The sequence below is a fragment of the Syngnathus leptorhynchus genome, chromosome 15 (genome assembly GCF_054491065.1).
Source record: "Syngnathus leptorhynchus isolate UIUO chromosome 15, UIUO_Slep, whole genome shotgun sequence".
Lineage (NCBI taxonomy): Eukaryota > Metazoa > Chordata > Actinopteri > Syngnathiformes > Syngnathidae > Syngnathus > Syngnathus leptorhynchus.
Window position 1 is genome coordinate 3,835,968 of NC_141209.1, and position 114,033 is coordinate 3,950,000.

General features: G+C 44.0%; 4 protein-coding genes and 1 long non-coding RNA gene across 9 annotated transcripts; 2 read left to right on the forward strand and 3 right to left on the reverse strand.

Annotated features, from left to right (window-relative positions):
* Positions 1 to 1,790: 1,790 nt before the first annotated feature.
* Positions 1,791 to 33,082, reverse strand: msrab (methionine sulfoxide reductase Ab). 3 transcript variants are annotated; one of them, XM_085931927.1, is made up of 8 exons: positions 32,736 to 33,082; positions 29,851 to 30,097; positions 29,139 to 29,319; positions 18,112 to 18,180; positions 17,906 to 18,025; positions 16,128 to 16,232; positions 7,678 to 7,784; positions 1,791 to 2,292 (listed from the first exon to the last, which is right to left on the reverse strand). In XM_085931927.1, exons 3-8 carry the CDS (start codon positions 29,182 to 29,184, stop codon positions 2,119 to 2,121), a joined length of 621 nt encoding a protein of 206 aa, XP_085788053.1. In that variant the 5' UTR covers positions 29,185 to 29,319; positions 29,851 to 30,097; positions 32,736 to 33,082; the 3' UTR covers positions 1,791 to 2,118. The 3 variants fall into 3 exon arrangements, with proteins under 3 accessions (XP_085788053.1, XP_085788055.1, XP_085788054.1); XM_085931929.1 differs by lacking the exon at positions 29,851 to 30,097 and having other exon boundaries at positions 32,893 to 33,082; XM_085931928.1 differs by lacking the exon at positions 29,851 to 30,097.
* Positions 33,083 to 34,038: 956 nt separating this feature from the next.
* Positions 34,039 to 40,461, reverse strand: ythdf2 (YTH N6-methyladenosine RNA binding protein F2). Of its 2 annotated transcripts, none has more exons than XM_085932347.1 (5): positions 39,953 to 40,461; positions 38,843 to 38,922; positions 36,900 to 38,594; positions 35,304 to 35,366; positions 34,039 to 35,104 (listed from the first exon to the last, which is right to left on the reverse strand). In XM_085932347.1, exons 1-5 carry the CDS (start codon positions 39,999 to 40,001, stop codon positions 35,081 to 35,083), a joined length of 1,911 nt encoding a protein of 636 aa, XP_085788473.1. In that variant the 5' UTR covers positions 40,002 to 40,461; the 3' UTR covers positions 34,039 to 35,080. The 2 variants fall into 2 exon arrangements, with proteins under 2 accessions (XP_085788473.1, XP_085788474.1); XM_085932348.1 differs by lacking the exon at positions 39,953 to 40,461 and adding an exon at positions 39,808 to 39,918.
* Positions 40,462 to 41,340: 879 nt separating this feature from the next.
* On the reverse strand, positions 41,341 to 57,232 carry LOC147045183 (uncharacterized). 2 transcript variants are annotated; one of them, XR_015068340.1, is made up of 5 exons: positions 56,987 to 57,232; positions 47,573 to 47,934; positions 46,788 to 46,869; positions 46,509 to 46,672; positions 41,341 to 42,056 (listed from the first exon to the last, which is right to left on the reverse strand). It is a non-coding gene; the product is annotated as an uncharacterized LOC147045183 (long non-coding RNA). The 2 variants fall into 2 exon arrangements; XR_015068339.1 differs by lacking the exon at positions 41,341 to 42,056 and having other exon boundaries at positions 46,035 to 46,672.
* vgll2b (vestigial-like family member 2b) lies at positions 46,789 to 50,397 on the forward strand. The gene is made up of 4 exons (XM_085932103.1): positions 46,789 to 46,875; positions 47,545 to 47,923; positions 49,520 to 49,945; positions 50,354 to 50,397. The coding sequence occupies exons 1-4, from the start codon at positions 46,789 to 46,791 to the stop codon at positions 50,395 to 50,397; spliced, it is 936 nt and encodes a 311-aa protein (XP_085788229.1).
* On the forward strand, positions 52,701 to 54,849 carry ctsl.1 (cathepsin L.1). Its single transcript, XM_085931296.1, has 9 exons — positions 52,701 to 52,748; positions 52,872 to 52,976; positions 53,100 to 53,242; positions 53,325 to 53,522; positions 53,591 to 53,782; positions 53,955 to 54,120; positions 54,197 to 54,302; positions 54,386 to 54,497; positions 54,573 to 54,849. Exons 2-8 carry the CDS (start codon positions 52,877 to 52,879, stop codon positions 54,483 to 54,485), a joined length of 1,005 nt encoding a protein of 334 aa, XP_085787422.1. The 5' UTR covers positions 52,701 to 52,748; positions 52,872 to 52,876; the 3' UTR covers positions 54,486 to 54,497; positions 54,573 to 54,849.
* Positions 57,233 to 114,033: the final 56,801 nt, after the last annotated feature.

Sequence of the window (114,033 nt, forward strand, 5' to 3'; positions counted from 1 at the left end):
GCGGAAAGGAGGCCGCGGTGCACAATGTGTGGGTGCACATCTCTGCAAGGTGTCTCGCTTGTTTGTTTGCGTGGGCGCCGACTTGCATTAGGCGGCACACAGGGTGCGGCGTTCGATGTGGCGGTGGGCGACAATGCCTGTTCATATAAGTGCTTGTGGGTTAGGAGCTCTGTGACGTACGCCTAACGCTCGCACTACCAACGCGACTTCTCACAATTGTGTTGTGTTTCGTAGTATTGAATGAAGTGGCTGGGTACAAAAAGGGAAAGTAGAGTTTAAGAGCACTCGCTGTTAGCGTGTCGATTGCACAGAGTAGGTCAGTGAGAGAGGTGCAAGCAGCCGGCTGGAGCGCCGCGCTGTTTGCGGCCAGCTGTTGGCCCATTAAAGGCCCATCTGCACACAATAGGCTCAGTCTCAGCACACACACACCCATGTACATGCATACAAAGCCTGGTTCCTCCTTGTGGATCTTTTTACATGTCTTTTTTGCAAACAATAGACAGAAGGAGAATGCAAAATAACAATTTAAGTCATAGTATCCGCCTCCTATTGACTAACATGAAAAATCTTTTAATCTTGTTTTTTTTCTTTCTAGTTCAGATTAGATCTCAAATTCATGGAATCCCTCCTTTGTTGATACCTGCACCTATTGTGAATACACAAAGTCTACACCCCCCCATAAAGCAATTTAACATTGAATAATTCTTACTACTGTCACCTTTTGGCCAACAGTGGAATTACGTCCGTTCTAGCCTGTAATAAAATTTATAATAAAAAACAACAACAGTCAAATAGCAAGACCTGGAGCCGGCAATGGAATTCATTGCATATCTTTGTGACTTTCTTCCTGTAAATCTTCTGACAGCTTGTCCAAAATTTGCTTAAACTTGCCCTTTGTGCATTATCGCCACCCATGGGCAGAACTGGAGCGGAACACTATCGACCACCATTTGCGAGAACTTCGTCTCTACTTCCGCTTACAAAAATGATAACACCTGAGGCTACCTACGCTAGGGAAAGAAAAACCAACCTCTCTTTGGCACTTTTCTTCAACCTTGGCAGAGATATACCATCACTCAAGTTAAGGATGTCATTAATTTGCACACACGCACAAAAATAAAAACACGACAATGTGCCAAATCAAATTAAAGCCAGGTGGTGGAGAGCAGCTAGATGTCCCGACCACATACCTCTCGATGCGGTTCCATCAAGCAAGCCACAATATACACACAGACTGCCGCATGCAGACACATGCAAAAATATCTGTCCCAATACGAAAATAAGCCCCGAGAGGCTGCACCTGCACCTGTGCCCCGGTCCACACCTACACACAGGTGTCAGGATGTGACACGCACACACACACACACACACACACACCCACACACACATAATAAGAAAAGGGAGGGGGAAATACGAGAGCGGCACCCAAACAAAACTGCGGCTGACCAAAAGGCTTATTTGGCGATACGATCTTTGTGTGATTTTCATTTTTAACCATGCTCTGGGGCGGATTTGTTTAAATATATGTATGTGACAATAATGCGTGTGTTCATTTGAATGAGAAGATATTTCAGACTTGATGCAGTACGCAGTGTGAATGTTTGCGCTGGTGACTCATTGCACGAAATGAAATGAGGCAGCGCAGGTGACGAGAATTGCGCAGCCGGATAGAAATCACCTCGACAACACTGACAAAATTGTGTCATTTCCAAATTTTGATTTATGTAAATGAAAACAGTTAACCATGATGGTATTTTAGTTATTGTGATGTCTTATAACTACTACCCGATACAAAGCAATCAATCATAACTACATTATTGCTCTATTGAAAACAGACTAATACCATTTCTATTAAAATACAATTAGGATATCCATTATCGACTCCATCTGGTTCTTAAGAGTGAATGTCAAACATATGTCGTCATCGTGTGGAGTAAGGCTGTTACTGCATGTCAACTGCTCTCAGGAAAAAAAGCTTTTTTGTCAAGGAAATGAAATTTAAACTGCATCTTACGGCCTCAAGAGTGTGAAATAAAAATCCACCTAAGTTCAGAATTGGCACTTCCATTCAAGGCCTCAATCACGAGAGAATTAACCTTAAATCATCTGTAGTGTTCCTTACACCTTATCTTTGCCCACTCGGACGGGGCAGGAAACACCAGTGCCTTTGAGGCCGCAAAAACCTTGAGGCTTTTTCTCCAGGTACTGCTGATGGTAGTCCTCGGCGTAGTAGAACTGCTGCAACTCCTTAATTTCGGTCGTGATGGTGCCCATGCCCTTTGCCTCCAGCTCCTATGGATAAAACAAAGGTAGGAGTACAAAATGGATCAAATCTATTGACTGGCGCCATTTTGAATCGTGATAGAGACGCGAAATGTATTGATAAGATTACAAATTACATCCATATTCCCACGAACCTATACAAATGTTAAATTCTGTTTGATATCTACATCACTTTCATTCCATGTCATCAAGGGCAGCAAAGAGTTTGTGCTGAGTGACAGAAGAAAGGAGAATGGTTCTCTTTCTAGTGCAGTGGTTTCCTCGCTGCGGGATGAGGCATCATCGGCTCTCTTTGTTGTGACGCACATTGGTGCTTACACTTTCCTAAACACCTTGAGAGGAGGCTTCAAACTCTTTCATGGTCTCACTAAAAAGGGCCGTGTGATTTTCTCCGTCGTATAATCGTCACATCTGCAGATCAAGGCGGGAAGACAACAACAGGTAGTCCGAGTCGAGGTGTTCACACATCAGAAAATCTTTGGATGTGAGGAACTTGGTCTTCTGGGCTATCCGATTAATCAGTTGGGCCCTACAAGAATGCTCAACAGATCCTTAAAGGAGAAACAATTACACAGGCATGAAGGTAGTTGCCATCTAATGTTGTCCACAAGGGGGCAGCGTGGTACTTGATATGCGAACCACTTCCACAGAGGATTCTCCAAATCAAAAGCGGTGCACCCTGCAGAGAGGCTGAAGCAGCAGCTGACCTCCAAGTCCTCGGCAGCTGCCTGCTACAATGTGAAGGCTCTAATCCCCCCGCGGGGGCGACCGTTAGCCAAATCCCAGCGCACGGAATATCAGAAGAGACGCGCGTTTAGCGTTTTTAGCGGCGTGACACAGCAGCATGTGCTACATTAAACAGCATGCTAGCATAAATGCTGCTACGCTCGCCATGGCCTAATTAACCACTCATCACCACGGAACTACTGTGGTAGCAAACCCTTCAGGGCAGGAGGGTGGGGGGGCTTGCAACATCCAAGCTACATCAACCCCCCCCCCCCCCCACCACCGTTACCTAGCTTCCTTCATGCTCCATCCTACGGCAGTCACAACACGGCAGCCATTTTAGATCTATAAATCAGAATGCAGGACGTCACGCCGCCATGGCTAACCTGACGTGGGTTCTCTCGCTTGATTGGAGCGGCAGCAAAACGTTGCATGCGAACGAGACGTTGAGATCTTAGCCTGACAAAAGCATAATAGTGTGTACGTTAATGTCACATCTGTGATAAGTTGGGACCTCGAGAGTGTGAAATGAACATGCGCAGACATGGAAAGGAAATGTTATACTTCAGAATGGCGAAGATCAATTTCGGGGTCCCCAACCGACAGACAATCAGAGGCATAAAGATTCTCATGCCCTCATCGAACATCCACATATGAATGTTAATAATGAATACATGCAATGAATTGCACAAAACGTAGCTTGTAAATCTGCTTAAGTGCTTCCGACTTGTCATCACTGTATCTGTATCAAACAATGCACGTTAAACTGCTCGTCACGGAAAAATAAAGCGCACACGCCGGCAAAAAAAAAAGAGTAACAAATGTCTTTTTGAGAGCTTCTGGGGAGTGAAGGAAAAGGCCAAATAATGAGACCAAAGAAAGTGTTCATCTTAAAAAGTCAATAGAAGTGAGTGAATCTGTTTATATGTGCCCTGTGGCCTAATACAGGATATAAAAAGTCTACACATGCCACGTTCTACCAAAAATAAGAACAAGATAAATGATTTCAAAATGGTTGCAAGCATTAAAAAAAATCTTTGAGAGGTGAAATCAAAATTAACTGATGTGGTTGCAAAAGTGTACACACCTTCAAACCGATACACACCATTTGAAGTCACTGTGATTAACCCCCCAAAAACTTCAGGTCTATTGAAGCAGGGTTTTTTTTTTTGTTCAAATGGCATTTAAATTTGATTAATAGTTGGATCGTGTGTATGTGCGACCGTGCCTGTGTTTTTGATCTTGCTCCGGCCCAGTCAGACTCCTTCGTGCCTGTCGGAAAGGCTCCACCATCAAGGACACGACCGAACGGGTGTATTTCTACCCGCGTTCCGCCTCGTTCCGAGCGCCGCTTTGTGCTATGGAGTTCTCGGTGCTCTCCAGCCAAGCAAAAGAGAATGCGAACGGCAGTGAGAGCTCGAGCCCCCCCTTCTACCACTACCACAGACCCCTGCAACACAAATAGGACGTGACACCCCGAGAGAGGGCGTAGGATGCAGAGAGAGAGTGCAAATGTACTCGGGTCCTACACCCCACTGTGCCGCTGACTTCGCCCCCTCCCCCCCCTCAACCCGACCTCCCTTTCCGCCCGCCTTCATAAGGCCGGCGGCCACACTTTGACATCGACTATGTGACACTCGATGACTCATGGCGAAGACATTTGAAGACGGATATGACCTCAATTTGCCGATTTATGTAATCACGCCTCAGTCTAATCCCGACGCAGACGCTTATTGCGACGTCGCTTTTTTTTTTTTTGGTTTACCGCAATAGGGACCGCTTGGCTGCTGTTGTTTTTTCAAATTACATTTGCGTAACGTAAGGGCTGATTATTTTAGCAACTATATTCTATATTCTAAAATGTAGATTTTTTTCAAATGTTGCTTTTTGCAGCTCATAAAATAAATAAAATCATCCTAAAAGGAAAAAAATAATTGGAGAAAAGAAAGAAACAAATATTTGACTTCAGCAGTCCCCTCAATTCTTTTAAATTTTCAATTGGTGACCACAATTAAACGAGGTCGAAAAGGGGAAAGATTTTAGATGATTGTGAAGCAAAGCATGAGCGGGAGAGGAAAAAGAAGTCTGTCGCATTGCTTGCTTGTAAGAAAAGTAGAACACGAAATTCTACTCTTGTGTGTGTGCGTGTGTGTGTGTGTGTATGTTTGTGTGTATATTTACCCCCTTGCTTTTAGTGAGGGTCAAGCATCTATTTTCTCTCATCTTTAGCCAGCGTGCCTACATTTTGTGAAGCTGCCGCCGCAATCACGTACGAAGAAAAAAAAAACAACCCTTAAGATCCCGTCGCCCCTTTTAACTCTCGTGTTTAACAAACGTGAGAACTTTCGAAACAAGTCTTCATGTGACCTTGTGTGGCTGGCTGAAACACTCACGCAGACATTATGCGGCATTTCAACCCCCCCCCGCCCCCAATAACCCCAATCCAAACCCCCACCACCTCCTTTCTATCTTTCAAGCTTATTAAGTTGCCTTATCGGAGGATACACTCACCCCTCCGAGGCCTCACGCACACGCGCAATGTGCAGGTTGGCTGGATAAAACCTATTGTTTGTACACCCCCCCACACACACACACACGACGGTGGCGGCGGCTTCATGCCACCACCCTGTCCTCCTCCGAATCAACCCATCGCATCGCTCCTCTCCTCGGGCCTGGAGGGTGAAGACGGGGTGAGGGGGGTGCGACGCAAGTGTGGGTGGGGAGGGGAAGGGGGGGGCGCTCCGCCTTTGCGCTTGGCTCCAGAAGCCTTTGATGTTCTGCAAATTTCAAATTTCATTATAGAAGAACCCGCTTCTCCCCTCCCCCACTCTGGTACTTAAACAAGCTTTTCACCCCCCCCAACCCCAATGCTGAAGTTAAGAAACTGAAAGCCCTGCAGAAGAGACTTTTCATATGGGTTAATTATTCATTGGGCTGGAAGGGTATGAGCCAAACGTATGTCTGCGCATGTGTGTGTGTGTGTCTGGATTTTTGTTTTTTGCCACGCCTGTCTTATCTCTGGCCTCACCCACTCACGCTTGTCGCCCCATCGAATGCACGCTTGCTTTTTTTTTTTTCCGACAAGAAAGCGGACGGCCTTTTCGTTTTTAGTCGCTTGGTGCCATTTTGGAAACGAGGGCGGGCGGGAGGCGCTAATGCGGCAAGTCGGCCATTTTACTTGCGCGCACGTCGGATTTGCGTTCCCGGCGGAGCGCCGGTCGAAAACTGAAGTCGCTGACAGATCGGCGGCGTCAGCAGCATCGTCGACGTCGCTGGCGGATGGAAAAGGCTGTCAGATGTTTGTAAATGTGTGTTTTGCGAACTAGGTTAGAGAATCTCAGACGTCAACTGGGGAGCTGACAAGACAAGACGCTCCATACGAAGAGCCTTTATGTCGCATATACACTACGAGCAGTACTTTGGATTTCAGTGTCGGGGATACAGGTACAAATCCAAAATTTGGAGTGATGACCTAATTATTATATTTTTGACTCCTCCTACTAGAACTGGGTGGTACAGCTGAAAATGCATTATATTATAAGTAGGTGATATCAGGTGATAAGTTTTTGTTTACGTAATAAAAAAAGAGTAAATATTTGATGGATGGAAAAATAAATTCCAATAAAATCCAAACACTATCCAAATAACTAATAGTCAAACTAGTTTTCGAGGAATGGTTCACGATCAGCTGATTGCCAAGGGGGGGTCATCCTCATCAGGTCGTCACTCTGATCTCATTACCTTCCTCTATTAATTCGCCTTCAATCACCTCCCACTACCCCGGTCTCAGCTGCAACCCCTCTCTCACCTCTGACCCCAGCCCAAGGCCAAGGTTGGGAGGTTGTCGTCATGACGACCCCCCCCCCCCCCTTCCCACCAAGCCCTTGGCCTGTGACGGCTGACCCCGGAGTTAAAAGGACGGTCATAATTCGCTCCCCACTGATTACGGCTGAATGACTTATACGTCAAGCCGATGGGCGGATCAACGGAAAGATGGACCCGATGGACAGATGGATGGAGAGAACAAAAGGGGGAGGGGGGCCAGCCCGAAGTGTGCCGCTCCGATGACCTATGCCCTCCCTCTTGTGTTCTTTCTGAATGAGGGCGAGGATGTAGATGCGATCTACAAAACACAGGTGGCTTTGCTTAACTGAACGGCGTCCGAGTCGGAGAGATCGCCACTCCAAAGGCAAGCCACTCCATTGTTATTCAAACAAACGGGCCAACGGCGCGCATTCGCTTTTGCCGCTGCACAAGCACACTTGAAACCGGGCAAAACTTGCTCAATGGGAGCACAACAGCTCCATATTCAAAGTAAAGTGCAACTTCATTTGAGCAGTGATGATGCGCACGGCATCATTTCGTTGACGCTTTAACATCTTTTTGAAGAGACAAAAACCTTTTAAAATTGATATCAGGAATCTATGATTGCTTGGAGATGGTGCCTTGAAAACAGTGGGTGGGAGAACACTGAAATGACCTTTGACCCGGCAATTTTCAGCTTAACTAAAAAAAAAGATTTAAAATCAATACAAACTGAAAGTGAAGCAAATCGAATCGAACATGACTCAAAGCTAATTTACCACCTATGTTAGGACTAAATTCTAAAAACTTCTAATAATTTTTTTATATTCCCGTTAGCAACATTACTTTGTATTGTCTACATACCTTTTGGTAGGCCACTTTGCTGTTGAGAGCAAGCTCCTGCTGAACGGCGCTGGAAGTGTAAATGACAGAACGGTACTGAGTCCCGATGTCGGCGTGCTGCTTCATACCTGCGTAAACGGAAACACAATAGCTAGCATAAGTGCCACAATCATCTCGTACACATTTGCATCTAAAAGCAATTTTTACAATTATGTCATCATCCCGCATCTGGAATCGGCCGAGCCAAACGTTTTTCGGTGTTCACTTTCGGCATTTGCGGCATGCCGGTGTGGGTGGCCGCGCTTTCATTTTCTTTGTCGGCTCTGCAAGTCAACATTTTCATCAGCTTTACATCAGAGTGTTTCTGAAGGACCGAAGCAAAGTACGCGCGGATAAGGAGGCCAAAGAGCTGCCACGACTTGAGCGCTCTTCACAAGCGACGCAACCGAGCGGCTTTGACGTCCGTGAAAGCCTTGGCGTTTTATTTCGCACTCTTCATTCTCCTCCATATCATTCTTTTTTTCACGCATCTTTACTGTCTACCTTCATTGTTCAACTGTGACAGCAGCTACAATATTTTTAAACATAACCAAACTTTTGATAGAAGAATCACAAGAAAATCAATAATCACAATAACGTACCTGTTTTATAATGATAACGCAACACTAACAAAAAAAAATCTGCATACACTGCCAACTAAATTGATAACTTTTTATATTAGCTAGCCCCACTATTGCAATAGCAGCACAATGCTGGAGGCAGTATAATAAATAAAGAATAAAGACTATATGCCTTTGGTGTTTAGCATCGTGTGTTAGCATTAAGCTAGCTCAATGACTTTTGTCAGGTAAAGTTCGGGTTGGATACACAAATGTAATTCAGTTTTATTCGATCAACTGAATGGGATAGCAATAATTCCACTCCTACATTTCCTATTAAAACCCGAATTTAAAAAGCCTGATTCTGTTTTATTCAATCATCAGCGCGGTTAGAGCCCAATCAAAGCGGCTCGCGGTTAGCTCCGCCCACTCACAGCGCCAGCCTTGCTTTTGATTATTCCAACTCCAAAACCAATCCCAAAAGAATTGAGTCCTCAAAGAAACACAACGGCAACAAACACAAGCCCCCTTTCCCAAAAAACAACCCAACCATCTCTCATGCGCTTTCTCCATTTTTAACAGCCCCCTTCGTTATTTTCACCATCCGTCAAAGGCAGCAGTAATTATTAATGAGAGCCTCCCTGTATCTCTGCATTATGCATGAGAGCCTTGCTTCTTGAAAGCATGGGGTAATGGGGGGGTTCAACCGAAAAGGGGGAGGGGCTCCCGGGGTCACACGCGCTCACTTGCACAAACGGCGCTGCCGCCTCACGGGGGTCGCTGACCTCCACCCCGTAAAAATATTAATTAACGGTGCTGAAAACAAGAGCGTTCCAAAGTGGCCTCCTTTTAAACAGTTGACAGACAAACGGAATAAGGAATCAGACAGACGTCGTTTGAACCTGCCGGGATTGGTTGCAACGACTCGGCAAGATGGTTCTCATTGTTTATCCTCGTCCTTCGCTCTTTTCTTCAGAGGCTTTTTAATCTTTCGAACCCCTCCGCGCCCCCCGCTCATTTCCAGCCGACACTTTAAAGCATGTGCACGTTTGAACCAAAAAGAGCAGAGGGGGGATCAAGTGCGAGGCCGCCTCGTTGATGCACTCGCAGGGTGCGCCTTTCTTCCAGAGACTCCTCCGTTGCTGCTGCTGCTGCTGCTGCTTTGACCCTCTTTCATCCCCCCACCCCTCCCCTACCCACCACCGTTGTATTTTTACGTAACGAGCCTTCATCCGCTAACAAGTGCCGGAGCGGGGATTAGCCTCATCTCGCCACGTAGCGTCCCTCCGGCCTCCTCTTGCCTCTGGATTTCCGAGCGGGCCGTCCAGCGCTCGCACGGAAGTAAAACACGAGAAGACTGTAAATGAGGCAAATTAAAAATGCGCCTTACGTAACAGCCGTCAAGAGAAGTTAAAGCCAGCCGGCGCGTTTTGGTTCTTTTCCGACGTGGGAGAGGCCCATCGCTGGGTCACCTTCATTTTTTAAACCAATTCATCTGTCCAATTTCAATAGTGCTTAGCTTGCAATTCTTTTTTGTAGGTATACACAATTGCCTAAACAACAAATGTTAGCTTAACATTGCACAGTACTCGATAAACATCTCATTGGTGGAAATGGGATTATGAATCAATGTGATCAATCACCCGGGGAGTTTAACTGAGGTGACTAGCAGCACTAGAAAAATATGACGTAGTAAAACACAAGAGCAAAAAGAGGGCTGATGGAAAAATCTAAGCTTGATGTCACATTTAGTGTCGTAACAAAGAGTCACAACCGGGTCGTGTAAAGTGATCAATGGTTGTTGGAGCGGGACCAAATCCCAACAAGTTTAATACTTGCCGCTTGTTTTCACATGCTATTATGTTTATGTTTTTATATTTTGCTGATTCTTTTATTTTGAATTGCTTTTTGCAAGGCTACAAAAGAAGATATAGCAGTTGTAAGCGCTTCATCTAGTTCAGGTTTTTTTTTACTTCTGTATTGATTTCTTTTTCCATTTCTTTGGAGATATGTGCCAAGTATATTTTATGCTCTAAACTTTGTTTCATAAAAAATCTGGTGGTGTTGTTTTTGTGGCCTCTCTGTTAAAGTGCAAAAACTAGATTGCAGGAATGTGTATAAACAAATACAATGTGATAAACAAAGAAATAATAATAATTGGTTATTTGTTTGTTTCTCTAAAACTTTTTTGTTTAGTTTTTTTTATATATCAAAAACGGTGTGTAGGCAATTTTGAAATTAATGTACGTCGTTGTAAAAGTACACATAGTCATTCATTTTTGATTCTTTAATATGATCCTTATGTGCTGCTCCCGGCCACTTTGCTGCTGTAAAAGCACAGTTTTCTCCATTGAGGGACTAATAAAAGCAGATTCTATTCCGCCATAATTTGCACTCTGGTGCAATCCAAATAAATGATAGGGGCAAATGCTCGATGACTCTCTTGTGTTTTGTTGTTGTTAGTTCTTTTATGGTGGTGCGTTCGTGCTAGTAGGTTGTGGTGTGCCCTGCAGTCCCGCTACGACTACGTGTGCGTGCCAACACAGCCCTCTCTCTCCCGCTCTTACTCTCTCGCCCTTCTCTCTCAGCAGCTATTTTTGCCCTCTTCTTATGTAAGCCGCCGCTGATGCGCTGGAGACAGAGGCAGAGTTTGGGATAGTGAGAGCATCCCCGGTGGATGCACACACACACACACACACACACACACACACACACACACACACACACACACTCACACTCACACAAACACACACAAACATGCGCATTTGCACGTGCAGCCTCTCTTTAAGAGGAGGCAAATGGGTGACAATATTCGGAGCCAAATAGTCACGTGAGGCTAAGCTGGAGAAATGGCATCTAGTGTGTGTGTGTGTGTGTGTGTGTGTGTGTGTGTGTGTGTGTGTGTGTGTGTGTGTGTGTGTGTGTGTGTGTGTGTGTGTGTGTGTTTGAGATGGGAGAACCAAGTGTACGTCCACATCATGATCACTGTTGTTCCTTGCGTGTATTTTCCAAGACGGAGGCTCTCAAACGTGACTTCGCGGCTCACAATTGCTTTCTTACCGTCGTTAGCTTGCGCACCCAAACTAGCATAATGCGTATTGTTGGGAACCATAAAACAGAATAAATCAAAAAACATCCCAGTCTCAATACTGTAAGAGATAACGATGAAATGGTGCAATAGTTTGCCGCACTTAACCACGACTGATTTGGATTCGACGTTTTGAGCAAAATTACGGTCCAACCGCCCCTCCCAAATATATATCTGCGGTGGACCCAATCCAAAGAATTAATGTATTCCGATGGGATACAATTATCACTAGTTCTCCAGCTACCAAGGCTACTGATGTTTCTGTTTTCTTCAAGGGCATAGAAAGCGTGGAGCTTACTGCTAATTTAACCATTTTTTCAATTTTCTCACGAAAACACATATCTTCTATCCTTATCTGTTCTTTTTGCTCCAAGGTGTCATAAACGGTGCTCTAATGAGATCTTTTCTGTTGTTGTTTGTCTACTTCCAAACAGATGTCTTTATAAGTTTAACATAAGCAAAAGGACATATAGAAGTGAACACACACACACCCACACACCCACACACACACACACACACACACACACACACACACACACACACACACACACACACACACACACACACAGACACGTGCCGGGCAATCTCCATAAATTACAGCCGTCAAGCGTGTAATAAGTGACACCTGGTAATGAGCACGCCATGTGGGGGTAGTGTGGGGATGGCAAGGGTCGGGGTCAAAGTTCAAGGTGATCTCCTTTGGGGTTTTCTTTTTTTTTAAGGTGGGGGAAGAGTCCCCCAAATTGAGGCAATGTGGTGATTCAGGGCGACAAGGGGGGGACCCCCAAAAGGGAATTGGCATGTGTCGCAGCCAGCTGGGGTGAAGATATGATTATTGGGGAATATTCATGCTCATTTGTCCGGGACCAACGGCCACCAAATATGACTTAGCAGATGGGAGGATTGGTTTCTATTTTCGGGATTGGACCCTTTTCTTGCCACAATAATAGCCAATATGGGTTTGTTGCATTTGTTTAAAAAGAAAAAGAAAAAAAGTGCATCATCTGAAGCCCAGACTTGGCAGTTGGGATGCTTGAAATAAGTTCAAATGGATAACTTGGAATTGCAGCCCTCTAAACCTGAAACATAATTTGGATTAGCACCAAATCACATTACACTTTTTTTTTTAAATAATGTTTTTGTGGATAATAAAAAAACCATTTGAAACATCTTTACTAGGATCACAGCTAACGTTATATATTATTATTCAGTATACAATTTTTATTTTATTATTTCAACACTATTGGACAACGTTTTGTATGGCGGGTTTACAGATTAAAAGTCAATTCTAAGGATAATTAAGGACTTTATTTTGGAAATTTAAATTTTTAAAGATATGCTGACACCCTGAAGATTAACCCTCGGGCATGAGTATAACATTTTCACTAGTATTTATGCATTATTCACAAAGAACCTAAGGAAAACATAGGCAACAATATTCTTGCAATAAAAAAAATTTGGATCTGCAATTTTTATCGAGCTCCACAAGTAAATGATGCTCATGAAACATGAAAGAAGATGAAATACACATTTGCTCCAGATTGCTTCATGTTCACATTGGCAGGCTGCTTGCAAACAAATCGGACAGTCAAAACTACAATACGTTGCCAAACTGGTGGATTAGTTTCCATGTGTATTTGCGAAGAAACAAAAAAACCTCCTCGTCGAAAAAAAATATTGTTTTATTTATCGATCAAGCATCAAGAATGGTGAATGCACCTTCACTGACGCAGCATCAGTAAGTCATATCATAAATAGTACATGGCCTCAAAAAAAGAGAGGGGATGGAGGGAAGACGAAGAAAAGGAGACAAAGAGGAGGAGGGGGGGTAAAGGCCTTGCTTGTTAAGATGAACAGCGGCGGGTGTGGAGGAGGGGAGCCGAGGAAGCGGAGGGATGATGTTGAGGGGGGGGCTGGGAGGAGAGAGTGACTAAGAGATAAAAGAAGAGCGAAGGGATGCGAGAGTGTTTATGTGGCGAGCGGATGGCCTCGGGGAGCCGTCGACTCAACCGCGCCGCTCTGCTGACGGGCCGGGCCGCACGTTTGTTCGTTCGCTCACTCGTTTGCCTTGTGGGCCCGCCGCAATGAAGGAAAGGGAAGGGGCAGGTAAGACAAGGTTGCGATGGGAATGGAGGATTGGAGGCATGCATTTAAAAAAAAAAATTAAAAAAAAAGTAGAATTGGAGCATGTTTGGTTGGGTTAGGGGAATAATAAGCTGATTGTGGAGCTTAGCGCAAAGGGGGATGAGAAATGTTGGAGCAGCTCGAAAAGACGTTTCACGGGGGAAAACATTGAGGGGATTTATTTTTTTTAAATCAAGGCCTTCTTATGAACTATGAGCAATTAAAGTGGGAATAAGTTGGGTGACTTGCCATCGCAAATATCAAACGGTATTTCCTGCCTCCACCTCTGATGCACTTTGACACACCGATGTCACTTTTATGAGTTTGTCACCGTGCGCTCATGTGTGAGGTTGCATTATTGAAGCGTCGTCATAACACGAGACATAAGGGAGCTTTGATTCTTTTTGTAGGTTGGTGGAAGTAAGGGGGGGGGTCGTCTTTATGCAACATCCCAGAGAAGCCAGCGGATTGAGACTAGCGTTGCTGAATATGGAAAGAGGGCACACGGCAATGGCTGCTGGAAGTTTCTGATTGGCTGCTAATGTTGCTATCCGAGCCGGGATTGGCGGAGACGACGCGAGCCCCGACATCACGTTGTCGGGACTAAACCCCTTTGAACTGAGGCAAAGCGGAGCGGCGCACAATATCGAAACAGGCGGAACATGCTTCCATACGTGCCAGCCAACGACAAAGTGAACGAGGGTGAGCTCGCCCCCAGCCCCAAAATCACAAACTCCTGTCTTTGTATATACAAGTGATGAACTTCCTCCACTCTGCTATTCTCTTCCGAGTGCATCACTATAAGGTGGACGGAATAAATTGGAGCTTAAGCACGCGTGAAGGCACAGCCAGCGGGCCACATCACGCCACATTTGTCAAATCAGAGGAGGTTTTTTTTTTTTTTTTTTTTTAACCTCAAATCGGTGGTGGTGGGGTGGATGAATGCGAGGCCGCAATGGCGTACTCGGGAAGTCAAAGAATATATACGAAAAATGTGACTTTCTAAACCATGGATTGGAGCGCATAGACAATAAATGGCGCCCGCCCTAAATAAAACATGAGAGGAAGGCAAGGCTGTGAGTCAGGGGAAACGCATGACTACATCAGCACAGCCCCTTTGGTGCGTCTTTGCCCACGGAGTCGACACACAAAACAAGCTACAGCTCCAATGTAGCGCCGCTGTTTTGGGATGACCTTGACGACCCCTTCAGCCCCCCCCCCTCCCTTCTCATCCTTGATTGCGTGACGCAAAAAATATGAAAGTCATTTTATGATATTCACCATGTCGCCGAGTAAGGTCCAATTTTGAAATTTCTCATTGAGATCAATTGTAATTTTGTATATACAAATAGTGTAGTTGAGCCTCTGGAGTGGCTGAAGTGTGAAATTAAACTACCAAGTCAAGTTTTAATTATCTCAAGTAGGTTCTAATGTAAGTGTGTGTTTCTCCACCAATGACTTGAACAAACCGAACCACTTCTATGTAATGGCCGAACATAGGCTACTGGTTTTGCAATGATTAATAATTTTAATCACTCTGGAGCAAATTTAACCAGCCAATAAAAAAACGCACATCCTGACAATAAAAGATCTTTATCCGCTTTAGTTTGTTCCAGAGTTGATGCGTGGCTGTATTTGGGTCATGCTGAATATGTAAGTGCAATCATGACAGACGCAAAACATGACGGCATGAACTAAAGTAATGTCACCGAGTACATGTGGTGTGCGTGTGCATGCTCGTGTGTGTGTGTGTCTGTGTGTGTGCGCGTGGTGACAAGCATGCCTATAAATCTTTGATTCAGCCCCCTCCCAGCTTGCGTCCTACCCCCAGCCTCTTTTTCGCTTTGCCTTTCCATTCCATGTGAGTGAGCAGAGTAGCTCTTAGCCTTCTCTTCCTCATCCAACGCTCTCCCAGTCCATTTTCTTTCTTACATCACCTCCAGTGAGCAGAACAAAGTTTTTAAGCAAACTTATTGCCCAGAAATTATTATAATTATTTTTGTAATGGCACGATATAAGAGTAACAATGCAAAAACTAAAAATAAAACAGAGAACCACATGTAGAAAAGCAATATGAAATTATTTAAACTCATTAACATTTTTGTCAGAATAAGAAATCTTTGCCATTTATTTTAATGGGGAAAAACAGTCAAAACACAAATAGAAAATGAAAAACACTTGCAAGGAAACACCCGCTAATCTAGTTTAATTTCACTCTTTAAAACCAGTTTATGTTCATCTTTACCAGTTTTATTAGTCTATTTTACAATATTTTAATATTTTAAATACTGTGGTGTGATTTTGATGACTGTAAGAAATAAATGGCAATTTGACTTCATTTCAAAGGTCAGTTAAGGTACGACTGTATTTATATTTTATTTTAAATATCGACTCATATGTCATGTATATATGATATTTGGAGGGGGGGGGGCATCACACACCACACTGGCATGTCTCTCCATGGATGGCTGGATGTCAGACACATTAACACTGTCTGCCATTGACATCCACCCACAGGACCCCCACCAGAACGTACACGTCTGGGCATCATCCTTCTGCTCCAATACGCTGCCCGTGTCCCCTTTGGGATGCCTCCAGTGTGCTTTGCGGGGTTTTTTTTTTTTGGGGGGGGGGGAGTGTGTGCGTGCGAGCCCTCCTACCTTGTGTCGGATCGTGGTTCTCCCAGAAGAGTTTCAGCAGCTCCTCCAGACTTATTTCTTCAGGAGAAAAGACCACCCTCACCACTTCAGTGTGTCCAGTCAGACCTGCAAGACAAAGCAGAAATCGAATTTAGACTTGTAACTAATCATTATTTGAATAATTGATTCATCTGGTGATTGTTTTGCCAATTAATCGCTACAAAAAATCAATTTAACAATTAAGACTCAAACTTTGTAAAAAGCAAACCAGTACACTGTAAAAAATTTTTTTTTTTTGTCACCATCAGTGTCACTCTTCAACATTTTCTCCATGCAGTTGTTTTGATCGGTTGTGTTTGATTGCGGCATTCACACCTGTCCAAACAAACTTCACCGAGGGGCTAAATGAAGCGTTCAATCTGAGCCAACTGTACGAGGCAGGTGCGAAAAAACGCCTCGAGGGAAGCACGCGTCGGGACGGATGCCGCAGTGACTTTGACAAAGTATCCTGTCCTCTCAACCCCCTGTAGTCAAAACTTTGTTTTCAACTCCCTTCAAACTGTCAAAGTCTTGAACTCCTCTGTTCTTTTATTTTTGTTGCAACTCTGTGAGCACAACTGTGTTCTCAATCTTGATTGAAATTTCAATGCTTGTAATTGTTATAAATAACAAATATATATTACATGTTGTGATTTATTCATCTGTCTTCCAATTGGGGCTCATTTGGACAATTTCTCCTGCAGACCCAAAATGGCTGATTTCTTGTTCATTTTCTGCCATTAAATGAAACTGGTGACAGAGGCAAATTTTTCAAAGAGGGCCTTTGCATCTAATATTGTTCCCTGACAACGACTTAACCTCTTTTGTCACATTACCATTTTTCAGTCTGCCCTTTAATCCTTATGTAGCTTTTACTCGCAACGACCATCAGTCCCGTCCTTCTCTCTGACCGTTCTGACCGTGTTGTGTTGACAGCTCTTCACCGCGGCCGTCGTTCCGCTCCGTCACGGCCACTGGAGCGACGCCTGCACCTTCTCTTCCAGACGTTCTTTACTTCAGATGTTCTTTCCCGTCAGAAGTTTTTATTCCCGCCCTCCCCCTCAAGTTCGAGCTGTCATCCAGCTCCATCCTATAGCTGACGCACAATCCCTTGAAAGGCTTTTGCTCAGAAAGTCTGCCAGCCAAAAGCTCAAAGCGCCTTCTTCGTCCTTTCCGTGTCCGATCCCGATTCGCCCGCCGTCGGGACGCCGCAGTCGCGCCTTTCGGAAAGCGCGAGGAGTTCATAATTAAAGCGTACCAAACAGAGCCAGACATCTTTATTTGAATTATATATCAATGCCCTACATGGATCTATTAGAATGTTGATGAGGAAGCGCACGCACACACAGGTAACGGGCATGTTTGAGGGCTTTGAGATTTAAGCCCGTGCCAAATGGCAGTCTCGGGGAACGGTGATGGCGCTTCGTACGCGCTAACCTCTGCCGAGAAACGCCGCAGTACAGCGCAGAACGCAGCCGATCCGTACAAGTAGGTCATGGGTGGGTGGGGATGGTAGAAGGGAGGGGGGGGAGGGGGTATACGCAGCCCATCTGGAGCGGTGCATTCCGAGTTTGCCTGCAAGATGAAGGGAAGGCAGAGAGCAGACGCGAGAGCTATAACGAGTCCGACTGTGGGACTTTTTCTGGCGCATCATGCCGAACGACAGATCAAAAAATGATGAAGCGTCTCGCCGTTGCATTTCTCGCAAGAAATTGTGCTTGAAAGTCATCAGTAGCAAAACATCAAGGGTTAGCTTTTACCTGAGCAGACTTCTTCGTAGGTGGGGTTGGGTGTGAAGCCGCCGGCAAAGCCCACTTGGGTGGAGAAGACCCCAGAAACTCTCCATAAAAGCCTCTCGGCACCCCAGAAACAACCCATACCTGCACGTAAACATCAGTCTTGCTGTGACGCCGTTCAATCTTGTGGACGATTACTGACCGTGGAAAAATGTGATTGAAGCATTTACCAAACATGATCGTGCCCATGCCTTGGGGAAAAGGCTCCACGGTTGTGTTCTGGTTGACTGCATGCTTGTCTGCGTTGGGAAACAAGTGTGGAAAGATAGAGTGAACAATTAACAAAAGCTTTCCACTTTATAAATAACACTTTGCATGCAAAAAGCCATCGCAACTGCCGAGAAGGGCTGAACAGGTCTGGCGCTTGGCTAATGGCGCTACATGGAATTAGCACGCTAAAAAAAGTCAATGCGCGCAAAGTAGGAGCGCATGTGATGTCGGCGCAGCCCACAGATGTGCGAGTGGGATTAGACTCGGCTAAGAAGACTGAGGTGACTTAGCGTGTAAATCTCCGCTAAGCGAGGCCGGTTGGTACGGCAACCACTAATAGTCGGCAGATAAACAGGCCAATGGGTGCACTAAGAGCTTAGGCACACACCAATAATGGACACTTGCTCCAAGGTCAACCCCAGATAACTCTCGAGCTGCTTACAGAGACGTGATGGCAATGACCTGAATTAAAAGTTGAATGGAAAAAGATAAAATAGTTCCTTTTGTGGATGTTTTTATCCTGTAACAGTGGCCCAGAGACCTGTGCTTACTGCACACTACATTTCAGATGAGATTACTCAAAGCTTAACAATAGATTTTTTGTCCAGTCTAGTAGTTGGGATATTTAGTTAATTGGATACCCAAACAAAAAAATTGTATGCTCGAGTCTTTTGGGTCATGGGATTCCCCTCCAATTCTGTAAGTGGCAGTACCACGCACACAAAAACGTATGTTAGCCGATCCAAAACATTTTGCAGCAATAAACTGTGATCAATACACAAGCTGGAGCCTTCTGCTTTATGTTCTCTGTGAACGTAACAAGCCCACTAATGCAAATCTAACGAGGCAAAGTGATGACACGGGAGAAAAAAAAGATGCTACTAAACAGAGCTGTTTGCAAGCCGCCCTGTTCTCACTTCAGCCAGCTGTTCAGCAACTTCAATTTGCACGCCTTTGCCGTCTTGCCCTCCGCTATTCTACCTAACGCAAGCACGCAATCTGATTGTACTCACAGCAGCTTTTGCAAGTGGTTGTAATGCCCCCTTCCCTTGAAAAGAGAGGCTGGATGAGGTCCAGGCTGTGCCAGGTCCCCCCCTTCCAAATCATTCACAACCATGTGTGTTAAGCATTCCACAATACAAAAAGTAATTAAAAAAAATTGCTAGATTTCTTTTTTTGCTTGGAATTAGATATTTTTTCTGCGCTTTTGTTTTCAAGGATATCCAAGAATCGTGAAACTTGCAGGTCATCAGTTGTTGCCGTTAAACAGCAATTTGTGCCGGATCAAAATATCAGATGGTGACCGGCGGTCCAGGGCAAAACAATGACCAGTATTTTTTATTTTATTTTGTGATAGCATGATAATGCTAAAACCGGTGGTGGCAAGGTTGATTTCCAGGCTGCTCGTTTTGTCCACCCCCCCATACCTCCCCCAAGAACGAAAAATCCATTCCCTCTTAGCCCTTCCCAGCTTCTCACAGGTTGGCAGCGAACTAGGCACGAGTCGTCGGAGGAGGCTGAAGCTTTATACTGGTGCCAACTACCGTCTGCTGCATGGGAGGATGGGAAGGGGGGTGGAGGAGGAATAGGGGTAACAAGGGGAAGGGGGGGAGGCAAGACTGGGAATAGCCAAATGAACAAAACAATGTAGTTGGGGCTTGCTTTTGTGGCTCATTTGTCAAACTCCGTGTCTAGTGAAGTTTTTTTGACTTTGAGAACTGCTAGCTGTCTGCTTTCCAGAAGTTCCGTGAGCAGGGTTGCATCAGAAGCGGTCACAATAAATATGGGCTATTAGTTGGATGGCACAGGACTGAATTGGCTCATCTAGGGAGAGTTTGGTTGAGAGTCGGAGCCCAACCTGGTGTGCCCCTACCATGTAGCAATCTGCTGGAGTGTTTGCGCCAAGGTTAGCGAGTACATAGGAAAGACGCTAGCGAGTCAAGGAATGGAGGAGGAGAGCAAATGAACATCTTCAATAGAAGGGGTCTTTATTTTAAAGACGGGGGGGGGGGGCATATGTACAGAAAGCGATAATTGAGCGTGCTTGCAAACAACTCCCACCAGGGCCGCACTCAAATAAACTAAGCTACCCCTGCCGCGAAAAGAGGGTGGAACAGATTTGCGCCATGCGGCGTCTCCGAGCTGCTCGGACAGACGGCGCGGGAACGTATGATGGGGCGGAGCCTTCATGCGCGTAATGCCCAGATGGGCCCTCTGGAACCATCGTCCCGTGATGCACTTTGGCGAGAAGAAAGGCAGGTGATGACGAGGAATGCCAGCGTCTCACACGGCAACACGTTTGATTCTAAGAATAAATCATAATTTTGTGGGAAGTGAAGAAGCCTTTTTTTTTTTTTTTTGCATCGTAGCGCCCACTCCCATGTTTGCCATGATCGTTTATAGTGAACACATACCAGCAGCACATTTAAGTGTCTGGTCATTCTTTCTGCCAAAGTTGAGGCACAACAAAATCCACCACCACCACAACCTCACCTTGACATGACATTAATTACCTGCGACAGCCATTTTCTCCTACATTTCTCCCTACTCGGCATCTGCGTCTTATCTGGCATGTTCTCAAGCCTCGGTGGACACAAATGTAGTGGAGCTGGTAGCGAGACGGCAGGGAGAGACAAATGGCTGAGCGTGGCACACTTGCGAGCAGCCATAGCATGAGGGTGGGGAGGAGGGTGTTGGGGGTGAGGGCGGCCGCTGGAAAGCGCCACGGATATGAATATTCATGGCGCGTGGGCTACGGCGTGCACCGCATAATAACGAGTCAAGGGGTTAATATGACTCTGGCACAAAAGCCTACGCCACACCGCGTGCGGGAATGAAATTAAATTTAAATAAATATCGGCGGTGGCGTGCATGCAAATGAGCTCGAGCCATTCGGTGGTGCTCAGAGGCCTCTTCGCAGGTTGGAGCGCGGCCTGCTGCTGTGGATTTTTTTTTTTTTTTTTTGCTGTTTCGAAAGCGTTAATCCGGAAAGGGGGAATAATAGCTTGTTAAAGCGCATGCAAAATAAATGTAGGCGGGATCCCAAATAATGCAAATACAGTAAATGGTCTGTAAACAAACCATTTAGCCAGTTATGTTTGATTCAATGTAGCGTTGCAACATCACGCAGCGACAGCCAACTTCTAACCAACACATCGCAGATAATGATGATGTTGACACTTTGTAACATTTTCAAAACGCGCGTTGCTTTAATTCAACAATTACCGTCATTCATTTGCTTTGAGACGTGATAGTTAATACCCGATGCTTGCAAAGGACACAACCATAATTGGTCAGGAATTGTTGGAGCCCATTGATTATATTGTAACTCTCAGATAATTGTACTTCAAAATTAAGATAATCCAATGACAAACATACTCAAGTCAGTCAATCTCAAGCAAGTCGATGACTCAGCAAATGTGAGCCACAGGTGTGAACACAGAATGTTCCATCGGTTGCCTTCGGGCTTCATGTCGTCATTACGGCTACGAAATATTTCGCGCAAAAAGAAGCTCAGTGATTATCACACGGATTGACTGCGTCATGATCTTGAAAAATGCATAAAACGAAAGTCCACGCCTGAGGGCCTGTATGATTTCAGTCGAGCGATATGATGGTAATAAGGATGATTATTTAAGTGTGGGCGGCTAATGTCTCATCCTGTACGCTCTACAAGTGACGAAAAGTCAGGCTGTTGTTTCCGCACATGTACCGCGAGCTAGAATAACATCACAGCCTGCTGCAACTCCCTATCTCTCCTATTATAAACTCCCTCTCTTCCTCTTCCTGGCTCTCTTATCTGGCGGGGAAATGAAGCTCAATCACCTGCGGAGGAGCTGAGGGCGGCATGGGCGACTTTGCAATGCAAATGCCAGGTAATTACCCCGACACGAGGGGAGTGCGAGCGTACGTATGGAAATGGAGCAAAGAGTGAGGACTAGGGGGGGAGGCAAAAAGAAAGAGCGCAGGAAATAGAGAAAGAGATGAACCAAGAGACAGGTTCACCTGCCTGTTGATGCAGGATGATTGCGGTGTTGGGAGAAGGAGGAAAAAAGGTAGCGGGGGGTGTAAGAAACGCAAACACTACCAACCAATGTCTGGTTGTCTGCGGCATCATCGTGTGCAACCAACTACAGTAAAACAATGCATAGCATTATCGTTGTGACCTGCTTGATTGCAAATAACATCAATATTCAATACATTCAGGTGAAGCCCAGTTGCTAAACAAAACAGAAGCACCAAAACATTCCCTCAATATGGCGATTTAGCACATGTTGTAAATGACTACAGTTATCAAAGAATTCACCTGCCTGTGTGTGTTTGTGTGTGTGTGTGTGTCTGCTCATTCACTCTAATGGGCACTTGTGTGTGTACATGCCTGTGTAGGCTTGTGTGTGTGTGTTGTGCCGCAGGATTTAATGCGTACGCCAGCTTGCAGCTGTTTCATTGTGAGCCAACGAGAGCAGAGCGATGTGCAGATGTGCTTTAAGTATCAAAGAGATTATCAAGTGACCTGGAAATGAATAAACACACGCAGCGCGCTGCATTGTGAACTCGGCACGCTGGCCGCCATGTTGTCGTTCGTGAAGAGCGAACGTGGTGGTTTGTTTGTTTGGAAGCAACTGTGTGACTCGCGAGTCTGATGAGCGTTTTTGGGCGTGTAATCGCACCGTTGCTTGAGTCTCACTTTGCACTAATTAGAATATAAATCACACCGCCTAGCGTAGCTTCAAAAGGGCCCTCCGACGTGGCGGCGAGCAGGTGGGACGGTGTGAAAAACAAAAGGCTTTGATTGCTCTGACACGGTCGGTTAAAAGTAGCGTCACGCTCCACGAGGGGGGGGTTCGGATTCAAAAAGCAACGACGTGACAAATTTGGAGTCATACCTAGGCCATGTGACAAAAGTTGGATTATTGTCCTAATCCTACATTCAAGACTTCATTTTTTTATGCCCCTATGATAAAATAGGATTTTTAAGCAAGTGTAATACATTCCGATGAATCGACAATATTTTCTGCCAAAAATCGGCATCAGACTCGAAACGTCCATATTGACCTGAACCCAAAAACCTCAGCCACATGGGCCAAGGCAGCAATGAATGCATGCTGACTCTTTACATTTTTATGATGGTCTGCAGTCTTTCTCATTCAAGCATTTTACCAACGCTTGAGGGTTTTCGTTCCCTACAACCCCCTCCTCCATTTACCAACTATTTCTGGTCTACATCTTTTGCTAAATCTCCATCCCACCATCTTTCTTTTTATCATTATTATTCCTGAAGAGACTTTGCTCGGGGGAGAAGATGCCATTTATGTACTGAGACAAAGCCAAACGGATGAAAAGGACGCAGGGGAACAATATGTTTGCTGACGCCACCATTGCCGAACCTTCATTTTGACCCCGAGGGCTGAGATTGAGCGAGGACCCGGCTGTCTTGATGGGCGATTTTTGGGGGGGGGGATGACTCCTCCAGACTTCCATTTAAATCACTTAAAAGCCCCTCCATTGTACGTGGAGCCACCATCCACCGCTGCATGCAACCCACTATTCACAGCGGCAGCAGCAGCGGCGGCCAATTGAGAACGCATTGAAAGCAGCGGAAACAATGAATCAGTTCGCTCGCGTGTCTTTCGCAGCGTAGCTCGGGGACACAAATCTCGCCTCGCCGATTGGCTGCGGCGGGAGGGAAAAGTTGGCGCAAAAGACACCGCAAGGGGAGGATGGAGGCATAAAGGATTTGAAAAGCAAAGCCTCTTTGGTAAAGAGGGAGCCGTGTGGGGGTTGCTGCGGGATGGGTGGATGCATGGATGGATGCGGGATGACACAAGGTCCAGATTAACCCTAATCTCAGGACTGGTGCTTTAGGTGAGGGAGTGCAAAGGGGAAGCCAGGTGGTTCAAACTGGTAGGAGGAGGGGCAGGGAGGGTGTTAATCTCAGTGTGCTGTTATTTTGATAGAGATATGCCCACACATAAAAAAGAGATGTTATGGATTGGAGGAGGTGGGGCTAGAGTGACTGTCGCGGCAAGCCGATTGGCCGCTGCCTGCATGGCGACAGTGGCACATGCCCTGGTGCATGGGATTAGAAGGACAGTTCCCTAATCTGCTGTTTTAGGCTCGTATGTAGGCCAAGAGTGGCTTAGCCCGGTCGCTCTTAGCGCTGTGACAGGAAGTGGACTGCCGTGATGTGGCGGCGCGTTAAACAATTGCTCATGCACTGGAAACCTTCATAATTCTCACAAACGTTGTCAACAACGGCTGAACATAAAATCAGTAAAAATATATATTTTGAAACTATCCATGACAGTAAGAAATGACTAGCCAGTTAGTAGCCCGTTAGCAGTTAGTTTGCTCCAGCTAGTAGTTCTCTCATTACCTGAGGCTTGCCTTACAGGACTTTATTTATGCAGCGCATTTGACAACATACAGTAAACTTATCGTTTTTATGCAGTAAAGCTCATACGCGCAACTACAAAGGGCTGTGTGCGCCATTGTGGGAGGGAAGACAGTCAACTTCTTTGTCATCCAATTAATGTGGCTCCTCTCATAATTACTATCATGTCATTAGTATGTTCTGAATGAATGTCACATGATCTAATTGCGTAAACCTCATACTGCAAGATATTGTACAATCAACCACATATTCTCATACCATAAACCTCCAGTGAACCTAACAACACTACCACAGAAACTAGGACATATACAAAAATGAACAAATATTAATACAACCACTCTTGACTTTAAGTGTACAGCGATGCTCAACTTAACAGAGTTCCAAAACTGCATTGCGAGTCTACAAATTAGTCACGCATATTAGTCAAATAAAAAAAAAAAAAGACCGCAGTGCTTTCTGCTTAACTAGGCTGCAAAATTGATTTGCCTGCATGACATTCTGTGAACGTTATTGTTCATCACAGAATATGTCAGCCATGTAGTTTCATCTCGAGTACAATTAAAAACTCAAAAGCAGAGTATTTATCATTTTAAAAAGCGGCAAACATACGGTCTACTATTGTATTTTTGCGAAAAAGGTCAAATGGGGTTACACAGCGCAGTATAATTTCTTCGCTTTTCCATCTTTTTTTTTTTTTAACACTTGTATCATTATTTTCATTTTTTATTTTATTTTTTCTTTCTCCCTAATGTACGCCGCCCCAAAGCGAATCAGTCGTGTGTCAAACAATAACATGTGAACATGAGAAGAACGGTGCAAAAACGGGAAGTAGGTCACACAGCAATTTATTTGACAAAAAAAAAAAAAAAAAAAGGGAGGAAGGCTTTTGGGGGGAGGATGGTGAAAAGGGAAGTGGGGCACGGTGTGCGCAGAGGCGGCGGGATTTTTGTCAATTTGGGGGGAGAACGCGGCTGATTTTGTTTTTTGAAGTCTGCGTGCTTAAAGGAAAGTTGCAGAAAGGTTGTCGAAAGGTGACAATTTTATTTGGAGTGTGGGAGTTATATTGCTCTCCCTTGGAGGACATCGACAATTGCGACACACACACACACACACACACACACACACTCAAACATGCATCGATCAGCTGTCAATGAACAGAACAGCCCACCAATTCTTGCAGTAATATTTACACAGCAAATAGAAGAAATCCATGTAACAGACTGTGGTAATTCCCCACGCACGCACACACACATACACACACATACGCACACACACGCATGCACTCCCTGATCCCGATTAAACCCGCTCGTCATCATCATGTAGGCCGCATTGCCCCCAATCATGCTACATAGCGATTTCATCTGCGCAGGTTGAAATGACTCAATATTATTTGAATGATTACATTTCTTTGATTGTATTAAAAGTGCTGCAGATTTGATTGCATAGAGCAAATGTGTTTCATATGAAATATGTCACATATTAATCCAGTGCAGTGATTTTTAATGGAGTGGAAAATATTTGAGGTGGACAGATGGGAATAAAGCTACGACAAAATATGGGTTGCATTCACACACACATACAGGGACATTTTTGAGTCATATTTAAATATATTACAGAAATTCAGTGAGGATGAAAGATAGGATGATTTCTTTCTTTTTGACTTTGTTCATTTGTGTACACGTCAAACTAATCTTTTTGTATTTCACTGTAATACTGCAACTGAACTGCCATAAAAAAAAACTTGTGTGTTGCAACATTGACCAATAAAACCGATTCTGCTTAAAATGATCGATTGTGGTACACAAACATAGAGGTGAGGCCCGTTTTAATATTGTGAGAGTATTCATCAGCCGACGGAAGACAATCTGTGCAGACGTGCAAAGCCATATTAACACATGAGCGAGGCTCTGGAGCACCAGTCCTCTCTAATGACTCCATAATCCCGCCCAAATGCTGCCTTCTTGCTAATCTCTCCATCGGATTACCCGAGTGGGGACGAAGCCTGCGCTCTATTCGTCCCGACCCGGCTCTACTCCGAGCCGCAGCCTTCTTCCTGCGTGGGAATCCTCGTATACTCATGAACCTCATGAGTTCTCAAATAAAACCTCATTTCATCATCTAAATCGTTCTCACGAATTCTCAAACAATCCTTATGATGTCAAACTTGTGTTCTCAAAAGTAAACTAAGAATAATCTCGTACGGTGGACCTCAGACGATGATGTTCTCATTTACTGAACCTCACGTGTTCCCATATGGTAAACTGAGTACATTCAAACATATAATTATAAATGTCATTCACAAAATTTTATTATCGGACAAATAGTATTTTGAAAAAAAAAATCTGAGTTCCTTGACAGGTAAAAGAAGAAAGAATAAGATGGGAAAATAAAAAAAACTGAAGGAATCAAAGGGATTTAATTTATTGTCCTTACCGAATCAAAGAAAAAAATATCCACCCATCCATTATCTCCCTAAATCAAAGCACAAGTCAGGACTTCTTTTCAGTTTTGCGTCCGGCATTGGGAATCTAAGCTCATTTTATCGCTCCCACATCCACCTTGTCCTATTCTTTCTATCCGCTATAGAAAAACGCCATTTTGTGCACGTCTTTGAGGGCCTAAAAATGTCGCTTTGATTTTACAGCCGCGCTTGTATGCCTGGCCCTGCGTGTGTGTGTGTGTCTGTCCTATGCACTGTAGCTCAAACTGGAGTCGACAGCACCGCAACAACGCTTAGCAACATAGTAACACTCGCCGTAACTCGAGCGGCAAAATTGCACCTTGAAAATAGTTTGATCAATTCTGCCAGTTTTGATGCAAAACACCAAAACAGATATTTTACGTCTTGATTAAAATGAAAGGATGGGGGTGTCTAAGGAGCAGCACTAAAATGCAAATGAACGACACATCGGGAGCTTGTGTGTACAGAAATAAAAAGCGAAATTAAACGCGTTGAATCGAATCGTATTTTTTTTTTTCCTGAAATTTACAACGGCCCTTGGAAAAGTGAAATGACATAGAAATGCAGCTTTAACAGATGGATTGTAAAGGTTTGGGAAGTGAAGCATGAGATGGAGGTAAGGTACGTTCCAATCGACGTTGTTAGCGGAGGAGAGGGGTGGTGGGGTCTTTCTTTTTTTTTTTGTTCCTGCGGCTGTCCTGTTTCCCGCGATCAGCTGACGGATGATGGAGCGCCAAGGGGGTCAGGGGGCAAAACCTTGCATTGTCAGCCGAGCCGCCCACCGCCCAACGTCCCCCTTCCGCCCTCCCAACCCACCTCCCGTGGGGGTTCCCCTCCCCTTTGCTAGCCCCCCTCTTTGCATGCTGCCTCCTGCTGCATCTACATACATATATCAAACGTGTTGTGTTACATTTACATGTAGGACACTTGGGGATACGTAAAACTAAAATTGAAGAAAAAAAATGGAAATAAAAAAATGAAAACTAAACAAAATTACATTGTAAATTTATAAAACAAACTAAAACTTACTATAATTGGAGCAAAAATGTACTTCACTTTTATTATCATTTTGGTATTTATTACTCAATATTATATGTGACCTTTCCAGGGTTCATTTTAAATGAATTTATCTTGGTATTTCTATATTATCTAACCGATTATCAAATGAATCAAGAATTCTTATATATATAAATATAATAATGTACTCTTTTTTTTCCATAAAAGGATGAAAATGAAAATCCAATTCATTGCCGACTCAACAAAAGAATCTAAGATTCATCAATTATTAAAATCATTTAGTTGCGGGTTTACTTTGAACCGAACCCAATCCACAAGTAAGCTCAATACATTGAACCTCATGTATTTGTTCTCATGAACCTCACATAAGTATTCTTCGAGTCTTTAGAATGCACCTCACGTCCTCATACAGTGACTCTAACGTTCTCTTCTTCCTACCGGACCTCGTCTCTTTTTGTGCCGATACATTTGAACCGAATACTTTCTCGCACTGTGGACTGGCTTTGCTCTTTCCGCAGTGAAGCCAAAAATGTCCTCATTCATTTCCACGTATGACGTATCATACACCAACTTCCTCCGAACGATTGCACGCGACGAATGGCGCTACTTCGCTACATATATGTAAAGGGACAAGACACCGCACCCCCCCTCATCTTTTAGCCAAAACCATAGCATAGTCACATCCAGCCCACCCCACCCCCAGCCCAGTTTTTCCTGTGTAATCCCTGCCAGCTGGCCTGGTTGGTTAATCCCTCTGCACTGATCAGATAGGCCACGCATCCAGTACGGGACAGGGGCAGATAGGGGCGGGACGCTCCTGTCTATGCGTGAGCGTGTGTGTGTTGGTGAGGTGGGGGGTGGTGTCGACCAGAAAGCATAAATTGCCGCTCGTGCCTTCGCCTCAGCGCAGTGTGTCTGTGCGCAAGCCAGTCGCCTCTTCCTCCACCACCTCCTCCTCCTCCTCCTCCTCCTCCTCCATCCCTTTATCTCCTCTTCCCTTGGATGTTCATACATATATACCTTCTTGGCTTATATATGTATCCTTTTGGGCTTTTTTTCCCCCTGAATGGATTTTTTTCCTCCACAATGGTATAGATATGTAAAATCATCCCTACCTGTTTTGTTGGTTTTATTTTTTTCTCCTGACTGCATGCCTCCCATCCCTTGTCGTCCGCCATCCCAGCATCCCTCTTTTATCCCGCAAGCCGGCAAGAGGACCGACCTCGGGATGCGGAATCAGGACCACGGATGCGCCAAAACGAGAGGAAATACTGCAGCCTCCTCTCCTGTTCACATCTGGGATATGACAACAAGTGCATATGTTATTTTTCTAGGTAAAGCGATTAATTGTTGAAAAAAAAAAAGTTGTAAACTTCCTTGGACTGACATTTGTGGTTAAAGCGCCATTGTTGGCGTTTGTTTATTTCCAGCGGCAGAGAGGTGATGGGAGAGTGGGAGGATGTTAAGAGAGGGAGGGGGTGGATGAGAGAGAGGGGGGAGTAACAACGCGGCTTTACCGACTGTAACGATGCGACGCTTAAAGCCGTTAAGCGGCGGTGGCGTGGTGGGGGGAATTCGTGTGCAGGAATGGGAGCAGGCAGCCCCGGCCGAAAGGTAGTTCGCTATATCTCGCATGGATGCATGGGTCTATTGTTGCCCCCTCCGCTTCCCTCCACCCTCGCCGCAATCGCTCATGTTCTGCATCCACGTCAAGCCGGTTCCGGTGTTCGGTTTGAGCTCTTTGTGTTCACAGTGGACCTTGATTTAATTTCAATACAATTAAGGCACGCGGTGAATGCCAAGAGAGAAGCCACAGTCTTCGCTCACCTGACGGCGACAAGTCACGTAGCCACGGGCCGCCCACAGGACGTGGCGCACAAAAGGCGCAGTGAAGGTTAAGCTGCTTTGACGCGGGAATACGGTCCGGTACCGCAAAAGACATGGTTGTGGCTCCGTCGGAACCGGATTAGCGGTGCGGACCAAGTGGGCAGAGGGGTCGTATGTCGAGGTGGTAAGGGGGGGTGCCATGTGGTGACAGCGGGACACTTTGAAGGTCTGCCAGTTTCCACTTGACCTGTGATGACAACGCAAGGTTAGAAAGTGGCAAACACCGTAAAAAAAAATGAGAAAGAGGGGAAAAAAAAGCCTATTTGTATAACAAATGTGAAAATGGTAATTTTCACGATGGAAAACATCCACCTGCAAATTTTGTGGGATTTAATTTTTAATAGAAAAGAAAATCTGAAAACACAAAGAAAATATGTAAAACTTATTATGTTACAAATAATGAGGAAAATGAACACAAATAACTCAATAATTTAAAAAAAAATATTTTAAAAAATGCGGATGCGTATCCACATTTTTAGCCATAAAAATTGAACAATTTAGAGATCAATTTACATACAAATGCTTTATATCTTACTTTTTTTTTCACGTATGTATTTTTGTCATATTACTTTTTCCTGGTTTGTTGTAACAAAAATTCCAATAAAGAAACCATTCTATGTACCAAATATCCATTTGTCTGCTTTTTTTAAAACCCGAAAATGTTGATAATTCAATAATGTTTGATAAGTTCGAACAATCATGGCGCTCATTATAACGCTATTTAAACCTACGGTCGGCCCACGGACCATATTGAGCCCTCAGAAACATTTGATGACTTATATCCTAAAAACGAACTTCAGAGTGACTCTTCTAAAAATGCCCAAAAAAATCGTTTTGATTCAACCTACGACAATTTCACAAATTCAACGAATCTGAATGATTCTTGTGATCGTTGTAGTGATGCACTGATATCGCTGTCAATCTTCCAGCACTGAAGCATTAAAAGCAGAACATTCACTGCAGCATGTTGGCCTTTATGTTGCGATTTCCTGACGGCCCTTTTAAGACGCACACAATGAGCGCGTGCGGAAGGGCAAGTGTGGCGAGGTCATCAACAGCTTTTTTTTTTTTTTCTTCCAGGCCGCCATCTTGCTTGCTGTCTGCGCATTATGCATGTCGGCTCTATAGAATTGGGACACCCCCCACCTTTCCCCTCTGTCAAAATGAAGCGGGGGTGTGGGGGATTGTTAGACAGCAGGTATTAATATATAGCCCCCTCCCACCCCCAACCATCACCACTACCATACATCATCGTGACATATTATTATTGCTATTGTTAAAGAGCACCGCTGTTTTGCATTTTGATGTATAACATAAAGCAAAATATTGTCTATATGGGGAAATAACATGACCTTTTGGGGTCTTTACTCGACGCGGGGTGGGAATTGTTGTGCCAGACAATATATATTTTTGATACGCCACTGTACGAGTGGAGTGGGGGAAAAAAAATTCCCGATGCAATTTTCTCCTGTTTTATTAAACAGTACGGTCAAACAGACAAATAAAAAAAATTCTTGGCCATGGAAAAATCACTCGCTAGGCCACACCCCCTTGAAAGGTGCACAGTGGAATTTCAATTCATTTCAATGGGGGATAGTGATTTGTAAATACAACATATTTTGTTTGTTGTGCAACAAGGAAGCACTCAAAATATAAAATGTAATGCCCCACCACTACTCAACAGTGTAAGCGCTTTTCAATTTGTTCCAGAATAAATAAATCAAAGCATATTTTCTTAATATTGCATCAATTATCAAAATCATTTCTTTTTTTGTCCATTCATTGGAAGACCCCTGCTTCCACACACAGACACACACTTGGCAGCGTCAAATCAATCTAATTTTGTCATGTAAATAGAGGTCGGCGCAGGCGACATGGCGGAGCGTCACTAATGGAAGAAAGAGATGGATGCCTTATGATAATGAAGGCACAATGAAGCACAAGCATGACCTTGCGGCGGCAAGTGTTGAACTGCGCACACACACAGACACACACGCCCCCCTGCACAAAACAACTAATAACAGGGTGATGGGAGCTCATCCCAGTATTGTTCTTGTCTTTTTGTGTGTGCAGTTAAAATGGCTCAGCATAAACAAACATCCCCAATAAGCTGTGACACTAACTAGGGGTAGTAACACATGCAAACATTTAAAAAGACAAGAGCACATTCTTGTTACACGCACATTAGCTGAAACAATGCCAAGCAAAAGATGAAGACCTGCTCTTCAGAAATGGGGTGACCAAAATATGAAGGACAAGATACAAGGACAATAACACAAAAGCACAAAAAAAAAGTGAGCTTTATCTCATACTGAAAATAGTAGAAATGCTTTAAGAGCCCATCTCAGTCCCCCAGACCTCAATCCCATTGAAAACCAGCAGAGTGAGCTAGAGGAGAGGACCCATACAACCATAATATTGAATTGTTAACAAACTTTTGATTGGAATAGAATAAATGAGAATACATTCAGTTTTACATAAATAATAAAAAATAAATAATAAAAAATAAATTTAAAAAAAGCTCTGAGTTTGCTTTGTATTCTTACGGCCGCCTAACTAATTCTATTCATTTGAATTTTCCATCCGCTCAGCGCCAATGAGGAGCCAAAATGGAGTCCCTGGAGACCCTAGATAAGAGTCACGGGAGACCCCATCGAGGGAGCGTGCTTTCTTTCCACGCACACGCGACACGTGCCGTCAGCCCCGGGCCCCAACTGCCTCCCACCTCCACCCCAGCCCCCGTCGACATACTATTGTCAGCGTCCTCAACTAACCCCGGCGTGGTGGACGCCTCCTCCCCTAAACAATTGAGTTCCTAAACTTACCAGAGGGGTAGGAAACGCCATGACCATACAAGCGAAACTCCAAACTATCAAGCACGATAAGAGATAGATTAACAAAATAAATAGGAATCATAGGAACGATTAATATCAAGCTTTTATGTGACAATTAATGTCAGTAAGCAGTGTTTTATAAACGTACATTTCAAACAGACGTCAAATCACGGCGTACTTGTCATTCGGCTGACTTAGGCGCGGTCTATATGCCGGAAGTGTGGTGGCCGAGAAGAGTCAATTTTTTAGTAAAGCAGCAAAAAAATACATTTAAAAAAAACTAATTCGTGCTAATATTACTAATCATTATTATTCTAATATGTCGTTATGTTACAAAAATAGCTATATAATAACTTAAGCTTAAACTTGTACCTCTTTTGATTATTTTGAAACAGCAGGATATTTGAATATGGGATATTTACATTCATTTAGGTGATCTTTTCAAATGTGTAAATTCATGTTAAAATGAATGGGCTCATTTATTTGACCAAGAATACAGTATATAAATTAGACAGTGGGGCTCTGGACGTTTTTGCATAAAAAAAATAAAAAATCTTAAAATGCTTTTAAATTGCATTAGCCTTATTTAGAATTCCACTTTGGAGATAAAATGCAGCATAAAATATACACTGTATATAGTTATGCAGTGTAAAATATATAACTTATAGTCATAAATCTACTTTATCCTTAGACCGATGAATGGGATAGCTTGACCTCAGGGCCAAAAACAATACAATTATTATAATCACATTGGCTTGAGGTTGATTGCTCAAGAGGCTTACGTCTGGTTGAGATCTGCAATACTCTGATACCACATCGCCCTCTTGCGGTCACTTCGTAAACTACAAGCTAATTGGCAGAAGAAAATGGCGGATTGCAAAGAGCTACATCAGTGAGATAAATTATCAGGTATGGCTTACTCCATAACTGTCCCGTCATAAGTAAATTATATGCCAAATAAAATACCCCCCAAACAATCAGACATCATTTTGTGGAGCATCTTTATTCTGCCACAAATAAAAGCCAGTAGTTCTGAAAGAGGATCTTGTGTTTGTGTTGAAACTTCCCAAAAATGCCATTCTGAAGAAATAAACAAAACGATAGACGCTAACTTGATTAGAAGTTGTTTAGGGGAAACTGTCAGAAATGGACAGCAGGGAATGTTGTGGCATAAATAGGCCAAGTTAGTTAGTGGGGAAAGGTGGTCCAAATCATGTTTGGGATGGACGAACGGGTTTCATAGATCAAAAACATTCATTAATTGAATTGAGTGAAACAAGGGGAATACACACCATTTCTGCTTAATATACCACATTTATTACTTTGGAACTGATTAATAGGAAGAGTGGGGGCAAGGCCACTCGCATCGCTGTCGTTAGAAAAGGGAGAAACGAACAAAAATATAAAGAACCCCGAAAAGAACGCAGCCCGTCGCAACAATGAATCAAGCTGTCCAGGGGGTGAAAGAAAAGGCGGGCAAATTAAGTCCAACAAAGACTGTTAGTTAGCGGGACCTCTTTTAAATGATACTCAACTTAACCTTTTCTGCTGCTTTTATAGTCGACCCGCATTTTGTCATCTCCCTTTACGACATCCTCAAAGCAATTCATCCCGACGCATGCAAAAACAAACGACAGCTATTCTGTACGTCACCTCCAGGAGAAAGAACGAGAGGGTATGACAGAGCTCAAAGGGGACAAAAACAAAAACAAGATGGCAACATTTTTAAGAACAGGGTTGTCTGTGATGAAGACCTGCTGAGAAAGAAAACGTTTTTCCGTGTGTCCTCAGAAAACATGAAGATGCAGAAAAGACACAGGAGAAGTTTCACTCGTGAACTTGGGAGAACATTTCAAGCAAACGTGGATGTGAACATTACAGACTCGCCCTTGGACCGTTAAAAAAAAAAAAAAGAGGAAAAAAAAAAAAAAGTCAAGTTGATCATTTCATTAAAAAAAAAAAAGTTGGGGGAAGAAGCATATGCAGTGGAATGGCAAAACAAGAGTTCACCTAAGGATGCTATGCATTAAGTTGTAGTCCTAGGAATAATAGTTTGTCTCTTTTTTTGTTTTGTTTTTTTTAAACTACGAGTTCCAAAGTCTTTAAAGTCAAAAGAAATCAAGAAAGTCTTCATTGTGTTTTTATTCTCATCCTCGGTTAATTCTTCAGCCTTCTTCAGTTTTAGGGTTTCTTAATAAAGAGACGTGTGGATGTGATGATGCAATGGCTGGCTGGGGAAAGGAGGGGGGGGGGGGCAGGTAGGTGGGGGGACTTGGCGGTGGGAGGGGGGTGTGGTGGGGGGTTGCTTTGCAGTCTTTTGACAAAAGCACCAACTGTTACTTGATCCGTCCCTGGCGATCCTGGAAAGGACAAACAAAACATCTCAACTTCAAATGTTAACAAAAATTCAGGAAAACGACATTAGTGTATATTGAGGAAGTATCCAAAATGGCTCGCTCTCTTCGATGATGCAATTTTAATTTCTGCAGTGTGTGTGACGTAAGCTTTTAGTTGATTTGACTTTTTTTTTATGAAGACACGGGGTCCGAATGAATTTACCTGCAGCCTGTAATGACTCCTGCTTGGGTTGCTGGGATATGGCTCGCTGCCTTGGACCTCCACCTGCCACAAAAACACACCAGGTGAAAAAAAAAAAAAAAAAAAAACTAACACTTGGATCATTTGTTCACATTTAAAAATTAAAATGTATATATCGATATTAAAAAAAAAAAAAAAAAAAAGTGAAACTCATAAAGTCATATCAAGTCTTAACTTTTGGAAGAATGAAATTGGGGAAATCGTCAAGCATGCCATCAATAAATACATTCATCTATTAAAACCAATTCACTATATATATAATATATACGCTCTAATAATCTCTTTACCGATTTCCCAGCATTTGAAAACTGAAAGTCATCCTCATATTGTGGTTCCTGGCCTTCAAGCACAAAAGAGGACTCTTAATGGATATATGGCGCCACTGAGCAATTTTGATACCGACACGTTGTCCTGAATCCACTTGTTATAGAAACATTCCATGACACAAATAATACAACGCGAGCACAACCATGGCGCCTCGCTTCATGTTCCACTGACGCCAAATGCTTCAAAACATAAGCAAACAGTTCTCACAAGTCTTTCTTTTTCATTTTGAGCCTTAAATAAAGAACACAGTCATTTCTACTCAAGGCCATGTAATCTACCCATGAGTGCTATGGAAATACTCTGCACTCAATCCACAAATTGGAGAGGCTTTGACAATTAAAAAAAAAAAAAAAAAAAAACCTGTTTCTACCAGACTTGGATAAAAAAACCCACAGGTTGCTCAAGAAAACATCCACCCGACAGACGATTATACATGGACATCACTGTTTTGACATGCTTTTATGTTGAAGTTGATGGCATGATGACTACGGTTGCAAATTTGCCACCATTAAAAACGTCGTTGTGAAATCATGTTCAATCCCTAATTCATGGGGCTAGAAAATCAAAATGCTGCCATTGACACACGTTGCCTGTTGCTAAGAGTCACACTTTATTTTCAAAGTCAGTTTAAGAAAGAAAAATGACTCCACACTGGCCATTCCTACTGATCTATCTATCGTTTAACAAAGTAGGCTTTCGCAAAAGAACCAGAAGAACCACGACTAAGGTTTCCACACTTCTTTGTCTCATGGTCCAAAAATCGCACTTATGTTGCTAGAGTAGGAAATGCTGCGGTTATGCAGTTTAATATTAACTATAAACCAAAACCAGCTGGTCATTCATTAATAGAGAATGTGTTATTTTCTCTTCTGTGTGTCTGTATATTTACACAAATATTTTTTTGTATTTTCTTTGACACCGAAAGCTCATATCTTAGTCGATACAAGTCTTCAACATATTTTTGAATTTGTACAGTGGCCAATTTCTTCTTTGCAGGCTTGGTAACTTGGCAAATTCCCAAAGTGCACAAGGGTGTGTTGACTGCAGTTCATTTAACAGACAATTTCAACTTTGTTTAATTCACACACTGATTGGACTCAATCATAAAGAACGGACGAAGGAATACTAAGTTTTGTTTCGCTGTTGCTAGGTAACATGTTACGCCTGCACTCTAACATCCAAGCGTCAACATAAGTTCAAGTTTCACTGCCTTCCAGGGGTCAACGTTACCTTTTTCACACACTCCTCTTCTTCCTGACGCTTCTCGTAGTGCGAAAAGTCGTCAAAGATGGAGGTGGTGTGTTTGTAGCCGGCGATGATCTTGAGCACCTGCCGCGCCTTGTCAAGCGGCACCTCCTGCGTGTCCCGAGAGTTGGTCACCGGCTTGTTCTCGTTGTTCTCCAGCCGGATGTGTCTTAGCTGGCTGTTGGGAACGTCTTTGACAAAGATCCAGCGCACATCAAAGCGCCCCTTCCACTTGTCCTGCGACCACACGCCGGCGGACGTGTTGTAGTCCACTGCCGAGCGCATCTCGGCCACGCCGCAGAAGTGCCCGCTGCCGTTGACGCTGAACAGAAGGTAGAGCGGCCCTTTGGCGCCCAGCGAGCGGTAGGCGGCGTCCAGCCTCTTGTTGCCGTGCTCCGTACTGCACCAGATGTTGTACTTGATGGAGCGGTGGATGTCATCCTCCGAGTAGCTCTTGATGATGAACACGCGGCCCTGCTTGGGGTTCCAGTCAAAGTCCTTGGGGTTGTAGTTGTTGACCATACGCAACTTCTCTAAGACTGGGTGGGGCTCAGAGGACACCCCGGGCACCATACCCACGCCGGAGGAGGTGGGAGGCGACTGGCCCGCACCGGTCCCGCTGCCGTCCCCGAATCCGTTGGCCCGGTTCCGCGGGGGCACCCAGCGGGTGGGCTGGGCGGCTTGCTGTTGTTGACTTGGTGGCGGGGGGCCCTGGGAGAGAGGCGGCTGGGGCATTGGAGCCATAACGGGTTGCCCGCTCGGCGGGAGCTGATGCTGCCCCATCTGGGAAATCGGGGGTACCAGCTGTCCGTTGCTGAGGGGCATCTGCGGGTTGCCCGCCGCCGTGCTTCCGGGTTGGGGGGACGACTGGTTGGGTTGCTGCCCGTTGCTGGAAATCGGGGGCACCTGCTGAGGCGTGACCGCTTTGGGCACGGGGCCCTTGTTGTCCCACGTGCCGATGTCCATGTTGTGTTTAATGGGCGGTGGCGGCAAATTGGTCCCAGCCATGCCACCCTTGGTTTTCAGCTTGGGCTGTGGCTTGGCTGGTTTGCTAGCAATGTCCGCCCAGGAGGCGGGCTTGGCGGGGGCGATCGAGACGGGGGGCATGCTGGGTGGTCCAACATTAGACACGGGACCCAGAGGACCCCCTCCCGGTAAGCCGGAGCCAATCACCTTGGGAGCCAGGTCCCCGCCGCCCCCGGGAGATGCGCCGCCGATCTTTAAGCCAGCCATGCCTTGGTCCAGGCTGTTCATACCGGGAGCCTTGTTGAGGGGTTCATTGGCAGCGGGCGCAAAGGGGGACTGTCCGTCAATCATGGCCCCTCCCAGGGAACTGGGAGCGTAGGCATAGCTGCTGCTGTAGCCGGAGCTCTGCGGCGTGCCCGACTGTCCCTGAGAGCTGCTGTTCCCCCATGCTGAGAAATCGATGCCGCTGGGGAAGAAGTTGAAGCCGTGCTGGCCCATGAAGGGGTTGCTTCCTAAAGGGCCCGGCTGCCCGAACATGGCGTCTGGGAGGTAGTGGGGCTCCCCGTTGCTTAGCTGTCCATAGGAGGCCAGGTAAGGCATAGGAGGGTCCCCGCCAGTAGACCATGCTGCCTCGTTGAGGGAGTAGGAAAATCCTATGGAGGGGCTGTAATAGCTGGGCATGTAGGAGTCCGACATGGCCGTATAGGCATTGCTCTGAGGGGACAGACAAGGTGTTTTTAGTTACATTTAGTCATCGCAGAGCTGCTGCACCATTTGTGTTTGAATATCTTGCTTAAAGGATCTGACAAGTGGTACATCACTTGTGGAAATTCAGCAGCTTAAAATATTTTCACAGTTTACATTTGAAATGGGAACCGCTGTTATGCAGCCTGAGCTTCCCACATGCGTGTTGTGAATGAAGTGAATGATTATCAGTAGAAAAAAGGTGCGATAACGCTTACCTGTCTGGCCTGAGTGTTTAGATAAGGCTCAAACTCATCATCATTCAAGGAATCCTTTTGGGTCACAGCTCCGTTTTGCACTGAAACAAACAAACAAAAAAGTTCATGTTACCAAGTTTATATTAGCACAGGAATCTCCCAAATGTGGATGAGCAAATGCTGTTATAAATAAGTGTTTTCAACCGTCCTAAATTATTGTTTCCATTTATTTTGTTGAATGTATGTTGACTCCTTACCACAAACTGTAAGATGTGTAAAACACTTCAAATTGATTATGAAGAATTAAATTGTGTAGATAAAACTGGGAATATTAAATACAAGTAACGCAAAAACATGTCGATTTGCATCATATTCATTTATGGAATTTGTACTAGCCCGATCAGGTGCTTAGGGTGGTCTCACACGTCCACGTTGTTTCCACTTGCCACTGTTTAAGTGGAATTAATTAAGTTGAAATATTTTTTAATTCCTCCCAAGGTTTCCCTTGTTTATACTTTGATAGTTGTTTCCATTATACAAATACGAGTGTATGCGTATGAATTACACTGATTAAGTATTTTGATTGCATTCTATTATCAACATAAATATAATGATATTCATTCCCTCTATATGTCTAATGTCCAACTTGAAGTCCATGTCTAGAAGACGTGTCATTCGGGGTTAACCTAGCAACCAGCTAGCGGCTAGCAGGCTAAGCAAACAAGTGTCCCGAACGAGCGCCAAGGCTGCTTCCCACATAAACTTCACCAAGCCGGCGACCCACGATTTAAGTCGCCGGGAAATTTTAAAACAACCTCAATGTCTCCAATGTGAGCTACGGTTCGGGAACGTGTGAGAGACGGTTCCCTCGCACACGTGTCATCGCAATACAAAGCGAGTTAGCGAGGAAAAAGGGGGCTCCAGATGGGCATCATGTAGCCAACTTTCGGAGCGAAACGTGGGAACCCGCGTTACAGTCGACTCACCGTAGGCCTAGTTTAGCACTCCCGACGTACATGGCAGGCGTGTTGGGCGAGAATGAGGGGCGACGGCGCTTCAAAGCGACCAACACACGTTTACCCCGAGCTTTCAAGTCCTAAATAAGTGATCGGAAGGGAGGGAGACTCTTACCTTTATTTCCTTGGCCTTTCGGTCTCTGGATTGGGTCCAGGTGATTCATGAAGGTTTGATTTATGAGAAAAAAGGAAGGGGAAAAATAGATGAAGAGATACTAGGTTGAGCACAGTTCCGTTTAGCAGGTGGTCAAGGCCTACTGCTGCACTACTTAGCCACAGCCGCTTTTTGCCTCTCGAAGCTAAGCTATCACTCGCTAGCCGTAGCCGCCGCGCGATGCTGACAATTCGCTTCAGAAAATACCTCTCTTTACCTGTTCGAGGAGGCTGCTGGCTGACATGTCTTATTTAAAAAAAAAATCCCCCCCCGGCAGACTGCCCAAATATATTTCGAGCGGCAAGCTGGAGAATTTCGCGTAGCTACGGGTGAAGCGTTGAGCCGAGCGCCCCTATTTCCCTACAGAGCCTGCTTGGTGTCTACACAATGGCGGGCTGCACTTTGCTTGTCAGACTTCTCAACATGGCTGGGCGGCCTCGTCAGCCCCGAGATGACGTTTAGTGACAACAGGCGAGCGCCCCCTTGAGTCGCGGAAGAACTAGTACAGTAAGGGGCCTTCGCGCCAAGATGGCCTCCAGTGGAAGATTCGGGAAATACATGTATTTGCTTTTTCTCTGGCATATCGTCTGAAACTATTAAAATACATAAAAAAAATTGCATTTATTTTATTTTAATTTTAACTTGATGTATGAATATTCACAAAACCATATTATTAGAAAATATATCACATAACACTAATAATAAACCGTAAAAACAGAGTGTATATAAAATATATATATTGCGTATTTCCTAATAAAATATGTTGAGAAAGTTTTATTTGTCTTTATTTTTTCATATATACTCTATTACAATATTATTGTTAAGCAACATGATAGCAAGTAATGTAAAATACTTCATATATATTAGTTACATGAAGTTTGTGGGGCAGTTATCTTTAGGCTCTATTAATTTAAAAACTAACCTGGCGGTACCTTAACCAGACACTTTATTTCACTAAAAACGAATATTTCTTGTAACGACACTCTCTGTCCACAAGGTGGAACACTACTGTAATTAGACATAGTAGTACATTTTTCTAGCCTATGCCACTTGGCCATTGTGTCCGATTTTTGCGTATTGGCCACTAGGGGGCAGTTTATTACATATAGACATACAAAATATGTAATTGATGTAATGCAAAAAAATAAAAAACAAGACAGTTGCAACTAAATTGTAGTCATCTTAATCATAGTAGAGGATTAATAAAATCTGTGTAAGTAATTTAGGTTCTTTCAATAAGTGTTGGTTCTTTTTTGGTTCAATACATTTATCTTTAACACTTAAATACTTTGCATTGTGTTAGCACTAAGCGAGCAGTCTTTTTCCCCCTTATTTTATTTTATTGGAACAGCATATCAGAACATACAAATATGTCTTAAACATCATTCAACATAACTGCCAAGAGAGCAGTAGTTACATAATAAAATAACATACATGCATAAAGAACATAAATGTACACTTAAGTTAACAATACATAAAATAAAAAGACATACATAAATAAATAAAAGCATTAAGATGTTAGCTTTAGATTAAAGTCGAGGTACCACACTATATTGGGCGATGTTACGGGGTCACAAAATAATCATGCCTCATCAAATTTTGGAACTGTGGTCCAAAATGTTGTTGCTGTAATGTTACTTCACCCCCTTTGTAGCTTCTGTATTAAGAACTGCTTGAGGCCAAAGGTTGGTCAGATGGCATGCGACTAAATTGCACCTAAGAACACATGACACGGGCCAGGAATAACCCCACCCTCAGCGTCGCACAAACACACACTCCAAACCCTCCGGCAGGGGTGAACAATCGTGCATGTTTGAAAATTACATTGTGCAACAGGTGGTGCTATTGAACAAAAAGGTAGACAAAGTATATGCAGAGAGCGAGTGCTGCAGCACGGTAGCAGCAGCAAAACGTTTGGACCTGTGAACATGCTCAGAAGCGCAGGCAGGCACGGCATCCATGGATCATGTTCATCCTTTCAACTCTCAATCACTTTTGAGTGCTCGACTTGTCCTCTCTCTCTAGAGGGCAGCTGCCCGCCACGGAGTGGGACAGGTGGCGTGGCCTGCAGAACAGTCCCAGCCAATAAAAATAACTGTAGGGCTCCATGATGTCACCCGTGAGCAAATCATAGCTACGGAGAACCAAATAAATCATATATATATATTTTACGTTCATACTTGCATAGCATCGTCAGCTCTAATAGACAGCGTGGCCCAATTAGTCACGGGATTCATCATTGGCATGTTGAGCGACGCAGCTGAACTGTCACATAGTGTGTGAGGCTCTCGCACTAGTTTTCAGTCTCCATGTATTTAAAAACTTTAATAGTGTCACAACAGGGTAGGTATAAGGGCAAATAATAACGCCACATAAAAATGCTGTTGGGTTGTATAATTATTCAATAGAAACATTAAATTCCCCTTGTGGGTATGATATTTAGTCAGCCTCCACCAAGCCATACAGAAAAAGCCAAGAGTAAAGAGTCTCTGTTGCTAAATGACATCTTTCTAAAATGAGATAATCTGCATTGTTTTTACAGAAAATAAGATAATCTGCATTGTTTTTACCGAGAATTGCCGTCATTTTTTGTACAATTGTGCCGTTTTCGCTACATCTGCCCACCGGCGATTGCATTGAGCGGAGTGGTCAGACCACTATGGCCACTCGCATCCTCAGCCAGTTGCCAGAGAGCGCGTGCAAACTAAAGCCGGAGTCTGATCTCACTTCCATACCGAGCATTCTGAGGCCACAACACCATGCTGCCCATGCGGAACCCGATCTGTCGTAAATCTTGCCTCTTTGACCATGTGACATGCCGAATTTGTGATTTCACCCTCCGTCAACCCCCACCTTCGATCCCGCGCCACACGGCGCGCAAATGTCAGGCAGAAGGGCGACAATTCCGCATGTCTCAGTTGCTCTTTCGGTGCATGTCGTCCATGCGCCTGAATAATTTTCCCCCTGGGCCCGTGTAGCCATGATATCCTGGTGTGCGTTTGTGTGAATTTGTGATTGTGTGCGTGCATAACTGGAGCGACCCATCTCCGCTTTGGCGGTGGGACACTTGCAGTAAGAGGATGTCAGGAATGTGGCACTTGTCAGCCTCCCCGACGATGCTGTTAATTCACATTCTGTCCGTTTCAAAGTGTTAGCCTTTAATAAACTGCAAGCGTTCAGGCTATTTAACTCTGACTGGGAGTCTCATCGGTGTGTTTAGCATCACTTGAATCCTTTTCCTCACAAAGCTCGCAATAAAATCCTTACTGGATTATTGTCTAATTAGCTTCTTAATATGACGGAATTTCACTTAAGCTGTCGAATTGGATGTTGGTAGAAGACGTCTAAGTGCAGACATAAAACTCCCTGTGATAACAAGTGACAAGCATATAGCAGCAGCTAGCTAACGTTGGGCGAGAGTTAGCATAAATACTGAACTGGTTGATCACTTCTTCTCTTTGTGTTGGAAGTAACCACGATACTTTTCATAAATGATGTGTCAGGCAGACATAAAACAAATGACAAATACATAGCAGCTAGCTAACTTTGGGCGAGAGTTAGCATGGTGTGGAAGTAACCAGGACAGTTGTAAAAAATTATGTGTTAGGCCGCAGACAGTTGTGTCAATATCCTGTTTCAATGTGAAAGACACAGCGAATGTTCTGTTAGTTTTTTTTTTTTTTTTTTTGCAGTAATTTTGCAAGATATTTTATAGACACTCCCTCGGTCTTCTTTTATAATTATTGCTGCTTTAGCCATATTGCCCTGAACACGACATATTGTACTTCTTTACTGAAACTTCCCAATGTCCTTCCTGTCAGTCTATGTGCACAATGGGGAAGTTGTCTTGGGAAGAAAATACCCGGACACTTGCACATCACCGAGGATTTATCACCAACATTTGTGTACGGCCATGAGAGAGGCCAGACCTGTCCATATGTGGTGGCCCTGCATGTGTGTGTGTGTGCGCGTGTTTCCGATGACACTGCGGAGATGATTTTGAGCAGCTGAAAAGAGTTTGTGTGGAAGCGCGCAGCTGTACATCTCTGTCTTGGACATATATATACACACACACACACACACACACACACACACACACGCACGCACGCACGCACGCACACACACACACACTCTCACACACAAGCAGCAGTGGAATCCCAAGGTCTGACCCCCTTGAGACTAAGCCAGACTGAGACCTTAATAAAGGCCTTGTTGTTTCAGGGGCTCGGCTGGTCGGTTTCGAGTTTGGGTCCCTGCAAACTCATCTGTACTTTGCACTCGCCATTAATCTTATTTTTACTTTGGATTTGCAGTATTCTTATAATGCTTATAAAGTCTCTGCATTTTACACAGTCGGGTATTTCTAGTATAAACTATTGACAGCGATGTCGTAATGAAAATGAAGTTCTAAATAAAAACGGGTTGCAGTTAGTGTGTCAGCTAGCCAGCCAATGGGAGCGTTTGCTCGTTCAAACTACTTTTACGAGGGGCGGGGTATGGATGGGTCACAGGGAGTGATGTAACCTCTGTTTATTTTCGGCATATACGTGTAAATGTAGACACACGCAAAAGCAAGCAAGCAAGCACACTCTCAGGCAAATTATTGAACGTAGTGTTCTGATATAACAAATGATAAAATGACCTCATCAGTTAAGCAGAAAATGGCATGCAATGATCAATTAAGAGTAAAAAATGTTTTAATTGGTTTGATAATTTCTATTTGACATTTGATTAGGCCTTTTTGGCACACATATTTGGACCAATATATCGCTGTGACCTTTCTACCTGCCTTCTATATTTGTGGCATTCTTGGCACAGTATCTAGTTGAATCCAGTTAATTTAATCCATAACCCCATGACCTAAGCAAAATTGTGGGCGTGGCTTAGACAGTATGAGAACAAGCAACCATTTTGGATAGTCTCGATCTTTTTGGCATCCATTGAACTGTTCAACTGAAAGCCTTCTGGTCCAGACATGATTCTGCTGGTAAGAACGAGGTCAGAAAGTGGCAGTGAGAAGTCCGCCCCTTGCCATGAAGACTATTAGTGGCATCTCTTGCCTTCCGTCAGCTGCAGCTGTTGATCACACTGGTGCAAGACTGAACGCTTTAGTATTGCATCACTCCCCCTGAATTTGGCGATATTTTCCTCACATCACGCTAAAGCGGGGCAAACCTAAGCTGCACAGCAAAACGGTATTCAACTGCAGAGCTTGTCCTGCTGCCTTAGTGCGGTGAAAACCCGCCGCCAGCTATTCATACAATGCACGTCGCCAGCATAGCGAGAAGTTGGTCATGTTCTGCGGCGCGGAGGACGCAAGTAGGAGGGGGACGACGTAACTTCCCAAGGAAGCTTGTCCACTGGCATACATCAGAGACATTCCACCTCATTTGACACTCGTCCATGGAATTCTGCACATTTTGCACACTGTCCTCCAGGGCATTCCGAAGTGCCCGTCAAATAGACTGGCGTCGCCAAATAGCAGTTAAAACAAGAGAGTTGGGCCACCAATAAAGCTGCCTTTTCTAATTTAAAAAAAAAATTAATAATAATAAACTGCGGCTTGCTTTCTTCATATGAGGATTTTTATAATTGAGCAATACATTTTTAATTCATGTACAAAATATGCCATACGTCTACTAATTGGTAATAATTGAAGTATAGATTTGCGCTAGCTGACTTTCTCCTCCATGTTGGTACAGTACGAGCAGTGTATGCAACCTATAGTTGACACCTATGTGTGGTTCTGTGAGCACACTAAATACTTGAGATGGCTCAAAGGTTTACTTGGCAACCAATGGCTGTTTTAAGAGCATGGATACACTTTTGGCTGGCCACAGAACACAAAGGGAAATAAAGCGCTTGATCCACACAATCAGCAGCTCATTGAGTGATGAGTAATTGACCAGCGAGCAGCTAAGATGAATTGTTTGATTAAATAATGTAAAATACCAGCTGTCCTTTCTGATTAGGTGTTTTTTGGGGTTATTTAAATGTACATGAAGATTTTAGACTGATTAAAAAAAAAAACATCTTTATTATTTTTTTCTAGCATATCATGTTTTTGAGTTATCAATTTTCTTTTTCAGTTTGACTGGTAAAAGCTTGCGCAATACGTATTTTACCACGTGTCATTTATAGCTACGACATTTCCGAAAAGAATGGCACCTGTTGTGAATTTAATATAATTCCCAAATACTCAATATATTACTAGATTACATATATTATTGTCATTTTATGAAAACCTGATGCGCTAAGGAAAAAAATGAGGGCACCTTCGGAATCGGTGCGTATAAAAAAAAAAAAAAAATCCAAAAACTTGTGTCTCTCTCATCCAAAAAATATGGAGTGAAACAATAGTGTAATTTGCACATGGGATTTCACACTTGGCATTCCAGTCCATTTTCAAAATGAACAGAAGGTATTCGGAATGCAATGGGATCAGTGTTGGTGGTTGGTTGGTGGTCCGCAAAGTGGGAGGAGTTGGCGCAGAGATGTACAGGACAGTCCTACTTACCCTCATCGTCCAACACATTTTGCCGCTGCAGCTGTTGTGGCGCCCGCGCACACCCGCACGCATTTGCGCACACTTAAGTGTGCTCCTTGAGCGGCGGCGACCGCATGTCCATTCAGGCTGCCGCTCTCTTCTCCGCCGCCGTCTTCTCGGGTTGCCTCTCCAGCCTGCACATACACAAACACACAGACACACACAACGCACACAAAGTGGAATGTTGTCGCCGTCTTGCTGGGAAAAGTGGCATTCAGCAGAAGAGTGAAGAAGACTGCGCTGGTTTACCATGAGCTGTTTGGATGTTATGTACCCAGCCTATGGACATTACGCCTCGTACGCAACCAGCGCTCCTGCTTTCATCAACACGCTACAGGTAGAAAAAAAAAATCATTTTATTATCATAATTATTATTAGTAGTAGTAGTAGCAGCAGTAGTAGTCGTATACAAAAGGGATGAGCTGTCCAGAAAATTCATGAATGAATGTGTTATCTCAATTGTATTCTCAGCTTGGAGTGTAGTCTGGATAAAAAAAATTTAATCCCCCACACTTTTCAAGTTTCAAGTCATGCTTTGCAGGTTGAGTTGCAAAAATGTTAGTTGCATAAATGTACTTTGGAGGTAATACTAATCATGAAAAGAAATATCTATGTGTAACACTATAGTACTTTGTGCATACCTGTAAACTCATATAAATTACTATATATATATATATATATATATATATATATATATGCCTGGTGTTTAGCCTCACTAGTAGCCAGCGGAAGCTCGTTAATTACTAGCTGGTGCGGCGGCGCAAGTCAGTAGCCCCTAGCTTGCCATAAATGCTATGTAGAATTGACTTCAGCGCAAGCAAAAATTTCTGGTTTACTTTTCACTGTTTGATGTGACACAAAATGCACATTTTGTCTAGCAAACTGCAATGTGAAATTGATAGCTAACATTCAACATCCAGTGTCCGACTTTACAACACACAGTTGGTCTATAACTCTCGAAATGGATATCTATGACACCTGTCCCATCTCTTCTCATTGTTGTCAGACTCCCAGTGGTGTGAGTAGCACCTCACCTCCGTGCCGGGATTTTATGGACACTCCCAGACGTCCCGAGGGAATGTCCGCCGTTCAGGGCAGCGTCGGCGGACCGCCGACCTCGTCGTCTTCGGCCGCTTCATCTTCTTCTTCCGCTTCCTCCTCATCTTCCTCCTACACGTCGGCAGCCCCGCGGCCCGACGAGGGCCCCAAGAACAAGCAAGATGGCCCTGACGCTGAGTACCTGAATTCGCGTTGCGTGCTTTTCACTTACTACCAGGGGGACATCAGCAGCGTGGTGGACGAGCACTTCTCTCGAGCTCTCAGTTCCTATATGGACGGCGAGGGAAAGCGGCGCGTTGCGGAGCAACAGGTCGCTGGTACTCCAGGTACGGTGGACCTTTGGATTATACATGAATTTAAAATGATAATTTACAAGTCAATTTCAGTTCCTATAAATAAATTCCTAGATAGTAGATTCTTATGTCGATTCACATTTTTGAGGAACATTAAAAACTTCTAAAGGCTATTTTATGCTGGTCATGATGGCTTTCTGACCTTATTTTGTCTTCACGCATAATGTCAATATGACCTAGCAGCCTCACAGATGCTACATTTGAAAGGTGGCAGATTCGCCTGCATGGCATCTTTTTGGACCACACAGGATGAGTATCAGACAGGTGTTATTTGGAACTATTCTCAGTATGAGAGGTCAGAGGTAATGAGGTTCACGCGAGCTGTGTAAATTCAAGGGTGGCCTCAGGGTAACGTGGTGGAAAGTCAAGACTGATCACAGCTGGAGAATTAAATTATTTTTCCCCTCGAAGAAAGTTCCAGAGTCAAGTAGTTGCCATCCTCGAACCTATATATTTTATATTACATATATTTTAGATTATATTTACGTATATTTTATCATATTTTTTTTATATATTGTATCTTTTTTTTTTTCCTGGCTAAAAATTAAAGCTCATTTCACTTGCGTCTCAAAGTGCCGCACCTTTAAAACATCCAAATGATATTTAAAGTCGCACTCGCCATTGCATCGCTGGTCAGCCCACCTGCATGCAGCCTTTCGGACCACGCTTTTGTGATGCGTCATGTCAGTACAACGCACGTCCTGCCTCACAACAGATGCTATGTTTGTCCACGGCGCTCAGCACACAGCCCCGTGGCGGGCGTATCCTCCTTCAAAGACATCACCCCCCCCTCTCCCCCCACAATGGCCGCTGTCAGATTTATACGCCATGTGATAGGACACTACCCTTCGCAGCGCCACGCCGTATCTCTTTTCCAGAGGAATATCTAAATATAAAAGTCTACTGCTGAAAACGTATAATGGCCCGCTAACATTCTGTCAAGGGCGAGGTGGAGCAGGACGAGGAGGGGTGAGAGGGCGCAAAAAAAAACAAAACCAACAACAACAGGTGGGGGTGCAGGGCACTGAAGAGTGGGGCAGCCGGCGCTCGCATAGGGTCACTGTTGTGCGTCCATGAGTGTCTTTTAAGACCTTCATGAGGGCCGAGTTGACATGATAGTGCGAGATGTCACCGTGGACGGTGATTTAAGACTCTCTGGGCTGACTCTAGGTCACGCCGTCTGCCTTATATAGATGGCGCTCTGGGATATAGGCGCCCTCGCAAGCTACATGTGCTTGTGTTTATTTCTGTGTCTTGTTGGAGCTAGCGCAGTGTGACAGTATGATCCAATGGGGAAGATATCTGGGCAAGAGAGCTAAGCCGTCATGTGACTGCCATCTACAATTCGCCACGCACCCGCTTCTCTTTCTAAACCTCGTTTCCACCAGGCGCTACAGTTCAGTTTGGTACATGGCTATTTTTTGCGTTTCTGACGGAGTTCAAACAGAAGCACTTTTTCCATGGGCCGCACTCAATTTATGAAAAAAATAGGATGCAATGACAATTGACAAATGAAGTGACATTTGTGCAAGTGCTGGATGTCCATCTAATTGGCATTCTCTCCATCAGACACGCCTTCACCGAGCACCCGACGGAGTTTCCCTCCATCCTTCTGGGATAGTAACTACTCGTCACCTCAAAGCCGAGCACACTGCGAGACGGCGGCTCCTTCCTATTCCATGGACCCCTATGCATCAGGGCTACACCCGGGCCTCCCCCACCCGCACTCTCACCCGCACGCTCACCCCCACCCTCACCCGGCAGAGAGCTGGGGCTACACCCAGGCTCAGGCCTACGGGCCCCCGAGGCCTCTCCACGAACTGTACTCACCTTCCACTTTGGAGCCCCACTATGGGCCCCTGCTCATGCCCACTGTTCGGCCGGCCCACCTGCCCACCCATTACGAAGTAAGCAAGCTGGAGCCCACGGCCACCTGGCCCGGCCTGCTACCTCCGGGGGACGTCGGCCAGACACTGGCCCTCAACATGGATGCAGGTAAATGAAAACATGCTGGAGGGAACTACAATTTTTCATCTCCAACTCACTCTCACATGTTTTATTATTATCGAGGAACAACATTTATTCGATCTGCATATCATTTCAAATCCATAAAATAGATGTCAGGCCTACTCGCATCGTATAGGGCAATATATAAAATATTTCTGTCATCTAGTGGTGATGGGTTGTATTACAACTCAAACAACCACGACACAATTGTAATACACAACCCGTGAATTCACTTTTTAAATTTTATTTTACATTTTTCCTTTTGAAAAATTCAAAAACGATCGCAACCCTACTGAATGCGCCAGTCAACACTTGTTAAAAAGCACGTTTAGCTGAAATAGGTTCCATGACAACGGGCGCTCTGTTGTTTCCTTAATCACTATTATGCTTTCTCAGGCCTGCAGCAACACAAGAAAGGCAAGGAGCTCTACTGGTTCTAACGAAGCCCACATTCACATTGACCACAGCCAATTAGTCCCTGGACCTTCTCGGCTATTGAACAAGCGTGTCCCCTTTATCCCATGCACACACAAACACACACAACTGGCCTCCACTGACAGCCTGGCTCCTGGTGGATGCGAGTGCACCATGGAGATAACGCATAATCTGGACCGCTTTCGCCATGTCCCTCTCCGGAGGCAGACCCTGGCATAGGGAGACGCCATGTTGGACCCAGAAAAACAGACTTTCGTTGATCAAGGGATGGACTTGGGGTGTGGGTGGGTGAGGGGGGTTGTTCCAATGTGCCTGGTTATCTCCATTTCAAGCTTTTGGTTTGCCATTCGCCAAAATTTCATTTGAGAAGATGGGGATTTTTACTTTGTTACTGACGAGATGGTGTTTCTATTTATTGGTGTTTTATTTGAATTGTTTGCTATATAGGCCAGTGCTTCTGCTAGGATTGTGATTGGGTTTCTTGCTTTGTTCCAAAGAGATGTCACACAAGTGACGACACAGGATTTTTTTTGTGGCCATTGTGATCATTTAAGGGAGAGGTCACAACAATTTTTTTTAAAGGTGTTCTTTGGATTTGTCGCATTTAATTCTCCCTTGTTTCAATCAGGAGCCTCTCTTTTCTTTTGTGCGTGTTATTTCTTTCTCCATTTATTTTGTGCCCAAAAAGATTGTGATGTCAATAAATATTTTTATGGTAAAGCAGAACATTAAGTAATTGATCAATTAAGAAATTTCAATGAGCTGTTGCCATCATCCTTCAATTAAAAAAAAAATAACTAAAAGACTAACAAAAATGTGCACCCCCCAACTTCAAGTTAATGTTTGAGCATAAAAATGGTCACTTCAAACAATAGTTGTTGCCTAAATTGTCCTTGAAAATCTTTTGTCGCACTCCCAACAGAAAAGCGGCATGGGTAGATGCTCGCCTCCTGACTCCATTTTGAATTCCTGTTCGCATTCACACTTTGTCACCTATAAAGTGGCAACGAGCGCCGAATGCCAACTATGCAGAACCGGAGACGACGCCGAGCATGCCAACTATGTGCCCAATGTTGTTGTGTTATTGATCCGATAATCAGATTATGCCCGTCTGGGCCACTGTCACAATTTAGCGGCTGCTATGTGTGAATCCTCCCCTGCTCGCAAGCATGCATTAGGACGCAGCCAACTATGTGATTGGCTCTAAGCTGGGCAAATACATACGGTAATGAAATTAAACGAGTTAGTCATCACAGGCCAAGCATTTTTAGTGCCTTTTTACACTTGACACTAAGTTTGAGGTTTGTACATTTCACACTGGATCCGCTGGGATGTATTTTGCTGTTGCTATGCGGACATAATTATTCTCAGGTTGTAATCATAAACACAACATGGCATTCATAACAATTATGCTTATTACGCAATCCACAGAAAGTTAAAGAAGGGTAAAAAAGATTTTGATTGAGATTGCTTTACAAATTCAACCGCTTATCCAATGTTGAACGGGTTTCAGTGCAACTACACTGCTCTCTGTTGATCAATTTGTAACATTGCAATGATGACGCACCGAGCAAAAATACAATCAAAATCATAAAAAATAAAATATTCGAGAAACAACACGACTTCTATAATTTAGAAGGTAAGAAAATACAACAAAGCCGGTTTAATTTGTGGTTTTCAATTCAAGGCAGAAGGATTGCATAATTATCACAACCTTGCAACTTGAATCCCACAAAGTTAATGTTTCATTTTCACAGTAACAAACCAGTTCTCATGACTGTCATGTGGAAGTGAGAAGTAGAAAAATGATGAGGGTCAAGAAAAATGTACACTACTGAGAATATGTTGGGGAAGTTTTAGAATCCTGCGACATTCTACATTGATCATAACAGTTTACAGTAAATGTTTTTTTAAACAAAACAAGAGCTACAGTGTTGTACTTCACCCAAATCAACATCCCATCTTCCTTTCCCACACAGATACAAATATAAACAAAAATATAAAATTAAATATTAACAGCATTTTTTTACTTGGGATGCCTTAAATTGAAATGTTAACCGCATTTACCAAAACTGAAAGTGAAAAAAAAAACAGTTAGGAGTCATAGTTCACTGTAATGACCAAAAAATCTGCTGACTTTCTAATAATCTACCCTAGATTCCCAAAAGAATTGCATCACAACGACCAGTCATGTTTCATTTCCCCATTTCAATGATTGATTTTTATAGGCTGCTGACAGCCACCTGACTGGACACACCGCAGGTCATATAAAGAGTGAGCTATATAAGAAAATGTCCTGATGGCTAAGTTCCTGGTTACGCTGCAGTTATCGACACAAAAACACACACAGAGGCAGGTAAGCAGCTCCAAAAGCCCACACCCATACAGTGCTTTGACCTAACATCGACGTTTAGTACAGCAACTTAAAAAAAATATATATATTTTTTATTTTTCTGTATTTTTTTTTATTTCACGTCAGACAAGATGAAACTGCTTCTGCTTTCTGCTGCCTTTTTGGCTGTGGCCAGCTGTGCAAGCATCTCCCTGGAGGATCTGGAGTTCCACGCATGGAAGCTCAAGTTTGGTGAGGCACTATTTGTCTTTACATAGCATCCAGCTACCTAAATACAAACCAAATCCAAAAATAAACTTGCCTGACACACACATCAGAATCGGAAACGTTAACTCTTCTTGTTCTGATCGGTAGGGAAGTCCTACAGTTCTCCATCAAAAGAATCTGAACGCAAGGAGATCTGGCTAAACAATCGCAAACTGGTGCTCATGCACAACATGCTAGCCGAGGAGGGCATCAAGTCCTACCGTCTCGGCATGACCTTCTTCGCGGATCTGGTCAGGGAAACTCGCTAGCTGCTTCAAACGCAAATTCTTACGACTAATTTCGAAGACCGCTAAGAGTGTTTTTCCCAATCAGGAAAACAAAGAGTACAGGCAGTTGGTTTCCAAGGGGTGCCTGCTGCACTTCAACACTTCTAACCCTCGGGACGGTTCTACCTTCCTGCCGTCGTTCCACGAAGCTGAGCTGCCACACACCGTGGACTGGAGAGACAAGGGATACGTCACCGATGTCAAGGATCAGAAGCAGTGTGGCTCTTGTTGGGCTTTCAGCACAGTACGTAAAGTGTCAGTCGCCTCCTAGATTCCCTTCTGACTATTAAAATTATTCCTGCCTTTGTTCAGACAGGATCTTTGGAGGGTCAGACCTTCAGAAAAACGGGCAAGTTGGTGTCTCTGAGCGAGCAGCAGTTGGTGGACTGCTCTGGTGACTTTGGCAACATGGGCTGCATGGGAGGCCTTATGGATGACGCCTTTCAGTACATCCAGAAAAACGGAGGAATCGACACCGAGGAGTCTTATCCTTACGAGGCTGAGGTAAGCTGAAAGCCTTCAGGTCATTCGCGCAAAGAAGCTACATTTAGCCAGTATCAGAGATATTCAATGAGTCCTGACCGGTCTACGGTGGCCATCGGGAATTTGGGCAGATTCACGAACGGCCAGTCAAAATGTTTAAGCATCAACGTCTTTTGTCACCTCACCAAAATAGGATGGAAAGTGCCGCTATGACCCAGCCAACATCGGTGCCACCTGCACGGGTTACGTCGACGTGAAAAAAGGAGACGAACGCGCCCTGAAGGAGGCAGTGGCTACGGTCGGACCTGTGTCGGTTGCCATTGATGCTTCGCATGTTTCCTTCCAGCTTTACAAATCAGGTGACGGACATTAATGTGATCCCAGCGATACGTACAAAATACTTTGATCTGAGACTCTCTTTGCATTTGCTGACAGGCGTCTACGATGAGCCACAGTGCAGCACCTCTGAGTTGGACCATGGAGTGCTGGCTGTAGGTTACGGCACGGACAATGGACAAGACTACTGGCTGGTCAAGAACAGGTAAACTACTTGACAAGGTTATTGTTATTCAAGCCCTCATGTATGTAGTTTATTTATATTGTGAATGGCTAAATGTTTTCTAGCTGGGGTCTAGAGTGGGGAGACAAGGGCTACATCATGATGAGTAGGAACAAACGCAACCAGTGTGGAATCACGACTGCAGCAAGCTACCCCTTAGTGTGAACACGTTTGGAGGTAAAAAAAAATGAAAACAATTCCAAAATACTCACAATTTGCCATTTAATAATGTTTTGTTTTTTGGATTCTCAGGGAAGGAGCCACAGGAGAAGGAAAAATCATGACGGACAATATTTGATTTAATAACAAATTTGTACTTTGTATATTCTGACCTTTTTTTCCCATTTTTATATTCAATTACCAATATCAAAGTGATTTTAAGATACCCCCCCCATCTTCATCACAAAACTTTGCCTATCTTCAAATTTGTATAAAAGAATCTGACTTGTTGAACAGGTTAAGATCTTATTCTGGTATCACTCATCTGTGCTCTATTAAGTTTCCACAAATAAAACCGCAAAGCCTGAAAGGATTCATCTCATTTGTCAAGGCCAATCGAGTTTGAGTGCTTTTCATTTTACGACCTGCTATGAAACTCGACTGCATGACGTTGAGAACAAAGAAACACACATTTTTCAAAGTGCTGAAATGAAAAAGATTATCTACATGACACCGAGGAGGCTAAGTTCCATCTTACACTGTGGGCTTTACAAGCAGCCCCTCCTAACTCTGCCCCTAGTTGTCATGATAACAAGATTTATTCTCCTGTTGGCACACTCCATGAATTTAAGCGTTGCAATTGAAAAAAAGGTTTCACTTCAGTGAGTGTTTAACATGGATGAAAAAAAAACAGCGAGTTGGGGTCATTCATAAAAATTCAAGTGACTTAAGTGCTGACCTCATCACCATTTTACAAGCAGTCTGTTAGGCATTGAAGAAGGATAGTCAGTGACCTCATTATTTTTAAAACTACATTTTAGCTCCATCAATTCATGTAATAAACGATTACTCTCGCTAGATGGCGCCACTTGACTGCTGAAAAGCAGTTTAACATCTTCGACTGGTTTCTTTTAATTAAAGTGCAAAGTCAGATGTTTTGCTTTGATTATATAAATTATTTTATTAAATCAATCAATCACTCAATCAATCAATCAATTACTGACTGAACGACCGTTATCATCAAATTAAATTGTGACAAATAGATGGCGCCCTCTGCTGGACAAGACTTGGCATTTTTACTGCTGCTGTCACCTCGCTGGACAGTGCAATAATAAATCAAGTGAAAAAAAGGCGTTCTACATCTCCAGTGCTATACTTCAAATGATGAAGTTCAGCGGAAAATCACCAATTTTTGAGGAAATATGAGGAAAAGCTTACATTTTGCTTTGACTTTGGAAGCATATTTTTTGTCGGAATGAGGAACTGTACTACTGCAGGTTTATTCAAATTTGAGGTTATATTCTTCCCCCTGCTGTTTTCCATTTCTATTCAGGTGCATGAACAAGTAAAATCCCGCTGTGGCATCGATCGTCTATCAATCCCATCCCTCCTTGCTTGATCTCTCCATCCTGTTCCTTTATCCAAGCTATACATCTCATGAACAGTACACCTGCTTATTAAGTGTAGGAGGCACAATCTGAGAAAATAACAAAAAGAGGAAAAATCAGCCAATTACACCCCGACAAAGCATATTGCATGTCATTGTGTTGGGAATTCACGCTTGATTGACTGAAAGGCTTCTACCGAGCGCTGGCGAACAACATGCGGGGAGATGCCGGGGCCGACTCCGCCTGATGGATTGAATCACGAGCGCTCCAAACAAACAGATGCACACAAACACACGTCCAGTTCAAAGTACAAACACACTCTCTGGTGAGCTTTTAACAGTGCAAAGGTGTGCAATCACATTAGTATGCATAGAAAGGAGAAAACCTTGCATACTGATTTTCACACTAAATATAAACAGTGTGCTCTAGTAGTGGGAGGAAGATGAAGAGGGAGCAGAAACTATCCTGTAAGAGAAACCCACACTCCTACTTGCATCCTTTTATAGTATCGCTTCACTCGATGGAGTTGTATAGAAAAACAGATGGATTGGGAAAGAAAAGGAAAAAAAAAAAAAGTCCACGGGGACAAAGGCGTGTTATGTTAATGGGGTGACTCTACGACAGATGTTAGTTTTAGTTCTGTGATGTGTTGCTTGCTCTGCTTTGATTCCAGCGAGATTCACATCTTCAAAGTTGTTTGTTCATTCTTCATTTTATTACTTTGAGTATGAAAGGCACAGATTATTCATAAAAAGATCCAGTTATTTGCGTGACACCCTTTGCGTGATCAATGTCAGTAAAATGCACGCTGAAAACTAGAGTAGTGCTTGATGTGGGGCCCAAAGCGCCTTATCGCTAAAACAATCCGTGTTTGGAGAAACACCGTTTCGCTGCTCTGTAAGAACAACTCCGACTGCTATTATTTAAAATAAAAATAAAAACAGAACTGTAGTCCTCAAGCATAACAACCCGAACTAGGAAGCAGGCGGAAATTATATGTCACTATTTGCCACAATATAACAGAACTCCACTTCTATATAAATGAACAACCGTTCAAAAACAAAATAGCACATTTTCAATTTTCTTAGCCACCAAGTATGACACTCTCAAGGCACTTACATTTGTTGACGAATCAGTTTCGCAGTCCTCATTGAACCAAATTGGGCTCCATGCGTGGTAATCACCTGTGGCCGTAACTCCATATTTCAAGTCTGTGAAATGCATTTTTCGTTTTCTTCTTGGGTATCTTGTGCTGAATCCGCACCGAGCCTTTCCAAATTCGTCGGTTTATTTCACTCATTTTGATAGCGCGTGCATTTAATATAAATGTCAAGCGACCGAGACAATTAACTTGACACGCGTCAAGAGTCAGTCAGAGGATTAGACAGATGTAACAGAGAATCCGGTCATCTTTCAAAATAATATTTTTTTTTAAGTCGCGCAATGAAAACCCGGAAGTGCTGTAAAAAAATCTTTGTGCGGCCGCTCCTGTAAAAGACACTCACATTTATTGCTTATTAATATTTATTGCCTATATTGACATATACAATTGATAGTGTATTGAAAATGAGTCTTATCATTATCTGCAACACTGTACTTTGTGTTTTGTATCACCAGGCCAACGACATGACCCCTCCTTGTACAGAATTATTTGCCTTGCATGCACCTTGTTACCTCCTGGCTTCCCTCCATTGCTTGACCCATTTTCTCACCTCCCGCTGCCATCGATAGCAGGAGCTAATAAGGCAATTAAAGCCTAATTAAAGGAGTCTTCAGATGATGTTACTTATTTCTTTCTCTCCCTCTACACGGACCAGTGCAACAACATTGAGAGGAAAAAATATATCATGAAAGATTTGAAGGTTTCTTCTTCATTGTCTCTCACCGCAAGGTTGCTGGTCATGTGTGTTTATCTAAGCGGCCCACTCGTCGTCCAGAATCAAAGCGCTCGGTACATGATGTCAGACGGGGTTACCGAGCTGCTCAGCATCCTGAATCAAAGTTCCGGATTAAAAGGGAAGATAAAGGTGGCTGTGCAAGTCAGATCATTTATTTAGGAGATAGATTTCTCTATGGATTTATGTATGTCGTCGTGTACCATCGCAACGTGTTGTTTGTACACTGAAACAAAATCTTTGGCCCTAAATTAAAAGGCCTTTAGAATGCATTAGCCTTGTGGTAATTACGAGAAACTCGATTCGGAGGAAGACGACGGCCAAACTGGATGACTTAAGCTGCAATGCTGGTAAATGGACTGAGAGTTAATTTAGTGAGCCGGAGGGTGAAACGGCCGTTGCTGAATGGGGACGGACGCGCTTCCATTTGCGATCTCGATACCCTCACTTTGCTTTTCAAGCCTTTCAATTAGATTGCTATTGCTCGATTATTACGCTTAGTCACCGTCAAAGCTCTTTCTTTTTTTTTTTTTCACAAGTCAGATGATTAGATGTTTTTAAGGGTAACCATAAGAAACCGCTCTTTTGGGTCCATTTGGTGATGAGGCTCAGTTTTAGGCAAGATTTTTTTTTGTTTAGTACTTGGTGTGTATTTGAAGTTAAGATCCAAATGTGTGAGTGTGTTCGTGACTGTGCGTAGAGTGGGCGTGCATCGTGATGGCGCTGCCGTGACTCCCATCCTCTGGGTGCCAGATGGAGATGGAGCGAGCATCTATGTCCAACTCCTCTTGACATGTCTTCACACAAAGATCTCAAACTACCCTAATTCCATTTTTCATTTTTACAAATCACTCACAAGTGAGACTGGTCGTTTGACTTAATGACCCTGAGTTTGACAAAATGTCAAATGATCAAACTTCTCCAGGATAGACTCCAATTTAGCCAGGACCCTGAACAGAATTAATGTTTTATGATGTAACTCGTTACTATGGTAACACTAGTGGCCCTGTGATTAACACGGTAGATTGTTGGAAAGAATGTTCATATTGCGAAATGTCAGCACTAAGCCGGCTAAGTGCTAACAGGCCGCCAAAGAAATAGCAGATGCCGTACAAATTGTTAACATCAAGCGAAGCTTTAAGAAATGACGCGCTCATAAATCTGGGAATCGACTTTCTGGGACATTCCCATTAACCACAAAAACAGCCACAAAACATTTACTAATCAATCTTTCATGCTTGTATACAAACATGAATTAGACTCTTTTTTGCACCCCCCCTGGTGATAAGTAGTCACTGAGAATTGCCTCGTTATTTTACAATCACTCCTTCATCACCTGGCATTTATGTGTCTGCTCCAATCCTGCTGAGTAGGTATTAGCTTGTTCCTCATTACTTTATAATTGCTGACTTTTTGTGCCCCCTCAACAAGAAATGAAAAATGCTGAGTAAGTCGCTTAAGCGTGGATTAAGTGTCACTCCGTGAAGTCCGATAGCCTGCCTTCTTACGGCTCTGTTTTAGCTCACAATCAAGTCGCATACTATATGTGTCGTGACTTGCTACATGCTTGGCATAGCTAAATCGCTTATTATTCTGTATCAGGGCAAGGAACTTATTCATTTTAATCATATTTGCGCCTACTTGACCGAGCATGCAGAGGGCACTACTGATTGCTAACAAGCAGGACGGCTATTAGCTGGTGGTCAGTGCTAGCTAGTTTTCTGGTAGCTTGAATCCTACTCAACATTTTAATTACCACCGTGACCATGATATGAAGCTAAACCATTTTTTTCTTTTTTTATCTTTAGAATTTAAACTATTCCTATGGGAAATTCTAAAGATTTTGTCGGTTCTCAACCCTGCTCTGTCTTTGCTAATAAAGCCAAGTCAATAATTCATGTATGCATACTACATTCCAATTTATTTATTTGTAAATCAGGATGCGATGACGCAAACTTCCAGGCCAGCCCGGTGTGCGCTGCAAAGGCCAATCAAGCGATCACCCAAAAGGGATAAATTACCATATTCACAGTAACAAAATGGCTGCCTTAATTGCAGCTGTGTTGTTCACACCTCCTCATCACCATTTTCCTCTCCGCCAACAGCCCTTTTTTGTTATTCTTTTGCATTTCACTTCATTCCTACTCCAATCAGTCATCAGATGGCTATTGTGTGGATGCGGGAGGGGGTGTGAGAGCTTGCAGGGCTCAAACGAGGGCTGTCATCGTCGTAGCGCTGCACACAATGAGAATATCAGACCGGCACACTTGGCTTGTCAGTCTTTCTATTTTGTCGCTCAAACGGTCCCCATCGTGACAATTCTGTTTGTTTCTCAACATCTTTTGTGCAAAAGTTCATCTCCATTTTTCAGACGGCTCGCTTGTCACTTTACAGTCCCTAAATTGTTCATCTGTGAGCCAAGGAAACATAATAGTAACTTCAATGGCTGGCTTCACCCTCCAAGACAGCTCTGATAGTCCCATTATGCATTTATCATCGTAACTTTTAAATGATCAATTTCTTAGCTGAATGTCAAAATGACTTTTCGTGGTTAAATGATTGCATTTTTCTAGTAAGAGTCAAGCAATTTGCGAATTTTTAAAAATTGCTATTTTATATTATGGGGATGTAATTAAAGGAAAATTTAGCAAATTGTGTCAGAAAAGTTCCAGGACTGGATTCAACAAAAATTTACGTATTTCAAGCAGTCACACATCCTACTGTGACTCAGCCTCCTACGTTTTCTGCCGTCATTACAAACAATCTCAGAGCGACTGCGCCCTGTCGCCATTTGCCGTCTTCCATTGTTGCTCATAGTTTGTCTTCCCTCGTTTGCATTGCGCCAACGATGTGATGGCATCAGTCACGCTTGTGGGAAGAAGGAAGCTGTGAGCGCAAGAAGGGAAGGAAGGAGCTTGTAAAAGAGTCCCAGGTGGCTTACACAGTTGCGCATCGGAGATAAACTGAGGTCTTGACTGCTGTACGCCGGAATTTCCATACACCCGGAATACTCAACGCCAACCTGCTGCGAGGAGCAGCAGGAGGTTTTCTCTGTCAGCTTAAACCGATCCATCCCATTGCTCAATAATTTAAATTTATATTTACTTTTAAATTGGACATGGCTCATAGAACAGCAAATAGGTGAGTTTTGCAGAAAACAGAAAATAAAGAAAATTTGCAAATGCTGACTCGTGAATACATGTTGTTTTTAATAACAGAACAATTTGTTCACATAAGCATGAGGGAGTTTCAGCACATATTAAAGCTTTTTTTCCTCAAATTGTCATTAGCTAACGCTCAAATACGGATTTCTATGGTGCAAGGACAGCGCTAAACACACTAACCCTGCTTGCCTCATAAACAATAAGCGATTCAACGTGCCTTGTTCCCACTGACAATTTAATAGTGTGATAAATTCAGTTAGGAAGATGTGATTTTTAAAAAGAAAAAAAAAACAGCCCGAGGATATTTACAGCGCGCCGCAGCGACGCGACTTATTATTATGTATTGCAGATAGATCTAGTGGAAAACAACAACAAACATGCCGTAGCCTTTTTAAAATATGAGGCTGAATTAACAGTGGTGCACTTTGTTGTGCTCAGATTGTGAAGCCTGCATTAAAAAAAAAAATCCCTCTTAATTAATAATGCTTGATGGGGCTTCTGGTGGCAAGCTAAAGGCTCATTAGCAGACGCTAACTAGTCCCTGGTAGGATGTTCCTCTCTGATAAAGAATAGACTAATTGGCTTATTACATTCACAGGCAAAGCTCACCAGCGACCCGCACGCTGACCTCGTTTAAGGAGGTCACTGTTTAGAATACGTATTGGCAAACTGAGGTCACGCTGTGGGAGGTTTGTCGCATAATGCCCGGCCTGATTCGAATAGTGTGTCGTGGGCAATGGAAAGGTCTCAAAGCAAAATGACATCTGGAGTAAGTTGTGAGCTAAATAAAGGCAAAAAGAACAAAAAATGACAGCGAGGTGTGGCTGACCCGAAAGAAAGTCTTTGACGGGGGCCCACGTGGCGGGCGGCAGAGGTGCAGGACTGTGACACCAGAACTGAGCGCGGTGTCATCCATCACCGTGGCAACCCGGGCTGTCAGCGCCGCAAGCTAGGGGGATGTGGCGGCGTTGCCGGGGCAGATGGAAAGGGAGGATGAGACCCAGTACCTCCTTCAGCGCCAGTCTGAGGCAGGGAGGTGGGATGGAGGCCAGGATGAGCACACGACACACACACACATACAAGGTAAAATAGAGGCTAAAATGTGTGTTGACCTCTGACCTTCACTGTCTCTGTGTCCACTCCGCAGACAAAACTGTCTGGAGGAAGAAGTGCAGCACATCCATCATCGCAACCCTCACGACTCTGCTGACAACCAAAGTCTGGATCGAATGCATGGGTGGAAAAGAGAGAGAGACAGAAAGTGAGAGAGAGAGTGTGGGTGACTTTCTCAATATTTCAAACATTCAGAAAAAAAAAGGACCACAGAGGTTTGCCAGTGAATTAACTAAACACACTTATCATCAAGTATTGTAAGACCAAATAAGCAAGGGGTAGCATCCCCCTCAATTAAATTATATCTGTGATTCAACAGTTCATAAAAAGCTGTTGCGGTTAAGCCCAAGTCCCTCAGGTGCAACTATTTTTTTTTGTCTCCTTCTCCCGAGTAATTACTTTTTGTTTAACTCCAAATAAACAACACAGCGCAACATTCAATTACTCCCGTGTCAGATGTGCTTGCGTCACACAAACGGGAACGTAACACTTCATTTCATTTAAACGCGCTAAGTCAGTCGCTGTTAGATTGCAAGGGGGAGATTAAAATGTAACTCGGTTTGTAGTCTGCATGGGAAAAGGCAATCATCTCAGCGGAGAGCAATGCTGTGATATCACAAATTTCTTACAATCAAGTATTTTGCATTGAACAATTTACCCCAAAAAGTTACTGCATTTACTTAATTAACTAAAATGTTTGGTGCCTTTTTTTTTGCAACCCTGCAGAACGCTTAAGAGTAAAAAATTTTTTAAAAAGGAGTTTGGAAGTTAATCAGTGTGCAAAAGTAGGTGGCTAGCCCTGTGGAGAGCCTCCCAGCAACATCTAATGATAGACTCATCAGCTCTTCTGCAACACTGCTTGTTCCAGCACATTTTAAACTGCGAGCAGCGACACTTTTTTTTTTGCATACAAATATGCAAATATGTTTTGAAGTCCCTGTGACACACTTTGAAATGCAGGGACTGTTCAATTCCACCATTTAGCATACTTGAGTTATTTGGCCAGAACATATTGGAGCACATGTTGCCAATAGACACAGAGAAATACTTGACAGTCCATTAAAGCTCTTCACAAATTCAACAGGCTCCATTAGTGCAACACCAGGCTCAAGGCGATTCATGTTTTTGTCTTTCTGGAAATTTCTCAAGGAGGCCAGGCGACGGTACTGATTGGTAGCCCACTAAATACAACAGGGGTGAGCAATTTTATTCCCTAAAGGGCCACGAGAAAATCTGGAATGATGGTTCAGGACCATGTTACATAGTGTGTGTGTGTGTGTGTGCGCGTGCGTGTGCGTGTGCGTGCGTGCGTGCGTGCGTACGTACGTACGTGTATATATATATATATATATATATATATATATATATATATATATATATATATATATATATATATATATATATATATATATATGTATTTGTTTTTTGCAATGACTATTTGAATCCACACTTAATAAAAATTGCATGCAAGGCAAACAGAGTATGGGACAAATGACATAATGAGTTTGATTGATTGGTCCTCTTTGCTAATTGCATACAAAATGAAAACCATCTCCGGCTATTCCTGGGAGTGATTATAACACTTTGTGGGGCTAGGTGCTGGCTGAAGCATGAAAAGCTGTGAAGAAAGTCTGCTTTTATTGCGACATTAGTATGTGGCTCGCATCCTGCTGATACGCTGCTAATTAGCCTCAAGCTCACGACGGGCACGGTTCCAATTAGTGGTCGATGTGCCCTTTTCAGTGCACAACAGTCATTCCTGTGTGTGTGTGTGTGTGTGTGTGTGTGTGTGTGTGTGTGTGTGTGTGTGTGTGTGTGTGTGTGTGTGTGTGTGTGTGTGTGTGTGCAATGACAAGCGGCCAGTTCCGGAATGTCAGCAGAGAGGTGATATATTTTTTTTCCAGGGCTGCAAAGAAACAAGAGTGTCTGACGAGCCGATTTAAAATGAAGAATGTGGTACACAGATTCCCCCCCCCCCCCAAATGTTTTAGAAATACACTGTAATCTATCAGTTATCATTTTTTTCTTTGCAAAAAGTTGGATTTGACAGAAATATATGAAACCTTTGACTGTCTCATGCTGTTAGCTTTATAGCATCGCCTTGGACTGTTAATAAATTAAGTATAGAATCCCAATTGCAATTGATATCAAGAGTAAAGTTTGTTTTAAAAGAAAGAAACACCACTGTGAAACAAAACCTCAGAGATTTCCTGAGCTTTGCTTTTGCTCTTCTTCTTTATTCTCGTCAGTGGTAGGTCAGCTCATTTGTCTTGAGGCCTTCTCAGATGTCAGAGCAGAGCGTGGCTCAATCGATCAGGGAGACCAACTGCCCTTTATATGTGCGTCGCGGTGTGTCTTTTTGTGTGAATTTTTTAGCAAATAGCTGAGGCTAGGTACTACAAAAAGTGATATCAAGCAACTTTTTTTGTGTGAAGACTTTTTGGAGGACATTTGAGACCATCTGTTTGTGCAGTTTGGCAAGAGCACTGAGTAAAGACGAGGTTAGCATCTCATGCTAGTCATTATCCACCTTGGGTAACATTTCTACATTACTGATAGATTTTATTTTATACTTCTGTTTGACAACCCAATCCACGGACACAGCCGTAAGTGAAATGAATGTTTCGCACAACGGGTCATGTTCGAACATGGCCGCCGACTGTCATGAGAACAACTCCCTGGCAACTCTTGCGCTGATTGCCTCTCATGGTGTCGATTTGAAGCCCATCCAGCAGCAGAAGCACAGGAGGGGGAAAAGGAGAAAAAAAAAACTTCCTTGAAATAACTGATTTGGGTGATTGTGGCGCCTTGGCAAAAGGTATGCAGCCACTGAGTGCTTTCCAGATTAGAAATATGGCAGGTGATGAGGCGGCAGGCAGCTCTTTCGCCCATCAAATCAGCCTGAGAGCTGCACAAAAATCAGGCTATGTGTGCGAGTCCCGCGGTGCAAATCACCAGTGAAAATGAGAGCGGCTGACGAAGTGCCCGCTGGATAGTCAACAATAATAACACGGGAAACAAAGACAGGCTGTAAAAGAAGAACTGAAACTATAAAACATATTTCAGTGTATTACTAAACACAGTTCAATGTTTTTGCTAAGATACACCTAAAAAGGCAGCCTGGCCAATCACAGGACAGAATGACAATCTGACGTCTTACTGGTTACAGTACATAATGAATAATGATTAAAAAATACTAAGGCCTTAAATTTCCTTATAGCCAGTTGACGTTTCACTCATGGGTATGTAAGTCTTAGCATAGCAACAGTAACCAAGAAGGCAGAGTTTTAATGAAAGGCCCATTAAAGCAAATACCTGCTGCCCTCAAATTGTCTGACATGTGGTTTCTGTTTGCTTTTGACTTCAACTCGAGCGTGATGACAACAAAGGCACACTCCTGCCAATCATGGTCACGCTCACTCAAACTTAAGTGGCAATAAGATGTTAAAGCTTTTCAGGTGAACATTATTTTGCCGTATGTTATTGTTAAGGACAAAAAGGAGCAGTGGGCAAAAAAAAATCTATTCGGAATGTTTAACCTTTCCAAATGCCTGGCTGGCTCTCTGGAGCAAATCGTACCTCCACTCTAGCTTCTGTTTATTCCCGTCTTGTTCTCGTGACTGTTTGGGGGGGAGAGAGAAATGTAGTTTTTTTTCTTTGACAGGAACCCCATAACAGCTGTCAGAGACATTCAGCAGCAAAAAAAAAATTTAAAAAATGCAACGTCGTCTGGAGTTGAGGTTGAATGGAAAAACTAAATACATTTTGTTTTCGCTCGCTGACTCGAGTATAGACGAGGCATAAAACAGGAAGTTGTGACAGAACTGGGCTGATTGAAGGTTTGGGGGAAAAGCATTTCTTGGAAAGCTCCCAAATAGTATTTTCAAAGATGCACATTTAACGAGGGATTTGAAAATACATTTAAACTTTTAACCTGGGCTTAGTCTTGTCTGATTGCTGTGACACCTTCTCACACTCATACCATATGGTAAAATTTACTGACATCCTAAAAGAGTGTTGACAAAATGTCATTGATGGAAGGGTGGCAAAATTTATTCTGGAAGATTTTCAATGAACTTGGAAGTCAACTAAGGTCCTGCAACTGATTGTTCCATTTCTGCTGTGATGTTTCTTCATCAGACTTTATATGACGGTTAAAGCTAAAGTTTATTTCTTTTAGGCAAGTGCAGACTTTTGAGGCCCATTACAGGAAGTTGATGCGAGCAAGTGTATGATCAATGACAATTGAAAAAGCAGAAGTGGAAGATGAAACAACGCGAGGAGACGTGGTGGCACACCAGGGCACAATGAGATGAAGAGGAGGCAAAGAAATCAAAAGTCGGCTTGGTTCTATTATATATGAGAAAATAACATGCGGCACAGAACTGGATTTTGACGGGAGCTTATTCCTTCCAAATGGTACAGAAGACCCCGTTGCCTTGCAGTTCATCACGGTAGTGACAAAAAATACACTAGTGCTTTGAGATACTAACATGTTTTTGAAAAAAAATAATACCAACGGTTTATTCTGTTGATTTTGTAGTTTGTCTGCCATGTCAATCTTCCTAACCCAATGTAATGTTTAAGAAGCCAGGGTACGTCCTGGTGGGATTAGCGTGAGTAACTTCCACTGACCTGGGTTGTAATGATGACAAAAATGTCTTAATTGAGGATTCATTGCTAGAATACCCCAAAAGGTTGCGGTGGTTTTTTCAATCCAAGAGAACCTGTGGAGGGTCAAACAAGTGGACGTTATAAATAGTAATAGAAAGATGACCACACACTGAATGTGTGGTTAGTTAGCATAATTTAGCCATAAAATGGCTGGCCTGCTAGCTAACGACAGTGCCACAATGGTCTTTCTATTTCACTATCAAAAAGAACATGTCAGGGACATTTATCTGAGCATCAGAACTCAATTAGTAACAAATACCACAATGATTATGTTTATTTTGTCTGAATTTCTTTCTTTTTTAGCATCAACATAGATCTTCAATCGTACGTTACAGCCGGCGTTCTAGCTCCCTCTCACGCCATCTTTCTTTCAAACCAAGGCGGCCAAAATCATCCCATTTTCACAACTGCTCCATCTGCCCACAACTGGATTCTGATCGAGTGTCAAAATCCATATTTAATGACATAAATCGGCAAAAAGGCAGCGAGTTGGCAATAGTGTCCTGGGTCAGGTGCAGCGGGTGAACGGCAGATGGAGTCGGACCGTACCAACCTGCCGACCAGCTGCTCCTCCGCTGCGGGGAGGCCTCTCAATCCCACTGCCGGTGCGCTAATCCCTCTTCTGCCATTTTGGGTGACCTCGTCCATCGCTCGTCACTGTGACCAGGAATGTCTGGGAAAAGAAAGCGGTTTGGATAGCAGAAGGTTGGCGCTTCAATCCCAGGCAGGAGTTGGCAATGTGATTTGTGGCAGCGTGATACTCCCTAACACGATTTCCCGTCCGCAAGCCTCCTGCTGCGTCAACACTAAGCTCCTGCTGCCTCTGATACGGCATCTTGATATTTCCTGATTTACCATTGCTCCACGTACACCAACTCGGTCACCACTTTTTCACGCATAACACCTGCCTTCATGCCGCTTTGTTATTTTCCTCATTTTAATACGCTTGTCCAGCCTCCCGCCGAGGCTTTGGATTGCAATTTACTCCACGGAGATGGAGCGTCAAACAGAAAATAAAAGAACAGAAGCAGAAATGAAAGAGAAGAGAAATGAGTGAAAAACAATCTTGCTTCATAGATTTTTTGTAATCTTTGAACAAAATAGGTTGCGAGGTGATGACAAGCTAATATTGCTCATGGTAAATTGATCAAACTTTGCTCCAGCCCAAAAAAAAGATCTTTTACGGCAGACTTGCACATTGTCATCCTAAAAGTGCTGACACAACAGAAACAGCATTACTTTTGTATTTGTTTCAAACGAGTCTCACAATGGAAATGAGCGATTCCGTTTTAGCTAAATATAATGGCGTCATGTCAGTGCTCATTAATAGCAGAGGGTGGCAACTATTTAGCCTCTGGTTAAACGTGTCTCCGAGCAAGCTTGAATGCAATCGGAGGCCACGCGCCGCCTGACTGACTGGTCGGGTTTAACAGGCCGTGAATGACAAGCGTGAGGCCCTCAAGACTGGCACATGCCAATTTAGGACCACACTGATGCACGCACGCAGGCAGCAAAAAAAAAATAATCCAGTTATTCGCAAACGGGAGACGGACTGTGAATTATTAGCACAACTGTCATTTAACATACAAAAAAATCTATTTTGGTCAAATTTGATGGAGAATAGATTAAACGTGGCTAACCTTTGGTGCACATGTACAATAGAACATTATAAAATAGTTGAAGAATGACATTTAATATATTTTTGATGCTGCCAAATCTGCAACTGAGCCCAGGTTGACCTGAACACTTGAAAAGTTTATGCAGGGATGAGCTGCTCATTTTTCCACATTTACGAGTTGTGAATCAGCGATGCTCCTCATTAGAGCTAGCATGTGTCAGAATATTAACATCATAAACACATGTTGATTTTTTTTAAAAATAATATTGCTTGAAAAGCTTGCATGCAACCTTTCGTTTAATCACTCCTAAAAATGGACATGATTTCAGCTCTCTCCTGTTGAATTTATATTGCACTTCCAATTTAGTGCCTATATAGTTATTTTTATTTTTAATAGATTTATTTTACAATTTACCCAACATCATGTTAATATAATAACCCCCGAGGCATTTTACTGCCTTTCGGCTTGTTTGTGGCCATTTCTGGCCAAGGACAGACATGATGTGTATTTTTTTTTTTTTTAGCATTAAACTGATATTTTTGCGCCATGAAGATTTTTAACTCAAATCAGTTCTTATCATTAATATAAAAGTTGCTTGAATATTTTTCACTCGATTTTGATCTGAGAACAGAAACAGTAAAAATATGTAAGTGTTTTTTCAATTTTGCAAGAGCTCCAACTGACTTGGTGTGAGTCCCACTCACCTTAAACAAGAGCAACAACAACTCTTACAAGTCATTAGGAGGAGTTCACATCGCCATTGCACTCTTAACCTTCAAGCTGGAGAGCCTTTGAAATGAGAGGCTACTCAACCATGAACGCTCGGGCACCTCCAACCCATCAACGAGTCCATTTTAATTCTCAACACAGGTGAACAGAAAGGCACTTCTATTAAAATTGGAAATGGCACGGTGGGGGGGAAAAAACAAAATCACGTCGAGCCGCCAGCTCAATGTCAGGGACGTTTGGTGAACCGTTTTGTGGGTTGTCAGATGAAGGGAAAACCTCACAGGTAGAACAAAATAAGCTAAAGCAATGTAATTTTCCAAATTTTACTAAAAATGCTAAAGGTCAGCCGTCGCGCCTCACAATGAATGCGCCACCGTTGGTGATTGCTTTACATTCGTTCATTAAAAACCTAACATGCTTCAAGGCGCAAAGTGAAGATTAAGAACCATTTTCTCCAGCCGCCGTCTGCTCGCCGCTTCTATTTTTTACGCTCCAGGCGCAAGCCATTCTGTTTCATTATTTAGTTTCTAATTAAAGCACCTGTAGTTATGCTTGGACTGGCTTCACTGTCCACTGGATATGGCAGCACTCAGCTTATCTGTCCTTGCTCAAAGAGTCCCGTTGAACATTCTTTGGTAAAATGTTCTACTTTTTTTTATGCTGGTAAAAGTAATATTTAAAAAATAAAATCAGCCAGCCAAGACAAACTGAACGTGAATAACAGGGGCAACCATCTCCCCAATAAAAGATGATTCCATACGTATCTCGATATTTGGGGTGTGATTCGATTCAAAGACGATTTAACTCGATTCAATTTAGTGGGGTTCTGATCCAATTTGATAATAGTACAGCTCATTTTGAGAGGCATACAATAAGATTTAAGGATTTCAAAGTGGATTCGATTGTATCAAAACCGATACACGTCTAATATATACAGTGAGATACATTTTGATTTTATGATAAGGCACAAAAAAGCCAGTTTGGATTTTATCCTGAAGAGAAGAGCCACTCAGGATCCAAACAAATGAAAATCTCAGAGACAATTGGCTTATCGGCATTTGTTTGTTGAAAGCAACTGGCCAGTGGGCACGGTTCCACACAAAGCGCGACAGACGCACGGATCAATGGATCATGTTTGGATCGTGCCGAGTGTTAAATGCTGACAATGTATCCATCGATTTGGCTCCTTCTGTAGCCATCGATGAGGTGAACAATAGGAAAAGCAGCAGTAACCTTTAGATTGGGGATGGCGACCAAATTTTTGTCAATTTTTATAAAGACCAAGTACCATAAAAAATAAATGCAAAAAATGTTTTTGAATGTTGAGTTTTGGGGCTTATTAAAGGTCACTTCGAAATTTCCCACTTGTAAATAAGTCAGAGGCTACATGCCGATAAAGGAGATGGTCATTTTGGTTTGGAGCCGCCATTTTGAGGCTTCCTTGTTATTCTTAGACCAACAAAATCACTTTTAGAAGGTTTGGAAACTCACCAAATTAATCATATTTGTCAAAATGTAAATTTAGGTAAATTTAGGAAAACAACATGTAATTTAGTAGGCATGCCTATCAAACATAGATGTACCAAAAATTCTCATGGAACCATGCTTAAAAGACACATACTGTAAATTCTACAATTTTGGTTTCAAGCCGCCATTTTATGGTCGATTAGGCCATTTTCTGAAGAGCAATTTGCCCTTCAGATTAGTCCATTTGCTACCAAACTTGAACAATATTTACGAGACAGATGAGTAATTCGCGACAGCAAAATTTTTTTTAGTACTCAGCATTGCATGTGAGCCGAGTATGGCGGCAAAATTTGACGACTAGTCATAAAACTCAGTTCCACAAGGTCAGGGTTGGACCAAATGTCTTGTGTGTGATGAAGGTCCTGATAAGATTCACAGGCTGCCGGTACTTGCCGCAACTCCTTAATAAAGGCCGACACTTGGTATGAGGCCTGGGATAACCAATGAATATTTATAGACAATGTAAGATTTGTCTGCAGATTATTATGCGTATGGTTTAATGATATCAGTGGACAAATGATGCCCCAAAGAAATCGTAGCTACAGGCGTATGCAAATATGCCAACCGAAGAGCCATGTGTCCATGGTAACAATAAGAAAAAATGAAAATCAGAGGGTGCCTTCCTGGCATTCAGTTATTTTGGCCTTTTTTTTTTCTATTATTTTCTATTTCTATTATTTTCTATTTCTATTTTCTATTATCTATTTTTTTCAATTATTTTATTTGACGATTTTATTTAATTTCATTGTGTTCGTTTTATTCATATTGTTCATTTTTATCAGTAATTAGTTACGTCGTGCTGCGCAGGTGCGTTTTATGTTGTGGCCGAGTTTGAAGGTTTCAGCGTTTTAGAAAAGGAATATTAATCCTTATTTCACATTATTATGTCGTTGTAGCTTCCTGCCTTAATGCTACAGCTCGTGTTTTAATTACGAAAATATAAAAATATCTGAAAATAAAATATATATATAAGATATAAAATCCTTTCTTTTATTTAATTTCATCGTGTGCGTTTCATTTATGTATTTATTTATTTATTTATTTATTTATTATCAGTAAGTAGCCTTGAGTACTAGGTTGGTTGTGCCGCGCAGGTGCGTGCTATATGCTGGCTGTCTCCGATTTGAATAGGTTGTCACGCATGAGGTAAGAACGCTATAGTATACGTTAAATACTACCAACACTCGAAATAATATGGAGAATGTTGTAATAAAAGCCTTTATTAAATGATATGATAAACTATTGTCGTGCTTATTATATTATTGGTAGTATTGTTCTCGTTCGCGCGTAGCTTAGCGCTAATTTAGCATTCGCGTCAACGAGGTAGCTTTAGCTTATTTCACATTATTACGTTGTTGTAGCTTTCTGCTTTAATGTGCCGCGCAGGTGCGTGTGATCATATGCCGGCTGTCTACGATTTGAAGAGCGTTGTAACGCATGAGGTAAGAACGATATATTACACGTTAAATACTACCAACACTCGTAATAATATGGAGAATGTAGTAATGGAAGCCTTTATTAAATGATACAATAAACTATTGTGCTTATTGGTAGTATTGTTCTTGTTCGCGCGTAGCTTAGGCCTAACTTAGCATTCGCGTCAACACGAGGTAGCTTTAGCTTATTTCACATTATTATGTTGTTGTAGCTTTCTGCTTTAATGTGCCGCGCAGGTGCGTGTGATCATATGCCGGTTGTCTACGATTTGAAGAGCGGCGTTGTAACGCATGAGGTAAGAACGATATATTACACGTTAAATACTACCAACACTCGTAATAATATGGAGAATGTAGTAATGAAAGCCTTTATTAAATGATACAATAAACTATTGTGCTTATTGGTAGTATTCTTGTTCCCGCGTATCTTAGGCCTAACTTAGCATTTGCGTCAACACGAGGTAGCTTTAGCTTATTTCACATTATTATGTTGTTGTAGCTTTCTGCTTTAATGTGCCGCGCAGGTGCATGTAATCATATGCCGGCTGTCTACGATTTGAATAGGGTTGTAACGCATGAGGTAAGAACGATATATTACTCATTAAATACTACCAACACTCGTAATAATATGGAGAATGTAGTAATAAAAGCCTTTATTAAATGATACGATAAACTATTGTCGTGCTTATTGAAAGTATTGGTCGCGTTCACGCGTAACTTAGGCCTAACTTAGCATTCGCGTCAACATGAGGTAGCTTTAGCTTATTTCACATTATTATGTTGTAGTTTTCTGATTTATTGCTACAGCTCGTGTTTTCATGACGAAAATATATTCTCATTAAATCCTTTCTTTTATTTAATTTCATCGTGTTCGTTTCCTTCATATAGTCCATTTTTTTCCATCAGTAAGTAGCAGTGAGTACTAGGTTGGTTGTCGTCGTGCCGCGCAGGTGCGTGTAATCATATGTCGGCTGTCTACGATTTGAATAGCGTTGTAATACATGAGGTAAGAACGATATATTATAAGTTAAATACTACCAACACTCGTAATACTATGGCGAATGTAGTAATAAAAGCCTTCATTAAATGATACGATAAATATTGACGTGCTAATATTGGTAGTATTGTTCTCGTTCGCGCGTAGCTTAGCGCTAATTTAGCATTCGCTTCAACACGAGGTAGCTTTAGCTTATGTCACATTATTATGTTGTAGCTTTCTGCTTCGATGTGCCGCGCAGGTGCGTGTAATCATGCCGGCTGTCTACGATTTGAATAGGGTTGTAACGCCTGAGGTAAGAACGATATATTACACGTTAAATACTACCAACACTTGTAATAATATGGAGAATATAGTAATAAAAGTCTTTAGTAAACGATACGATAAACTATTGTCGTGCTTATTGGTAGTATTGTTCTCGTTCGCGCGTAGTTTAGGCCTAATTTAGCATTCGCGTCAACACGAGGTAGCTGTAGTTTATTTCACATTATGTTGTTGTAGCTTCCTGCTTTAATGCTACAGCTCTTGTTTTAATTACGAAAATATACTCTCATGAAATTCTTTCTTTTATTTAATTTCATTGTGTTCGTATCATTCATGTAGTCCATTTTTATCAGTACGTAGCCGTGAGTACTTGGTTGTCGTCGTGTCGCGCAGGTGCGTGTAATCATATGCCGGCTGTCTACGATTTGAATAGCGTTGTAATACATGAGGTAAGAACGATATATTATAAGTTAAATACTACCAACACTCGTAATACTATGGCGAATGTAGTAATAAAAGCCTTCATTAAATGATACGCTAAATATTGACGTGCTAATATTGGTAGTATTGTTCTCGTTCGCGCGTAGCTTAGCGCTAACTTAGCATTCGCTTCAACACGAGGTAGCTTTAGCTTGTAGTTTAGCCTACCATACCTCACGATTCTTTTCGAAACCGCTTGACAAATATATGGAAATGGTGAGTATTCTTAGAACTGTTCATAGGCTTCCTCCTAAATATGGTAAATTTTAAAGGTTTTTCTTTTTTTTTAATCGCATCTATTTGAAAATATGATGTGCAGTGTTGCCTCATTTTCAAGTGGTTGATTTTTAAACAGTATTTCGGTGTCTTTGACTGCCCAAAAGTGTTGATAACCAGCTGGAATATTTATATTGCCATGTTGTGGCCGAGTTTGGGGGTTTCAGCATTTTAGAGAAGGAATATTAATCATGATTTCATGCTTCAGTATAATACAAAGAGTTGAGCCACGAAGCTTCAATCAGTTTTTAGTATACGTAATATACTGTATGCCCGTGAGTAATGTTATATTTTCTGCCTACAAGTGTTGCTGCAAAGTTTGTGTTCAAATATTGGAGTTATATTGGAGTTATAATGACTTCAACATTAATCTAGGTTTATTAGCATTAGTAAACAGTAAAAATAAAAAGACAAGGTTTTATAAAAGTATATATTAATTATTAATTAATCATTATTATTATTAATTATATTAAGTATAAGTAATTAAAAAATGATACATTGTTCTTACCTCATGCATTACAACGCTATTCAAGATTACACACACCTGCGTGGCACGACAACCAACCAACTACTCACGGCTAATTACTGATAAAAAAATTGACTACATGAATAAAAAACAATTAAATTAAATAAGAGTAAGGATTTTAATAAAGTATATTCTTGTAATTAAAACACGAGCTGTAGCATGAAAGCAGAAAGCTACAACAACATATGTAAATATTAATTAATTTCGAAATATTAATTAATCTCGAAATATTAATTAATTTATTAAAAGCATGAAAGCAGAAAGCTACAACAACATCTTATGTAAATATTAATTAATTTCGAAATATTAATTTCGAAATATTAATTAATTTCACATTATTATGTTGTTGTAGCTTTCTGCTTTCATGCTACAGCTCGTGTTTTAATTACAAGAATATACTTAAATAAAATCCTTACTTTTATTTAATTTAATCGTTTTTTATTCATATAGTCAATTTTTTTGTCAGTAATTAGCCGTGAGTACTTGGTTGGTTGTCGTGCCACGCAGGTGCGTGTAATCTTGAATAGCGTTGTAATGCATGAGGTAAGAACAATATCATTTTTTAATTACTTATACTTAATATAATTAATAATAATAATAATAATTAATTAATAATTAATATATACTTTTATAAAACCCTGTCTTTTAATTTTTACTGTTTACTAATGCTAATAAACTTAGATTAATGTTGAAGTCATAACTCCAATATAATAATAATATATATATTAATATTATTTGAACACAAACTTTGCAGCAACACTTGTAGGCAGAAAATATAACATTACTCACGGGCATACAGTATATTACGTATACTAAAAACTGATTGAAGCTTAGTGGCTCAACTCTTTGTACTATACTGAAGCATGAAATCATGATGTACAGACGGCAAACTGTTTTTCTGGAACTCTTTTCATTCTTTTCAATTATGCTATTACTGTAGTTTTTTATAAAGTAAAAAACAAAATAAACTTTTTCTTTTGTCATTGTTTTTTTTAGGGGGCTGCGTGAATTGTATTTCTATAATTCTTTACATTCTTTTCAACTCTGCTATTACTGTAGGTTTTTATAAAGTAAGAAACAAACAAAATGAATACATTTTCCTTTGTCATTGTTTTTTTCAGGGGGCTGCGCAAATTGCATTTGCCTTCATTTCACTGGTGTACTGTAAATTCCATGTGTGTTCATTTGGAGTCCTGAAAATTATGTCAGCCATGATCTGAATACTTGAGGAGAACAGCAAACAAGTAAGTTATTGTCCCTCATTTACAAAGGTCACACTTTACGACAAGTATTTTAGCATCTCACCGATGTTTTAATTTTGTCTGAGCTTACTGCTAACATACAATGCTAACAAACCTAGATCAATGTTGCAGTCGTTTTAACTCCAATATAACACCAGTATTTGAACATAAACTTTGCAGCAACACTTCTAGGCAGTAAATATGACGATATTCATGGGCATACAGTATATTATGTATACTAAAAGTTTATTAAAGCTTAGTGGCTCCACTTTTTTTATTATACTCAAGCATAAAATCATGATGTACAAACTGTTTTTGTCATTCTTTACATTCGTTTTAGTTATGCCATTATTGTAGGTTTTTATAAAGTAAAAAAACAAACAAAATAAAGTACTTTTCTTTTCTCATTGTTTTTTTAGGGGGCTGCGCGAATTGCATTTGCCTTCATTTCAATATCCATCCATCCATTTTCAATAGTGTACTGTAAATTCCATGTTTGTTCATTTAGAGTACCAAAAATTACGTCAGCCATTATGATCTGATTACTTGAGGAGAACAGCAAACAAGTAAGTCATTAGCACTCATTTACAAAGGTCACACTTTACAACAAGTACTTTAGCATCTCCCGAATGTTTTAGTTTTGTCTGAGCTTAATGCTAACATAAAATGCTAACAAACATGGATATATGTTGCAGTCGTTATAACTCCAATATAACTCCAATATTTGAACTCAAACTTTGCAACAACACTTGTAGGCAGAAATTATAACAATACTCCGGGCATACAGTATATTACGTATACTAAAAACTGATTGAGGCTTAGTGGCTCAACTCTTTGTATTATACTGAAGCATAAAATCATGATGTACAGACTGCAAACTGTTTTTCTGTAACTTTTATTATTTTCAATTATGCTATTACTGTAGGTTTTTATAAAGTAAAAAACAAACAAAATGAACTTTTTCTTTTGTCTTTTTTTTTCAGGGGCCTGCGTGGATTGTATTTGCTTTCATTTAAGTGGCGTACTGTAAATTCCATGTGTTCATTTGGAGTACCAAAAATTACATCAGCCATTATGATCTGAATACTTGAGGAGAACAGCAAACAAGTAAGTCAGTATCTCTCATTTACAAAGGTTACACTTGACGACAAGTATTTTAGCATCTCCCGGATATTTTGGTTTTGTCTGAGCTTAATGCTAACATACAATGCTAATAAACTTAGATGTTGCCGTTGTTATAACTCCAATAGAAAACTGATATTTGAACTTAAACTTTGCAGCAACACTTGTAGACAGAAAATATAACAGTACACATGGGCATATATTATGTATACTTAATATGGATTGAAGCTTCGTGGCTCAAATATTTTTGTGGCTGCAAATCACCCAATACAGATTGGACACAGTATGTGAAAAAAATGTGACGAATGTTAAACTTGGTTAGCTTGATGCTAACGCATTATGCAAATACACCATCGACAGATTAACATAACTAGCATCAGCCTTTTGTTTGCGGCTATCTCATGTGCCCGCATCTGGTTTAAAATGCCCACCCCTGCCCTGCCCTGCCCTGCCCACCCCGCGCCTGCGCTTAGATCAGTGCTGCTCAATCAATTCCCTGATGCCCCACCCTAGGAAAAAGAAAACATTTTGAGCCCCCCAGGCACTGCTGCTGCTCACTGCTCCCCTCTCCCCAGGGAATGATCAATTTGGACTTTGAGAACTTTAATTAGCAACATTACCTCAGGATCACAACACATAAAACATTTTAACCTACAAAACAAAATTATATAAAGTGATTTGTGCTGTCTTTTTTAACCAAAATGAGGCAGCATAATGTAGACCATATCCACGGCTGCAGGTAGGATCAGCTCTTCTGCAATGATGTGTTTTTTTGTTGTTGCACTTAGCAATTTGGTACGCTGCTTTATATGATGGTTACAGTGAATGCTGATTGACTGATGTAGCATTTACAAAGTGGGATGATTGTTGGCAAGATTCAGCCCGTTTTCGCTAAAAAAACCTCAAGCATGGACTACCTTGGATGTGCACGGAAGAAGCCAAGACCGCCTTGGATGAGTCTGGACGACGGCAGGACCACCTTGGATCCACCTGGACTGGCTTGGATGCGCCTGGACGACGCCCGGACCGCATCAAATGAGCCTGGATGACTTTTGGACTGCCTTGGATGTGCCTGGACGAGGCCGAAACCGCCTTGGATGCGCCTAGACGAGGCCGGGACTGCCTTGGACATGCTTTGAATGCGCCTGGACGACGCCAAGACTGCCTTGGATGCACCTGGACGACGCCAGGAAAGCCTTGGATGCGCCTGGATGACGCCAAGGCCGAGTTGGATGCGCTTGGTTGACGCCGAGCCCGGCTTGGATGCGCCTGGACGACGCCAGGATAACCTTGGATGCGCCTGGACGACGCTTGGACCGCCTTGGCTGCTCTTGGAAGACGCCGGGACCGCCTTGGCTGCTCTTGGAAGACGCCGGGACCGCCTTGGATGCCCCTAGATGACACCAGGACTGTCTAGGATGCGCCTGGGCGACGCTCGGACTGGCTTGAATGCGCCTTGGATGTGCCTGGGATAAGCCTAGTCGACACCAGGACCGCCTTAGATGTGCCTTGGATTCGCCTTGGATTCGCCTTGGATTCGCCTTGGATTCGCCTTGGATTCGCCTTGGATTCGCCTGGACACCGGGGCCGCCTGGACAATGCCGGGACCAGATTGGATGAGCCTGGACGACTCCAGGACTGCCTCGGATGTGCCTGGACGACGCCGGGACCGCCTTGGATGCGCCTGGCTGACACTGGAACCATCTTGGATGCGCCTGGATGACGCCGGGACCCCCTTGGATGCGCCGTGTATGCGTCTGGATCAACCCGGGACCGCCTTGGATGCACTTGGACGACGCCGAGACCAGGTTGGATGCGCCTGGACAACGCTGGGACTGCCTTGGATTCGCCTGGACGACGCCGAGACTGCCTTGGATGTGATTTGGATGCGCCTGGACGACGCCGGGAACTTAGTTTGATGTACCTGGACGACGCCAGGACTGCCTTGGATGCGCCTGGGACACTCCATGACGACACCGGAATTGCCTTCCCAGGACCGGCTTAGATGCACCTGGACGACGCCGGGATTGCCTTGGATGCGCCTTGGAAGTAGATAAGTTATGAGATAAAAACAGTCAATAGAAAAAATGAGCAAAGTAAATAGATAAAATTAAGTATATACAAGTCAATGAGAAAATAGATGAAGTGAAAAGTAACAGATAGATAAATTAATAGATAAAAACAAAGAATCAAATAAATAGGAATGGAAAATTAAAGTTAAAAATAAAAAAGTAAATAGATAAAAATCAGATGAAAATAGAAATTAAAGTGCTAAAATTAAATACATTAAAAAGCAAGTATATAGAAGTAGATAAGTAAATAGATAAAAATGGATAAGTAAATAGATAAAATAGATAAAAATAGAAAAAAAGATAAGGGTTAAGTAAATAGATACAAATAGAAAATTAAATAGATGAAAATAGAAGAGTAAATAGATTAAAATAGAATAGTAAATAGATCAAAATAGATCAAATAGATAAAAATAGATCAAATAGACGGATAAAAGTAGATAAAACAAATAAAACAGATTATTAAATAGATTAAATAAATAAGTAAATAGATCAAATAGAATAAATAGATAAAATAGATAAGTAAATTAAATAGATAAAAATAGAAAATTAAATAGATAAAAAGGAATAATAAATAGATCAAAATAGAAAAGTAAATAGATCAAATAGATGGATAAAAATAGATAAAACATACAAAATAGATTATTAAATAGATTAAATAAATAAGTGATTAAATGGAATAAATAGATAAAAATAGAAAATTAAATAGATAAAAAGGAATAATAAATAGATCAAAATAGAGATAAAAATAGATCAAATAGATGGATAAAAATAGATAAAACAAACAAAATAGATTATTAAATAGATTAAATAAATAAGTGATTAATAAATAGAATAAATAGATAAAATAGAAGAGTAAATAGAAAAATTAAATAGATAAAATTAGAAAACTAAATAGATAAAAATAGTAAATTAAATAGATAAAATTAGAAAACTAAATAGATAAAAATAGTAAATTAAATAGATAAAAACAGAAGAGTAAATAGATCAAAATAGAAAAGTAAATAGATCCAAATAGATAAAATAGATCAAATAGATGGATAAAACAGATTATAAAATAGATTAAATAAATAAGTGAATGGATAAAATAGATATGTAAATAGAAAAATAGATATGTAAATAGATCAAATAGTTAAATATATAAAGATAGAAAAGTAAATAGACAAAATAGATAAAAATAGCAAAGTAAATAGATTAACTAATTAAAAGATAAGAGTATTCAGATAAAGTAGATGTAAATAGAAATGTAAATAGATGAAAATATAAAAGTAAACTCATTAGATAGATGTAAATTGATCAAATAGAAAAAACAGTAAAAGAATTAAATAGATAAAATAGTAAACTAAATTGATAAGAGATAAAAATAGAATAACAAATTGTTTAAACAGACTAAAACTAAAGTAAATAGATAAAACAGATAAGTAGCATGGCCGCCAAGGTGCCCACCGGCGTCCAGGCGCACCAAGCTGGACCTGCTTGGACGACGCCGGGACCGCATTGGATGTGCCTGGGTGTCGCCGGGAATGCATTGGATTTACCTGAACGACGCCAGGACCACATTGGATGGACCTGGAAGATGCCCCGGGACTGCATTGGATGCGCCTGGACGACTTCATGACCGCCTTGGATGCGCCTGGACGAAGCAATGACCGCCATGGATGCACCTGGACAACGCTTGGATGGGCCCGGACGACGCCCGGACCGCCTTGGATGGGCCCGGACGACGCCCGGACTGCCTTCTATGGACCTGTACAAAGCTGGGATCACATTTGATGCGCCTGGACAATGCCTGGACCGCTTTGGATGCGCCTGGACAACGCCGGGACCGCCTTGGATGTGCCTGGCCGACGCTGAAATCATCTTGGATGCACCTGGACGACGCCTGGACCCCCTTGGATGCGCCTTGGATGTGATTTGGATGCGCCTGGACGACGCCGGGACTTAGTTTGATGCACCTGGACGACGCCAGGACAGCCTTGGATGCGCCTGGATGACGCCAAGACCGAGTTGGATGCGCCTGGTTGAAGCCGAGCCCGGCTTGGATGCGCCTGGACGACGCCAGGATAACCTTGGATGCGCCTGGACGACGCTTGGACCGCCTTGGCTGCTCTTGGAAGACGCCGGGACCGCCTTGGATGCGCCTTGGATGCCCCTAGATGACACCAGGAGTGTCTAGGATGCGCCTGGGCGACGCTCGGACTGGCTTGAATGTGCCTTGGATGCGCCTTGGATAAGCCTGGTCGACACCAGGACCGCCTTGGATTCGCCTTGGATGCGCCTTGGATGCGCCAGGATGATCCAAGGACCGCCTTAGATATACATGAATGTCACCGGGACCGCATTGGATGCCCCTGGACGACGCCGAGACCACATTGGATGCCCCTGGAGTACGCCGGGACCGCATTGGATGCCCCTGGAGGACGCCAGGACTGCATTGGATGCGATTTGCCGACTTTATGACTGCTTTGGATGCGCCTGCACGAAGCAATGACCGCCTTGAATGCACCTGGACAATGCCATGACCGCCTTGGATGCGCCTGGATGACGTCCGAACGGCTTTGGATGTTCTTTGGATGCATATTGGATGCGCCTGGACGAAGCTGGGACCACCTTGAGTTTGCCTGGATGACGCCAGGATCGCCTTGAATGTGCCTTGTATGCGCCTGGACACCGCCGGGATCGCCTTGGATGTGCCTGAACGACGCCACAACCGCCTTAGATCCGCCTGGACGACGCCGGGACTACTTTGGATGTGCTTCGGATACGCCTAGACGACTTCGCAACCACTTTGGATGCGCCTGGACGACGCTGGGACCCTCTTGGATGCGCCTTGTATGCGGCTGGATGGAGGTGGGATCGCCTTGGTTGCGCTTGGACGACGCTGGGACCGCCTTGGATGCGCCCGGATGACACTGGGACCGCCTTAGTTGTGCCTGGACAACGCCGGCACTGCCTTGACTGCGCCTGGACGATGCCGGGACAGCCTTGGGTGCGCCTGGACGACGCCGGCACCGCTGTGGGTGCGCCTGGTCAATGCCGGGCCCGCCTTGGATGCACCTGGATGGCACCAGGACTGCCTCGACTGCATCATGGATGCGCCTGGACTACGGCGGGACCATCTTGGATGCACCCGGACGACGCAGGGACTGCCTTGATTGCGCCTGGACAACGGCTGGACAACTTTGGATGCACCTGGACGGCTTCGGGACCCTATTGTATGTGCCCGGACAACGCTGGGATTGCCTCGGATGCGTTTCATGACCTCTGGACCGCCTTAGATGTGCCTGGACAACGGCGGGACTGCCTTGGATGCGCCTGGACAATCCCAGGACCGCCTTGGATGCGCCTTGGATGCACCTGGACTGCCTTGGATGTGATTTGGGTGGGCCTGGACGACGCCGGGACTTAGTTTGATGCACCTGGACGACGCCAGGACAGCCTTGGATGCGCCTGGATGACGCCAGGACCGAGTTGGATGCGCCTGGTTGACGCCGAGCCCGGCTTGGATGCGCCTGGACGACGCCAGGATAACCTTGGATGCGCCTGGACGACGCTTGGACCGCCTTGGCTGCTCTTGGAAGACGCCGGGACCGCCTTGGATGCCCCTACATGACACCAGGAGTGTCTAGGATGCGCCTGGGCGACGCTCGGACTGGCTTGAATGTGCCTTGGATGCGCCTTGGATAAGCCTGGTCGACACCAGGACCGCCTTGGATGTGCCTTGGATTCGCCTTGGATGCGCCTGGACACCGGGGCCGCCTGGACAATGCCGGGACCAGATTGGATGAGCCTGGACGACTCCAGGACCGCCTCGGATGCGCCTGGACGACGCCGGGACCGCCTTGGATGCGCCTGGCTGACGCCGGAACCATCTTGGATGTGCCTGGATGACGCCGGGACCCCCTTGGATGCGCCGTGTATGCGTCTGGATCAACCCGGGACCGCCTTGGATGCACTTGGACGACGCCGAGACCAGGTTGGATGCGCCTGGACAACGCTGGGACTGCCTTGGATGCACCTTGGATTCGCCTGGACGACGCCGAGACTGCCTTGGATGTGATTTGGATGCGCCTGGACGACGCCGGGAACTTAGTTTGATGTACCTGGACGACGCCAGGACTGCCTTGGATGCGCCTGGGACACTCCATGACGACACCGGAATTGCCTTCCCAGGACCGGCTTAGATGCACCTGGACGACGCCGGGATTGCCTTGGATGCGCCTTGAAGTAGATAAGTTATGAGATAAAAACAGTCAATAGAAAAAATGAGCAAAGTAAATAGATAAAATTAAGTATATACAAGTCAACGAGAAAATAGATAAAGTGAAAAGTAACAGATAGATAAATTAATAGATAAAAACAAAGAATCAAATAAATAGGAATGGAAAATTAAAGTTAAAAATAAAAAAGTAAATAGATAATAATCAGATGAAAATAGAAATTAAAGTGCTAAAATTAAATACATTAAAAAGCAAGTATATAGAAGTAGATAAGTAAAAAGATAAAAATGGATAAGTAAATAGATGAAAATAGATAAAATAGATAAAAATAGAAAAAAAAGATAAGGGTTAAGTAAATAGATGCAAATAGAAAATTAAATAGATGAAAATAGAAGAGTAAATAGATTAAAATAGAATAGTAAATAGATCAAAATAGATCAAATAGATAAAAATAGATCAAATAGTTGGATAAAAGTAGATGAAACAAAACAGATTATTAAATAGATTAAATAAATAAGTAAATAGATCAAATAGAATAAATAGATAAAATAGATAAGTAAATTAAATAGATAAAAATAGAAAATTAAATAGATAAAAAGGAATAATAAATAGATCAAAATAGAAAAGTAAATTGATCAAATAGATGAAAATAGATCAAATAGATGGATAAAAATAGATAAAACATACAAAATAGATTATTAAATAGATTAAATAAATAGTTAAAAATAGAAAATTAAATAGATAAAAAGGAATAATAAATAGATCAAAATAGAGATAAAAGATCAAATAGATGGATAAAAATAGATAAAACAAACAAAATAGATTATTAAATAGATTAAATAAATAAGTGATTAAATAGAATAAATAGATAAAATAGAAGAGTAAATAGAAAAATTAAATAGATAAAATTAGAAAACTAAATAGATAAAAATAGTAAATTAAATAGATAAAATTAGAAAATAAATAGATAAAAATAGTAAATTAAATAGATCAAAATAGAAAAGTAAATAGATCCAAATAGATAAAATAGATAAAAATAGATCAAATAGATGGATAAAACAGATTATTAAATAGATTAAATAAATAAGTGAATGGATAAAATAGATAAGTAAATAGAAAAATAGATATGTAAATAGATCAAATAGTTAAATATATAAAGATAGAAAAGTAAATAGATAAAAATAGAAAAGTAAATAGATTAACTAGTTAAAAGATAAAAAGTATTCAGATAAAGTAGATGTAAATAGAAATGTAAATAGATGATAATATAAAAGTAAACTCATTAGATAGATGTAAATTGATCAAATAGAAAAAACAGTAAAAGAATTAAATAGATAAAATAGTAAACTAAATTGATAAGAGATAAAAATAGAATAACAAATTGTTTAAACAGACTAAAACTAAAGTAAATAGATAAAACAGATAAGTAGCATGGCCGCCAAGGTGCCCACCGGCGTCCAGGCGCACCAAGCTGGACCTGCTTGGACGACGCCGGGACCGCATTGGATGTGCCTGGGTGTCGCCGGGAATGCATTGGATTTACCTGAACGACGCCAGGACCACATTGGATGGACCTGGAAGATGCCCCGGGACTGCATTGGATGCGCCTGGACGACTTCATGACCGCCTTGGATGCGCCTGGACGAAGCAATGACCGCCATGGATGCACCTGGACAACGCTTGGATGGGCCCGGACGACGCCCGGACCGCCTTGGATGGGCCCGGACGACGCCCGGACTGCCTTCTATGCACCTGTACAAAGCTGGGATCACATTTGATGCGCCTGGACAATGCCTGGACCGCTTTGGATGCGCCTGGACAACGCCGGGACCGCCTTGGATGTGCCTGGCCGACGCTGAAATCATCTTGGATGCACCTGGACGACGCCTGGACCCCCTTGGATGCGCCTTGGATGTGATTTGGATGCGCCTGGACGACGCCGGGACTTAGTTTGATGCACCTGGACGACGCCAGGACAGCCTTGGATGCGCCTGGATGACGTCCGAACGGCTTTGGATGTTCTTTGGATGCATATTGGATGCGCCTGGACGAAGCTGGGACCACCTTGAGTTTGCCTGGATGACGCCAGGATCGCCTTGAATGTGCCTTGTATGCGCCTGGACACCGCCGGGATCGCCTTGGATGTGCCTGAACGACGCCACAACCGCCTTAGATCCGCCTGGACGACGCCGGGACTACCTTGGATGTGCTTCGGATACGCCTAGACGACTTCGCAACCACTTTGGATGCGCCTGGACGACGCTGGGACCCTCTTGGATGCGCCTTGTATGCGGCTGGATGGAGGTGGGATCGCCTTGGTTGCGCTTGGACGACGCTGGGACCGCCTTGGATGCGCCCGGATGACACTGGGACCGCCTTAGTTGTGCCTGGACAACGCCGGCACTGCCTTGACTGCGCCTGGACGATGCCGGGACAGCCTTGGGTGCGCCTGGACGACGCCGGCACCGCTGTGGGTGCGCCTGGTCAATGCCGGGCCCACCTTGGATGCACCTGGATGGCACCAGGACTGCCTCGACTGCATCATGGATGCGCCTGGACTACGGCGGGACCATCTTGGATGCACCCGGACGACGCAGGGACTGCCTTGATTGCGCCTGGACAACGGCTGGACAACTTTGGATGCACCTTGGATGCACCTGGACGGCTTCGGGACCCTATTGTATGTGCCCGGACAACGCTGGGATTGCCTCGGATGCGCTTCATGACCTCTGGACCGCCTTAGATGTGCCTGGACAACGCCGGGACTGCCTTGGATGCGCCTGGACGATCCCAGGACCGCCTTGGATGCGCCTGGACGACGCTGAAGCCGCCTTAGAAGCGTTTGGACGATGCTGGGACCGCCTTGGATGCGCCTGCACGACACCAGGACCGCCTTGAATGTGCCTGAACGACGCCAAGACCGTCTCGGATGTGCCTTTGATGCGCCTGGACAACGCTGAGGAGAACAACAAACAAGGTATCATTTCTCATTTACAAAAGTCACACTGTACGACAAATATTTTAGCATTTCCTAGAGGTTTTAGTTTTGTCTAAACTCAATGCTGACATACAATTAACAATTCTAGATTCATGTTGCAGCCGTTATAATTTCAATATAACACTGATATTTGAACACACACTTTGCAGCAAGACTTGGAGGCAGAAATTATAACTACTAACGGGCATGCATTAGGTGTACGAAATATTGATTGAAGCTTAGTGGCTCAAATATTTTGGTGGCTACGAACCACCTCATACAGATTTGACACAGTATGTGAAAAAAATGTGATGAATGCTAAACTTGGTTAGCTTGATGCTAATGCATTATGCAAATACACCATCGACAGATTAACATAACTAGCATCAGCCTTTTGTTTGCGGCTATCATGTGCCCGAATCTGGTTTAAAATGCCCACCCTTGCCCCGCCCACCCCTGCCCCGCCCCGCCCTGCCCTGCCCACCCCCGCGCCTGCGTTTAGATCAGTGCTGCTCAATCAATTCCCTGATGCCCCCCCCCCCCCCTAGGGAAAAGAAAACATTTTGAGCCCCCCAGGCACTGCTGCTGCTCACTGCTCCCCTCTCCCCAGGGAATGATCAATTTGGACTTTGGGAACTTTACTTAGCAACATTACCTCAGGATCACAACACATAAAACAATTTAACCTACAAAACAAAATTATATAAAGTGATTTGTGCTGTCTTTTTTAATCAAAATGAGGCAGCACGATGTAGACCATATCCACGGCTGCAGGTAGGATCAGCTCTTCTGCAATGATGTTTTTTTGTTGTTGTACTTAGCAATTTGGTACGCTGCTTTATATGATGGTTACAGTGAATGCTGATTGACTGATGTAGCATTTACAAAGTGGGATGATTGTTGGCAAGATTCAGCCCGTTTTCGCTGAAAAAACCTCAAGCATGGACTACCTTGGATGTGCATGGAAGAAGCCGGGACCGCCTTGGATGAGTCTGGACGACGGCAGGACCACCTTGGATCCACCTGGACTGGCTTGGATGCGCCTGGACGACGCCCGGACCGCATCAAATGAGCCTGGATGACTTTTGGACTGCCTTGGGTGTGCCTGGACGACGTCAGAACTGCCTTTGATGCATCCAGATGACGCTTGGACCGCCTCGGATGCGCCTTGAATGCGCCTTGGACGTGCCTGGTCGAGGCAAGGAGCGCCTTGCGTTCGCCTGGACGACGCTGAAACCGCCTTAGAAGCGCCTGGATGACGCCGGGACGCCCTTGGATGTGCCTTGTATACGCCTGGATGGAGCCGGGATAGCCTTGGATAAACTTGGACGGCATGAGACCGGCTTGAATGCGCCTGGACGACGCCGGGATTGCCTTGGATGTGCCTGGACGAGGCCGAAACCGCCTTGGATGCGCCTAGACGAGGCCGGGACTGCCTTGGACATGCTTTGGATGCGCCTGGACGACGCCAAGACTGCCTTGGATGCACCTGGACGACGCCAGGACAGCCTTGGATGCGCCTGGATGACGCCAGGACCGAGTTGGATGCGCCTGGTTGACGCCGAGCCCGGCTTGGATGCGCCTGGACGACGCCAGGATAACCTTGGATGCGCCTGGACGACGCTTGGACCGCCTTGGCTGCTCTTGGAAGACGCCGGGACCGCCTTGGATGCCCCTACATGACACCAGGAGTGTCTAGGATGCGCCTGGGCGACGCTCGGACTGGCTTGAATGTGCCTTGGATGCGCCTTGGATAAGCCTGGTCGACACCAGGACCGCCTTGGATGTGCCTTGGATTCGCCTTGGATGCGCTTGGACACCGGGGCCGCCTGGAGAATGCCGGGACCAGATTGGATGAGCCTGGACGACTCCAGGACTGCCTCGGATGCGCCTGGACGACGCCGGGACCGCCTTGGATGCGCCTGGCTGACGCTGGAACCATCTTGGATGCGCCTGGATGACGCCGGGACCCCCTTGGATGCGCCGTGTATGCGTCTGGATCAACCCGGGACCGCCTTGGATGCACTTGGACGACGCCGAGACCAGGTTGGATGCGCCTGGACAACGCTGGGACTGCCTTGGATGCACCTTGGATTCGCCTGGACGACGCCGAGACTGCCTTGGATGTGATTTGGATGCGCCTGGACGACGCCGGGAACTTAGTTTGATGTACCTGGACGACGCCAGGACTGCCTTGGATGCGCCTGGGACACTCCATGACGACACCGGAATTGCCTTCCCAGGACCGGCTTAGATGCACCTGGACGACGCCGGGATTGCCTTGGATGCGCCTTGAAGTAGATAAGTTATGAGATAAAAACAGTCAATAGAAAAAATGAGCAAAGTAAATAGATAAAATTAAGTATATACAAGTCAACGAGAAAATAGATAAAGTGAAAAGTAACAGATAGATAAATTAATAGATAAGAACAAAGAATCAAATAAATAGGAATGGAAAATTAAAGTTAAAAATAAAAAAGTAAATAGATAAAAATCAGATGAAAATAGAAATTAAAGTGCTAAAATTAAATACATTAAAAAGCAAGTATATAGAAGTAGATAAGTAAATAGATAAAAATGGATAAGTAAATAGATAAAATAGATAAAAATAGAAAAAAAAGATAAGGGTTAAGTAAATAGATACAAATAGAAAATTAAATAGATGAAAATAGAAGAGTAAATAGATTAAAATAGAATAGTAAATAGATCAAAATAGATCAAATAGATAAAAATAGATCAAATAGACGGATAAAAGTAGATAAAACAAATAAAACAGATTATTAAATAGATTAAATAAATAAGTAAATAGATCAAATAGAATAAATAGATAAGTAAATTAAATAGATAAAAATAGAAAATTAAATAGATAAAAAGGAATAATAAATAGATCAAAATAGAAAAGTAAATAGATCAAATAGATGAATAAAAATAGATAAAACATACAAAATAGATTATTAAATAGATTAAATAAATAAGTGATTAAATGGAATAAATAGATAAAAATAGAAAATTAAATAGATAAAAAGGAATAATAAATAGATCAAAATAGAGATAAAAATAGATCAAATAGATGGATAAAAATAAATAAAACAAACAAAATAGATTATTAAATAGATTAAATAAATAAGTGATTAAATAGAATAAATAGATAAAACAGAAGAGTAAATAGAAAAATTAAATAGATAAAATTAGAAAACTAAATAGATAAAAATAGTAAATTAAATAGATAAAATTAGAAAACTAAATAGATAAAAATAGTAAATTAAATAGATAAAAACAGAAGAGTAAATAGATCAAAATAGAAAAGTAAATAGATCCAAATAGATAAAATAGATCAAATAGATGGATAAAACAGATTATAAAATAGATTAAATAAATAAGTGAATGGATAAAATAGATAAGTAAATAGAAAAATAGATATGTAAATAGATCAAATAGTTAAATATATAAAGATAGAAAAGTAAATAGACAAAATAGATAAAAATAGCAAAGTAAATAGATGAACTAATTAAAAGATAAAAAGTATTCAGATAAAGTAGATGTAAATAGATGAAAATATAAAAGTAAACTCATTAGATAGATGTAAATTGATCAAATAGAAAAAACAGTAAAAGAATTAAATAGATAAAATAGTAAACTAAATTGATAAGAGATAAAAATAGAATAACAAATTGTTTAAACAGACTAAAACTAAAGTAAATAGATAAAACAGATAAGTAGCATGGCCGCCAAGGTGCCCACCGGCGTCCAGGCGCACCAAGCTGGACCTGCTTGGACGACGCCGGGACCGCATTGGATGTGCCTGGGTGTCGCCGGGAATGCATTGGATTTACCTGAACGACGCCAGGACCACATTGGATGGACCTGGAAGATGCCCCGGGACTGCATTGGATGCGCCTGGACGACTTCATGACCGCCTTGGATGCGCCTGGACGAAGATATGACCGCCATGGATGCACCTGGACAACGCTTGGATGGGCCCGGACGACGCCCGGACCGCCTTGGATGGGCCCGGACGACGCCCGGACTGCCTTCTATGCACCTGTACAAAGCTGGGATCACATTTGATGCGCCTGGACCGCTTTGGATGCGCCTGGACAACGCCGGGACCGCCTTGGATGTGCCTGGCCGACGCTGAAATCATCTTGGATGCACCTGGACGACGCCTGGACCCCCTTGGATGCGCCTTGGATGTGATTTGGATGCGCCTGGACGACGCCGGGACTTAGTTTGATGCACCTGGACGACGCCAGGACAGCCTTGGATGCGCCTGGATGACGCCAGGACCGAGTTGGATGCGCCTGGTTGAAGCCGAGCCCGGCTTGGATGCGCCTGGACGACGCCAGGATAACCTTGGATGCGCCTGGACGACGCTTGGACCGCCTTGGCTGCTCTTGGAAGACGCCGGGACCGCCTTGGATGCGCCTTGGATGCCCCTAGATGACACCAGGAGTGTCTAGGATGCGCCTGGGCGACGCTCGGACTGGCTTGAATGTGCCTTGGATGCGCCTTGGATAAGCCTGGTCGACACCAGGACCGCCTTGGATGCGCCTTGGATGCGCCAGGATGATCCAAGGACCGCCTTAGATATACATGGATGTCACCGGGACCGCATTGGATGCCCCTGGACGACGCCGAGACCACATTGGATGCCCCTGGAGTACGCCGGGACCGCATTGGATGCCCCTGGAGGACGCCAGGACTGCATTGGATGCGATTTGCCGACTTTATGACTGCTTTGGATGCGCCTGCACGAAGCAATGACCGCCTTGAATGCACCTGGACAATGCCATGACCGCCTTGGATGCGCCTGGATGACGTCCGAACGGCTTTGGATGTTCTTTGGATGCATATTGGATGCGCCTGGACGAAGCTGGGACCACCTTGAGTTTGCCTGGATGACGCCAGGATCGCCTTGAATGTGCCTTGTATGCGCCTGGACACCGCCGGGATCGCCTTGGATGTGCCTGAACGACGCCACAACCGCCTTAGATCCGCCTGGACGACGCTGGTACCCTCTTGGATGCGCCTTGTATGCGGCTGGATGGAGGTGGGATCGCCTTGGTTGCGCTTGGACGACGCTGGGACCGCCTTGGATGCGCCCGGATGACACTGGGACCGCCTTAGTTGTGCCTGGACAACGCCGGCACTGCCTTGACTGCGCCTGGACGATGCCGGGACAGCCTTGGGTGCGCCTGGACGACGCCGGCACCGCTGTGGGTGCGCCTGGTCAATGCCGGGCCCACCTTGGATGCACCTGGATGGCACCAGGACTGCCTCGACTGCATCATGGATGCGCCTGGACTACGGCGGGACCATCTTGGATGCACCCGGACGACGCAGGGACTGCCTTGATTGCGCCTGGACAACGGCTGGACAACTTTGGATGCACCTTGGATGCACCTGGACGGCTTCGGGACCCTATTGTATGTGCCCGGACAACGCTGGGATATCCTCGGATGCGCTTCATGACCTCTGGACCGCCTTAGATGTGCCTGGACAACGGCGGGACTGCCTTGGATGCGCCTGGACGATCCCAGGACCGCCTTGGATGCGCCTTGGATGCACCGGGACTGCCTTGGATGTGATTTGGATGGGCCTGGACGACGCCGGGACTTAGTTTGATGCACCTGGATGACGCCAGGACCGAGTTGGATGCGCCTGGTTGACGCCGAGCCCGGCTTGGATGCGCCTGGACGACGCCAGGATAACCTTGGATGCGCCTGGACGACGCTTGGACCGCCTTGGCTGCTCTTGGAAGACGCTGGGACCGCCTTGGATGCCCCTAGATGACACCAGGAGTGTCTAGGATGCGCCTGGGCGACGCTCGGACTGGCTTGAATGTGCCTTGGATGCGCCTTGGATAAGCCTGGTCGACACCAGGACCGCCTTGGATGTGCCTTGGATTCGCCTTGGATGCGCCTGGACACCGGGGCTGCCTGGACAATGCCGGGACCAGATTGGATGAGCCTGGACGACTCCAGGACTGCCTCGGATGCGCCTGGACGACGCCGGGACCGCCTTGGATGCGCCTGGCTGACGCTGGAACCATCTTGGATGCGCCTGGATGACGCCGGGACCCCCTTGGATGCGCCGTGTATGCGTCTGGATCAACCCGGGACCGCCTTGGATGCACTTGGACGACGCCGAGACCAGGTTGGATGCGCCTGGACAACGCTGGGACTGCCTTGGATGCACCTTGGATTCGCCTGGACGACGCCGAGACTGCCTTGGATGTGATTTGGATGCGCCTAGACGACGCCGGGAACTTAGTTTGATGTACCTGGACGACGCCAGGACTGCCTTGGATGCGCCTGGGACACTCCATGACGACACCGGAATTGCCTTCCCAGGACCGGCTTAGATGCACCTGGACGACGCCGGGATTGCCTTGGATGCGCCTTGAAGTAGATAAGTTATGAGATAAAAACAGTCAATAGAAAAAATGAGCAAAGTAAATAGATAAAATTAAATATATACAAGTCAATGAGAAAATAGATAAAGTGAAAAGTAACAGATAGATAAATTAATAGATAAAAACAAAGAATCAAATAAATAGGAATGGAAAATTAAAGTTAAAAATAAAAAAGTAAATAGATAAAAATCAGATGAAAATAGAAATTAAAGTGCTAAAATTAAATACATTAAAAAGCAAGTATATAGAAGTAAATAGATAAAAATGGATAAGTAAATATATGAAAATAGATAAAATAGATAAAAATAGAAAAAAAAGATAAGGGTTAAGTAAATAGATACAAATAGAAAATTAAATAGATGAAAATAGAAGAGTAAATAGATTAAAATAGAATAGTAAATAGATCAAAATAGATCAAATAGATAAAAATAGATAAAATAGTTGGATAAAAGTAGATGAAACAAAACAGATTATTAAATAGATTAAATAAATAAGTAAATAGATCAAATAGAATAAATAGATAAAATAGATAAGTAAATTAAATAGATAAAAATAGAAAATTAAATAGATCAAATAGATGAAAATAGATCAAATAGATGGATAAAAATAGATAAAACATACAAAATAGATTATTAAATAGATTAAATAAATAGATAAAAATAGAAAATTAAATAGATAAAAAGGAATAATAAATAGATCAAAATAGAGATAAAAATAGATCAAATAGATGGATAAAAATAGATAAAACAAACAAAATAGATTATTAAATAGATTAAATAAATAAGTGATTAAATAGAATAAATAGATAAAATAGAAGAGTAAATAGAAAAATTAAATAGATAAAATTAGAAAACTAAATAGATAAAAATAGTAAATTAAATAGATAAAATTAGAAAACTAAATAGATAAAAATAGTAAATTAAATAGATCAAAATAGAAAAGTAAATAGATCCAAATAGATAAAAATAGATCAAATAGATGGATAAAACAGATTATTAAATAGATTAAATAAATAAGTGAATGGATAAAATAGATAAGTAAATAGAAAAATAGATATGTAAATAGATCAAATAGTTAAATATATAAAAGTAAATAGATAAAAATAGCAAAGTAAATAGATTAACTAGTTAAAAGATAAAAAGTATTCAGATAAAGTAGATGTAAATAGAAATGTAAATAGATGATAATATAAAAGTAAACTCATTAGATAGATGTAAATTGATCAAATAGAAAAAACAGTAAAAGAATTAAATAGATAAAATAATAAACTAAATTGATAAGAGATAAAAAATAGAATAACAAATTGTTTAAACATACTAAAACTAAAGTAAATAGATAAAACAGATAAGTAGCATGGCCGCCAAGGTGCCCACCGGCGTCCAGGCGCACCAAGCTGGACCTGCTTGGACGACGCCGGGACCGCATTGGATGTGCCTGGGTGTCGCCGGGAATGCATTGGATTTACCTGAACGACGCCAGGACCACATTGGATGGACCTGGAAGATGCCCCGGGACTGCATTGGATGCGCCTGGACGACTTCATGACCGCCTTGGATGCGCCTGGACAAAGCAATGACCGCCTTGGATGGGCCCGGACGACGCCCGGACCGCCTTGGATGGGCCCGGACGACGCCCGGACTGCCTTCTATGCACCTGTACGAAGCTGGGATCACATTTGATGCGCCTGGACAATGCCTGGACCGCTTTGGATGCGCCTGGACAACGCCGGGACCGCCTTGGATGTGCCATGCCGACGCTGAAATCATCTTGGATGCACCTGGACGACGCCCGGACCCCCTTGGATGCGCCTTGGATGGGCCTGGTCAACACCAGGACCGCCTTGGATTCGCCTTGGATGCGCCAGGATGATCCAAGGACCGCCTTAGATATACATGGATGTCACCGGGACCGCATTGGATGCCCCTGGACGACGCCGAGACCACATTGGATGCCCCTGGAGTACGCCGGGACCGCATTGGATGCCCCTGGAGGACGCCAGGACTGCATTGGATGCGATTTGACGACTTTATGACTGCTTTGGATGCGCCTGCACGAAGCAATGACCGCCTTGAATGCACCTGGACAATGCCATGACCGCCTTGGATGCGCCTGGATGACGTCCGAACGGCTTTGGATGCATATTGGATGCGCCTGGACGAAGCTGGGACCACCTTGAGTTTGCCTGGATGACGCCAGGATCGCCTTGAATGTGCCTTGTATGCGCCTGGACACCGCCGGGATCGGCTTGGATGTGCCTGAACGACGCCACAACCGCCTTAGATCCGCCTGGACGACGCCGGGACTACCTTGGATGTGCTTCGGATACGCCTAGACGACTTCGCAACCACTTTGGATGCGCCTGGACGACGCTGGGACCCTCTTGGATGCGCCTTGTATGCGGCTGGATGGAGGTGGGATCGCCTTGGTTGCGCTTGGACGACGCTGGGACCGCCTTGGATGCGCCCGGATGACACTGGGACCGCCTTAGTTGTGCCTGGACAACGCCGGCACTGCCTTGACTGCGCCTGGACGATGCCGGGACAGCCTTGGGTGCGCCTGGACGACGCCGGCACCGCTGTGGGTGCGCCTGGTCAATGCCGGGCCCGCCTTGGATGCACCTGGATGGCACCAGGACTGCCTCGACTGCATCATGGATGCGCCTGGACTACGGCGGGACCATCTTGGATGCACCCGGACGACGCAGGGACTGCCTTGATTGCGCCTGGACAACGGCTGGACAACTTTGGATGCACCTGGACGGCTTCGGGACCCTATTGTATGTGCCCGGACAACGCTGGGATTGCCTCGGATGCGTTTCATGACCTCTGGACCGCCTTAGATGTGCCTGGACAACGGCGGGACTGCCTTGGATGCGCCTGGACGATCCCAGGACCGCCTTGGATGTGATTTGGATGGGCCTGGACGACGCCGGGACTTAGTTTGATGCACCTGGACGACGCCAGGACAGCCTTGGATGCGCCTGGATGACGCCAGGACCGAGTTGGATGCGCCTGGTTGACGCCGAGCCCGGCTTGGATGCGCCTGGACGACGCCAGGATAACCTTGGACGACGCTTGGACCGCCTTGGCTGCTCTTGGAAGACGCCGAGACCGCCTTGGATGCGCCTTGGATGCCCCTTCGATGACACCAGGAGTGTCTAGGATGCGCCTGGGCGACGCTCGGACTGGCTTGAATGTGCCTTGGATGCGCCTTGGATAAGCCTGGTCGACACCAGGACCGCCTTGGATTCGCCTTGGATGCGCCTTGGATGCGCCAGGATGATCCAAGGACCGCCTTAGATATACATGGATGTCACCGGGACCGCATTGGATGCCCCTGGACGACGCCGAGACCACATTGGATGCCCCTGGAGTACGCCGGGACCGCATTGGATGCCCCTGGAGGACGCCAGGACTGCATTGGATGCGATTTGCCGACTTTATGACTGCTTTGGATGCGCCTGCACGAAGCAATGACCGCCTTGAATGCACCTGGACAATGCCATGACCGCCTTGGATGCGCCTGGATGACGTCCGAACGGCTTTGGATGTTCTTTGGATGCGCCTGGACGAAGCTGGGACCACCTTGAGTTTGCCTGGATGACGCCAGGATCGCCTTGAATGTGCCTTGTATGCGCCTGGACACCGCCGGGATCGCCTTGGATGTGCCTGAACGACGCCACAACCGCCTTAGATCCGCCTGGACGACGCCGGGACTACCTTGGATGTGCTTCGGATACGCCTAGACGACTTCGCAACCACTTTGGATGCGCCTGGACGACGCTGGGACCCTCTTGGATGCGCCTTGTATGCGGCTGGATGGAGGTGGGATCGCCTTGGTTGCGCTTGGACGACGCTGGGACCGCCTTGGATGCGCCCGGATGACACTGGGACCGCCTTAGTTGTGCCTGGACAACGCCGGCACTGCCTTGACTGCGCCTGGACGATGCCGGGACAGCCTTGGGTGCGCCTGGACGACGCCGGCACCGCTGTGGGTGCGCCTGGTCAATGCCGGGCCCACCTTGGATGCACCTGGATGGCACCAGGACTGCCTCGACTGCATCATGGATGCGCCTGGACTACGGCGGGACCATCTTGGATGCACCCGGACGACGCAGGGACTGCCTTGATTGCGCCTGGACAACGGCTGGACAACTTTGGATGCACCTTGGATGCACCTGGACGGCTTCGGGACCCTATTGTATGTGCCCGGACAACGCTGGGATTGCCTCGGATGCGCTTCATGACCTCTGGACCGCCTTAGATGTGCCTGGACAACGCCGGGACTGCCTTGGATGCGCCTGGACGATCCCAGGACCGCCTTGGATGCGCCTGGACGACGCTGAAGCCGCCTTAGAAGCGTTTGGACGATGCTGGGACCGCCTTGGATGCGCCTGCACGACACCAGGACCGCCTTGAATGTGCCTGAACGACGCCAAGACCGTCTCGGATGTGCCTTTGATGCGCCTGGACAACGCTGAGGAGAACAACAAACAAGGTATCATTTCTCATTTACAAAAGTCACACTGTACGACAAATATTTTAGCATTTCCTAGAGGTTTTAGTTTTGTCTAAACTCAATGCTGACATACAATTAACAATTCTAGATTCATGTTGCAGCCGTTATAATTTCAATATAACACTGATATTTGAACACACACTTTGCAGCAAGACTTGTAGGCAGAAATTATAACTACTAACGGGCATGCATTAGGTGTACGAAATATTGATTGAAGCTTAGTGGCTCAAATATTTTGGTGGCTACGAACCACCTCATACAGATTTGACACAGTATGTGAAAAAAATGTGATGAATGCTAAACTTGGTTAGCTTGATGCTAATGCATTATGCAAATACACCATCGACAGATTAACATAACTAGCATCAGCCTTTTGTTTGCGGCTATCATGTGCCCGAATCTGGTTTAAAATGCCCACCCTTGCCCCGCCCACCCCTGCCCCGCCCCGCCCTGCCCTGCCCACCCCCGCGCCTGCGTTTAGATCAGTGCTGCTCAATCAATTCCCTGATGCCCCCCCCCCTAGGGAAAAGAAAACATTTTGAGCCCCCCAGGCACTGCTGCTGCTCACTGCTCCCCTCTCCCCAGGGAATGATCAATTTGGACTTTGGGAACTTTAATTAGCAACATTACCTCAGGATCACAACACATAAAACAATTTAACCTACAAAACAAAATTATATAAAGTGATTTGTGCTGTCTTTTTTAATCAAAATGAGGCAGCACGATGTAGACCATATCCACGGCTGCAGGTAGGATCAGCTCTTCTGCAATGATGTTTTTTTGTTGTTGTACTTAGCAATTTGGTACGCTGCTTTATATGATGGTTACAGTGAATGCTGATTGACTGATGTAGCATTTACAAAGTGGGATGATTGTTGGCAAGATTCAGCCCGTTTTCGCTGAAAAAACCTCAAGCATGGACTACCTTGGATGTGCATGGAAGAAGCCGGGACCGCCTTGGATGAGTCTGGACGACGGCAGGACCACCTTGGATCCACCTGGACTGGCTTGGATGCGCCTGGACGACGCCCGGACCGCATCAAATGAGCCTGGATGACTTTTGGACTGCCTTGGGTGTGCCTGGACGACGTCAGAACTGCCTTGGATGCATCCAGATGACGCTTGGACCGCCTCGGATGCGCCTTGAATGCGCCTTGGACGTGCCTGGTCGAGGCAAGGAGCGCCTTGCGTTCGCCTGGACGACGCTGAAACCGCCTTAGAAGCGCCTGGATGACGCCGGGACGCCCTTGGATGTGCCTTGTATACGCCTGGATGGAGCCGGGATAGCCTTGGATAAACTTGGACGGCATGAGACCGGCTTGGATGCGCCTGGACGACGCCGGGATTGCCTTGGATGTGCCTTGGATGTGCCTGGACGAGGCCGAAACCGCCTTGGATGCGCCTAGACGAGGCCGGGACTGCCTTGGACATGCTTTGGATGCGCCTGGACGACGCCAAGACTGCCTTGGATGCACCTGGACGACGCCAGGACAGCCTTGGATGCGCCTGGATGACGCCAGGACCGAGTTGGATGCGCCTGGACGACGCCAGGATAACCTTGGATGCGCCTGGACGACGCTTGGACCGCCTTGGCTGCTCTTGGAAGACGCCGGGACCGCCTTGGATGCCCCTACATGACACCAGGAGTGTCTAGGATGCGCCTGGGCGACGCTCGGACTGGCTTGAATGTGCCTTGGATGCGCCTTGGATAAGCCTGGTCGACACCAGGACCGCCTTGGATGTGCCTTGGATTCGCCTTGGATGCGCTTGGACACCGGGGCCGCCTGGACAATGCCGGGACCAGATTGGATGAGCCTGGACGACTCCAGGACTGCCTCGGATGCGCCTGGACGACGCTGGAACCATCTTGGATGCGCCTGGATGACGCCGGGACCCCCTTGGATGCGCCGTGTATGCGTCTGGATCAACCCGGGACCGCCTTGGATGCACTTGGACGACGCCGAGACCAGGTTGGATGCGCCTGGACAACGCTGGGACTGCCTTGGATGCACCTTGGATTCGCCTGGACGACGCCGAGACTGCCTTGGATGTGATTTGGATGCGCCTGGACGACGCCGGGAACTTAGTTTGATGTACCTGGACGACGCCAGGACTGCCTTGGATGCGCCTGGGACACTCCATGACGACACCGGAATTGCCTTCCCAGGACCGGCTTAGATGCACCTGGACGACGCCGGGATTGCCTTGGATGCGCCTTGAAGTAGATAAGTTATGAGATAAAAACAGTCAATAGAAAAAATGAGCAAAGTAAATAGATAAAATTAAGTATATACAAGTCAACGAGAAAATAGATAAAGTGAAAAGTAACAGATAGATAAATTAATAGATAAGAACAAAGAATCAAATAAATAGGAATGGAAAATTAAAGTTAAATATAAAAAAGTAAATAGATAAAAATCAGATGAAAATAGAAATTAAAGTGCTAAAATTAAATACATTAAAAAGCAAGTATATAGAAGTAGATAAGTAAATAGATAAAAATGGATAAGTAAATAGATAAAATAGATAAAAATAGAAAAAAAAGATAAGGGTTAAGTAAATAGATACAAATAGAAAATTAAATAGATGAAAATAGAAGAGTAAATAGATTAAAATAGAATAGTAAATAGATCAAAATAGATCAAATAGATAAAAATAGATCAAATAGACGGATAAAAGTAGATAAAACAAATAAAACAGATTATTAAATAGATTAAATAAATAAGTAAATAGATCAAATAGAATAAATAGATAAAATAGATAAGTAAATTAAATAGATAAAAATAGAAAATTAAATAGATAAAAAGGAATAATAAATAGATCAAAATAGAAAAGTAAATAGATCAAATAGATGGATAAAAATAGATAAAACATACAAAATAGATTATTAAATAGATTAAATAAATAAGTGATTAAATGGAATAAATAGATAAAAATAGAAAATTAAATAGATAAAAAGGAATAATGAATAGATCAAAATAGAGATAAAAATAGATCAAATAGATGGATAAAAATAGATTATTAAATAGATTAAATAAATAAGTGATTAAATAGAATAAATAGATAAAACAGAAGAGTAAATAGAAAAATTAAATAGATAAAATTAGAAAACTAAATAGATAAAAATAGTAAATTAAATAGATAAAATTAGAAAACTAAATAGATAAAAATAGTAAATTAAATAGATAAAAACAGAAGAGTAAATAGATCAAAATAGAAAAGTAAATAGATCCAAATAGATAAAATAGATCAAATAGATGGATAAAACAGATTATAAAATAGATTAAATAAATAAGTGAATGGATAAAATAGATAAGTAAATAGAAAAATAGATATGTAAATAGATCAAATAGTTAAATATATAAAGATAGAAAAGTAAATAGACAAAATAGATAAAAATAGCAAAGTAAATAGATGAACTAATTAAAAGATAAAAAGTATTCAGATAAAGTAGATGTAAATAGAAATGTAAATAGATGAAAATATAAAAGTAAACTCATTAGATAGATGTAAATTGATCAAATAGAAAAAACAGTAAAAGAATTAAATAGATAAAATAGTAAACTAAATTGATAAGAGATAAAAATAGAATAACAAATTGTTTAAACAGACTAAAACTAAAGTAAATAGATAAAACAGATAAGTAGCATGGCCGCCAAGGTGCCCACCGGCGTCCAGGCGCACCAAGCTGGACCTGCTTGGACGACGCCGGGACCGCATTGGATGTGCCTGGGTGTCGCCAGGAATGCATTGGATTTACCTGAACGACGCCAGGACCACATTGGATGGACCTGGAGGATGCGTCTGGACGACTTCATGACCGCCTTGGATGCGCCTGGACGAAGATATGACCGCCATGGATGCACCTGGACAACGCTTGGATGGGCCCGGACGACGCCCGGACCGCCTTGGATGGGCCCGGACGACGCCCGGACTGCCTTCTATGCACCTGTACAAAGCTGGGATCACATTTGATGCGCCTGGACAATGCCTGGACCGCTTTGGATGCGCCTGGACAACGCCGGGACCGCCTTGGATGTGCCTGGCCGACGCTGAAATCATCTTGGATGCACCTGGACGACGCCTGGACCCCCTTGGATGCGCCTTGGATGTGATTTGGATGCGCCTGGACGACGCCGGGACTTAGTTTGATGCACCTGGACGACGCCAGGACAGCCTTGGATGCGCCTGGATGACGCCAGGACTGAGTTGGATGCGCCTGGTTGAAGCCGAGCCCGGCTTGGATGTGCCTGGACGACGCCAGGATAACCTTGGATGCGCCTGGACGACGCTTGGACCGCCTTGGCTGCTCTTGGAAGACGCCGGGACCGCCTTGGATGCCCCTAGATGACACCAGGAGTGTCTAGGATGCGCCTGGGCGACGCTCGGACTGGCTTGAATGTGCCTTGGATGCGCCTTGGATAAGCCTGGTCGACACCAGGACCGCCTTGGATTCGCCTTGGATGCGCCAGGATGATCCAAGGACCGCCTTAGATATACATGGATGTCACCGGGACCGCATTGGATGCCCCTGGACGACGCCGAGACCACATTGGATGCCCCTGGAGTACGCCGGGACCGCATTGGATGCCCCTGGAGGACGCCAGGACTGCATTGGATGCGATTTACCGACTTTATGACTGCTTTGGATGCGCCTGCACGAAGCAATGACCGCCTTGAATGCACCTGGACAATGCCATGACCGCCTTGGATGCGCCTGGATGACGTCCGAACGGCTTTGGATGTTCTTTGGATGCATATTGGATGCGCCTGGACGAAGCTGGGACCACCTTGAGTTTGCCTGGATGACGCCAGGATCGCCTTGAATGTGCCTTGTATGCGCCTGGACACCGCCGGGATCGCCTTGGATGTGCCTGAACGACGCCACAACCGCCTTAGATCCGCCTGGACGACGCTGGGACCCTCTTGGATGCGCCTTGTATGCGGCTGGATGGAGGTGGGATCGCCTTGGTTGCGCTTGGACGACGCTGGGACCGCCTTGGATGCGCCCGGATGACACTGGGACCGCCTTAGTTGTGCCTGGACAACGCCGGCACTGCCTTGACTGCGCCTGGACGATGCCGGGACAGCCTTGGGTGCGCCTGGACGACGCCGGCACCGCTGTGGGTGCGCCTGGTCAATGCCGGGCCCACCTTGGATGCACCTGGATGGCACCAGGACTGCCTCGACTGCATCATGGATGCGCCTGGACTACGGCGGGACCATCTTGGATGCACCCGGACGACGCAGGGACTGCCTTGATTGCGCCTGGACAACGGCTGGACAACTTTGGATGCACCTTGGATGCACCTGGACGGCTTCGGGACCCTATTGTATGTGCCCGGACAACGCTGGGATTGCCTCGGATGCGCTTCATGACCTCTGGACCGCCTTAGATGTGCCTGGACAACGGCGGGACTGCCTTGGATGCGCCTGGACGATCCCAGGACCGCCTTGGATGCGCCTTGGATGCACCGGGACTGCCTTGGATGTGATTTGGATGGGCCTGGACGACGCCGGGACTTAGTTTGATGCACCTGGATGACGCCAGGACCGAGTTGGATGCGCCTGGTTGACGCCGAGCCCGGCTTGGATGCGCCTGGACGACGCCAGGATAACCTTGGATGCGCCTGGACGACGCTTGGACCGCCTTGGCTGCTCTTGGAAGACGCTGGGACCGCCTTGGATGCCCCTAGATGACACCAGGAGTGTCTAGGATGCGCCTGGGCGACGCTCGGACTGGCTTGAATGTGCCTTGGATGCGCCTTGGATAAGCCTGGTCGACACCAGGACCGCCTTGGATGTGCCTTGGATTCGCCTTGGATGCGCCTGGACACCGGGGCTGCCTGGACAATGCCGGGACCAGATTGGATGAGCCTGGACGACTCCAGGACTGCCTCGGATGCGCCTGGACGACGCCGGGACCGCCTTGGATGCGCCTGGCTGACGCTGGAACCATCTTGGATGCGCCTGGATGACGCCGGGACCCCCTTGGATGCGCCGTGTATGCGTCTGGATCAACCCGGGACCGCCTTGGATGCACTTGGACAACGCCGAGACCAGGTTGGATGCGCCTGGACAACGCTGGGAGTGCCTTGGATGCACCTTGGATTCGCCTGGACGACGCTGAGACTGCCTTGGATGTGATTTGGATGCGCCTGGAGGACGCCGGGAACTTAGTTTGATGTACCTGGACGACGCCAGGACTGCCTTGGATGCGCCTGGGACACTCCATGACGACACCGGAATTGCCTTCCCAGGACCGGCTTAGATGCACCTGGACGACGCCGGGATTGCCTTGGATGCGCCTTGAAGTAGATAAGTTATGAGATAAAAACAGTCAATAGAAAAAATGAGCAAAGTAAATAGATAAAATTAAGTATATACAAGTCAACGAGAAAATAGATAAAGTGAAAAGTAACAGATAGATAAATTAATAGATAAGAACAAAGAATCAAATAAATAGGAATGGAAAATTAAAGTTAAAAATAAAAAAGTAAATAGATAAAAATCAGATGAAAATAGAAATTAAAGTGCTAAAATTAAATACATTAAAAAGCAAGTATATAGAAGTAGATAAGTAAATAGATAAAAATGGATAAGTAAATAGATAAAATAGATAAAAATAGAAAAAAAAGATAAGGGTTAAGTAAATAGATACAAATAGAAAATTAAATAGATGAAAATAGAAGAGTAAATAGATTAAAATAGAATAGTAAATAGATCAAAATAGATCAAATAGATAAAAATAGATCAAATAGACGGATAAAAGTAGATAAAACAAATAAAACAGATTATTAAATAGATTAAATAAATAGATCAAATAGAATAAATAGATAAAATAGATAAGTAAATTAAATAGATAAAAAGGAATAATAAATAGATCAAATAGATGGATAAAAATAGATAAAACATACAAAATAGATTATTAAATAGATTAAATAAATAAGTGATTAAATGGAATAAATAGATAAAAATAGAAAATTAAATAGATAAAAAGGAATAATAAATAGATAAAAATAGATCAAATAGATGGATAAAAATAGATAAAACAAACAAAATAGATTATTAAATAGATTGAATAAATAGATAAAATAGAAGAGTAAATAGAAAAATTAAATAGACAAAATTAGAAAACTAAATAGATAAAAATAGTAAATTAAATAGATAAAATTAGAAAACTAAATAGATAAAAATAGTAAATTAAATAGATAAAAACAAGAGTAAATAGATCAAAATAGAAAAGTAAATAGATCCAAATAGATAAAATAGATCAAATAGATGGATAAAACAGATAGAAATAGATTAAATAAATAAGTGAATGGATAAAATAGATAAGTAAATAGAAAAATAGATATGTAAATAGATCAAATAGTTAAATATATAAAGATAGAAAAGTAAATAGACAAAATAGATAAAAATAGCAAAGTAAATAGATTAATTAGTTAAAAGATAAAATGTATTCAGATAAAGTAGATGTAAATAGAAATGTAAATAGATGAAAATATAAAAGTAAACTCATTAGATAGATGTAAATTGATCAAATAGAAAAAATAGTAAACTAAATTGATAAGAGATAAAAATAGAATAACAAATTGTTTAAACATACTAAAACTAAAGTAAATAGATAAAACAGATAAGTAGCATGGCCGCCAAGGTGCCCACCGGCGTCCAGGCGCACCAAGCTGGACCTGCTTGGACGACGCCGGGACCGCATTGGATGTGCCTGGGTGTCGCCGGGAATGCATTGGATTTACCTGAACGACGCCAGGACCACATTGGATGGACCTGGAAGATGCCCCGGGACTGCATTGGATGCGCCTGGACGACTTCATGACCGCCTTGGATGCGCCTGGACGAAGCAATGACCGCCATGGATGCACCTGGACGACGCCCGGACTGCCTTCTATGCACCTGTACAAAGCTGGGATCACATTTGATGCGCCTGGACAATGCCTGGACAACGCCGGGACCGCCTTGGATGTGCCTGGCCGACGCTGAAATCATCTTGGATGCACCTGGACGACGCCTGGACCCCCTTGGATGCGCCTTGGATGTGATTTGGATGCGCCTGGACGACGCCGGGACTTAGTTTGATGCACCTGGACGACGCCAGGACAGCCTTGGATGCGCCTGGATGACGCCAGGACTGAGTTGGATGCGCCTGGTTGAAGCCGAGCCCGGCTTGGATGTGCCTGGACGACGCCAGGATAACCTTGGATGCGCCTGGACGACGCTTGGACCGCCTTGGCTGCTCTTGGAAGACGCCGGGACCGCCTTGGATGCCCCTACATGACACCAGGAGTGTCTAGGATGCGCCTGGGCGACGCTCGGACTGGCTTGAATGTGCCTTGGATAAGCCTTGGATAAGCCTGGTCGACACCAGGACCGCCTTGGATTCGCCTTGGATGCGCCTTGGATGATCCAAGGACCGCCTTAGATATACATGGATGTCACCGGGACCGCATTGGATGCCCCTGGACGACGCCGAGACCACATTGGATGCCCCTGGAGTACGCCGGGACCGCATTGGATGCCCCTGGAGGACGCCAGGACTGCATTGGATGCGATTTGCCGACTTTATGACTGCTTTGGATGCGCCTGCACGAAGCAATGACCGCCTTGAATGCACCTGGACAATGCCATGACCGCCTTGGATGCGCCTGGATGACGTCCGAACGGCTTTGGATGTTCTTTGGATGCATATTGGATGCGCCTGGACGACGCCAGGATAACCTTGGATGCGCCTGGACGACGCTTGGACCGCCTTGGAAGACGCCGGGACCGCCTTGGATGCGCCTTGGATGCCCCTAGATGACACCAGGACTGTCTAGGATGCGCCTGGGCGACGCTCGGACTGGCTTGAATGTGCCTTGGATGCGCCTTGGATAAGCCTGGTCGACACCAGGACCGCCTTGGATGTGCCTTGGATGCGCCTGGACACCGGGGCCGCCTGGACAATGCCGGGACCACATTGGATGAGCCTGGACGACTCCAGGACTGCCTCGGATGCGCCTGGACGACGCCCGGACCGCCTTGGATGCGCCTGGATGACGCCGGGACCCCCTTGAATGTGCCGTGTATGCGTCTGGATCAACCCGGGACCGCCTTGGATGCACTTGGACGACGCCGAGACCAGGTTGGATGCGCCTGGACAATGCTGGGACTGCCTTGGATGCACCCTGGATTCGCCTGGACGACGCCGAGACTGCCTTGGATGTGATTTGAATTCGCCTTGGATGCGCCTGGACACCGGAGCCGCCTGGACAATGCCGGGACCACATTGGATGAGCCTGGACGACTCCAGGACTGCCTCGGATGCGCCTTGGGATATGCCTTGGATACGCCTGGACGTCACTGGGACTGCCTTGGTTGCACCTGGACAATGCCGAGCAGCCTGGACCATGCTGGGACGACCTTAGAAGCACCTTGTTTACGCCTGGATGAAGCCGTGACTGTCTTGGATGTGCCTGGACGCCGCTGGGATTGCCTTGGATGCCCTTCGTGACCTCTAGACTCCCATGGATGTTCCTAGACAACGCCGAAACCGCCTTAGATGCACCTGGACGATCCTGGGACCGCTTTGGTTGCGCCTGGACGACGCTGGGACCGCCTTGGATGCGCCTGGGCGACACCCGGACCGCTTTAAATGACGCTGGACGACGTTGGAACTGCCCTAAATGTGCGTTGATGCGCCGGGACAACGCTGGGACTGCCTTGGATGCACCTTGCGTAAGCCCAGACGACGCGGGGACCGCCTTGCATATGCTTTGGATGCGTCTGGATGACGCCGGGACCGCCTTTGATGAGGCTGGATGCACCTTGGCTGCGACTGGACGACGCCGGTACTGCCTTGGATGTGCCTGGATGACGCCGGGACTGCCTACAATGTGCCTTGAATGCGCTTTGGATGCGGTAGGACAATTCTGGGACCAGCATGGATGCGCCTGGACGACGTTTGGACCACCTTGGATGCGCCTGGGATGCCCCTGGATGACACCAGGACTGCCTAGGATGTCCCTGGCTCAAATCAACCTTGGATGTGCCTTCGGTGCGCCTAGTCGACGCCAGGACCGCCTTAGATGTGCCTTGGATGGGTCTTGACGAAGCCAGGACTGCCTTGAATGCGCTCGGAAAACGCCGGGACCGCCTTGAATGCACCTGGACGCCGGGATTTCCTTGGATGCGCCTGGATGACACCAAACTTGGCTTGGATGCATCTGGACGAGGCCAGGACTGCTCTTATTGCGCCTGGACAGTGCCAGGATCACCTTGGATGCCCCAGGACCACACTGGGACCGCCTTGCATGCGCCTGGACACTGGGGCTGCCTTGATTGCGCCTGGACAACGCCCAGACCACCTTGGATGAGCCTGGTCGACTCCAGGACTGCCTTGGATGCGCTTGGACGGCGCCGGGACTGCCTTGGATGCGCCTGGCCGACGCCGGGACCGCCTTGGATGCGCCTGGCCGACGCTGGAACCACATTGGATGCGCCTGGATGACGCCTGGACCCCCTTGGATGCGCCATGTATGCGCCTGGATCAAGCCGGGACCGACTTGAGTGCGCTTGGATGACGCCGAGACCAGATTGGATGCGCCTGGACAACGCTGGAACTGCCTTGGATGCACCTTGGATGCGCCTGGACGACGCCGGGACTGCCTTGGATGTGAATATGGATGCGCCTGGACAAGGCGGGGACTTCGTTTGATGCACCTGGACGACGCCAGGACTGCTCTGGATGCGCCTGGTTTGCTCTTGGACAACGCCGGGATTGGCTTGGATGCGCCAGGATGATCGCAGGACCGGCCTAGATGCACCTGAACGACGCCGGGACTGCCTTGGATGCGCCTTGAAGTATATGTTATTAGATGAAAACAGTCAATAGTAAAAGCAAGCTAAGTAAATAGATACATTTCCCAAGTACATAAAAGTCAATAAAAAAATAGATAAAAAATGATAAATGAATAGTGATAAATAAATAAATTAGTAGATAAAATCAAAGAAATAAAAATGGAAAATTAAATAGTTAAAATAGATTAGTAAATAGATAAAAATCAGATGAAAATAGAAATTAATGTGCTAAAAGTAAATACATTAAACAGCAAGTATATAGAAGTTGATTAGAATAGAAAAAAATGGATAAGTAAATAGATAAAAATAGATAAAATAGAAAACAGAAAAATAAAAAGATAAAAAGGGTTAAGTAAATAGATCAAAATAGAAAATAAAAAGATAAAAATAGAAAATTAAATAGAGATCAAAATAGAATAGTAAAGAGATCAAAATAGAAAAGTAAATAGGTCAAAATAGATAAATATATAAAAAAATAGATAGATAAAACAGATAAAAAGATTATTAAATAGATTAAATAAATGAATGGATAAATTAGAAGAAATAGATAATAGAGAATTAAATAGAGATAAAAATAAAAGAGTAAATAGATCAAAATAGAAGAGTTTATAGATCAAAATAGATCAAATAGATGGATAAATTAGATCAAACATAAAAAGATTATTATATAGATCAAATATATAAATGAATGGATAAATTAGAAGAAATAGATAAAAATAGAGTTAAATAGACGTCAAAATAGAAGAGTAAATAGATCAAATAGATGGATAAAAATAGATAAAACCGATAAAAAGATGATTAAATAGATTAAATAAATTAGTGAAAGGATAAAATAGAAGAGTAAATAGATGGATAAAAATAGAAAAAACTGATTTACAACAAAATTAAATATATAAAAATCTAAAATTAAATAGAGATAAAAATAGAAGAGTAAAAACATCAAAATAAAACAGTAAATAGATCAAATAGATGGATAAAAATAGATGAAACAGATAAAATAAATGAATAAATTAAAAGAAATAGATAAAAATAGAAGAGTAAATAGGTCAAAATAGATAAAAATAGATTAAATAGATGGATAAAAAGATGATTAAATAGATTAAATAAATTAGTGAAAGGCGAAAATAGGAGAAATAGAAGAGTAAATAGATGGATAAAAATAGAAAAAAATAGAATTACAACAAAATTAAATATATAAAAATATAAAATTAAATAGAGATAAAAATAGAAGAGTAAAAATATCAAAATAGATCAAATAGATGGATAAAAATAAATAAAACAGATAAATAGATTATTAAATAGATTAAATAAATGAATGAATGGATACATTAGAAGAAATAGATAAAAATAGAAGAGTAAATAGGTCAAAATAGAAGAGTAAATAGATAGATAAAATAGATGGATACAAATAGACAAAACAGGTAACTAAACATAAAATAAATAAGTGATAGAAAATTAAATGGGCAAAGTAATTAGATTAACTAGATAAAGTACACGAAAAGTAATTGGACGAAACTAGGACCGCATTGGATGTCGCCGGGTTAGCATTGGATGCACCTGGACGACTTCATGACCGCCTTGGATGCGCCTGGATGAAGCCACGACTGCCTTGGATGCACCTGGTCGACGCCACGACCGCCTTGGATGCTCCTGGATGACATCTGGACCTCTTTGGATGTGCCTTGACGAAGCTAAAACCGCCTTGGGTTCGCCTGGATGACGCCAGGACCGCCTCTAATGTGCCTGGACCGCCTTGTATGCGCCGGGATCGTCTTGGATGCGCCTGGACGACGCCGGGACTGCCTTGGGTACGCCTGGATGACGCCGGAACCACCTTGAATGCGCCTGGATGACACCGGGACCCCCTTGGCTGCGTCATGGTTGCGCCTGAACTATGGCGGGACCGCCTTGGATGCGCCTGAACGACGCCAGGACTGCCTTTGTTGCGCCTGGACCACGCCTGGACCACGCCGGGACGACCTTAGATGCACCTTGGATACGCCTGGACGACGCCGGGACTGTCTTGAATGTGCCTAGACGGTGCTGGGATTGCTTTGGATGCGCTTCGTGACCTCTGGACCCCCATGGATGTTTCTAGACGTCGGAACCGCCTTAGATGCACCTGGACGATCCTGGGACCGCCTTGGTTGCGCCTGGACAATGCTGGGACCGCCTTGGATGCACCTGGGCAACACCCAGACCGCTTTAAATGAGGCTTGATGACGCTGGAACTGCCTTAAATGTGCGTTGATGCGCCAGGAAGACACTGGGACTGCCTTGGATGCACCTTGCGTGCGCCTGGACGACGCGGGGATCACCTTGGATATGCTTTGGATGCGCCTGGATGAGGTTGGATGACACCGAGACTGCCTTGGATGCACCTTGGCTGCGCCTGGACGACGCCGGGACTGCCTTAGATGTGCCTTGGACGACGCCGGGACTGCCTACGATGTGCCTTGGATGCACTTTGGATGCGGCAGGACAATTCTGGGACCAGCTTGGATGCGCCTGGTCGACGCTTGGACCGCATTGGAGGCACCTGGAAGACGCCGTGACTGCCTAGGATGCCCCTGGATGACACCAGGACTGCCTAGGAAGCACCTGGCTAACGCCGGGACTGGCTTGAATGTGCCTTGAATGTGCCTTGGGTGCACCTAGTCGACGCCTAGGCATTCACATCACCTTCCGCTTTTGAACTTAAGATGAGACCACCAGGGACGTGACCAAATTTGATAGCCAGCTTGGAACGAGCGCAACCGCAAAGGGGAAAGGTCACGCGTTGTCCAAGATGCTTGCTAATGATGCTGCTAACTGCCTAAATTAAAAAAGGGTAGGGGGGGGGGTCTTGACGCCGAGAGTGAAACAAAAACAAAACAGAAAACTTGCGGGAGCCTCCAGCTGATTCTCACATCTTATTTTTCACTTCCAATCAATACTGATGAACGCAATTGACAGAGACTCTTCACACTTAGCTCATATTGTAACACACATGACATACTGTATTAGTACGACTGGATTTCATCTTGGTATTTTTTAGCACTGCTACACTGAGTGCCCATGTTAATATCCCAAAGAAAATCGCAAAACTGATCTTTCCTAGGAACATAATACACAGCATGTTTGCCCATCAATGGCCTTCTGTGATTTGGGAGCGTTTGTTTGTGTTGTCCTGGCAAATTGTCCTCCTGTCGTATCCCCCTGATGATTTTCTTCCTCCGTGCATTCATTAACCCACAACCACTTCCTCCGTCTGTGCACTCCTCTGACCTCCTCCTATTCTTCCTCTTGGCTTCCGTTCGCTTTGGCTGGTCTGAAAAAGAAAGCAAGGTGCCGTGGGATGCCAGCATACACACGTACACATGTACACATGTACACATGTACACACACACACACACACACACACACACACACACACACACACACACACACACACACACACACACACACACTCACACACACGAAATGGGCGCCTGCGGGGATCTGTATGGCCTCTCAGATGTCCACAAAAGGGACGTGGACCTTCGAAAAACAATGGTCCTCTATATTCAAGCATGCTCAGACGTGCCAGCAGTGGCCACCTGACCATTAATAACACACATGTCACTGTCCTGTATGGGACAGGGTCAACCCCACAAAAAATTCTTATTTCAGGAAGAACAAAACCATGTAACACAGATTTTAAAATGTGGGAGAAAAATATATGTCTCCTTAAAATATGCTAATCAAATTATACGAGACGCTGCGGTGGCAAATAAAGCGCATCTCAGTTTGCACGGTGTTTAAAATGTCAAATTGTTTGTTCGTTTTCAAAGCAAAGCCAACCATTTGCTTAATTTGCCTCATGCTCTTTTGGTCACGTCGCAGCCGGGAGCTGACAATGACGTTTAGTGCCAGCTGCAAACGTGAGGCAGATCTATTTTTTTATCCATTTGTGTCAACCGCTACATTATTGCTATGTATGTGTGTGATGAATTTGATCTTTTGCCAGGATTTGTCAGGTCCAAAAAGCAGCCGTGTGAGGATTGATAGGGGTTATCGTTTGAGAACACATCATTCATCAAGACTTGACAAATCCATATCTGACAAAAAAAAACATCACCATCGTCAACAAAGGGTCACGTCAACCCTGTATGCGTTCAATCCTGATGAAATCGGAGGCACGTTTGTGTGTTCGTGTGTGTGTGTGTGTGTGTGTGTGTGTGTTCGTGTGTGTGTGTGTGTGTGTGTGTGTGTGTGTGTGTGTGTGTGTGTTCGTGCGTGCGTGTAGTCAGGCTAGCTGTGTGGTCTCGTCTCCATTTGGATGCCGAGGCGGATTGACAGCAGTGGATTGGACAATATTTATCTACAACTCCACTGAGGAAAATAGTTTGTCCCCGGTGACATTTTCATCGATTGCAACATGTATCCCGCTCCTCCCCAACTGAAAAATGTCTAATCTCATGACTTGCGTTCTCCGTCTGGGTCGGGATGTCTGCTGAACAGGATATTCTCACTTTCACACATGGATACATTTTTCCATATCTGATTAAGTCCCTCATAAGTTTCTATTTGCAGGACGATACATCATTAGCAAAATTTGCGTTCCACTCACCAATCATAAATACATAAAAAATAATTTTAGTAAAGCCTCAAAGGTAAAGGCCAAACAGATGTGGCCGCGGTCATGTGACCACAAAATGTTCATCTTTTCAAATAACAATTGTGTTTGCCAAAAGTATCTGGTGACTCATCGAGAAGTGCCTTAGTTAATGAGAGTGAATATATCATTATATATATGTATGTCAGACTTTTGTATCACTATCAGCTTTTTTTTTTGGGTGGGGAGCTAGCAGGGGGGTTCCCAGCAGCGCTGCCGCATTCCCATCTGTTCTCTATTGGCGCGTTGACCCGCACCGCAGATACCCTGTCACAACATTGTTATTTAAAGAAACAGCGCAACCTGCCATTTTCAAAGCAGTCGCCTGAGGAGCTTGATTAAGATGGTGGCCTTGCGACGGCATTTGTAATGAATCTACGCTCATAGCCATTACTTACTGTAAGTCTGCATTGATCTCCTGGACTCCCTGGGAGACAAAGATGTGGAAGGCCAGCGGCATTGGGGATTTGTATTCATTTTGTGCGTGCTGTAACTCAAGTGGGTGGTGGTCAAGGTCAGGAAGTCCTGCTCTGCCGGGCTAAACTTTATCAGAAGCACTGACCTATATTTACATTTCTTCAGTTTGTACTGTGTTTTTGTCCCTTTATTTATTTATTTATTTATTTATTTATTTATATATAAGTCAGATTTAGGCTTTTATGTGTTATATTCCACAATGTAAATGTTGATTTTATCATTTAAGTGTGGCGGATTATTCATCAATTTCCATCTCTAAACTGTCTTTCACATCGCTGAAGATATTTTGGCTCAGTCAAAAATTGAAATTGCAGAGTAAATCTTTTGATGCTTGGCTGAAATCAAGTCTTTTGAGGTCAGAATTGACGACAATTTGGAAGCATATTATTCTGGAAGATTTTTTTGTCCTCCAAATTGCAGAACGTTTGAAGCGCTCTAACTTCCAGGCAGCTTTGGGATGTGATGTCATGGCCTCATTTGACTTCAATGCTACACTCAGTTCGTCTGTGGATGAATCCCCATGAAAATATCTTCATTGAGGGGGGGGGGGAAATGGGCAGGGAGTAAAAACGAGCAGCGCAACGGTTTCTCCGCCCTGTAACAAATGATTGCATTTTATTGTCTTACTCCTGACATTTCCTTTCTTGCCTCCGAGTCATTGGTGAACTAAACTACCTTAAACGTCATCGGACTCAAATAATCAGTGACTGATGCGGACTGTAAGGTGAAAGCGTCTCCCCTCAGGAGGTCTCCTGCTTGCTTATTTCAGGCAGTTTTTTGTTTTTGTTTTATTGACAGATTAGCGACAGTGCGGAGACTACTCTGTAAAAGAGCCACTGTGCTTATCTATGGAACATTAGAGGGCATGCATATAGATTTTTTTTTCCACCTGCCTTGTGTGTGTAGTAGTGTTTGTGTGTTTTACCCGGACTCATCT

Coding starts and splice junctions, on each gene's coding strand:
- msrab (XM_085931929.1), bottom strand. CDS start 29,184: ATGGGAGGCATGCAGTCAGGAGAAAAAAATAAAACCAACAAAACAG. Junction 18,181..29,138: donor AAATAAAACCAACAAAACAG/GTAGGGATGATT, acceptor TTCCCAACGCAG/ACAAGCATGCAGTCAACCAG. Junction 2,293..7,677: donor GCAAAGTGGCCTACCAAAAG/GTATGTAGACAA, acceptor TTTTATCCATAG/GAGCTGGAGGCAAAGGGCAT.
- ythdf2 (XM_085932347.1), bottom strand. CDS start 40,001: ATGAATCACCTGGACCCAATCCAGAGACCGAAAGGCCAAGGAAATAAA. Junction 35,367..36,899: donor AAGAGGAGTGTGTGAAAAAG/GTAACGTTGACC, acceptor TTTTTGTGGCAG/GTGGAGGTCCAAGGCAGCGA. Junction 35,105..35,303: donor GGAGTCATTACAGGCTGCAG/GTAAATTCATTC, acceptor TGTCCTTTCCAG/GATCGCCAGGGACGGATCAA.
- vgll2b (XM_085932103.1), top strand. CDS start 46,789: ATGAGCTGTTTGGATGTTATGTACCCAGCCTATGGACATTACGCCTCG. Junction 47,924..49,519: donor ACAGGTCGCTGGTACTCCAG/GTACGGTGGACC, acceptor TCTCTCCATCAG/ACACGCCTTCACCGAGCACC. Junction 49,946..50,353: donor GGCCCTCAACATGGATGCAG/GTAAATGAAAAC, acceptor ATGCTTTCTCAG/GCCTGCAGCAACACAAGAAA.
- ctsl.1 (XM_085931296.1), top strand. CDS start 52,877: ATGAAACTGCTTCTGCTTTCTGCTGCCTTTTTGGCTGTGGCCAGCTGT. Junction 53,783..53,954: donor CTTATCCTTACGAGGCTGAG/GTAAGCTGAAAG, acceptor TCACCAAAATAG/GATGGAAAGTGCCGCTATGA. Junction 54,121..54,196: donor CTTCCAGCTTTACAAATCAG/GTGACGGACATT, acceptor ATTTGCTGACAG/GCGTCTACGATGAGCCACAG.